The sequence below is a fragment of the Sciurus vulgaris genome (genome assembly GCF_902686455.1).
Source record: "Sciurus vulgaris genome assembly, chromosome: 10".
NCBI lineage: Eukaryota > Metazoa > Chordata > Mammalia > Rodentia > Sciuridae > Sciurus > Sciurus vulgaris.
In genome coordinates, this window is record NC_136470.1 from 26056359 (window position 1) to 26200537 (window position 144179).

The following is a 144179-nucleotide window of genomic DNA, read 5'->3' on the forward strand; positions in this document are numbered from 1 at the left end:
AAAATTTCCTTTCATTTTTATCATATGAAGAGAAAATTAACTAGTTGTCTTATATAACAAAACATAGATGTGCTAACAAATTGGGTTGGACTAAATAAGGAACTTTGAAATCATTTACTGGATAATATTCAACAAATATTTATTGGGTGTATATTACTTGGTGGTATGTCTAGGAACTATCAATAAAGCAGTTAAAAAGGAAAATTTAGTTTCTGATCTTAGGAAACATGTGTAAAAATAGATAACAAGTTACAGAGATGATAGATAGATAGATGATAGATAGATAAATGATAGATAGATAGATAGATAGATAGATAGATAGATAGATAGATAGATAGACAGACCAAAATGTACTCTGTGGCACATAACAGGAGTAGCTGCTTCACTTGAAGTTTGAAGCATTCTTCTCTAGAGAGAGATATTTAAGTTCATCCTTAAATATGACAAATCTTCAATTTGTTGTACTTTTACTGACTAGAGAAATTATGCCTTAGTGAGTTTGAGCTCCTATGATGTCATAGACTGGGTGGTTTAAGCCATAGAAATTCATTCCTCACAGTTATGCAATCTAAAAGTCCAAAGTTAAGATGCCAACCCACCTGGTGTTCGGTGAGAACACAGATGTCTCTTCACTATGTCGTCACATGGTGGAGAGTAGTCCCAGGAAGAGTTCTCATGTTTCTTCTTCTAAGGTCACAAATTCCATTTATGAGGGCTCCTCATGACCTAATTACCTACAAAAACCCAACTATCTAGCACTACTTCCTTACCTATGTTAAATCCAACATACATAAATCATATCACATTCTGAGTGATTCACATTCAATTCTTCTATGTAAATGTAGAGCAAGCTAATTAATAATAGTAATTTGTATTTCACATTCATTCCATGAATTTCAAATATAAAACTGACCAGAATTATTTAGATTTAATAATTATGGTAGAAAATTGATGGAAAGTATGTTATTTCTGAATAGAAATTCTTTTCATTTTCTTTTTTATTGTTGTTTTTCTTTATTGGTGATGCTGAGGATCAAACACCGGGTCTTGCAGATGCTAAGCAAGTGCTGTACAACTGCAATATACCCCCAACCCTAGACAGAAATTCTTAGCTTTGCTCTATGCTATCTTGTTGAAATAGAAAGAGGCAAATTTTATGAGATTCAATTCTAAGCCTCATAAACTTCAAAAACTGTAATTTTGAAATATGTAGAAAAGAAAATAATGATTGTGTTTACCCTTGTAGCTATAAATTTTCTTGTAGACTCCTTGAAGTTAGGAATGTGTGTCCCCCACATTATGGTGAACATAGCACTCAAAATTGCTTAAGGCTGACTTAAAACAATCAGATGGATTCCATTTATATTAAATATCCTTTAATTTCATTTAATCAGTCTCACAAAAAATGAGAAAAAATTTTCAGTGTGTGAAGAAAGCAAAGGAGTGCATTTTTCGAATGTTAATGCATAGAAGAGAAGGAAAGTCACATTTGTTATAACCCTGCCATAAAGTGGAGCTATAATCTCACCATGCATCTGTTCCATCTGCCATCAATTAGGTTGATGAAAATAGGCTAACAGTGCAGGAGTGATTAGCAGGAAAGATTAAATTCGCTTCAGTTTTAATTACAAATCTTTGCCCTTAAAGTTTTATTGGCTTGAAAGAACCCCTACTGTTCTGTCTCTCTCCATAGTTGATGTGCATTTCATCACTTTACTTTGAAATTATTAGTGCATTTTCTTTGGTACTTATTTCTAATTGCAGACTTTATCCACAAATGTTACTGAAATGCCCATATGCCAGTACAAGCATAACTAAAGACTGTTCAAATCTCACTAATTCAAGTTCAAATTATCTTTAGTAGCAAATATGCATCTGTTGTATGCAGAGAACTCTGAGGTTTACGTATTTGTCAGTGGACCTTTGTTTTATTCACCCGTTGATTGACTCATTCACTTATTCATATAGCAAACATTAAGTTAGTGCCTGTTATGTTCCAGGCACTGATGGGGCTCATAGGATAACCAAAAGTGAACCAAAAGAAACAAAATTCTTTAGTCATGCATGACTTATATCCTAGTGGCTAGAGAGAAACCAGTTGTTATGAGATGAATTTTGTTCCCTGCCCCAAAATTCTTATGTTGAACTCTTAATCTCAGTACATTAAATGTAACCATATTTGAGGATGAGATTTTTCAGTTTTAGTTGTTTTTATTATTTTTATCTATGTTCTTATTTTTATTTATCCATTTTTATTTTTATCTTTTTAAGTGTTTTTTTTTTTCCCCCCAGTGTTGGAAATCAAGCCCAGGGTCTTCATGCACATTGTACATGGGTTCTGCCTTGCTCCCAGCTCTTTTGAGAGAAAGTAAGCTGAAGTCTAGCCACAACTCAGTCTGATCAAACCTTAGCAGATGCTTTTACTTAAAAAAGAAGGGTAAGCTCCCAGTCGCTGTCCAATCCCCAGGCAGGAAGAGATGGTGGGAGGCTGAGATCCTGCTCCTGGATAGACACCCGTCTGATATGGTTTGGATCTGAAATATCCCCAAAAGTTCATGTGTTGAAGTCCTCAGTTGGAACCAATAGTGATTGAGAGGTGATGGTATTGGAAAGTGGTGAAAAATATAGAAAGTGGGTCTACTTGAAAGGACGTAGATCACTGAGGGCATGTCCTTAGAGGGTGTGTCTCATCCCTGGTCCCTTCCTCTCTCCCTCTTTGCATCCTAGCCATACCTGGTCAGTTCATGTATGGTTGAAAAGACTGAAGGTGAATCCTGCTGAAAGGGAGCTGTGATTTCAGCCCCACTTTTCCTCATGAAGCTCCTATATCTGCATCAGAGTCCAAGCAGGGGACAAAAACCTCAGGCCCTTCAACGTAACTGGAGCAACCAGCATCAGAATTGGTTTCAGGTAACAGGGCTGCCTGGGGAAGAGCTGGGGATATAGCTCAGTGGTAGAGCACTTGCTTAGTATGCATATATCACAGCTCAGGAGTTAAAAATAAAAAGGATTGTGGAAATCCCTAAGCCCTGAGAGAGATTACCACTACCACAGTAGGAGTAATCACAGAGGGGGCATTCCATGCAGTCTGCTGTATACACTACCTCTGCCTGAAGTAACAGGAATTACCCACTCTTAAAAGAATTGCACAGATGGTGAGTTTTTCTAACTCTGAAATGTAATGCTCTGTGCCCAAACCCAAGAATCACATTCAGAGAGACTACAGGGGAGAGTACACTATGTATTCCACTTGGAAATTACCTCAACATTTCACACCAAACTTATTCCCTAAGATATGTTGGCAAAAGTAAGCTACATATAAAGAAGGATACCACCTAGAGAAGAAGAAATATCCATCTCAATAGATGCACAAATTTCAACGTAGAAACACAAGAAATATGAAAGAACAAGGTAATATGTCACCTCCTATTGTTCATAACTGTATATTAACAGGTTCCAAAGACAGTGAGGTAGGCATAATGTACTTAGAATTCAAAATAATGATTTTTTTAATATCTCAGTGAAATCCAGGAGACTATACATAAACAATTGAATGAAGAAAGATAAAGCAGAATATGAATAAGCAATTTAATAAAGAAAAAGAGAATGAGGGGAAAAAAAAAACCTTGGAAACAAAAAGTTCAATAATATAAGAAACACAGTCACTTACTGGAACCCAAAGGAAGGACTGAGAGACAAAATGTACAGAGAAAGCGAGACTTTTACTAATGGTTTTGCAAGATCTGGCGTAGGCACACCCAGAACAGTAACAATCAGCATTTTATTCCCTAGAGCACAAGGTACCTCGCAGTTCCTCACTGACTGAGTACTATGAGGTGTACAATCTTCCCTAATGTCACCTAGGTTTTACTGTCTCCTATTGGTTTATTTGAAGAAATATTCCTCCGTTGTCTCCATGTTCCTTTGTTCTTTGTGGCAGGAAGGCCTTTTTGGCATGAGTGCATCTTGGCAAATACACAGTGCATCTGTGTATGCAGACCCTTCCCCACCACCTCCTGTGGGTCAAGGGGCTGTGAATCTGTCACACTCAGTTACTAACTGCTGGTAACCACTCTGTTCTGTTTCTCCTCCAGCTGTTTGTTGTTGTTGTTTTCTCTGTTACAACCCCAATCATTTTACATTTAATGCCAAATATTTTATTTTGAAAATGGACCACTAGACTTTTCGTTTCTCATAAGTCAGATTAAAACACAAACTCTTTTCTTTTAGTTTTTTTTTTATTATTATTTGTAAAACAAACTCTTTTGAAAGCCTCAATGAAAAACTAGGTCAAGCAGAAGAAAGATTACTTGAAGATAAATAAAAAATACTACACTGAAACAGCAATAAATAGTAAATAAAGGAATGAAGAGAATATACAAGACCTCTGGAACACCATTAAAAATCAAATATCTAAATGATTAGCATTCCAAGAGGGAGAAGAGCTACTTGCTTAGGGCATAGAAAATATATTCAGTAAAATAATACCAGAAAATTTCCCAAATTTTGAGGAAGACATAAACATCCAGGTATAAAGGATATGTAGAACCTCAATAGGCATGATCAGAAAAGAACCTCTCCATGACATATTATAATTAAATTCTTAAAGTATGGGAAATGCCCATTATATTAAGAGCAGAATTATCAGAAGACTCTGAGAAAAAAAAAAAAAAAGAAAATATTCAAAAAAAAGAAAATCAATAAAATGATGAGCATAAGTACATATGTTTCAATAATAACTCTGAATATAAATGCTCTTAATTCTCCAGTTGAAAGACACAGTAGCTGAATAGATTTAAAACCAAGACAGAACAATATGCTGCTTACCAGGTACTAACCTCACCTGCAAAGACGTACACAGACTGAAAGTGAAAGAATCAGAAAAGATATTCCAAAAAAATGGAATCTTTAGACTTGAAGCTAAAATCTGTTAAGAGACAAAGAGGGCAACAATATTTCAACCAAAGAAATAATACATCAAGAAGAAATAATATCTATAAATACACATAAAATTTTATTTTGATAATTAAAAATGTAAATCAGGGGCTGGGGTTGTGGCTCAGTGGTAGAATGCTTGCCTAGCATGTGTGACACACTGGGTTCAATTCTTAGCACTGTATGTAAAAAAAAAAAAAAAATAAAGGTTCATTGACAACTAAAAATATGTAAAAAAATTAAGAAATATAATATGTAAATCAGAGCAACAACTTTATAAAACAAACACTACTGGACCTAAAGAAAGAGATAGGACCCAATACAATAATAGTCAAAAACTTCAATACCCAAGGGTCACCAATCCAGGCAAAATATCAACAAGGAAACATTAGAGTTAAATTACACTGTAGGTTAAACCTAACAGACATCTACAGAATATTCTATTGAACAGTACAGAGTACACATTATTTTCATCAATACATGAAACTTTTCCCAGAATAGACCATATATTAGGTCACAGAGCAAGTCTTAACAATTTTTTTAAACTGAAATAATTTCTTGTATCATAATGAGATGAAATTAGAAGTCACCAGCAAGAGAAATTTACAGAAATTATACAAATACACTATTGAATAGTGAGTCACTGAAGAAATCAAAGGGGAAATAAAAAATTTTCTAAATCAAATGAAGATGAAAACACAGTATACCAGAAACTGTGGGATACAGAAAAAGTAATGACAAAGGTAAATTAAAAACAATTAGTATCTACATCAAAAAAAGGGAAAGAAGAAAAAAGAGAGAGCAAGAGATCTCAAATAATAAACCTATTGGTACATACCAGAAAAACATGAAAAAAAAATTAGTAGAAGAAAAGAAATAAGATAAGAGCAGAAATAAACTAAATAGATGAAAAGAACAGTACAAAGAATCAATGAAATGGAGAGTTGTTTCTTTAAAAAGATAAAACTGACAAACCTTTGCTAAACTAATAAAAAGAACAGAAAAAAGCACAAATAAATAAAATTAGAGGAGAAAAAGGAGACAACAGTTACTACAGGAGTTTAAAGGATTAATATGGAGTAATTTTGAAAAACTATATACCAATAAATTGGAAAATCTAGAAGAAATGAGGAAATTTCTGGATATATATCACCTGTCAAACACAAAAACAGCATGGTATTGGCACCAAAAAAGACAGGCAAACCAATGGTACGAATAGAAGACACAGAGACAAAACCACACAAATATAGTCACCTCATACTAGACTAAGGAGCCACAGACATACAATGGAGAAAAGACAGCACAAATGGTGCTGGCAAAACTGGAAATCCTTATGCAGTAAAATGAAATTAAACCTCTATCTCTCACCCTGCACAAAACTCAACTCAAAATGGATCAAAGACATAGGAATTAGACCAGAGACCCTGCACCTAATAGAAGACAGAGTACGCCCAAATCTTCATCATGTTGGCTTAGGATCAGACTTCCTCAACAAGACTCCCAAAGCACAAGAAATCAAAGGAAGAATCAATAAATGGGATGAACTCAAACTAAAAAGTTTTTTCTCAGCAAAGGATACAATCAAGAATGTGAAGAAAGAGCCTACAGAGTGGGAGAAAATCTTTGCCACATGCAATTCAGATAGAGCACTTACCTCCAAAATTTATAAAGAACTTACAAAATTTACACCAAAAATACAAAGAACCTAATTAATAAATGGGTCCAGGAACTGAACAGACACTTTACAGAAGAAGACACACAGGAAATTAATAAATATATGAAATAGTGTTCAACGTCTCTAGTAATTAGAGAAATGCAAATTAAAACAACTCTAAGATTTCATCATACTCCATTTGGAATGGCTATTATCAAGAACACAAACAATAATAGATGTTGGCATGGATGTGGGGAAAAAGGCACACTTTGACATTGCTGGTGGAGTTGAAAATTAGTGCAACCACTCTGGAAAGCAGTGTGGAGAATCCTCAGAAAACTTGAAATGGACCCACCTTTTGACCCAGTTATCCCACTCCTCGGTTTATACCCAAAGGACTTGAAATCAGCATACTGCAGTAACACAGCCACATCAATGTTTATAGCAGCTCAGTTCACATTAACTAGATTGTGGAACCAATCTAGATGCCCTTCAACAGATGAATGGATGAAGAAACCGTGGTATATATATATATATATACAATGGAATATTATTCAGCCATAAAGAATAATAACATTATGGCATTTGCAAATAAATGGATGGAATTGGAGAATATCATGCTAAGTGAAATAAGCCAAGCCCAAAAAACCAAAGACCAAATGTTTTCCCTGATAAGTGGAGAATGATATATAATTGGGGTGGGGGTGGGGGGAGTGAGAGAAGAATGGGGGAACTTTAGATTATGTAGAAGGAAATGAGAGGGAGTGGGGTATGAAAAATGGTGGAATGAGACAGACATCATTACCTTATGTACATGTATGATTACACAAATGGTATGAATCTACATCGTGTACAACCATAGAAATGAAATGATGTACCCCATTTGTGTACAATGAATCAAAATACAGTCTGTAAAGAAAAGATAAATTTTTTAAAAAGTCAGCTAGACACACAAAAAAAATATAAATAGATCAATAGCAAGCAATGAGATTGAATCAGTAATTTTAAAAAACCTCCCCACAAAGAAAAGTTCAGGACTAGATGAATTCACTGTGAAATTCTACCACGCTTTTAAAGAACAACTAAAGCCAATACTCCTCAATTTTCTCCATAAACTAGAAAGAGAAAGAAAAATTCTACAAATTCAGTATTATTCTGCTATCAACGCCTGATAAGAAAAAATGAAGGAAGGAAGGAAGGAAGGAAGGAAGGAAGGAAGGAAGGAAGGAAGGAAGGAAGGAAGGAAGGAAGGAAGGAAGGAAGGAAGGAAGGGGAATAAAGAAAACTACTAACAAAATACCCCTGGTAAACACAGATACAAAAATCCTCAACAAAATACTTGCAAGTTGAATTCAGTATCACACTAACAAGGTCATATGCCATGATCATATTTCATACAGCGATGAAAGGATTGTTTGATATATACAAATCAATAAATGTAATGAAGCACATAATCAAATAAAATTTAAAAATCACATGATCATCTCAAGATGGGGAAAAAGTCATTCTTAGATAAAATTCAACATCTCTTCATGATAAAGGTTCAGAATAAATTAGATCCAGAAGGATAATATCTCAAAGTAACATGGCTCTATATGACAAACCCACATCCAACACACTGAATGGGGAAAATCTGAAAGCATTTTCTCCAAGAGTTGGAACAAGATAAGAGTGTTCCTTTTCACCACCCTTATTCAATATGGTACTAACATTTTAGACAGAGCAATTAGGCAAGAGAAGGAAACAAAAGGAATATAAACAGGAAAGAATGAAGTCAAATTTTCCCTGTTTGCAGATGATGATTCTATACATAACAAAATTCCAGATTCTCTCAAAAGGTTTTTAGAAGTGATAAACAAATTCAGTAAAGGAGTAGAACACAAAATTGACATCCAAAAATCAATAACCATTCTATACAACAATAATGAAGTCACTGAAAAAGAAATTAGTAATCCCCTTCACAATACAAATAAATTAATAGCTAGGAATAAACCTAAGGCCTACGGTCACTACAACGACAACAATGAAACACTGAATAAAGAAATTGAAGAAGACACTAGAAGGTGGAAAGACTGCTCTCCCCACTGTGTTCATGGACTGAGAGAATTAATATTCTTAAAATGGTTATACTACCCAAATTGGTCTACCGATTCAGTGCAATCCCTATCAAAATACCAATGAAATCCTTCACAGAACTAAAAAATATAGCCTAAGTGCCTGTCAAAAGATGAATGGATACGCTGGTGATATCGCTCAGTTAGTAGAGTGCCTGCCTTGCATGCACAAGGCCCTGGGTTCAATCCCCAGCACTGCAAAAATAAATAAATAAAACAAAATAAAAATTTAAAAATAAGATGAACAGATAATAAAAATAGGATAAGTATGGATATAAGTATAAATATATCTAAATACACTGTGGAGTATTATTCAGCCGCAAAGAAAAATGAAATCCTGTCATTTGCAGAAAAATGAATGGAACTGAAAGACATAATTTTAAACAAAACAAGCCAGACACTGAGACAGGTATTGCCTGTTTCCTCACATATGTGGAAACTACAAAACAAATAAAATAAAATAAAAATAAGTAAAAAACCTGAAAACTGAACAGGGACTACAAGATCCTTGGAAAGGAGTCAGGGGAAAGGGGAGCAGGACAGGGTAAAAGGGAGGACAGGCAGGATTGATGCATGATATATACACAAATGGAAACGTCATAGTGAAACCCATTAATTTTTACAATTAATATCTTAATAATTATAATAAGGAAAAATAGAAGAGAACTATGAAATAGGTCAACATTTATTTAAACTTATTTCCATCTCTGAAAAAATCATTGTAAAACTCATTGATTTTATTATAATAAGACCACAGCTAGAGGAATTCTTGGTTAAAGAAAAGGAATGTTTTCAAAAAGACTCTACCATACCAATTATTTTTCTTTTCCATTCTCCTTTGATCTTACAGCATATCACCATTTATGGGTATGTTGTGCATCATTAAAATTTTCTAATGTGTTTAATATTTAAGGTTAAGTTGGTCATGTGACTAATACTGAACCAAACTAATATTTAGCACCTAATTTGATCAATTTTCTAGGACAAATATAAATGTCTATTCTTAAATCTTTTTTTAATATTATGTAGTTAATGTGCTTCAGATCCCAAATTCAGTAATTTTGAATCTGATATAGCAGAAATGAAGAACATTGCTACTAAAAGCACTGAGAAATTTTTTTCCCTTTATCTGTAACATAAAAACAAAACTATGTTGTCCTTTTGGTTTTGGAAGATCTCACTTTGGTGTGCAGACTTGGACAAGCAGGGAGTAAGTCACAAGATACACTCACTGTTCTTAAGCCTAGCCCAGATATTAGTTAAAGAATGCAAATGCAAGTAGATCAGACTTGTGGAGTGCTCCATTTAATTAGCCTTGGAAAGTATTGTATTTAATAATGTAAAATTCTCTGCGCTAGTGAGGAACAGGCAGTACATCAAAAATACTTATATTTATGAAGAAAGTGTGCAACTCCACCAACCTCTGTGGGTTAGCCAAATAAAATCCCATGGAATTACAGCTCTTCATGGAATTTTCTGGAACCATGACACCCAACAAATTAGGGCTTCTGAAACCTGGCAGAATGTTTCAGGATATCATCAAAAAATGAGGTAAGGAGTGAGTCAGATGATTTGGTCACTACTTACCAGCTTCTTCCTTATCCAGAGATGCACACTGCCAGTTCCAGAAAAATACCATCCATGGACTTGCTTTCTTCAGAATTTTCTCTTTTCAATTAGGCATGGAAGCAAAGGAAAAATGACCCCTGAAGGGGTCCTGAGATTTGTTCACATATCTGACAGAAATTTCATTATCCTCAAGTTTTTGTTTTTGTTTTCGTTTGTTTTAATTATTTGGTCCCAAATAGACCAGTTTAAAGATCTTATTTCATCTGGACTTCTAAATCTTATAGATCGGAGTGATCAATTGTTCTTGCCCTTACTTTTTCTCTACCACTGTCATGCCCACAGTTCCATCTATAGCAATCAAATTTAAAGCAAGAAAAGGATATTGATCATGCCAAGGCAAGCAAATAAGACCAAGTCTGTATCATCATGGTGAAAGGGGTTTCTAAAATACATTGTAAACATACAGATTTTGAATCTCCTTATGAGCAACTAACTTAATTGTAAAAAAGGTTTTAGGTAGAAATGCAGCAAAAACAGTCATGTCAGAATCTTGGGCAAATAATTTCAGCATTGTGACCAAGTAAATATTAAAGGGTACAAGACTGCCAAAATTATTCTCTTAGGGGGAAAACTTGCCTCCTGCCTTCTCTCTTACTGTAACTAATCACAGGGTTTTCATGCTTTGAAAATCAGATATTCTATGCTGTTTCAATTCCTTTCCAAGTCGTGTTTATATTACACAGTAATTCTTTCCAGGAAAGCCATTTGTATACTCTTTTATTGATACTCACAACCTCTTCTATGAGAAAGAGACATGGAATGTGAACATATTTACATTGTGCAGATCAAAAATATTAAGGTCATATGAAAGGTAAATGGCAACTACTGCTGTAAAACCTAATCCTGTGACTTCCTTAGCAATATAGTTAAGGGAAGAAAACAAGTTTCAGCATTTCTGCCAGATGATTCAAGGAACAAGATCAAAACAGTGTCAGGAACTATACCTGCCCCATCCAGCTGCCTCTGTATGAAGAGTGGACCCAGATGTACTTCCAAGAACACACATTTGGACATTTGGCTGCTTTTTATTCCTGATTGGGTTCATCACTTCTTTTTTGTTCCCCAAGCTGTTCCCTGGCCTGAACTTTTCCCACACCTGCCTGCTTCCATCTTTGCAGGGTGGCCTCCATCCTGTATGACTACCAGCTGGAATTGACTTCTGGGAATAGCATACCTTTCAGTCTGGTCCATATCACAACCAACTGGCCACCCAGTTGTTCACAGCAGCTTGGCCACATGCTATCTCCCCTTGAGAGCAGCTCCAGCTGAGGAATCTCTTTGTAGTGAGCTGGCCCCACCCACTGATACCCAGCTGGTCCCAGCCAGTTGCTACAGCTAAGCAATCAGATCCTCCTATATCTTGATATAGGCCAAACCCAAGAACACTGGTGAAGTATAAGGGTTATCTCTCCTGTAAGTATCCCTAGCATCTCCAGGGCAAGCCATGATCCATTTCTGCTCTCAGGAAGCTATGAGATAATTCCTATTTAATCTTCGATTCGACATTTAGGCCACAGCTATTAAAAGCTTTGCATGTGTCTCTTTACTCCTTGCTCAACCATGCCCTTCCAGGTTTATCTCTGAGGAAGAGTAGAAAGCATCGGACTTGGAACCAAGAAATTAAGCTCCAAGAGAACTTCAGCACTTAGTCTCTAAGATCCTCTGTTTGCTGTGAAGACTAAACAAGATAATGCTTATTAGAGAATTTCAAACAATATAACCAAAGCTTGAATAGAATTTTCAAAAAGATCTCTCATGCCAAAGGAATGAATCAATGAGAGTAAAATGACAGGCAGGGAGGGTTTCTTCAAAGAACTAACAACACTAGCTATTCCAAATTAACCAGGAACTGTAGCTTGGAGAATGGAAAAAATAGATTCCCAAACAACATTTTTCTCCTTAAAATCTTCCATTTGACTAATTTCAAATTGCCCAAATCTCAAAGAATTGTTACTCAAGAAGGACTACAGTGGGCCAGAGAACATTACCCTACCAATACCCACACAAATCACTGTGGCCTATGAATGCTGTCTTACTTGGAAAAATGGTCTCTGTATGGATTTAAGGAGTTTAAGATGAATCTTCTGGTGTTATTATTTAAAATGCTCTTATGTAAGAAAGGTAGGAAGGAGGGACTGTATAGAGGGAAAAGAGGGGTGGGAGGGGTAGGGGGAAGAAAAAAATTAACAGAATGAATCAAAAACTATTACCCTAGGTAAATGTATGATTACACAAATGGTATGCCTCTACTTCATGTACAAACAGAGAAACAAGATGTATCCCATTTGTTTACAATAAAAATGAATTAAAAAAAAAAAAAGAAAGGTAGAAGAATATCTGAGACAGAAGAGGAGATGAAGTGATCCCAGAGGCATAGACTGGAGTGACACAGCCTCCCGACACGGGAGGAGGTGAGGGATGGACCCTCCACTAGAGCCTCTGAAGACAGCACGACTAGGCCAACACCATGGTTTCTCACTTGTGGCCTCTAGAAATGTGAGAGAATAATTTCTGTTGTTTAATGCCACCAAGATGTGTGGAAATCTGTCATCGCAACCCCAAGACCATAATACAGTGATAGGAACTCTCGTTAGTCCACTCAGGCTGCTGTAATGAAATATCACAGACCAGATGGCTTAAACGGACTTCTATTTCTCACAGTTCTGGAGGTTAGGAAGTCCAAGATCAAACTGTCAGCAGATTCAGTGGCTGGTGAGAGACCAATTCCTGGACATCTTGTAGTATCCTCACATGGCCAAAGAGAGAAAGGCAGCCCACTCTGTGGTGTCTCTTCTTGTACTGGCACTAATCACGTCATACAGGTTCCACCCTCATGAATTACCTCCCAAAGGTTCCAAATATTATCAGACTGGGTGTTAGTGTCTCTGCATGGAAACTTATGGGGGAACACAAATATTTGATCTGTACTGCTGTTTCAGTGATGCTTTAGGAGCATAAATTCCTCTCAGAGGGATATTTTAGGTCTTTTTCTAACATTATATGCTCTCATAATCCTTTCCACTCAGGAAGAGGTACCTATGGATTAACCAATATGAGGTAGTAGGAAAAGCATGGAGATTTAGCATACAACTTCAAAACATTTTTATCTATTACTCTGGTTATTAATATTTTCAGTCTGAAATTCACATATTTACTTACATATATCTATACATATTTATATCTTTATATATTTAAATAAAGAACATAGAATATGTATGCCATACATATTATTATAATATATAATATAATAAATAATTATATATACATATACATATGCACACATATATTAAGCAACTTTTTTCATATTTATTTATTTTTCTTCATTGTAAACAAATGGGGTACAACTTGTTTCTCTGGTTGTACATGAAGTAGAGGCATACCATTTGTGTAATCATACATTTACATAGGGCAATGATGTTTGACTCATTCTGTTATTTTTCCTTTCTTCCACCCTTCCCACCCCTCTTTTTCCTCTATATAATCCATCCTTCCTCCAGTATTGCCTCCCTCCCACCCCCCATTATGTATCATCATCCACTTATAAGTGAGATAATTCATCCTTTGTTTTTTTGGGATTGGCTTATCTCACTTATGATATTCTCCAATTTCATCCATTTGCCTGCAAATGTCATAATTTTATTATTATTTATGGCTGAGTAATATTCCATTGTGTATATATACCACAGTTTATTTATTCATTCATCTATTGAAGGGCATCTAGGTTGCTTCCACAATCTGGCTATTGTGAACTGAGCAGCTATGAACATTGATGTTTCTGCATCACTGTAGTATGCTGAGTTTAAGTCCTTTGGGTATAGGCCAAGAAGTGGGATAGCTGGGTCAAATGGTGATTCCATTCCAAGTTTTCTAAGGAATCTCCACACTGCTTTCCAAAGTGGCTGCACTAATTTGCAACTTTACCAACAATGTATGAGTGTACCTTTTTCCCCACATCCTCACCACACCTATTGTTGCTTGTATTCTTGATAATCACCATTCTAATTGGGGTGAGATGGAATCTTAGGGTAGTTTTGATTTGCATTTCTCTTATTACTAGAGATGTTGAACATTTTTTCATATATCTGTTAATCAACAGATATATGTAGATCTTATTGTAGATCTTGTAGATCTTATTCTGTGAAGTATCTGCTCATTTCCTTAGCCCATTTGTTGATTGGGTTATTTGTATTCTTGGTGTAGAGTTTTTTGAGTTCTTTATAAATTCTGGAGATTAGTGCTCTATCTGAAGTGTGTGTGGCAAAGATTTTCTCCACTCTGTAGGCTCTCTCTTCACATTGCTGATAGTTTACTTTGCTAAGAAAAAGTTAAGCAACTTTTAATTGACATTCCTAAGGGCCAAAGTAGAGGAGTATATAACTGTTTCATTGACATACCATCCAGAATCTGGGATAATTTAATCTATAGTGCCCTGCACTACTTTCGATCAGCATGAAAAAGAAAATAAGCCTCATGTTTTCTTTCCTTAGTAGGGAAGGAAAATGTTCACTAGATGAGGTGAACAAGAATTGGTATAGAAAAGTACAGTCATGAGTATCAGGACAGTTGTCGCCAACAGTGGGCAAACTCTGGGGTCCGGCGAGGGGTGAAGGGGGATTGGAAAATAAAGATTGACAGACACAGATCTTGAAGATTAGGCTGGGATCAGGTGGGGCCTGCTCTCTGATGGAGATGCATGTCTGAAGAATTATGCCAGCAATCTTTATTTATATATGTCTCATTATCAGGTTAAAGACTATGCAAACATTATCCTTTGTAGTCAGGAACATTACTGAATAACTATGTAGCTTTTCCGCAGTATCAATCCATGGTTGCAAAGTACAATGTTAGGAGTTTTATGTAACTCTCAAGAAAGTCCATTGTTAAAAGTTGCTATAAGGTGGGCAGGAACCAGAGATTTGGAGCTGGTGAAACATTGTGGTTGTCTAACATAAGAATTTCTTTCTTCCTGGAAACTATGTGCCTGAGATCAAGGTTAGAACTAATAGGGCTCTTGCACACAGCCTCCTCAGGCAGGGCATTGCCACAGTAGTTAGGCCCTTGCACAGAAACATTCCCAGGAACCGGGCATGCCACAGCCATGAGGGTATCAGAGACCCCTGATCTCAGTAACTGCTCTCTCGTCCTCCATCACTGCTCCCAACAGACAATATAGGTCAACCTTTAATGCATATGCCTGGGGTACTAAAGCTACAATGAGGAATCTCCCAACTGTCACAGAGCTTCATGGATAATACACTTGTGTTTGTTTTCCTTACCTCCCTAGCTGATGCTTCTTACCCTCATTTTTTGGAACTTCTTCCCTTGGCTGACCTCTAAATATCAGCGCATCCCTGAGTTTAGTACTTGTGTCTTTTCAAATAGTATTCAGACCTAGTCAGTGTCATCCAAGGACAAATTAAATGCCTCTTCTATGCTAATAACTTCCAAATCGATATCTCTAACCCTTTTTCTGACACTTAATGGGACTTTGGTGAAGATACTTGTATTTCATAATAAATCCAAATAGTTTTATATTCTCGCTACCCCACAGTCCATTTCTTCAGTCTTCCTCATTTCATTAGAATGTACCTCAATTTACCCAAAGCTCAGCCCCAAAATTTAGGAGTCTTCCTTGGCTCTTCTCTTCCCTCCAAGCCTCACACCCAGTCCATCAATAGGTTTTACTAGCTCTATCTTTTAAATATTTTCCAAATCTTAACAAATTATGTTGCCTCCAGCACTATGATCCTAAACAATATCACCATTTCTTACCTGATTTGTTTCAATAACATGCTACTCCTGAACTCCCTGCCTTCAGTCTTGACCTCTTACACAGGGATCACAATGGGCAGAATGAGAATTTTTTTTAAATATCAACATAAAATTTCTGCTCAAAACATAATAGCTTCTCTTAAACGTAAAATTAAACATCCTTGCAGTATCTTACAATGCCATATATATTCTAAACTCTAGGACCCCTGATCACATCTCCAGTCTCTCTGCCTTAGACTCTTATGTCAAATAAGAATATGTCTCCGGTCACTCAATTCTATGACCTGATGCCACCCTATTGGAAAGAGCTTCCTTGATCAATGTGCTTAAGCTATCCTCACTCTCCTAACCCTGTTATTTTGTGTGTTGAATCATATTGCATATTTATTTACTGGTTGTTTACTGTTTCCCGCACTAACATGTAAATTCCATGACACCAACAACTTTGTCTTATTCACTACTGTATTTCCAACATTTAGAATAGTACCACACTCAACAAATATTTGTTGATCAAATGATATATCAGTTTTCTACAACTGTCTTAACAATATACCATTAATTAAGTGACTTAAACAATGGAATTTTATTTTCTCACAGTTATAGAAGTTAGAGGCCCAAGATCTTTTCAGCCAATTTGGTTTCTGGTAAGGGGCTCTTCCTACATTGCCTTGGTTGTTGCCATCTGTCTATGTCATATGACCTGTACTTGGTATGCATACAGAAAAAGAGAAAGCAAGCTCTCTGATATTTTTCTTAGAAGGATACAAATCCTATCAGGTCAGGATCCCTTGTTTATTATCCCATTTAACCTTAGTTGCTTCCTTAAAGGACCCATCTTCATATACAGCCACACTGAGGATTAGGACTTCAACACATGAATTTGGAGAGGATACATTCAGTCCATAATAAATGAAGTAAAAAGAGGCAACCAAAACTGATGAATAAGCCAATGATTGAAATAGTTTAACCTCTTGAAATGAGAAAAGCCAAAAAGGGAGATGGTTAAGCTTCATGCTTTATCACACATTGCCTATAAGTGATAATGACTGAAGATCATCATTTAATTAGACTACATTTGATAAGTTAGGATACAACTGCAGTTTGAAACCACTTCAAAACACACATAATTTACCAGTCATAGTGTAGGTATCTTTTTTCTCTTCTACTTCCTTGACCTAGACTATAGTTTGTTATATAAATTTCATTAAATTTGCATGCATGTGTGTCTTACATGACCAGTAATCCATAGTTATTTCTTAGTCTCCATGAAACTTAAGTGAGTACTTGGTTGAGCCATCTGAACAATTTCAAATCTAGTTCTTAAGGGAAAAGGAAAATGAAATTTGGGCTCAAAAGAAATATGAATTCTACTTGCTATAGATAGTTTCATTGTTTACAATTATTCAGTACCACATTCCCCTGAAGAAAGATTCTCCATCCCCATCCATTTCCACAAGACTTAGTGCTTCCTGTGAGAAAAGAAAAGTCTCCAACATAGACGATACGAGTTTGGTTCTATGATATGTTTGGTCAGTGTGATGTAATTAGATGTGACATCTGTCATGTCCAAGCAGAAGCTTTTAGAGTGTAATGAGTTTCTCCCACTCAATTGTCCTTTCCTCTTATCTCAAAATATACAAGTCTCTACTCGGTTTAAGTGGTCTATTCAAGAGGATTAACCGAGCTGGTCAATTAACTGAATTCATCACATCTTCACTCTCCATGGGTTGGAAGGTGAGATGTTCAAAGGGAAAGATAATGGTGAAAAATATCATGAGAGATGGAAGACTGTTCTGGGAGGTTTGAGGTCAGACTCTGATTCATGAACTAAAAGGCTACCTAGCATGCATCAAAATTTCACTACTTGTATGTTTTTTCTTTTCTCTTTATAAGCTTGGTCCTGCTATTAGGAAAAAGAATAAGCCTGTTCATTTACCAGTCCCCAATTCCATAATATAGTTCAAGCTGAATATCACTAGTTATCATAGCAAATGCATCACATCACCACAGGAGAAGTACTCGGAGGGATAAGATTACCTCCCTTCTTTGACATACTAATCAACCAGTTATACTCACAAAGTCTAGATGTATGTTTTGGACAAATCCTTTCATATCCATCCCCAAAATCCAACTAAATGAGGATCCAGTGATGGTCAGTTAATGATAATACTGTGTCATAACGTGATGCTCTCTTGGGTAAAGAATAGAGAAAACAAATGAACACAACTTCAACCTGTATCTTAAAAATTCCATCACAGTAGGCAGGGATCACTCCTAATTTTGTCAAGGACCTAAATTGGAAGTACAAAGAAGTTCTAAGACTGTCAGGAGAACCACTGAAGCAGTATCAGGCGATTTCCAATCAAAATGGCAGCACTACACATGGGGGAAATTCCTAGGGAATGACCATTAGAACTGTTTTTGTATGACCAGGGAAAACAACTAGCATTAAAGTTTTATCCCAAATAATTGTTTTATCTTGGGTTCCAGAGAAAACACTAAAATACAGACTTGAGAGACAGCAATTTATTTAAGAGGTAATTCAAAAAATCACTGGTAAGAGAGTAAGAACATGAGATAGGGACGGAAATTAAGCCAATAATAGTTGCATATTGGATGGGATTACCTCTATAGACAAATAATTGTAAAAATTAAACACAAGACTCACAGTAGTGGTTCTTGGTAGGTATTTCCTGATTCTCTGAGATAGTCACTAGAGCTTCCACCACTGAAATTATGTCCTATCATGTTCAACAAATAATTTTTATTCATTTATTCATCTATTTATTGAACTACCATCCTACTCTTGTCACAGTTTATATGTAATTTTAATTGAACAATATCTACACTAGCTAAAGCAGACAGTTTTCATTTACAAATCCTTCAGCACAGTGATTTGGTTTACCAAAATTCTCTTTTGTCTTTTCTGGAGGCCTTATCATAGTCTGATTTTAAGACCTTTTATATGGTCGGATAAAACACTAAATTAAACACAAAAAACAGTATGTAATAAATGAGAGTACACAAACCTGAAATTTAAGAGATTTGTGTTTTTTTAGTTCTAATAGTTCTTTCTTATTACTAATAAATCTGGATCTGTTAAGCTTTTTAGATTTCAATTTCTTCAACTGTTCTGTTTTCTGTTTAATTAGAATATCCCAGTTAAATTATTCTATAATGCTATATGCAATAATAAAGGTGATGCTAAGTGTTTTAAGATTATTTGAAGGCATATTCTTTAAATTTTTTTTAGTAGAGAAAGGACTGACTCAGAAGAATGCATGAGAAAGATTAATGTGGAATACCATTTAGACAGTTTGAAAGTCGGAGGCCACTTCAGTAACATAAGGGTGAAAGAAGAGCCTGACATAGAGATTGTCAGCAGAAATTAAAAGTAAAAGACAGTGGGGAGTGATGTATCAGAGAAATAACGTTTGCGATGACAAATGGGATCAAAGGAGCAGGAGTCACGATGTCATTTAGTTTGGGTGTCTGGGCAGAGCATAATGCCACTGACTGAATGCCCAAACACTCACAGCATCAGTCTCCAAATGCCCAGCCACCAATCCTTCTTGATTGTATCAGTATTATGTCAAAACAGAGATGAAACATGCATACACTTCAAATGGAGAGTTAAATGTACTTGTCAGATTGAAAGACATCGCTTTTCATTCAATTTAAAAATAAAATATTGAAGATACTTCCAGAACAATGTCCAACATATAGTATGCACTCAATATTTATTGAATGTACTGAGTCCAATTTTTGTAGTCTTCTCTGAAAAAGAAATAGGAATACTCCGAGAAATCCTCAAGAATAATCTTGCAGAACAGTACTTTCTAGAATATGCAATATGTCTGAATTCTGAAAACTTCTCCCATGGCAAACCTGCTTTACCATAATATTTCCATCTTTGGCAAGTATCAATAATGTAAGAGAATTTAAAAAACTAACAACTTTCTATTACCTAAATTTTAAAACTTCCTGTCACATATTAAGACAGTGAATGATTTATTCATAGTAAAACTATTAGAGCTAAGGACTAAACTTCAGCTTGACAGAATGAAATCAAGATCCTTTAAAAATAAAAATCACTGCCTTTTAACAGAAGCTGTAGCAGATTGTAACTATTTGAGACAAATTTTTCTTTCCCTTTGTTAAAGGAAGGGGAAATTTTTTAGTAAGAGAAAAAAAAATGTTATGCCAAATTATATTTTTGTATTCTTTCTCCTAAATTCTAAGAGGAAAAGAAAAAAAAAAAAAACTCTTTCCATCACCTGCATTTTCAAAGCCAAATTCCAAATTTGGTCTTAAGATACCCACTTATTTATTTTCCATGCATTTATCCTTTATTTTCTTGCCATCTGTTCAGCCCTAAAAACCACTAAAGACAGCCAGGTATTTCTACAAGAAGCAATAAACTGACATAGAAAAGCACAGAGGAGGAAAGTTGAGCATTATTTTACATTTTTTTCTCAGTCAAGTAATCAACCAAAAATTCTACCACCCACCTCATTAATATTTAAAACAATCATTCAATATTTGGGCAAGAACATACAATTTACTTTCTCTCATCTTCCTATCTGCACTACCACATACCTTGCCCCAGTACAGAATAAATATGAAAATTGGTAGTAGTAAATATGGAAATTTTTCTTTAAATATTTTTCCATACCAAAGTCCTATTGTTGAAATATTTAGATAAGTGTTAAGAAGTCAACATTTCTTCCAAGAGTATTAGCAAGTGGTTCTTGTTAACACTTTTACTTATACTGGCAAAGTTGAACCATGCTTTCTGAAAGCTAAAACTAAATTGTTGTGTTTTACATTCATCTTGCTTAAACAAATAGGCTGTCAGAACTTGATGGATCCTTCATAATGCCAATACTAAGAAAAAAAAAAAGTGGAAGCATTCAGTCTCAAAAATTTTGAGATTCCTTTAAAAAATCAAGTTTGTTTTTAAGGGTTTTCCTTTTTTCTCTCTCAATAACTAGGGTTTGAATGCCACAGTTTTTCCAGTTATAACTCATGAATATAACTCACATTATGAAGAAAGGTTACATGTGGAAGAAAGACAGCACAACAAGAAACCCATGTTTGTGGAAAAGTGGATGCCTCATTAAATAAAATATCTTTAAAAAATATAGGATTTTGAGAAGGGCTCAGTAACACTATTATGAAGAGTTTAAATATGAGACACCCATAAAGCAGCAAATTAATTGCCACAAATTGTCAACAGTACCAACTTTAGATCTCCACTAGATAAAACTTTTCTGGCTGCCTGTTCACATATTTGTTCCAACAGAACACTCACTGGTTGAACCAGTTTTCTTTTAAAATTATTCTTAACTATGGATGGTCCAAGTTGGCCATTTGAGAGTGAGAATATAGCAGTGATTTCAAAACAATGTAAGCGAAGTTTGCATGTCTGATTAGAATTATTCGCCTAGCTGTTTTTGACCCAAATTCTATTCTTTTGAAAAGCAAGCCAACCAAAATCCAATGTATTATGAATTTCAGTTAGTCTGTATGGCACTAAGAGTAAATTTGGAGTCTTCAAGTTATAGATTATTTTTAACATTCTTCTCATTCTATGCTTTATTACATAGCTAAATTATACACAAAATTTTAAAATAAAATATGATCCATGCAATTTATATTTTATAACCCAATTGTGTTCACTAGGCATGAATCAATCACTTCTCAACTCGTCAGACTGTGCATTCAGAATGAAAAGTGTATTTCCTTGGTGTGCTTTTTCCTTTCTAGTCTGAGTTTCTTTTAAAATGAATGATCTGTTGAAAAAAATTTCAAAATGAAGGAGACTAGAGGTGAAATCACCACACTTGCAGTGCATCCCCTATGTTTTTAGTGGTATAGGTTAAACTTTGTGAACAAATAAATGACCATTGAGCCTACTCAACTAAATGGAACCATACTAATGAAGAATATCCTAACTAGACTTTGGGCTCAATTGTGTGTTAGGAAAAAGAGATGACAAGCCTTCAGTATACCAAGAGTTATAAAAGCAACATACCAAATAACTTACTGATATTTTTGCCCTTTCTCATAACAATTCTATGTGACTAATATGTCTAAAACTCAATATTGTTTTAAAGTGATTTTATTCCAAAAACATCAGTAATCAGAGTCTCTTTCTGAGACATCTCATCTACTTTAATTAACCTTTTTAAAGAGTGCCAAACTGGGGTAATTTTGAGCCATTTACCTGAAACCAATATGCCAACAGAGTAACATAAAATAAAATATGATTTGGCCATCTCTACTATTATAGAAATTGGAACAATTTACTCAGGGGAAATTATAACACTTTAATAGTGTTTTCCTGCTATTCGGTCTTGAAAAAGAAGGAAGTCCTGCCATTTGCAACAACATGTACAAAACTATAGGACATATGCTAAGTTAAATAAGCCAATCATAGGAGGACAAACAGTGCATGATACTAGTTATATGATGTACCCAAAATAGGTAAGACCATAGAAACAAAATTGATGGTTGTTGCCAAGGCTTGTGGGGGTAGGGGAAGAATATGGGAATATTTCTGGAATGGGTATAAAATTTTTGTTGTACAAGAATATATCCAAAGTATTTATAATGATTACTATTCCTATTTGGAAAATACAGAAACTCTCAAGATTTAAAATCTCTACTTGAGTCATGTTTGATGCCACTGTATCTCTTCTACAAATTGCAAAACTTTCCGGGAAGTTTCTCTGTCAATATAACCTCTGCTACACAATTCATTTATTTTCTGTATCTTAATCGGAAAAGAAAAAAAGAGCAGTTTGGCTCTTTTTCGTGGCGCCTTGTAGACTATCAGCTGCACCAAGATGAAGCTGAACATCTCCTTCTCAGCCACTGGTTGCCAGAAACTCATTGAAGTGGACGATGAATGCAAACTATGTACTCTGTATGAGAATCATGGGCACAGAAGTTGCTGCTTGTGCTCTAGGTGAAGAGTAGAAGGGTTATGTGGTCCGAATCTGTGGTGGGAACGACAAACAAGGTTTCTCTATAAGGCAAAGTGTCTTGACCCATGACTGGGTTCACCTGCTACTGTGTAAGGAAGGAGCATTCCTGCTATAGACCAGCACACACTGGAGAGCGGAAGCTCAAATTCATTCAAGGTTGCATTGTGAATCCATCTGTTCTCAACTTGGTTATTATCTTAAAAAAGAGAGAGAGAGAGAGAGAGAGAGAGAGAGAGAGAGAGAGAGAGATTCCTGGACTTACAGATACTACTGTGCCTCGTGGCCTGGGACCCAGAAGAGCTCTAAGGAAGATGAGGTCCGCCAATATGATGTCAGAAAACTCTAAAACAAGAAAGGTGAAAAACCCAGGACCAAAGCATGGAAGATTCAGTTCCTTATTACTCCCTGTGTCCTGCAACACAAACACTGGTGAATTGCTGTGAAGAAATAGCATACTAAGGAGAATAAGGAAAAGGCTGCAGAATATGCCAGACTTTTGGCCAAGAGAATGAAAGAAGTCAAAGAAAAATGTCAGGAACAGATCGCCAAGAGACACAGGCTGTCCTGTCTAAGAACTTCTACTTCTAAGTCTGAGTTCAGTCAAAAATAAGAATTTTTAAGGGTAACATATAAGATTAGTACTTCCAAAATATAAAAAGTAGTTCAATCTAAGGACTTCCCCAGGTTCTTTTAGGAATTATATAATACTTCATATAATTTACACAAAGCATACAATCAATAAATACCTATATTTCTTCACATCAAAGTTTATGAGACACAGCTGGGCACAGTGGCAACATGCCTGTCATCCTAATGACTTGGGAGGCTGAGGCAGGAGTACCCCAAGCTCAAAGGCAGCCTCAGCAAAAGCAAGGTGCTAAGCAACTCAGTGAGACCTGTCTCTAAATAAAATACAAAATAGGGCTGGATATGTGGCTCAGTGGCCTAGTGCCCAAGTCCAAAAAATAATCACAATTCATGCATCTAATCAAAATTTTAATGTGTAAAAACTGCAGATTTGAACTTAAAGTGTTTATGTAAATCAGTGCATATACTAGGTCCTTACTTGATGAAAGTGTTATTTCTTGAGTACTTTGTCTTCTGCCTATCTCATAATTAAGGGTACAGTAAATACCCAGTAGATAAACACAGGAAACAGTTCCCTAAGATAGCCTATTTTTTATAACAGACATGCATACTTGAACTGTCAGTTCTTAGAAAATGATTATTCAAAAAGAATACGATGATCCTAAACCCAGTTCTAGATTAGCATTTTCTAGGGTTCTATGATGCTTGACCATGAGTGCTTGACTTAGCTCTTCAGACAACTACATCATACTTTTTTCCATTTTTTTTCTTGCATTAATTTTGTTCTTGTTTTTTTTTTTTTTTTTTTTTTTTTTTTTTTTTTTAATTCAATTTAGCAAGTACTTGAAAGTCCTCTATGTATACCTTTGCTATAAAAGTCCCTTGAATGTTTGGGTTTTTTCAATCTCATTTCATCAACACAAAATGTTTATACTTAATAGTACAAGTGAACCCCAATTAGAAAGTAAAAACTTCTTGTTTTTCATTTGTAGCCTCACAGTTGCATCTGTAAAATTAAGCCAAGAATTGCTAGCTGATGACCACTTTCAAAGTGTCAGACTGAAGGCACTAAGCTGCTTAAGTGCTTCATGAGACTGCCAAATTGCAAAAGGGTGGCAGACTGGACCGGAGGCAACATTATAATTCAGCCATCCATTTCCTGGTAGTGAAGTCTTTAAGTATTAAGAAGAGTTACCAAGGATGTATATGAAATCTGTTTAAGAGATATTTCTCAGTAGAAAGATAACCTTTGGTGAGACAAGTCTCTAGGCAATCTTATTACTCTAACCTGTAAGATCACTCACTCTGATTCTAAGAGCAGAATGTTTTCAAGAATAATAATTTTATCACTTATAGTATTTTATCAAGAATAATAATTTTATCACTTATAGTATTTTATCAAGAATAATAATTTTATCACTTATAGTATTTTATCAAGAATAATACTTTTATCACATAGTATTTTATCAAGAATAATAATTTTATCACTTACAGTATATAGCACTTTATAGTCTTTATACTGAATCTAAATATCAGTATGTATATAACTGTGTTCTCCCCTTTTAGTTTGTTTGGCCCTCTGTGCTCCTGCCCGGGAGGAAACGTGTAACACACCAGCAACAGAAGTGACAGTAACTCACATAAGTGAGCAGGTCACCTTTGGTTCCTATATAGAGAGGAGGAGAGATTAGGATAGGAGTTACATGTTTTCTAAAGTGAATGGGGTTTCTGCAGCTCCAGGCTGAGGGCTCAGCTCCTCAGACTGGAGCCGGTATAGTCAAGTTTTGGTGGTGCCTCTGCAAAGTGGGACATCATACCACATAAGTTATGTGGCCATGTCTTACACAAAAGATTCTTATTATCTGAAGAATAACTGGTCATTTGTCCTCTTCTGAATCTCCTATGACCTCCAAACGACTTTGCACATTTTTTTAGATTATAACAAATTCACAGAGATCCCTAAATGAGACATTTTTAAATTGCCTATGAATTTTTCCTATTCAATAAAGGTAATTGAGAACCACTTTATTAAGCAAACACTTTTATAGAACACGTGCCAGGCACAATTCTAAAGTCCTTTGCAGACATCAACTCCTTCAATATCTATAACCACAGTGAGTTAAGTGACATTAGTTAGAGGGGAATATGCAACTTGCCCAAATCATGCTGCAAGGAAGTGGCAGAGCCCAGGCTCTGAACCCGGAGGCTCTGGCCCCAGTGTTCAGGCTCAGAACTGCTCTGCTAACTTCCTCTCAGAAGCGATTCCTATTGTCATGAATGGCACTTGGGAAATACTTGTGTATTTGAATCCAAATTCTCTATCTGTAAAGCGAGGCTACTACTGTCTATTCAAATTAAGTAGGCTGAGGTATATAAGGCAAAATTCAGTACAGTGTCTGGCACCTAGTAAGTATACCACAAACTGTCACCAGTTTTATCACATCATTGCCAGTAGTGATGGCAGGATGTCATCACACAAATAAAAATAATAGTAGCTATTAGTGTCCAAGAAGACCTCTCACATATTTTTTACAATTTATTTTCTCATTTAATCTTTGAAACACATTCAATGAAACAAGGAAAATATGATTCTGTTTTACATATTAAAACAAAACGTCACTGGGCAATAATTTGTATAGGACCTCAAAAGCAAAAAATAAAAATAGATAAAAGATGTTACATTGAACTAAAATGCTTCTGTGAAACAAAGGAAACAATCAGCAAAGTGAAGAGACTGCCTACAGAATTACAGAAAATATTTACAAACTATGCATTTGATAAGGAATTAATATTTCCTTATAATAATTTATATATTATATAAAGTATATAATAATTTATAAGGAAATCAACTCAATAGCAAGAAAACAAATACCCTATTAAAACATGGGCTAATGATTGGAATAGACATTTCTCAAAAGAAATGCCCAACAGGTATGTGAAAAAAACGTTCAACAACATAACCAGCAGGGAAATTCAAATCCAAACTGTATTGACACAAAACCCCAGCCTAATTAGAATGATTACATTCAAAAAGACAAAGGTAACAAGTATTGTCAAGATTATGGAGAAAGGGGAACTCTTGTACATAGTTAGCAGGAATGTGAATCAATATGGTCATTATGGAAAATAATATGAAGCTTCCTCAAAATACTAAAAATAGAACTAGCATATAATCCAGCAATCCCACTCCTGGGTTTATCTAAGGGACATGAAATCAGTATGTGAAGAGCTATGTGCACTCACATGTTATTGAAAAGAGCCATAAAAAAAAAAAAAGAACAAAAGCCTATCATTTGTAGAACAAGACTGAACCCAGAGAATATTTATGTTAATTGAAATAAGCCAGGTGCAGAAAGAAAAACACCACGTGACCTCATTCATATGCAGAATCTTAAAAAAAAATGTTGATCTCATAGAAGTAGAGAGTAGAGATAGTGGAATGAAAGTTCCCAGAGGTGTGGATAGGTGGCACCAGGTGGGAGAGAGCTATATTGGTCAAGGATAAATAATTACAGTTAGATAAGAGGAATATTTTTAAATGTGCCCAAAATAGGCAAATAGAGACAGAAAGTTAATAAAAAAATGTATTGCCTGAGGCAGTGGGGTGCAGTTAAGTGAGGAATGGAGGAGGAGAAAAGAAGAGTAACTACTAACAGTTACAGTGTTTCTCTTTTATATGTGATGAAAATGTTCTAGGCTTGATTGCAGGAATGGTTGCACCATCTGTGACTATACTAAAGCCATTGGGTTATAAGCTTTCAATGTGGGAACTGTATGATATGCAAAGTATTTATATAATAAGTATTACAATAAATAAAGCTGTTTTCTTTAAAAATAATAATATATGTACACATATCTGTGTGTGTGTGTGTGTCATATATATATATATATGTGTGTGTGTGTGTCATATATGTATATATATGACATTAAAGTTGAGTAGAAAGCAGGAGACCTCACATCTATGAAATAGTATGTGGGTGTATAAGAGAAAAATAAAACAAGGTAGAGGCTGGAAAGTGCCTACATGTCTATGTGTGTGAGTGAGTGAATTATGATGCAAACAAATGAGTAAATATAGGTACATGATAAAAAATTTGTCTTCATTTGATCTCTTTTCCATTTAATTCAGATGAGTGCATGCTCTATTTCCTAAAAGACATGGGCATACATTTCAGGTACATCAACAAGCATAATATTCACATCATTCTATTTTTATCTTCCCAAGAGTATATCTGTTGTTACTGATGTGTATGTGGGTGTTTTAATCCTTGAGGAAGATTTAATGTAGTATAAGTACAGCATACTAATACATATTGATTTAGACCTTTGACACCACTCACAGAGTAAAGGCTAAAACCTTCTTTCTTTTAAAAACCAATTTACGTATTATTCTTGATTGCAAGCGAGTGTTTTCCATTACAATATCCATTAAGAACAATAAGTAATTAAAATATATATGATTAAATGTGTCCCCTCAAGCTGGCAACATATGAGAATGGTACAAGTTTCACTAACTTGCTTTTCTAAGGTCAATAATGCTCTGTTAGATTTGACTATTCAATTTTTTATTTACTTTGTTAATTCTTCTAAGGAAAAGAAAACAAATAAAACATTGCTCTTTGCTAGTAAATAGTGTACTCCTACACAGGCAGAAATAAAGAATTTTTGCCTTTGCATTGTGAGTTTTACATAGAATAACCGATATCCCTTCAATATACTGTGAAATTAACATGTATTATTAAATGAAATAATACACATTAAGTGCCTAACCCTCTATCACTTAGAAAGCAATTAATCAGTATTGTGTCTCATTTTTAATAATATGCTTTAGTGAAGTCTTATTTAAGTGCAGGCAGTATCAATATTGTTTATCCAAATGAGAATGATCTTCAGAAGGAGGTTTATCATCGAATGCTATCCAATATTTGGGTACAGTTTGGCATGTACTGAGCAGCAGTCTTCTAAGAAAGAAAAGAGATATATCATCAGGAGCTAGATGAAGTTAGGGAAGGTGAACTCTAAGGGTCTTGGTATTAAGAGCCCTCTGAACCCAATCAGAGTCTTTCAATTTAAATGGCACCAATGACATTGGTGTCATGGGTCCCCTGAAGATTTCTATCCATGGAACCATAATCCAGGATCCCTGTAAACAATTAAGAGTGAAAGAGAGGAGCATCTTCCTACCACAGCTGTGGGGTCCCTTGAAGACTGAGTGCTGAACTGAGAAACAAAGTGGCAGTCTGAGAGACTCATGTATCCAAGATATGTTTATGGACAAAAAGTTCTAGCCCACTTGTTGATATCCTGCTTCAAGGTCAGAACTTAGTACATATTTCATGTATCTCAGAGCAGTTATCTCACTACATTCTGTTCCAAGCCAGCAGGAATCAAAAGCATGAAATTTTTTTCAAAAAGAACAAAATACTGAAACTGTAACAAAGTTAAAACAAGAGAAATAGGCAAAAATTAGAACCAAACTCTTCTTGACATGTCTTCAGACTGAAATTCTGTTAGGAGCTATTTTGATACAGCGTTAAGTAATAGCTTTACAAATATGATTTCTTTATTTTTGAGCTGGGGATTGAATCCAGGGGTGCTCTACCACTGAACTACATCCTTTTTGTTTTTTATTTTGAGATAGGGTCTCTAGGTTGTTGAGGCTGACCTCAAACTCATGATCCTCCTGTCTCAGCCTTCAGAGTTGCTGGAATTACACACATGTACCATCACACGTCCTGCTGCAAATATGATCTTTAAAGAGGAATAAATAGTTAGGGTCAGTAGTTTAAGTTTTAGTCATTTAATTCATATAGCTTGACATGTCCAGAAAATAAGCAGATTAACCAATAAACTGATATATTATAATGTATATTCATGGAAAATACATCATTATCCAGATATTTATTCAAAAGCAGCCTATTTTCAAATTATTCACTTTGCCTTTGTTTCTTTTTTCTTTTCTTTTTTTCCAAAGAAATGGACTATGATGATAGGCCAGGGCACAGATTCTCTCCCTTCCTTACCCAGGCCTTCTTAACAACTCAAGAAACAGCACATCACAATGTAGAATAACAGAGGGCTAAATGTATTTGCTGGCAGCAGAAACATGTGTCTGCTGCACAGTCCCTGAGTAACCCTTAGCATGATGGATCTGAATAAGCCATTACGGCTTTAACTGGTAAATGAGGCGTGTCATTACCCTGTATTTATAAGAAAAAGAAAGGCATCCTTATGGACCATTTACCTAGAGCCTCACGGGCTCTTTAAACGTACCCACAGGAAAGATCCCCACGCAGGCAGCAAGACCAATAAAGCCGAAACTTGGCATGTTATCAACTTGTTACCAAAATTCCCTGAAGTGGGTGGCCCTCTTTCTCATGCACTGCCTCCATTAATCGAAAATGTACTCTGATTTTCAATTCACCTATAGTCGAAAGTCATTCGAGTTTTTTTTTTCTTTCTTTCTTATTCATTTTCAGTTTTATCCTACTCTACCTTATCCTGCATTTATTCTCTGAACTCTTAATGACAAGTTCTACCCTCCATGTTAGAAGGTGGCCCATGCCCAGTGTTTGAAACAGCCTCTCATTCCCTACTGAGCTGAACCAGGACACTGACCCTACCGTGCTCTGAATGATAATGATGATTATCATCAGTTCCTGCCATTTTACTTCCTCTTTAGAAACCAAAGCAAAAAGTGGAGTGTGTTAAACTAATCTTTGGAATCAATTTTCAGTCTGTTTTTCAGGAAGTTCAACGTTGAAAGTTGAAACCTATCTCACAAGGGGGAAAAAGCTACTCTGAGAGCAAACTTGGATTTTGAACTTTCATCATTGTTATTTTTTAAAATTAATATGAATATTTGTCACAGTCCTGTCAGCAGACCCACATTTCCCCCCTCCTGCTCATGAGACCTCTTTAATAATTTATTATTAGTTTGGGCAACCTAAGGAAGTCCTTCCTACATGGAAGTGGGAGAACACTTTTAAAATCAGGGGAGCCTTTTTCTTATTCCCCAAAGAAGTTTTTAAAGTTCACAACAGGAACTGATATGTTTCCCTTATTTGAACAATACCATGCCAAAAGCATAGGTAAAAAAAGTGATTATTGGAATAAGACACACAGATGTATCAAATTTAAATATCTAATTCAATATTTGGCCCTGTTAACTAATATATAGTTATCAATGTTCATAGAGGACTTCTAGAAATCAGTAGAGACAAGCAGAATACTCCAAATCCAAAATACTTCAAGACTATTAGCCAATTAAAGTGTCATTATTATCACATATTTTCTTGCAAGTCAAGGGACAAGCTTGTGATGTTCTTCTAGGAATTAAGCAAAAATCTAGTGAATCTTGCTTTTGTGGTTTGTGTAGGATGATCCTAAGATAGAAGGTTGCTAAGATAGGACAAGTTTCTGGTATGATTGAGACCCTAAATTAAAAATATTGATTACTTTCTTGTTTTGAAGTAATTTTCTGATCCAATGAAACCCAATGATATTTGAAAAGGAACTGTTCAAAATCTAATTTTACAACTCTCATTATAACAGTCAACTAAGTGTTTAAGAAGTTGAAAGTGGATATTTCAGAGAGAAATTTGTGGAGAGAAAAATGTTGGAGTACTATGGCTTGTTTTCTCTTTTTTAGTATGGAGGGAGAGGAAGTGTTTCTCTCCTCACCTTGAGAATGGTTAAAAAAAAATAGTCCTACTATTTAAAGAACGTGATCCATGTCTCCAACATGACCAAGCTGAAGGGTGACCATTGAAGTCAAGAAACTTCAGTTGAGGGTCCCCAGCTGAAGAAAGAGTGCATACAACCCACCTACACACAACACAACCCAAGAGCCATTCACCAACTGATGAATTAGCTAAGCGAGACCTTTCTTGTTTGTTCCACTGCATGATCCTGATGTAGCCAGAAATGTAAATAGCAAGAAGAGGGGGAGAGGTAAAAGCCAGGAGAAAGAAAAAAGCGCCCCCACCAGTGGTGAGGAAGAGAAGAGGCTGGCCTTGCCTAGTCTGCGGGGGCTTCCACACAGGTTTTGATCTGTAGGAGAGCTCACCTGGAGGGGGAATAAGCTTTGATTTTAAGAATAAAATTTTGATTATCACATGTATCTAGACACAAATTATTGAACTGAGTTTATTTAGATGATGAATATGACCCAGGACTTTCTTCAGTAAAAGCAGAATAACTAGTTCTCTAGTGTGGATTTAAAGGAAGGTAGGAAACAAAATTAAAAAGGATGTTTTTTAGTTTTATGAGTTCAATGTTCTGGTAACAGAAGCAATTTTTTATATTTTTCTCGCAGAATAAAATGTGTTTTCCTATTATTAAAAAAAAAAAAAAAAAAAAAAAAATTGAAGAACAGTGGTGAAGGCCTACAGTCCCAGTCACTCACAGTGCTGAGGTGGGAAGATCACTTGACCCCAAGCTTAGAGGCCAGCCTGGACAACACAGCAAGAGCCTGTCTAAAAATTTTTTAAATGGTTTTAAGTCAACATGTTACAGTAATATGTATCTAGTTAATAAAAATTCACTAATAATTTTCAGTCTTTAAACTCCTCTAGGATTTTATGATGATAATCACATAAATTCATGCTTTTCTGGGTCATCAGAGGTCTCATTAAAGAGAGCATGAATTTCCCCCATAATTTCTGCAAAAGTAGTCGACTGGCTTCTGATTATGTATCTCCAGGTCCATGAATTTATGAGATACTTCAGTCTTGGAGAGTGTGTATTATTAAGAAGTCCTTCTTCCTATTAAATGTCCAGCTCTCTACTGCCTTGTCAGCTTGGCAAAAATACACTCATCTTTCCAATCCCAGGAGGAATACTTCTCAGAGGAGTCTGCTTGATCCCCTCGTAGATCCTCACTGAGTTTCTTACTTGGCTCACATGAGGTCACTTCGCACAGGACCCTTTCTCTTAGCTTATGGGGCTGCCTCCTTCACTAGAGCTGCTGCTGATCAACCATACTGGGTCTTTCACAGGACTCCACAATAACCAGACATAGACAACCCTCAAGTTGTGTTAAATCCACAATCAAGGACAAAACACATACACTGATAACCTTAACAAAAACCAGAAAGGAACCAGTGCCAAAGGGAGATGCAGACCTTCGAAGGAGAAACAGTGTTAGTTTGTCCTCTTGGTACAGTACCCTCACTACAGTCTGGATTTTCTCTATCGCCTAGACTATAATTTGCGTATAGAGTTCAACTTAATTTTAGGGTTAATTTTCAAATTTGTATCCAACTGATATTTCTAGATTTTAACATACTTAAAGTCAGGACTTAAAATCATCTAGATTACTTGAAACTGTACTGGAAATATTAGTATACAGTGTACCAAGATATAACTACAAATTCTTCCATATGAGCATGTTGGCTGAAGGCAAGAAAAAGGATATAAAAGAAGATCTATATAGCATGGTGGAAAGGAAAATAACGTCAATTCTCAAATGCAACCTATAGTGATTCTTACTGTGTATTTTTCTAAACATTACAGTTCACGTCTGGGGCAAGTGTGTTTAGTGTGAAGAGAGAGAAAATTAGGGAGAAGAGATACAGAGAGACTGATGGAGACAGAGAAAGACAGAAAGGAGAGGAAAGAAGTATATTTCTATATTTTGTGTATTTTTATATTATGTAAAATAGTATTTCATAATATTTTATGTACTGTAGTTATACAAAAATATATCCTATATACTGATTGGCATTCTTCTCAGCAAGAATCACAAAACACCCTTAGAGCCAGCTCTACAGGAGAATAAGTTCTCATTAAATTTAAATTTTTACTCTGTCTCTTCTTATGTTTAGCAAAAAGGCTTGGACTCCTTATGATTGCCAAAATGAATCAAGAGACTTCCAGAAATGTTTAACTCAGGAATGGCACCTTCAACTAACAAATTTGTAAAATGCTGACTGCTCAGTCAAAAGATCCACTTGTTTCCAAAAAATGTAAAGTATTTACCTCAGGGTTCTTGCATTAATTGTCACATAACTCATCTATTAACTGAAAAGTTCTCAGACTTGTTGGGGTTTGGCTCTTTCGATGCAGTTTGATATGAAATAAAATTCACTCACATAGATTCAAACCCAGGGTGCTGCTTGATTTTTGTTATATTTTGTGGACACCTACTAAAATCACATTTTGAACTTCTAATATAAATCTTCCTATGTATTCTCTATTTCATTTTGTGTTCCTCAAAGTTTCAGAGCATTTCAATATAGTCTATACGTATATATGTGTGGTTAGGAAGAAACTTCTAGATGCTCATAGCCTATTAGATAAACCCACCTAATTTTAGAGTTGGAAAATCTCAGTGTTCTCTTCATCAACACTTTTCACTTTACAGATGATGCAAAAGAAATCAGTCAGTTCTTTAATGTCCCACTAAAGGGCCCAATAAACATGGGACAGATTTTTCAGGCAAGTGGCCTTCCCAAAAAAAGCGCTGTGTCCATTCTTTGTTTCCACCTTGTTTTGGAACTAGAAAGAGAATCTTAGATTGTCTCCAAATCCCTCAACATATTCAAGCAAAAGAATATTTATATCATAGAAACTCAAGGTCTAAGTCTCTCATTCATATTATTTTATTTCTTCCTCTTCTCAATTCTGATAGGTATTTGGCAAACATTATTTTCTGATGTGTAGCCATATTTAATGCTGAACCTTTACAGTGCATAAAGTAAAACTTCCCACAATATATGGAAACCAATAAACTAGTTAGCTGTGTCCAGATAGATGGAGTAGGCCTCAGTGAACTTGAAGCCTGAGCAGTTTGAATGTTGCACTGTGTCAAAAGGCAAGCAAGATTCATTATTTCCTGCATGTGATTTCTAAAACACCAAATGTTTTATTTTTCTCATGACTTCACACGTCATGATAAGGTAAGGTAAAACATAATGCTTTTTACAACTGCTGGAATTTGTCATGCTCTACATTAGGCCAATAATGCTCTTTTATAATTACATTTTACATAATGCCCTTTTTTTTTTTTTTTTTTTTTTTGGCAGATAAATGTCTTCCTTTGAGGCCAAATGCCTTGTACTCACTTCAAAAGACTTTCCCCAGTGCACCCACCCTCCTCAAGTTGTCTTTCTCAAAGCCACAAAGCAGGGGACGGGTTGTAAGTACAATGTCAGATGGTGCACAATTTGTTTTAATAACTAGCAGTGGGATGCTCGTTATTCACATTAAATACATAATAGGCTAAGCTGGTGGTGCCGTTTTCATTCCTGATAGATCATAAGAGACTAAAATATAATGATGTTGTATTCCATGGTATGTTTCCCCTCAAGCTCTCTCACCAGAATCAAAGAAAATTTTGTGTTACTATGATTTAAAATATTGCATGGGTAGCTCTGCTTTTCTATTAAGTCAGTGTTCGAAGAAAACAGATTATGAATACATATTACTTTTTAAATGTTCTTCCTTGGCAAGGGTCTGGATGGGTGCTCTGGTTACCTAGGAGATGAGGACAAAATGAAAATTGATTGACTTATCAAGTTGATTGTGAGCTGAGCTTCAAGTGGCAGCTGTGTGTGCTGCACATAAAATGGAGCTGCTTGAAAATGGTTTTTTAAAAATTTGTCATATCAGTGCTGATGCCACATAGATTGCTAGGTAGAATAAAGTGGCTGTTTTTTATAAGAAACTGCAGTACTGAATGATATTCTAATCATTACGGTTGGGGAAAAACATATTTTAAAGAAGTAATTCTGGCCTTGATGTTTATTTAGATAAGTCACTAAAAATGACTGCATCGATGTCATTAGAAATCTGTCTATGGTAGGACTCCTGCTGCTGGCTGAGTTTTGAGTAGTAATAGCCCTGTCTTGTGTTGGCTGAAACGGGGCTAGTTGGAGGAATCATAATGGATCTTACTGTAAAAGCAGCTATAACCTCCACCCCTTCTATTTCTAATGCAATTTTTCTTTACTACCAGGCAAGACAATGTATAGTCAAAAAAAGTCTTGTTTTCTGAGCTCTCCTAAATTCTTCTTAATATCCTTTCTCTCCCCAGAAGCCCACGACTCTTTCTTCAACTTCATCACTTTGCACTTGTGGTCTTCTACATGGACTACTTTCCCAGGAACCTAATTTTGCCACCTCCCTCCCCCACATTAAAACATGTGTCTAGTAGTTTGTAGTGTTCACATTCTTGTCTTTATAGCAATTCAGATGGAAATACTCTTATTATTTAAAGTGCTAGTGGGTTTTATAATAGTTGATATGAACTGAGTGTTTGTATCCCCCTGCCCAGAATCATATATTGAAATCCTAACCCCATCCACATGGGATGATATTAGGAAATGGAGCTTTTAGGAGGTGATTAGGTCATGAAAGTAGACCCTCTGTAAATGGGATTAGTTCCCTTGTAAGAACAAGCACAAGTCCTTACTCTTCACCATAGGAGAACATGGCAAGAAAATGCCTTCTGCAAAGAGGAAATGAGCCCTTATCACATATGGAATCAGCTGGTACCTTGAACTTTGACTTCCAACTTCCAAAACTATTGGAAATGAATATTTGCTGTTTAAGCTGCTCAGTCTTTGACCGTTTGTTACAGCAGCCCAAACTGACTAATACAATTGTCAAAGAGATTATTCTTCTAAGAGTTATTTTCATTTTGTGGAGATAAGACTCAAACCAAAAGAATGGCCCTGTAATTGTGGAATACAGCCTTTCTTGGGAGACAAGTGGAAAGTATATCCTAGGTCACAGAAGCCTGTTTGCTCTTTGATTCACACCCTGTAGTTATCATGAAATTGCAACACATGAGCCAGAACAATTTCTCTCAGGAACAAATTGAAATGAGACTAAAAAAGGCAGGAAAACAACTAGAATTTTCCCTCTTTCCATGTAGAAATGCCACTATTCCATGACCATGTGGCTCCATGAGAACTTCCAGGTAATGCAGACAAGGCAGAGTTTGCTGTTATTTGGAGAAACTGGAACAAGTAAATATACATCCCAGAGTGATGCATTGAGAGGGGGATTTCAGGAGCACACAATAAATGTTAGGTACAGGAATTGTTCATAAAGTAACACTCTGAACCTACAGAAAAATGATGGCAACTACAAGAGTAATAAAGTAAAATGCTAGGTTTATGAGAAGAGAAGTATAAATGTCTGAAGGACGTAAGAGTTGAAAATTAAATGAGAGTCGTGATCACTGAACAAGAAGTGTCTTTATTATAATAATATAAATTGTATCCAAATTAATTGTAAATTTAGTGGAATCCCAATCAAAATCTTTTTAAAATATTTTTTTAGTTGTTGATAGACCTTTATTATATTTATTTATATGCTGTGCTGAGAATTGAACCCAGTGCCCAACACAGGCTAGTCAAGCGCTCTACCACTGAACCACAACCCCAGCCCCCAATCAAAATCTCAACAAGAAAATTTTCTTAAAACTAGACTGTATGGCTCAATATCATCTGGAAACATATGAAAACAAACACTAATGAAGAGGAACTTTTCTTATTAAAATGTGTTAGAAAGGTAGAATAAATAGTGCAATATTGCTGTCAAACTAGACAACTTATCAAGAGAAAGGACAGACACCATAAAGCATGTATCTAAAGATTCAGTAAGATTTCAATCAGTGTAAAAATTTATGTGAAAGTAAATGAATTTGGTTTATAAAAAGAAATATTTATATCTCCAATCTTATACCAAAAAAAGTTATAAATTAATTAAAGTATGAATGAAGAAATTAGAAGAAAGTCTTTCTGTTGATATACATTTCTGATAAGGAAAGCCTTTTAACAAATTGTACCAAAAGGAAAAATCTATTAAAAAAAAAAAAGACAAGTATGACTGACTACATGAAAATTAAAAATTTTTAATAGAGGGTTAATATCCTTACTTAAGAGAATAATATAGATGCTATGGAAAATAGTAGAGAGCCTCCTCAAAATATTTTTAAAAAGAACTATCATATGATCCACTATCTCACTATTGGATACATATCCAGATGATTTGAAATCAACACATCACAGTAATAGCTGCATGCCCATTTTCACTGTAGCATTATTTCCAATAGCCAAGATATAGAAACAATTCAAGTGTTCACAGAGATATGAATGGTTGCAGAAACTGCAGTGTACATACCTGATGAAATATTATTTAGCCTTAAAGGAAATTCTGCATTTGTGACAGTATGTATAAATCTGGAGGACATCGTGTTAAATCAAATAAGCCAGTCACGGAAAGAAACACTGCATGATTCCATCTATAAGAGGTACCTAAAATAATCAAACTCACAAATAAAAGCAGAGGATACAGTGATAGTTGCAGGAGTTAAGGAGAGGGGGATAAAGGAAATTGTTCATTGGATACAAAGTTTCTATTATACCAGATGAATAAATTCTACAGACCTACTGTACAACCTGCTATCTATAGTTAATAATACAATACTGTGCACTCCAGACCTTATTAAGAAGGTAGATCTCATGTTATGTGTTCTTAACACACACACACACACACACACACACACACACACACACACACACACAGAGCCAATAGACACAAAGGAAAATTTGTGAAGTGCTATGCTTATTTCCTTAATTGTGGTGATGGTGTCATGAATATAAACTCATCAAATTGCACACATTAAATATGTGCATTGCTTTGTATGCCAATTATACTTCAATAAAGCTGTTATGTATTTATATATTGAACAATATTTCTATAAAAAATGGGCAAATAACATAAGCCAACAATTCAAAAGCATGGAACAAATTAACATTGAATGCATGAAATAAGTGATTAGTAAGTAATAAAGGAAATTCAAATTAAGTAACAATTATGAAATATTTCATCTATCCAATTAGCAAATATCAAATGCTAAGGATGAGTTTCAGTGAAGATGTGGGGAAATGAGTTGTTTAATCACCAAGGAAGTAGTATAAACTGTTACAAGATCCTGGAGGATAATTTATACTTTCTACCTAAAATCAAATTCACAAGATATACATTTAAAGATATTTATTAAGACATTTATAAATAATGTAAAAGAAAAATTATGTATGTGCCCTCAAAATAGAGATGCTGTTAAATGGCAAATAGTATATCCACATGATGGAATAGAGCAAAGTTACTACTAAAGTCAATACTGATCTTATAGTTATAGGTGTGGAATGTTTCTTATGACACATGCAAGACTAAACATAGAGCAAGCTGGAAAGCAAACATGAATTGTGATTAAATTTATGTTTATAATATATATAAAGGGGTTGGGGTGTAGCTCAGTGATACAGCACCTGTCTGGCACCCTGGGTTCCATAACAAGCCCTGGTGAAAAAATTTATGCAAGTATATACATGAGAGGAGTGTGTATATGGTAAAGGATATTATGATTAGAATTATGTCAAAATTTAGAACATAAGAACATTTTATATGTGATACTTCACATGTGAATGCTAAGTTGATGGCAAGATTACGAATGACTTTTTTAAATACTCTTGCTGAGTTTATACAAGCTTTTTAAGAAGGGTATGCAGTATTTTCATAACAAAGAAATAGTAAAATTTTCTATAATAAAATAATTTCTCAATGAGATAAAAAATAAGGTTAGTTCCTTATATGAATGTCATTTTCCAATCTTGGGCTTAAGTGTTGAGAAAATGTATATAATTTATGCCACAAAACAAACTTAGTCCTCAGCTAAACCCTTTGCTTCCTTTATAAAAACCTTCATTTATGAAAATTCTTATATATTTATAAATTTATAAATACCTACAGGACCCACATAAGAGTTTTAGTAAAGGATCTGGTAGTCAGAGTGGCCTACACTGGATAATCCTCACCAATAACAAAACAATTTAGAGGTACAGCTCTTCTCATAGGGATGTTATAAAGCAATAAAGACTCTCTATAAATAGGGCACAGTGGTGCACATCTGTAATTCCCGTGACTCGGGAGGCTGAGGCAGGAGGTTCACAGGTTTGCAGTCAGCCTCGGGAACTTCTTTTCACTGCCTCCCTTTCTTATTTGTCTCGACCTTTTTACTCTAATAACAAAATATACTTGAGTTGGGGGTGGGAATGGCTGTGACTTTAGACTACATTTTAGGAACTCAAGACAGACATGAAAGTCTAATTTTCCTCCCTCTATTTTAACATAGAATTGCTGGAAAGTCTTTTTATTCCTAACCGGAAAATATATAGTATCATTGTTAATGATAAAGAATTAGAAAAATCTTGGAACTTGGGTTATACCTTGTGGTAGAGCACATTCCCAGCATGTGCTGAGTTCTATACCCAGTGCTGCAAAAAAAGAGAACAAAGGGCCTGGGGCGGGGGCGGGGGGGCGTGGAGGGAAGGAAAGATCTCTACAAAAAATACGAACAATGAGGACAAATATTTGGACCTACGTCATACAAACACATCTGTCTTTCTAAATTTGACTTTTATACATTTTCATTTCATTTTTCTTCCTTCACAGTTCTCATGCTAACAAATAATATGACCATTTTGTAACATCTTATTAATACTTCAACTTTTCAGCCTTTTCTAATATTCTTGTACTCAGTGTAACAAAAATACTTAGTAAAGAAGTTGCTTGGTCCAAAAGAAAAAGGTGTTTGGTGTAAGGCTAGGCCACATAACTTTCATCCTCAAATTACAACCATAAGTCTCTCTCAGCCTACCCATCTCACATGCTTTTCCCAACTTGCAGGACTGTGTATGTATAATTTTGTAAATGTTTGATTTATTGTTCCTTTCTTTTCTCTAGAGATTAGCTGACTCTTGTTTCTGTTGGCTCCTTTAGGTGCCTTGGGACAACTGACATTTACAAGACTTAACCTGAGCCCCACCAGTTATAAGAGCTTGGAAACCTCAGCTGTCACTTCCGTTTCCATGGAAACTCAAATCAGATTGCCAAAAATGAGGTTAGTCACTTAGGAATCATACTTTTATAAAAAGAAAGAAACACACTGCCCACCACCAACATATTTGAAACAAGGCTTTGTTTAAAGCTGTTTTCTTGTTTTTTGAGATTTTAAATACCTGTTTCCATGGTAGCAGATTAATAAACTACAAAGACAGAGCTGAGCTCTGAAAGTTCTTCTGGTGGCACCTACACACTCAGAGCATACGGTGGGGGTGAAGCCACCTGCAGAGTGGAGCTCCAAACACATGTTTTCTAAGCAGTGATAATGAATAACTGCTTTGTTCTCTTCACATATGTTTCCCATAGATGGAATACATTCATTAAACACAGGGACCTAAGAGTTTCTATAACAGTAACAATAATAATAACTGCTATTTGTTAATGAGACTGAAAAGCCCAGGGTGTTTTACATTCACAACTGCAGTCCTCAGTATTACACTCTCCATTTCACATGGAAACCAAGGCTCACTGAAGGTCATGTACATATTGACAAGAAAGGGAGTCATGAATCAGAAGAAGATTGGGGCCACTTTACTCTTATTCTTTTCTTCAAAGTGAATAACAGAACAGAAAGGTTGTACCCTCAACCTACAGGTATGTGTCCTAGTGACATGGACTCAGATGAAATTTGGGGACTCAACACCCAGAGGGCAAATGAGGTGAAAGAGAGTCACACTCCTCAGAGGTGTTTAGGGACTGTTATTTCTTTCTCTTACCAGGTCATGAAAAGAATGTCCAGGTTCCCCCTAAGCCCAGGAATGGAAATGGAGCTCCCAGAGGGGAAGATTTTCAATGGAATTTAATGCAATGTAATTTTCCTCTTCATCCTTCACCTTCTCACCATCAGCTGTAAACTGGTACATAAATTACAGCAATATCTTTACATATGGACTTTATAAATTACACAGGTTTGTTACTTTACATGGTTGAATAACTTATTTTAAATTCCTGATCAACTGGTGAAAATGTTAGTCAAGTCAAAGGACCACAACAGGAATTGAGTAAATACATCAGTTTTCCCTGCAGTGGTATTTTTCTGTTTTACTTGAGAATGTACACTTCTACTGCTTAATCAGAGGCAGGGGTGACCACACAGTCTTCAGAAAATTAGGTAGGGACAACAGTGGTAATTTATACTTTATTCCAAATTAATTCTGTCAGAGTTAAAAATAAACCCCCCAAAGCTCTGAGGAGAGACTTAGCAGAAACTGGATCCATGTCAACATGAAAACAGCTGTCTTTCACATTTTTTCTCAAGCAAAATGTAGATGGAAAACTGATATAACAGATTCTGTCTCCAGGCAAAATGAAATGGACGAGGTTAATGTCAGTACAGGAAGAAAAGGAGGGGTCAATTCCCCAAAGAGTAACTCAGTGCTCATTTTTAATTTATGTCAATATTTTTTATTGAAGTAGGAACACAAACCATGGAAGAGAACATTTTTGGAGGAGTGAAGCTGAGGTACCCCTGACATCACAATGAAACACAGTTTAACCTTGAACTGCTTGGGTTCTTTGCAATAGGGGTAATTTGCTACTTTAAAGAGCTTAAGAAACTGCGTAAAGGCCTAAGTGACGTTTAATTTGAAAAACAATACAAAGCACAATTCCTCAAGGAAAGAAATTTTTTCCAAATGAAATACAAGTTGCCATCCGTAACTCATTACCACCAACCTTTTACTTCTTCAACTTTCAGATCTTTAGAAGTGAAACAGGATTTCCAAACCTCTGTCTTCAGTCATAACGTTAATCACCACAGAAATTCAAAACCACATTAGTGCTCAAGGAAAAATATATAGCAGAAGGACAAGCAAAAATTTTTAAACTTATTATGCTTGAAAAGTTATAAATTGGAATCAGGAAATCAAAATAAACAACCTATGCCAAAAGTAGAAGATAAAAAGACCCTAAACTATGGTGTTGTATATTTCACAAATTTCAACTAAGCATGAAAACAACATTAAACATGGAATCCTGTACTTAAATTTTATTTAACAAAATGTATCAAGAATTCCTTCAAATATATTTCCTAACAGAGAAAACTTTTTTCCTCTTCCACTGCTGTCTGTGGCAGGCAGAATGATCCTAAAGATGTCCATGTCCTAATATCTTACTTACATAGAAAAGGAACTTTGCAGATATCATAAAGTAAGGGACCTTAAATAAGGAAGAGGATCCTGAATTATCCAGATGGGCCTCATCTAATCTCAGAAGCCCTTGAAAATGGAGAATGTTGTACAATTGAAAGGGAAAGAGGAAGGCAAAGGAGATTCCACACATGAGAAAGATTCAGCACACCACTGCTGGCTGAGATGTAGCAACCAACATTCATGGAACAAAGAGTTCATGCTGCAATTGAGGGTAGCCCTCAGCTGACAGCAAGGAAAAAAACTCAGTCTTTCATCAAGCATGAATGGTTCTGGAAATGGATTCTTCCCAGTACCTCCCATTAGGAGATCAGTTATTGATTTCTTTGGTGATCCAGAGCAGAGAATCCAGACAAAGCAACAAGAACTTCTGATCTAGAGAAATGTCAGATGACAAATAGAATTCTTTTAAGCCACTAAGTTCTTTGTAATGCCAATAACAGAAAACAAATATATCTGCAAAGTCAAAACTTGTATTTCTTCTACCTTTTACCTTCCGATTATCTTTTTAAGAAATTTGTAAAAGTCTACAGTGGGGACTAGAGACATGGCTCAGTGGTAGAGTGCTTGCCTGGGTTCCATCCCCATCACAAAAGAAAGAGGAAATATTAAAAAAAAAAAAAAAAAAAAAGTGAATAATGCCTTAAGATGGCCTTGAGATATAATCCCCAAACACGATACTTCTGCATGAGTGCTCAATGCCTGCTCTTGAAATCATCCACTATTGTCTCTTGCAGAGGTAAAAGAACTAATGGAAAAATGGTAAGCGAGCTTGTTAATCTCCTCAAGAACTAGTTTCCTCATCTACAAATTAGAAGAATGTGATCTCCCTGGCAGGGTTCTCATGAGGAATGACTTTATAAATGTAAAAACATTTAAAATGGGTAATTCCTCTTACTTTGCTCTTCCATGGTCTCCTTTAAAGCTTTTTGCAGGTTGTGATTCCCCAGTACAAGAAACATTGTTCGCACCACACAAAGCAACAACCGTTTTTATGAAGAAGTCGATATTACTTATTGAAATCCTCCTGGAAAGCATTTTCAAGAACCATCAGCTAGAAGTCAGGGCTGATGTCATACAACTACTATGCATAGTAGTGACTCTAATAAAAGATGAAGAACTTCTTATTTAGGCATGTACATATTTGCTTACAGTCTGAATGACAGAAATAGAATCTGAAATGATCTTAGTAAACTGTAAAAGAAGATATAGCCCTCCCCTCCAAAACCAAAGTACAAAAAAGAAAAGAAATAAATAAGGAAAGGGGCATAATGGTAAAAGCTGAACAAACATGAGTGATCTGCCCTATTGTAATGTTGAAAATTATAGTATAGAATGTACACTGAAAAGAGCTAAGGAGCTGTTATGAAACAATTAGTAATAATTTTAACTTGATTAATTGATTAAATGAATTGATTAATGGGAGAATTGACTTTCAGAGATTAGGCCAGCTTCTCATTGACATATGAAAGGTGCTCATTAAATGTTTGCTGAATGAATGATGGGTATAGGCATTATGTTTGGCCTTAAATATAACCTGGAGATTCCTGGAACAATACATTATTATGATTAAAATTTTTAAAAAGATCAATTATCTACTCAGTACTTTCTCAGACATTCAAATAATAAGAAAATTGAAAACCTATAAGAAAATTGTCTTTTCTTTCATCAGTTTTATTTTGTCACATTAACAAAAGTCCACCATTCATAGAAACTATAGACAATAGAATATAACATGGTCTTCTTAAAAATATAACTCATTATATTAAGATTGATGGTTCAAAACAATTCAAAAATTTATGCTGCGTATTTATAAATATTAAAATATTTGTTGATTTGATTGGGTTTTAGTAAGGGCTATACATTTTGAGAAACTTTATGCCACTTGTACTTAATATAAGAATCACAGATTCTTGGATGTGGAGCAAGTGTGGTCAGAGAAAGCACTGAAGAGGAAATGACATTTAAGGTAACACCAGTGCTTGGAGTATAAGGAATTTTTGAGGAGTGAAGAATATTTCTGGCAGAATATTGGATGAACACTGGGTTTAAGGCCTTGAGTCTAGGGGGAAAAGGAATGGATTCAAGGAACTAGTAAATGGACGGTCTGCCAAGAATATAGTACGTCATGGAGAAAAATAATACTATATGAAGTAGAAAAACAGAAGTCAGCCACTGAAGAGTTTATAAAACATTTTAAATCAGACTTTCTGTACATACAATGAAAAAAATTGGTTTGAAGTACATGTATTTCTTCTAAATTGTTCTTTAGTTTATACTTCTATTTTAATGATCTTATTTTTTCTTTTTTAAGAGTTGGGTATAAAATTCAAAGAATAATAGAATCTATAATCTATTAACATATGTTGCATATTAACTAACAAATAGAGAAGACATCACTAGTCCTTCCAAATGCAACTTCAAATGACTATCTTGAATAATGAATAAAGTAGATCCTCTTATTCAAAGATTAAAAAGATATCTTGACTACCTCAGCACTAACGTACCTTTGTCATAAAATCATTTCATTTTTGGCCATGCCTGTTCTCCTGATATATTTCATCTTCCATCTTTATTGACTCATTAATGAACCTTTCATTAGTGATTAATTTTTATTTTTTAAGGAATCATCTCCTTTGATATATCTTTTACCAAAGCAGTTTTCAAATATCTACCATATGATATAAAATATATAAGGTTTCAAGACATTAAAACCAACTTTCATAAGGATAATTTTATCAAAAGCCATTTTTCATGTATTTATTTATTTCCTTTTCCAATGGATAGTCTAAGTTAGAAGATATTGATATCTTTATTTGAATAAATTATACTTAATCTAAAAATTAGTAAAGAACCAGAGAGGGAGTCAATATTTAACATTCTCAGTTCCCTACCAACCAGATTATTTATTATAACTGTTCTTTTGGTTCATTATATCTGCATTGTTGTTGTTTTGTAAAACATAGCTTATTTTCTCATGTTTTCTTTTCTGGTGCTATTGAACATAGGGCCTTACACACACTAGGCAAGTGCTCTACCACTGAACAGTATCCTCAGGCCATCATTACTTATTTTTCAAAGTTCACAAAAAATTATAAGGCTGTCAGAAAGAGAAATAAATATGGTAAGGAGCAGCACCTGTTCACAGAACTCCCACTCTAGCACTGAGGAGGAGATAGGCCATTGTGAGTTCTCATTCCATTCATTATATCTGACTCTACCCTACATGTATTTCCTGAATTGATTCCTTAACTTGATCTTTTCATTGCTAGAGGTTGACATGAAGGGGAGAATTGCAAGGCAGAGAAATGTGTAGAACAAGAGTCTTGTTAATTCCTAAGTATTACTTTATCCTGGATACATTTTCTGATAGATATTAACCTAACAAGGCAACTGAGTAAGAAGTATGTGGAATTCTTGTAACAGAATCTTTAGGGAATGTCTAGTATTGAGGTCTTAAGCTTCTGTGATATACTATCACTAAGAAAAGAGAAGAAAATGTACTGTAACAAAAATATTCATTTTCTAATGAAAATTTAGTTCAGTATTTAGGCCGAAAAAAAATCTGTAATTGTCAGCTGGTTACAAGTTTGTTTCAAATAATGTTTTTATATATATAACTGGTTATTCAAATGGCATTCTTAGTCTAATTTTAGCATATTCCTTCTCTATATCTCACATCTTTTTCTTAATTTCTCTTCTGCTACATATTCACTTCTATTTTCTCCAAAATATGAATTCAAAAAATTCAAGATATTTATGTATTTACCATTTAATTTTTATGTGACCGTAAAGTGCTCTATGGTCATAATTTGTGCAACTATTTTATCTTTTCATGATCTATTTTATCTTTTCGTCATTTACTTAAGAAAGCCAAAAATGAATATTTAGGATAAAGTGAATATAAAGAGAAAATCACCCAAGACTTTGGAATTTAAAGCAATTTATTTATGCTCTGAATTCATAAATTGGAGGAATTCAGAGGAGCAATGATTTCATTTAGTTATGCTGAGCAAAAGAATAAACTGATGATTCTTAAAAGAACAACTTAAACAAGTACTCTAGGTGTCCACATTCCTGGAATATATAATTTTCTCAAAATTACAAGAAAACCATTGATGGCTCCTAGAAAATCCTTAACCCTGGAGCACAAAGAAACTCATTCTTGAAGGTCCTTTGATCTCTAGAGTTGAAAGACACAATCCCTGGGCTCTGAAATGGCAGAAGTTCCAAGTACACAGAATTAACAGTGAGAATAAGATAAAGATGTGTTCTTTCAACTAAGAGAAATGCCCTTTAAGATGAGAAGTTCCAAATGAATTTTGTATTGATCTTATTGTTTTCCATTTAATAAAAGCTTATGAGGCGCATGTTTGTGTTTGTCACTATGATAAAAGTCATGGAGAGGAGAAGGGGAATTCAGAGATTTACAAGGCCTGTATTTTCCTTCATCAGGTTTACACTTTTGTTGATGTGTAGGATCTATGTAAAATTAACTATGTACAAGTAGTATGAGGGATGCTACCATTTATGTGTCAAGTAATAACTTTAAAATACACATTTTTTTGAAAATGCACTTTTATCAAAACTGGTTATTGGAAGGAAGAGGTGGTTCCCAGAAGTGAGCCACTCTCTAAAGCAGGACAGGTTTGGGGGTTGGTCAGGGTTCAGTAGAAGCTAGTGACAGCAGATTTCAACAGGTAAGCCATTCAGTCCAAATATGACCCTATATGGAAAAGGGTCAACACTAATGATTTAAGATACGGAAGGACGTCCTTACAAGAATATGGGGAAACCAGACAATAACAAAGGACACAAGGGAGGCAACACTAAACAGCACAAAGAGACAGGCGGGCAGCAGGGGTCCACTAGCAGACTTCAGACGTTTATGAAGTGAAGAGTGACAGGATGACCCGTTGTAAGTTTTGAGAAAAAAATTCTTATGACTGGAGACCAGATGTGTACATTTTGAAGAGGGAAGAAAAGGGGGCAGAGTAAGATTATCACTAGATTAGGACAATGACAAAGGAAATGGAAAATGAATGGTTTTAGAGATATCAAGTAGATGAATTTTCCAGATGAAATTAAAATGTAAATTTAATTATTCTATGTATAGTCTTTTCTGAAGAATGTCAAGTCTAAATGAAGCAGAAATTTCCAAACTGTTGTTTACTGATTGTTTCCAGATGTTCTTGACTTCAGTTTGTCTCCATGTAACAAAGGAAAGTGTTAAAACAGGACAGGAGGGAAGTCAGCCATTTCTTCCCTAACACATCTGTAGCACCATGGCACATATTGGCAATGGACAGTTATCCGGTTAGCTTGATCAAAATAGATCAAGCAAACCAGAAATAGATCATGCAAACCAAATTTAAGATATTCAGACTGACAATGAACATCGATTATGGTAGACAGATCACAAAGTGAAGGGAGAATTTGGCAATGCTGACAGGCATTCACTGATAGTTAAACCAGAAACATTTCGTCTGGAAAATAAACCTCAAATCTGTTGGAAACAAATAAAGCATACCTTTAGAAGAAAAAAAAAAAAAATACTGAAATAGACTGGAACAAATTCCTACATAAAAGACAATATGTTCTACCCACCATAAATATATCTACTACTGTGAAAAAAAGAAAGACATTCCCCTTCACAGCATGGCCACAGTCATGTCCACTGAAGTCCCTGTTAAACTGAATCATTAGCCTGTTTATTTTATAAACTAAAATAAATTCATTCCCTTTGTTTTGAGCATTTTCATGCACAGGGTGTGTGTGTGTGTTTGTATTTATGCATATGTGTGAACTGAGTATTTCTGTATTTTTAACTTCCTTCTTATTCTGCTAAGTTTTATGACTTTTTCCATGTCATTCACATGTAAAATATGAAACACATGTATCTACCATTCTCTAGATGAGATGGGTTTGATCCCTGAAAGAATTCTTTTATTTAATTTCAGCTTCAAAGGTAGTTTTTCTTTCCTAAAGTAATTTCAAAACATGAATGTCATGGTAATTTGTATAATCTCTGATTTAACAAGTCTCTTGATTAAATACTTTCATAGTCTAACACAAATAACAGGGTGTGATTATGCACTCAGAATACATTTTCTCATAACTGTGTATGTTGGTGATTTTTTTGGCAAGTTGTTCTATTGAGGGAGAATAAAAGCCATTAACAGATTAAATATAAAGTGATTACATTTTAGCTAAATCCCTTTATTTTTCTCATGCTTTTCTCTTAACATTAATGAAAAGGGTCATAAATGAGTGAAATGATTGCAGGGACTTGAGAGAGGCAGAGCACAATGGTGGCATACCTTCAGATGGATAGCAGGGAGGAGTTTTTAAAAAATATAGACACCAAAGGCACAGAAAGAGGGGGAAAGTCTTTTTCCAGTTAGAAGCATGATGAAAATGATTTTCCCAGTCAGATACTCTCCATGTAATTATGAGTAAACTATTGGACAAATAGATAAGAAAATTAAGAGGGTTTTAACTTACTCCATTTTGGAACATGATCAGTGAAGTGAACAGCCATGATATGAGAATAGATTGTCTAGTACATCTAACCTGAATAAAAAAGTGAATGAAGGGAATTCTTTTCATTGTTAGTACTTTGGGGAAGAATTAGTTGACCACCTTTCCGTGGAGGAAGTTTTATTTCTTAAGAACAATTCTCACTAGATTTATTAAGCTACTATTTGCTCACTGTATTTATGATAATATGATTTATTTCTCAAGACCTTTTGTGTTTCAGGGAAAAGAATGTCATTTTATCAGCTAGTTGGCTTCTCACCAGTTTTTCTGAGAGTTTCTTTTTAATGGTCACATCTGGCAATAAAACAGCTCCCCACTCTCAGGTATGGATATTATGCATAATTACTCACAGATGGCCAGTAAGCCACTCCGCCCCAGACAGCACAGACACATCCTCAGGGTCAGCTTGCCCATCTGCATCTGACTCCTGGAAGAGAACTCAAGAGAATCCATGATTCAGAAATCACTGCCCAAATCTGCCTTTACCTCATGATAAATCTGCCTTTCAGACCAAAACTGTGAATGCATTTAAAGCTGACCTCTCATTTAGCACACTCTAATAGAATTGATTACACAATCTATTCTTCACATTGGAGAACAAAAGTTCAATGTATCAGAAAAAAAAAAAAAGAAAAAGCTGTTTATGTGCTCCAAGGTGCAAAAAAAAAAGAGTATTTTTTATAAGTTAGGTTACACCATTCTTAGAAGCTTAAGTTACACATTTTTGTAAAAGATGAATGTTCTGGAGTCTACAATTTCAAGAAAATTCAAGTATTTCTGCTTTTCTTTGCCCTTGAAAACAGGTCCCTGGACATATATCCATTGACCTATTGGATAATCCAGTCCCCAAATTGAAAGATTTAATTTTATGGATGTGGTTTGATCTACCCATGGCCAGGAATATTCCTAGAAATTTCTATTCATGGAGTTGAGTTTGTCTTGCTTCCAATTCTAACATCCCAAGCTCTTTTGATGTGGTCACATTAAAGCCTGACGAAGACACAATGAAAACCTTAGGGAAGCAAATACAAGAGCCTTTGTTTTTCTCTAAATAAGCCCATTCCCTGTTGTCCATTCTTTTTAGAGCTCCACATACTGAGCATTTATCATTGAAAGCTTGTTTATATTTGAGAACCACTTTGTTACCATCCACTAGACTTTCTTTAATGAAAATCATATTATCAACATGATCCCATCTCTAAGACATATTTTAGAGGCATCATTAAGAGATTTGTTTATACCCTGCTCACTAGAGATGCTTGTTAAGAATTAGCAATCGAGTTTAGGAACTGTGATGAGTTGATAAATCAGTCTTCGCTCAGAAGCAAGCACAAAGATCAGCTGGGGATAGGTAAGTAAAATGATGTCCTTCCCCTAGCCACTGTTTTCACTCACTGATCTTGTTTGAATGCTTGCCCACAATATTTTCCCAGGACGCCTCTGAAAGGATTTTAAATAAGGATGCTTTTCTGTGAGCCATCTGGCAGCTTCCTGGAAAGCAGCAGGGCAAGATGTCTGTACTCACAGAGATTGATTAGATTCCCAGTGGAGCCTTTCAAAGCTGATCACTTACAACAAGATGCTCACTGCGGGCCAAACTTGCTTTTAGGAAGCACTAGCTGAACTGATAAACACAGGGACTATGGACACTTCCAAAGTTTCTGAGCTTGATTCTCAAGCATAAAGGAATGATAAAAGAATAGGACACAACAGCATCAAAGTCTGATGCAAAGGCACAGACACAAAAGAATGCCCCCCAATGAACATCCAGACACAGAGAACTGTTGAGTCAACATGCATTTATGGAGCACTTAATATAGCAGACAGTGCTAGGAATATAGAGAAAACAAGTCATGTAAGGACGACGAGTTCTTATATGCCAGAAGTTCATAGCTTTCCAAGGACAGAGAGAGATAAGCAAATACATTGCTGTTTAATTTGAAGGTTATTGAAATAATAAAGGAAGTGAAACATAAAGATGATGGCCTGATCTGATTCCTGTGAGAAGTAACGCAGCAGAAAAGAGAATAGGAACTTAAGAAATAACAACAAGCATCATTCCCTGAAGACTGGTGGTGTGGATAGAGATGCATTCAGGCTTGAGATACTGAATAGAAAGTACAGGAGAGGCCTGGAGAAGAGGTTCAGATGTGGCAATGGTCAGTGGGCAGGTGTGGAAAAAGCTGAGAGCCTGATATCCTGTAAGACAGGGAAAAAAACAAGAAATTATTCTGGAAAACATCATATGTGAGGAGATGACAGAATAAAAGAATCCATGAAGGAAGTGATAAAGGATGTTTGGTGAAGAACACCAAAATAGTGACTTCTGGGACACCCAGGAAAGTTTCAAAATAGAGATCAGGCAATTGTATCACATGTCTCAGAAAATTGAAGACAGGGACTGAGAAAATATTCCTGGGATCTGAAAATTAGGAAATTGCTATTGAACATGGCCGGAGCTGTCAAGCAGTCCACAGACCTTGAAAGCAGCATTGCGGTGGGTATATTGGTGCCCGAGGAGTCATTTAATCTATCATCCAGCACAACTTTAACTGAAGAACTGAAAAACCACATTGGCTGATACACTAGAATATTTAGTATGTGATTAGTCTCAGCTTTTATATAGAAGTATTCAGGCAAGTTAAAAGACACAGTTTTTGTCAAATTTCCCAAAATATTCTGGATCCAATAAGCTTGTGGTATGGTGGGCCTTGGGAAGACCCAGGGCCAGGTTTAACCCTTATTTTCTATCAACATGGGGAAATCTAAAAAATTTTTGAAGGCAAGGGACTGAGAGCCTGAGTTGGAGAGCAATCAGAGATTAACTAAATAGCAATATTTAAGCAAAATTAATCACACAGATCATTTCTTTTCTCCCCTCACAATGCTGGGGATAGAACCCAGGACCTTGCTCATGTTAAGCAAACATTGTGCTCTGAGGCACATCCCTCGACTCATACAGAGAATTTCAATTTAAACTTATTAGATTTTTAATCATAAGTGACAAAATTTTTTTCTATATGCCTTCTGTATTTTTCATTCAAAATGTACATGAGGAATACATCTTTATTTCAGAATCTACCATCATTTAGACAGTGGAATATTTAAGACATGTAGAAGGCTCACACCCATTGACCCTAAATTCTATTCAGAGAAACAAATTGTAGATATCTAAAATAGACAACAATAATTACTAACACTGATTATGTAGTAATGCAGGAAAAAAGGAATGGAAAAATATATATATACACATAGACATACATATATATATACACATGTATTAATATACACACACACACACACACATACATATATATTTTGGTGGAACCAGGCTCAAGGGAGTAATTGGATTGCATGATGTTATTTAAAGAGGATTTTCAGAGGTGAAACTTGTACCAAAAAATCAGTTATTAGTGGAAATGTTTTCTTTGCAAATATGATTGACAGTCTTTATTAGTCCTTCATGCACTTATTAAATAAATAAAAAAAAGGTGAAACTTGCAAGTTGGTAGAGGAAAGCCAGGCTTTGACCAGATGTCAATAGACCAGAACCCCATGCTTCTCTCTCTAATGTTTCATAGTGGAACCCTGGAAAAGGAAAAGTTTTGTCTGTTTTGTTGTTGTTGTTGCTTTGGTCTCAGCTGACTTTATATATTCAAGAACTCTTTGGTTTACTGTGTTCTAATGTCTCCTCCAGTTCCAGAATCTGATCTTCCAGTTCTAAGATTCCAAGTCCTCTTGGATTGAAGGAGGAGGCCAGCATAACCACAGAGCGATTTGTGTATTTGAGTCACAAAAGGGTAGATAGAGAGGAAGGATTATCTGCAGAGTTTCAGCAAAGCATTTGGAACAGCAAATACACATTCCACACACCCTGCCATGTGACCCAGCACAGGACAGGCTTGTCTGTCAACTCTTCACAAAGGCAAGTGCTCTCTGAGCCCCACCTCACCACTCACCAATGTCAATATCAGTGCTGATAACTAGTTTTAAATTACTTTACAGCAGAGCCGCTAATATCTTTTGAAGGACAGTGATTACATTTAAATTTCCTGAAAATTTATAAATGTAATTGTACTTAATATATTTGTTAGAACATTGAATCACATTTTTAATTTAAACTTCCATTTCAAAACAACATCCAAACTCTCCTAAGAATGGAGAATAAGTTTCTGTCTCTTTCCTTGATAAGACCAAAATTCTCTAAATAACAAATATACATGCCAATTGACTTGGTCTGCTAACATTTAGAAAGTAAAAGAGAAAAGAAGTAATTTCCAGAGTGAGTTAAACTTGTATAATTTATGTCAGATTTTTGTCTTACTGGTAATAAGTGTTATAGTCTATGCCTCTTTGTTCATTTCTCTTTTTTATTTCCTTCATCGTTTTTAGATAAAGGAGAATTTTCTCAAGTCAATACTTATAATCAAAATCTATGATTTAAATGTCAGAGTTGAGAATGTGCAGATCTTTTCTAAATTTCAAATGGTTCACTAATTCAGAAAAGAGAATTCCTTAAACTTCATGCTCACAATACCAAACATCTACAGACACTGAAGAATGCTGAGGAAGTAAGACCAAAATCCTAGTGAACAGAGTAGAATTGATGGAGAAGCCTTGGAAACACACAGGTTTCCCACATGAGCTAGAGATTCACCATTTTTCTATATTAAGTTGACGACCTCACCTTGGTGACTTCTGAGGCTACCATCAGAAAGACGCAAGAGATTTGGAATGCCTGATATCCAGGAGAAAAGCTGAGGGAAGAAACATCTTGTAGCACACTGGTCCCTTTAAGTAAATTACGTATCTTCTCCATACTTTTTAAAAGATCTTCCCATTTCCTTATTTCTTTTTAGTTAGAGTAACGACATCAACCTAAAGGAGTCTGGTTTTTTATCTTAGGAAGCTAAATAGAAAGGACAAGCTGAAAAGATTTCAGAAGAAAATATCCATGGACTAGAGTAAGGTCATCCAGAGAAAGCAGGCACATGAGGCGTGTCCCCCAATCTTGCAAAAGAAGAAACACACTAAACCACTCTGGACCAAGAAAGGACCTTTAGATTTGACACTGAAAGATGCATGTGCATTTCCCATACATTCAGAGAACAGAGTGAATTTTCCTGTTTATATGGAAGGTTTGATGCTAAATAAACCTGCTGTTATTGTATTGTTCTCATCTTGCATTTATTTCAGCAATTTAAGACAAAAAACAGCATCTTAGATTCCTACTTTTTCATTAACCTCCACTGACAAAAATCTTAATTTTGGTTTACAATCTTTCTTATTTGTAGCCTTCTGGCTTCCAACACTGAATGCCTATTCCTACCAAGAGTCTGATGGGAACAGATGAGCATCTGAATTTCTTTTGATACTTTTGCAAGCTGGCTCTTCACATATACACTGAACAAATGCTTTTGAAGATGATGTTGTTGGAAGGGGGGAAATAGGATACCAGGGTGTATTCACAATAGTGCACCTTGCCAAGAGTCAGGCAGCAACATTCCACTTGTTTGGGGAATGATCTGATGTTAACAGAATACGTGACCTGTGTTTGTCTTTGCAGTTTCAAAGAATATAAAGAAATTTGAGAGGATCTTTAAAAAGGGGGAAAGTAAAATGTAAATGATAAGATAGAAAACTGTCATTTACAGAAAAGATTAAAGGCACTGGAATCATTGAGCCTGGAAAAGGAATACCTATGAAAAAAAATGTATGTCAGGTATCCTAATGACCAAAGATCAACCAAACTACTCTTCACCTTGAACAAGGAAACCATGAGAGAAAACCAATTAAAATTAATAAAGGGAGAGAGAGCCTGGTTAGGCATAAGGAAGACATTCTTGGCCTTCATGCTGAAACTCTGGAGTATACTGCCAAAAAAAAAGTTGTAAAATTTCTTGGAAACATCAATAAAAAATCCAAATTAATTGAAGGCATTTCTCTGTCACAAAAAGAAAAAAATTAAATCAGATAACCTTTTAAAGTACCAGTTTGGGGCATATTTATAAGAATTTAGCTACCTAAAAGGTAAGGTCTGGCAGAAATTTCACAGCCCAAAGGATTTTTTCATAAAAAATATTTAGGATTCTGACACCACCAAGTTTTATTTGATTAGATTTAAAATCCAGAAGTTTACACTAAAAGATTTTAAAATTATTTTTATAATGTGACTTTTTTTTTCTTGTGCAATCATCTATTTTTAATAGCTTGAGCCCTTTAGGGCTCTGAGGCTATTGAAAAGAAAATAAAGACATTATGGTTTATAGAATATGAGACATCCAATTGACTTTCGAGCAAGGGTTATAACAAAATAACATTTTTCTGATTTCTACAATCAGTGATCTCTTCCCAGATGCATTTCTTTCACAACACTATAACAGCCTACCCCATGTGGTTCCCTAAAACCTGATGGACAAAGCATAGAGGAGAGTTAGGAGAGATGAACACAAGAAAAAAACCAAGAGTAAGATTCTAAACCATGAAAGAAGAGAGTAAGAAGTTGAAACTGATCCTAGGGTATGAGGGAACATTGAAAGATTCAAGTTGAAAAGTTACATAATCCAGTGTTTACTTAATTAAAACAATTCTGAATAGAGTGAGACCATATGTGGGACATGGTTATAGCTTAAACATGGTAGCAGAAGTCAATATGGAGCATGTCAAGTGGATTCCAGGGATATCTGAGGCACAGTTGATAAGGCATTGTGATTGATTGAAGGGAGGATGAGTGTTGGTGAGTGAGAGAAAATTTCAGGGCAATTCTCAAGTATCTGATTGCCATAGTCTGAACACATTTGTCCCAGCAAAACTCATTAATTGAAACCTGATCCCCAATATGATGGTACAAGGTCATGTAGGTAGAGCCCTCAATATGACTGGGCAAAAGAGCTCCATTATTCTTTCCACCTTGCATGCTGAGAGCAAGAAGGTAACTATCTATGAACCAGGAAGCCAACCCTCAGCACACATTGAGAGAGTCAGCACTTCAATCTTGAACTTTCCATTCTTCAGAACTATGAATAATAAATTTCTGTTGTCTATAGACCATGCAGTCTATGGTTATACTAATCCAAACAGAATAAGAAACTGATATAAAAGAAGATTAGGAGGGTGGAAGCCCTTCTTTTTTATTCTCTTAAGGCTAGCTCTCAAACTTCAAGAGTACATTTAAAAAGGCTCAAGGGCAGGCAAATGAACTCCACAAAATCTTTTTTATATCTTTTTATTCCCAGATCAGAGACATTGGATTAAGCAAATAGTTGGTTTGCCTTTATCATCTATCTAAAGTTCTTTTCAGAGATACCCTTGTCTAATCCTTAAAACAGTACCAGAAATTATTTGATAAATAAAAAGCTGAAGACACCCAAACATAGAATTAGTAACAGAGCGGCAGGAATGGCATCCATATCCCTTGCCTTGTCTCACCTCAATTCAGGTTTTTATAAAATCCTACTTCCAAAACTCAAGCAAACTTCCCCCAAAGCACACCATTTCCAAGCGCAATTCAAAACTTCAGCTACTTGGAAACCTACCTGCTATACTGAATCCACTCATTATATGATTTTCTGGTTTATTTGGCAATTCTGAGATAAGCTGCTCTGGTGGCTTATGCATTAGCTGTCCCCTGATGTCTGTCTAAAGAGTCGTCATGCAGAGTTTTAATTGAATCTGCCTAACACTCTCTTGGAGATTAAAGGTAAGTGTTTCCAAGAGGAAAGAAAAGTAATATAACAGAAGAGCTTAAAGTCAGGTTTAAGATTACAAGCAAGGAGTACAACAATCAGATAGCATTTACATCGATGACAATAACAGCACAACCTTACTAAGGAAATATTTTATTCTCAAGCAAAGTTTCTCAGAGATAGACAAAAGGAGATCAGGAGTAGCCATTTAATCATTCACTGAATGCCACCTACAATCATTAAATGAACCCTCAGGATAATAGTTTTAATCCATGATTTCAAGCAAGTAAGGTGGCTTAAGGGGAAAAAAAAGAATTAAAATTATTTTTAAATTGGCTGGACATTGATTCAATTGGTCAATGCAGTAGGCTAAAAACTTCATAGAGAAAAAATTGTTCTTTTGTTTAGAAAAATGGTTCTTTTGTTTAGAATAGGTTAGCAGGCATATCTAGCTATGAAATATAATATTACATGAACCTAGAGAAAATTGAAAGACTTAAAAAAATTAAAATCTTCAGCATAATAAATTAACAAAAAATATTTTATTTTCCTTTGAAAAACAAAGAAGTCTGGGATTTTTTATATCTTTGAATATGTTTTCTATTCCATTCTCTCTCTTCCCTTTTTCACATTCACCAATAATAGATCATTTATCTTTTGTCCGTCTTTCTTAGTAGAATGTATGATGCAATCATTTTTGGGTCTTTGTTCTTTATAATCTCTGAGATTATATGTTCCTTGTGAACTTTCTGATTAATGTATATTTTTATTTTTAGTTGCTTCTAGTGGTTTTCATACATATAATATTCTTTTATGTTTGGGTAAATATTGGTTACAGATGATAAAAGATACCAATTTTCTATATACCGTTTGATGTTTTATCAATTATATTCAGCTATGTCACTATTATTCAATTGAAGACAAAACAACTCCATCTCTTCCCCTATTTACCTTGAAACACATATTAGGATACTATGAGGCAATTCCTTATAATTCTTTGAATCCTGTTTGTCTGGTTGAGTCTGCTATCCCAAATAATTTTTAGGTTTTAACAAAATATCTAACAACCATTCTTTTTATTTTTACCTTGAGATTTTTCCTTACCTAAAAACACTTCCAACACTATATCCTTTAGGGTTTGCTTATAAACTGAACACCCTGTACCTATTTCTTCTCTCTCTCTCTCTCTCTCTCTCTCTCTCTCTCTCTCTCTCTCTCTCTCTCTCTCTCTCTCTCTCTCTCTCTCTCTCTCTTTCTCTCTCTTTTCCTCTCTTATCTAACTTCACTATATATAATCAAAAGAAACCAATTGTTACATTGATAATCTTGCCTGATTATCTTCATGGCTAGAATCATAAGTTTATTTTGTATATTTCCTTTTTTATAACTCAGCTCAGGTAGAATTTTGCCAATGTTTTAACTAACACATAAGACAAGTCATGATTTTTCAAGCTTCCAGCATTCCATTCATTACTCTCATATCTCTACCACTCTTTCAACTACTGATTGCTGACCAGTACCAAAACCAATGCCATATATTTTGAGTTTTATTATAGTAGTAATCTACTTCTTGGTTCTATTTCTGTATCTATTATCTAGTATTACATATTAAACAATTCTGTTTAATGTCTGAAAATTACAACTATTTTATTTGTGCATAATACTGGAAACCAATCATTTGAGCTGAGCTCAGCTCACTGTTTCCTCTTCCATGATACCATTAGTGTGGCTGTATTTCTGGAGCTGGGAGCCTAAGAGGGCCACTCCTCACATGATTCATATGTCTAGTAGCTGGTGCTGACCACCCACTGCATTTTTTACCCCATCTCATCTGTTGTCCTCAGGGACCAGCTTTAGCTTCGTCATGTGACAAATTTCAGTTTTACAATGAAACAAGAAAAGCTGTACTTCACCTGGGATCATAAGCCTCACAACATCACTTCTGCCACATGCTCTAGTTAAGGAAACCAAAGCACATATCCAGATATGAGAGGTAGAAGCTAATTCCTCTTCTTGACAGGAAGAGAAGCAATGTCATATTGCAAAAAGAGCATTCACAAAGGGATGAGACACATTGTTATGGTTTCCACGTGAGGTGTTCCCCCAAAGCTCATATGTGAGACAATGCAAGAAGGTTTAAAGGAGAAATGATCGGATTACGAGAGTCTTAAACCAATCAGTGAATTGATCTCCTGATGGGATTAACTGAGTGGTAACTGAAGGCAGGTAGGGTGTGGCCAGAGAAGGTGGCACCTGGGGGCATGCCTTTGGGGCATATATTTGGTATCTAGTGAGTGGAGTTTCTGATTTCTGATCATCATGTGAGCTGCTTCCCTCTTCCTCACTCTTCCGCCATGATATTCTGCCTCATCTTGAGTCATGAGGAATGGATTTGGCTGTATATGGACTGAGAACTCTGAAACTACGAGCCCCTAAATAAACTTTTCCTCCTCTACAATTGTTTTAGTCAGGTTTTTCAGTCACAGCAGTGAAAAGGCTGACTAAAACACACGTTATTGTTGCAGCCAACCTCTGCAAACAATCTACTACTTCCCATAAATGTCAATGTTATATTTTAACTATCATTCAACTCAAAGTATTTCCCAATTTCCCCTTGATAAATTTAATATGTTATGTTTAGAAAGCATATTGCTTAGTTTCCATTATTTTTGGAATTTCTGGTTATTTCATTTTGTAGAGATTTCCAATTAAATTTTCTGAGATCAAGAAATATGTGTGCTATAACTCTAATCCTTTCAAATTTATAGAGACTTGTTTTTATGACCGTTCATATGGTCTATTTTGTGAAAACTCCAGGTCCAGGTGCACATGAAAAGAATGTATATTTTGTGTTCAATAAACATCAATTAGGTCAAATTGATTAATAGTGATATTCAAATCTTCTCTAGATTTATTGCAATTTTCTACTGGTTCTATCAGTTATTCATGAAAGGAATATACTAGTCAGTGTATTTCAAAAGAAAGAAAATAATAGAACATTCTTATGTACATGCACACACACACACACACACACACACACACACACACACACAAATGCTCCCTGACTTTAATGGGATTTCTTTGCAATAAGATTTTCATAAGTTGAAAATGCATTTAATATACCTAACCTACCAAACATCATAGCATAGCAACACAGTACACTATAGAGTGGTGGTTTACTCTGCAGATCACATGAATGACCAAGAGATGCAGCTCACTTCCACCACCCAGAATTGAAAGACAGGAAAAGATCAAAATTCAAAATCTGAAGCATGGTTTCTACTGAATACATATCACTTTTGTACCATGAGAAAGTTAAAAAAAATAATAATAATCAAAACATCCTACATTTGGAATCTTTTGTACATTTTATATTATGGTCTCAGTGTTTGTGTGCCACCTCCACTCCACCAAAAAAAAAAAAAAATCATATTTTGAAATTCTAACTCCAAGTTGATAGTATTAGGAGGTGAAGACTTTGAGGAGGTGATTATGTATAAAATCACAGGCTTTGTGAATTGTATTAATGCCCTTAAAAAATAAGCCCAGGGGCCTAATTCACTCCATCCACCTGTAAGGACAAAGTGAGAAGACAACCAGGGAGCAGGCTCTTACCAGAAACTGACTCTTCCAGCACCTTGATCTTAGACTTACTGGCCTCTAAAACTGTGAGTAATTATTTATGGCATCTATAAGCTATCTAATTATGGCATTTTGTTTTAGCAGCCTGAAAGGCCTAAGTCTGATAGATAGACAGACATATTGAGAGAGAGATTATGAGGAATTTGCTCATGTAATTATGGAGGCTGAGAAGTTCCATGGCTTATAACGAGAAGCTGGACTCAGGAAAGATGGTAGTATAATTACATCCTAAGTAAGAAGGCCTGAGAAACAGGAAAACCAACAGTGTAATTTTAGTCCAAGTACCAAGACCTGAGAACCATGAGCACTGATGACCTAAGTCCAGTCAAGTCCAGGAGAAGACTGATATCCCAGCTCAAGCAGTCAGGCAAAAGAGAACAAATCTTCCATCTTCTGTCTTTTTGTTCTGTTCAGACTTTTAAAAGATTGGTTGTTCACCTAACCTAAGCAGGGTAACTGCATTATTCAGTCCACTAATTCAAATGCTGATCTCTTCAGGATACACCAGAATAGACATGGCCAGCAGTAATGTTTAATCAGATACCTGGGCATCCATGGGCATAGTCAAATGGCATGTAAAATTATCCCTCACGAGAATGTTAAAATTTTCAACTAGGCTTACGACTTATCTCTTCTTCCCTTTTACGCTGTATTTTGAAATTTTCTTATTAGATAAATAATTATGTAAGAATGTTATTCCTTCCTGATAAATTAACCAACTGTCATTATGAATTGTCTCTTATTTTCTCTTGTAATGCTCCTTGTCTTAATTTTGCCCAATATTGAGGACATACCACTTTTCTTTTGCTTATTGTTGATATGATATATCTGCTTTAATTTCAATTTATGCCAGTCTTAATATTTAAATACTATATAGTATGGTCCTGTTTTTGTTGTTATTTTGTTTTAAATGCCAAATGGATAATGCACCAACCTTGTAACAAGGTTTAGAGGGAGGGACATCTCACATGCAGACATGAATACCCAGTCATCATGCTTATGAACTGAAAAGCATCTGGTCTTACTTTTTAAATTGTTGGACAATCTCTATATTTTAATTTCAGTTTTATCCATTTGCCTCCAGAGTAGTTATTGATATAGCTGGGTTTCAGCCTATCATTTGCTATTTGATTTTCCTGTCCACTGTATTTCTTATTCTTTTGGTACTCATTTTCTGTGTCTTTTGAATTTAGTATTGAATATTTATTTTCTCGGTGGAATATTTAGCTCTGTCTATGATATTTTTGATGTTTGCTCTAGGCATTACAATAGCCTTCTTTAATACATTATAGTCTACTTTAAGTGATTATTATACACTTAATTGCAACTATTTACAATTCCATTTACTTCCCTCTCGTTCTTTAGGTTATCATGGATATATATTTATTTTAATATATAATCTTAGAACAAATTATTTTATTATTGCTTTAAATAACCAATTTTCTCAAAAAGAAAAGAAGAAAACATGATCACACACATTCCCCACATATTGATTATTTCCAGAGGCCCATAATATCTCCTATAGGTCCAAGTTGTTGTCTAGTATAATTTCACCTCAACCAGAAGAAATTCCTTTAGCACTTCTTATAGGACAATTCAACTGGCAATAAATTCCCTTGAGTTTCCTTTATCCTAAGTCCATATTTTGCCTCATTTTTACAGGGCATTTTCACTGGATATACAATTCCAGGTTACCCTTTCATTTTCTTTTTTTTTTTTTTTAATTGGTTCTTTTTAGTTATGCATAACATTGGGATTCATTTGAACATAATTATAAAAACATGGACTATAATTTGTTCTAAGTCAGTCCCCAGTACTTCCTCTTCCCCTCCCTTCCTCCCTTCCCTGGTTCCTTTCCCTCTATTCTACTGATATTTCTGCTATTACCTATAGTTGTTTTTTGAGTTTTTTGTTTTTGTTTTTTTATCTTGTAGATATGCACTATGGTGAGATTCACTGTGGCATATTCATATATATACATGGGAAGGCTAGGTCAGATTCATTCCGCTATCTTTCCTATGGCATCCCTCCTCCCTTTACCTTCTACTCCACCAATCTTTCTTTATTTTTTAATATCTTTATTTTTCAATTTTTTACAGACTACATTTTGATTCATTGTACACAAATGGGGTACATCATTTTGTTTCCATGGTTGTACACAATGTAGATTCATTCCATTTGTGTAATCACACATGTATGGGTAATGATGTCTGTCTCATTCCACCATTTTTCATACCCCCCTCTCATTTCCTTCTACATAATCCAAAGTTCCTCCATTCTTCTCTCTCTCCCCACCCTCCCACCCCCATTATATATCGTTCTCTACTTATTAGGGAAAACATTTGGCCTTTGGTTTTTTGGGCTTGGCTTATTTCACTTAGCATGATATTCTCCAATTCCACTCATTTATTTGCAAATGCCATAATATTATTATTCTTTATGGCTGAATAATATTCCATTGTGTATATATACCACAGTTTCTTCATCCATTCATCTGTTGAAGGGCATCTAGGTTGGTCCACCAATCTTTCTTTAAAGATGTTTTTCCACAGTCTTCTGGCCTTCATTGTTTCAGATGAAAGACAGCCATCATTTTCACCATTGTTCCTCTGTATGTAACGTGCCTAACTTTTCCAGACACCTTTAAGATTTTTCTCTAAATCTTTGATTTTTAGCAATTCAACTATGAAGTTCCTAACAGTGGTTTTCCTAGTAATTATCCTGCTATGGTCACCCTTCCTGGATTTGTGATTTTACAACTTTCTCAACATTTTTAAGACGCATGGTCATCATCTCTTCAAACATTGCTCTGCATCATTTTCTCTCTTGTCTTTCCTAGTATTCCTACTGTATAAATGTTAGACTACTTGTAATTTTCCCACAGGTTACTGAGGTCCTCTTCAGTTTCTTCAATCTTTTCATTCTTGTCTGTGCTTTAAGCTGGATAGTTTCTTTTGACCTGTGATTAAGTTCACTGATACATTTTTTTTCAGTGTCCTAGCTAATGTAAACCCGTCAAATATTTTTTATTTCAAATGTGCCTTATTTTTTAGTTCTAAATTGGATTTAAATTTAGTTTCATTTTAGATGCTAAAATAATTCCTGAACTCTTCTCCTTTTATCTTAATATATTTTTACAGTTACTTTAAAGTCAGCCTGCTAAATTCATTGTCTGAATTATACAGAATTTATTTATAATTTTGAAGTTATGCTATCTCATAGTCTTACAGTCTTGCAGTCTTGAGATTCCATAGTCTTTTAGTCTTAAAGACTCCCAGTATTGAAGTTTGGTGCTCTGTCCCTGTCCCCTCCCAAAGGGAGACCCTTGCCTCATCTTCAAAGTGCCTGAAGGCACAATCGAACTGAGCCCAGCCACAGCTGTTACCTGCCTATTTCAAGGCAGATTCAACAGATCAAACATATGAGCCCTGTGACAACACAGGAAATTGAAGCCTAGGCTGAAAGAAATTAAAGGTCTCCTTAGATTTCTTGGTTTACTTCTAAAGTCCCACCAGAGGGAATTGAACTATCAACATGTCCCCAAACAGCTTAACTTCTGATTGAACTCAATGCCCCAAACCTAATGGAGAATCCTTTCTCACGTGTAAGCTGTATGTCTTAGGACTGGACAGATGCCAAAGTCTGAAATTGAATGACCAAAAAGTAACAATGCTTTGGGTCTCAGACCACAGTCATTTGTGACTGTGAGATAGTAAGACCAAAAGAATGCAAGACAATGAGAAGTCAAAATTGTGATATTTCAAAATTGCAAATATGTTTCTCTTTTTCAGACTTTTATTTTTTTCAGTTTATACTTACTCCACAAAATTCCCATGTGAAAGAAGAACTGGTGGAGCAGACTGGCTATGTGTGGGGCTCTTCCAGTTTCAAGTCTAGCATCATATCCCCATGGACCACCAAATTGTGACTAGTTTATCTCCAACTCACAAAAGCGCTCCCCTGTCTACCCTTCCCCCAATCACTGAAATTGTCTCAACTGCACCCTTCAGTTCTACCTGACATAGGAACATAGACACATCACTCTGAAATATTTAGACTTCTTGAGACTCCTTTAACCTTCTCTTTCAGTAGCTTTGCATTGCCATGACCAATACACCCAACAAGAACAACTTAAAAGAGGAGGAGTTTATTTTGGCTCACAGTTTCAGAGGTTCAGTTCATGGTCAACCTGCTCCATAGCTCTGGGCCTGAAAGCAGAGGGTGTAGCACAGGAAACAGACATGACATGACAGCCAGAAATCAGAAAGAGCTGCACTCACCAGGGACAAAATACAAAACCCAAAGACTCTCCACAGGTGACTTACTTCCTCTAGTCATACTCTACCTGCCTACAGTTACCACCCTGTTAATCCATTCAAGTGAATTAATCCACTGATGAGGTGACAGCTCTTGTGATCTAGTCAGTTCTCCTTTGGTCACTGCTGCCTTAACACAGGAGCTTTGAGGAAACCCCTTATATCCAAACCATAACACCTTCTTTTCATCCACAACTCTAAGGTAACTTTTTAAAAAATTATGTGTATGTGTGTGTGTGTGTGTGTGTGTGTGTATTTACATGTGCATGTGCAGTGTATGTGGGATTTCTTGTTGGTAAAACCACAGGCCTTTCACCTTTTTCTACATCCTAATTAGAGACAACACTTCATCTCATCAGTATTTCTGTTCTTCTCTCCCATTAAATTCTCAAGTTCTGCTGATTTATTCTTCATTTCTGTCTATATTTTACAATTTCTTTTTTGAAAGTTATACCCCATCTTTGAGTTTTTAAGAGCTAATTTTGTAATTTTTCCAAATATAAAAAACTGTTTTCCTTAACTAATGTGTTTTTCCTTTGATTTTCCTTCTTATATGTAATTTATCCTCTATTTAAAAATGTATCTCAAACTGTTCCCTTTCTTCTTATAGCTTGTCTTTGGATAAGTCTAATATTTTTGTTCAAGAATTTTGTGGAAAAGGACAAACAGAGAGGTGAAATAATTGGGAATTGTGCTTAGGGTACCATCTCAATCATTCTCTTACAAAATCACTTTCTTCCTTGGCCTGAGGATGTGCTTCTGTTCAAGAAGTCAGTGTCCCTCAGTCAAGCTCTGTAGGTTATCTGGGAATAGCCCATGCTCACTTTTTCCTCCCCTAGCATTTTTGCTTAATTAAGAACTCGATCTCAGATATGACAAATGATTCACCATCACTTTAAATCTTTATTCCCATCTCTTTATATTTTTATTGTCAGATTGTCTATCCATTCTCCTCTGGCTCACATCACTTTAATCAAACAAGAGCCCTGTCAAGACCCTTACACTTGTGTTTACAATTTCCTGCCAAGGATCAGATGAGATAGGTCAGCACTAGGCATGATCGTCCTCACTTCAGTCCACATTCCACATATTTGGCAGGTCTGTGACAAATTCAGAATGTGCGATTGTACCCATTTCCGTTTTCATTGAAAATGGGGGAAGAACGTGTTCACCCCTTCCACACTTCCCGGCTCCCTCCCACAAACATACAGTTTTTTTATTAGACTGTTTTTCAGCAGTTTCTGAGTGAATGAAATGGAGACAAAATGTCTTTTCTCCACAATCTTTAACTAGAAGTTCTTTCTTCAAATACACGTTTGATATGTACCTTCCAACTGAAAAGTCAAGGATGTGACAGAATTAGGTTGTACTTCCAGAACATGTATGCTTTCATTATTCTCACCTAGGCGATTTAAGTTGGGAAACTTCTTGAGGCTGATGAATTACCCAACATTATTCTGCAGCTAAATTACAACTAAGAACGAGGACTCCATTTCCTTCCAGAAACAATTTCCAAGAGGAAATGAAGACTGGGTAGTTGTTATGCTCCTACATGTCACATTTGCAACCGCCACTAACATTGCCCAGGGGGATTCATAAAACCAGTGAAATTAGTTCCCAATTAGAGGAATTCAGCCAAGTGTAATCAAATTGTTACATAGCCAGGCATTCTAAGTCCATATCTAAATTTAACTTGCCATAGAATTATATGTATCCCATGAAATGGTTTTCAAAAATCACACAATAATAATCTAATTAATCTGTGAGCAATTTCTCCTTTTCCCCATCTAGTAATACATTCTCAAACTGAGAAATGCTTTCAACTGCACTTACTAAATACATTAAGCATCTCCCACCAAGGTGAAAGCAAAGGATCCTACGTCCCTATTTCCAATTTAACATTAACTAGATTCTTATGTTATGCCCCTGATTGAGCAGGTGAGGAGAAAATTCAAAACATTTCCAGTCAGCAACAAAACACTGTAACTAAATATTTTTAGGTATGGATGTTCATTTTTATTAGACAAAAGTAGAAGTTTCTGAAACAGTTTAAAATCCCTTTCACACTCAAACTTGATTAGTAGAGCCAAGTAATCAACCCTCGGTCCACTTCATACAAAATGAGGCTGACAATAAATTACTGCATTCTTATCTAATTGCATATCACTTATACCACTTCTAGTCACTGCCAAATGGGTCATATGTAGAAAAGGAAAAAGCATGTTTCTCAGCAAAAAAATGAAGCTGGGGCAGAGTGAAGGTACCAATAGTGTATAAAAGAGTTGTATAAATATTGCTCTCTAAAATTCAACTCCTTCTAAACATGTAAGATCATCCTTAAAACTCAAAAGAAAACTCTAGAAACAATGCAATCCTTAAGAGCATGTTATTTTACACTAACCAGTGACATTCATTCATGACTAATTTCCACACCAGAACAACAAAAAAACCTCCACAGTCTTTTTTTAAAATATTTTATTTGTTCTTTTTCAGATATACATGAAAATAGAGTGTATTTTGACATATTATACTTACATGGAGTATAACTTCCCATCCTCCTCAGTTCTTATATCAGGAATATATATTCCCAACAATTAAATTATTGTTCTAAGAAAGTGTGCTTTTAAAATAGTCACTTTGAAAAGCACTGAAAATCTATTTTAATTGCTCTCAATTTTTATACCTCATATCAAATAGTAATAGCTCCTTACACATAAAATATGATTACAGTTTAAAAGGGAAAAAGATAAATTTTCACAAGCTCATTTGTGTCTCTTTGTACAATGTCTTGTAGTAAACAGGGGTAATTAAAATTTGTCTTCCTCTTCTCTGATCCCAACCCAGTTTTTCAGGTACAAAAATGGAGTTTTCAGACTAAAGAAATCTCCTGCTCCTGGCTACATTTGGAGCTCATCATTGCTTGTAAGGTAATTCCAAGCTGAAGACATTTCTCTGAACAATTTTCAGGATTTTTTTTTCCATGCTGGGGATTGAACCCAGGGCCTTACACACGCTCTATGAGCTGCAACCCCAGCCCAGTATCCAATATTTTAAAAAATATTTTAAAAGTAATCTTTCCTTTTCAATTATTCCCTGTTAATAGAAATCTTTGTTTTACTCCTTTTCAATTCTCCTGGAAGCTCTATGCCACGACCAGTTTGAAATGTAGGTATTCCATATTTCTTATGTCACAATATTGTTTTAGTAATTTTTATTCTTAAATCTCATTTTTAATCAGTTTCAGAAACAATTTCTTCTAGTCTCTTGTTTGTATCAGTCCGTTTTAACCAAGGTGAATAGAACCACTAGGATATATATATATATATATATATATATCAACTGCAAGGATCTGGATTATGCAATTTGAAGGAATAGTTAGCCAAGTCCAGAATCTGCAGGGCAAGCTGTCAGTAAGAGCAAGCTTTTGTCCATAGAGTAGAATTTCCCTTCCTTCCGAGAAATCTCTATTCTATTTTCTACGACTCTTCCACAGATTAAATCAGGCCAATTCTTATTATCTAGGATTTTCCCCTTTACTAAAGTCAACTAATTATGAACTTTAAACATGCTTTCAAAATACCTTCATGGTATTTTGATTGATTGAATAGTGGGAAAGGAGCCTACACAAGTAAACATATAAAACTCAACACCATGCTAGAAATGTTCCTGAACTTGTGATGGAATTTCATCCTGATTAAACTCATTGTAAGCTGAAAATATCCTAAATCAATGATGCATGTATTGCATTCAACTTACCAAACATTTCAGCTTAGCTGCAGAGAACACTGCAGATTATCCATTGTTTACCCCATGATTCCAAGGTTGATTGTGTTGTCCTGCATCCTGAAGGATTATCATTACTTATATTGCTAGCCCAGGAAAAGATCAGACTTTAAAATACAAAGTATAGTTTCTACTGAATGTATGTTGCTTGTGCACCAACAAAAAGTTGAAAAGTTGCGAGTTGAAGCTCTGTAGTCTTTATGTGATGTTTTTAATTAAAATAATAGATCTTCTGATGTCTCAACTTTATCAGATTTTTTTCCTTTATGTTGTTTGATATCATGTTTAAAAATCATTTGTTTGCCCATGTTTTCAAACAAATTATCTTACATTTTGTGGTCTTCATAAAGTTTAATTTATGAATTAGTCATAGCAAGAGATTAAAATAATAACAATAAAATAGGACAATTGTAACAATGTTGTAATAAATGTCATTTAAAAGTTATGAACTATTTCTTGAATTTTCCATTTAATATTTTCAGACCCCAGTTGGCACAAATAACTAAAACTGTAGCTAGCAAAATTGCAGATGAGCAGGAGTGGCTATTGTAGTAGCTATGTTCTCATATGTTGATGGATATTGTATTCACTTCTTGGTTTTTCCTTTAAATAAATGCAACCCAAAATAGAAAAACAGAAATATGTCTTCTGTCAAAATACATCAGCAATCATCTTTAACACCCAAGGAGTCTGGTGCATCAGTAGACACTGGAACAGACTCTAGAAGAGGCAGCATTTCTGCACAGACATGGCAAAACCCAATGCAGAGACCATGGTACCTACTGGGATAAAATGGGAACCAAAGAAGAGCAGGGGGGAATGGTACATCCCATGTAGGGACTAGCCAAATCTGATGAAAAGCAATCCTATAATATGGGAGGAACAGGAAGGGACTCTTATGAAACCTGGTTGCTAAATAGCATGAGAGTAAAAGTCACTGTTACACAAGTTATAAAATGTTAGGAGCTTAAGAAACTGTTACACTTTTTTCTGGTGTTGAAGTTTATTTCTTCTTACACACCCCAGCAACAGCATTTGACTCTGTAAGCACACCAAGGACAGGTGTCACCTTTCATTTTTCTTTAAATCCTTGGCTCTTAGCACAGCATCTGACACAGTAACCACTTAATAATGAGTGTTCACTATCTGATGGATGGGTTAAATGAGGAGAAAAACTTTTATCAAGAATTATAGAAAATGCTTCCACCAATAAATGTGATTTGGAAAAGCCTATCAAAATGGAAAAGCAAGAGAGTAAAAAAATTATTCCAAAACCAAAATCAGAGTTTATAAACGGCCAAGTATGAAAAAGTAATCTAGGTGCCAGTGGTTAGAGAGATGAATTTCAGGCCAGGGTGAAGCTTATCAGAACTGCAGAGATTTAAAATGTATCTACAGGGAGACATTGTATTTTTATGAAAAAAAGAAAGAAAGAAAAACGAATGAAAGCAGATTAGAGAAAGCTATAAGTATGACTTAGGGCAAATAATTTAATCCACAATAATGACAAACCAGAATTACCCTCACTGTGAGCTTTCTCTTGACTGTTCCCCGGATAGTGGAACACTACTGAGGGAAGACAGAATTATTCAGACTTGGCATATTACAAATTCATGCAGTTTAACTTCAAATAGGGCCCTTGTGTTTGGCAGTCCTGGTTATAGACAGGTTTTCAGTGACTGTTTCAAAATTTCTCTTTTCATTTCTCACCTGCCCTCTTTCTCTTCTCTGCTTGGCAAAGGACTTCACCTACTTAAGTAGAAAATTGAGGCACTGGGACCACCAAGCTCTTGGTCTTTATCTCTGTCCTCATCTGAGTTTATTTCTCTCTGTGTCTATCCTTTCTTCCTAAAATTTTAATGGAAGATGTTTTCTTCCCTCCTCTTTGTGTGTTCTTGGTCACACCCCTCCCTTATTTCTGGGGACCTTAAATCCCTTACTTATCACTCATCCCCCCCAAACTTCTTCCACATTAATGCATCCTACATTTATTATGATTTTGAATACACAAATGTATAGCCTAACTTAAACAGAATAAGATAAAAATCTCGTGTTTAATCTGTACCACCATCTATATATTGTGAAATTTTTTTGAACTGCCAAGTTTTTCCAACTGCATTCTGCCTGAAAACTCCTTTTCTTTTTCATTCATTCCTTAAGGTCTTCATCTCCTTGAAAAGGATCATAGGGTCTCTCTCCTACCTGTCTTTCAAATTCACCTTCCATATTCACTTGTTTTTCATAAGTGATCTGTTCTCCAAAATCAAAGCAGTAAGATCATCTTTGTCAGTTTTTCTTAAATATTTGCATCTCGCAACCTACCAATTGCCAAGCTCTATCACTCCCTTCTTCATAATGACTTTCAGCTTTCCTTCCTGATCTTCATTACCTAAATCCTTTAAACCTAAGATATTGAAACCACCTAGTAGCTCGTTGTAAAAAGTAGGAAATACTGCATCAATAGGGGATCCTCAAATCATATTGGACAACAATGTTTTAGTGCTACTTTAAGATACGGGCTGTTAGAAGAGTCTGCTTCCTGCTTCTTCTCCGGTGATTCAATCTGATGGAACAGCCCCTGATGCCTCCTCCAAAAAAAATTGCTAGCCTCACAGTAAAAAGAAAAAAGGAGTCTGTAAAACCACAATTCAGAGACTGAAGCTTCAGCTGGGAAGTGACACTCAGCACATTTTATCACTTCCAAACAGCACATTTGCTCCTGTCTTCAGCTATTCTCCTCACCTCCCATGTTACCCCAACCAGTACACCCATTTCTCCAAAACTTCAGTTTTCAACATTCCCAGACCCATACTTCCTTGTGTACACCAAAATGTTCCAGATCTCTCTTCAATCATTCTTTTCCTAATTATTCTGTTACCCTCTTCAGAGATTTAAGATATCAGTGTACCATGCTAGTATGAATATTTCCAGTTTGCTCACTAATTGTATCATCCATAAATCTGATTGTTTCAATGATACCGAATGCCCTTTGTGAGCAAAGACAATTCTTAACATTGGTCACTTAAGTTATTAACTTTTTTCTATTTCTGAACAATCCTGAATGTCTCTATGATGAAGAAATGTATAACTTGTCTAAGATACTCTGTGAGACAGACATTCTCTAACCAGAATGAGATAGGAAGTGTAGAAAAATGAAAGGTGACCGTGGTTAGGACTATGGGTTCTACAAATGGGGGTACCTGAGTTGAAACCCATAGCTTCCCCACTTACCAGCTGGGTGACCATTAGTAAGTTACTTCACCATTTTATTGCTACATTTCCTCTTATTTATAAAATAAGGATGATTACGATAACATGACTAATTTATGAAAAAATAAATATGTGAAAAGTTCTTACAACAGTGACTGGCTCTTACAGTTTGGATATGAGGTGTCTCCCAAAAGCTCCTATTAATGCGGGAACATTCAGAGGTTAAATGATTGGATAAGAAAGCTGTAACCTAATAAGTCCATCTGGTTTGGTAAGAGTGACTGAGTGATAATTGTAGGCACGTGGGGCATAAATGGAAGAAATGAGTCACAGGGTTGGCTCTACAAAGCTTCAACTTGCCCGTGGCCCCTTCAACCTTCCTCACTGTCTGCATCATGAGCTGAGCAGTTTTCCTCTGTTGGTCTCCTCCCCATGATGTGTTGCCTCACCTTGGATCCAAAGCAATGGAGTCAGCTGTACATGGATTGAGACCTCTGAAACTATGAGCCCCAAATAGACTTTTCCTCCTCTAAGTTCTCTTGTCAACTATTTTGGTCATAGTGATGAAAAGTTAATGACAACACTCACACATACAAAGCCTTTAAGCAATATTAGGTAGTATTGTTACTGCTGCTGTTAGTCCCAAATCTAACAATTTGGATGACCCAAAATTCCAATAGAACTTTATGGTTTTCTACAGTCAAGTGTATTAGTCAGTTTTCTGTTGCAGTGAAAAAATACCTGAGAAAAACCCATCTGAAAGGAGGTAAGATTTATTTTGGGTAATGTTTTTAAAGGTTTCAATCCATAGTAAACTTGCCTATTGCTTTAGGCCTGTGGCAACAAATGATGTACTATGTTGGGACAGTATGTCATGGGAGAAGCATGTGGCAAGGGAAATGTGTTCACCTTATGGCAGCTGAGAAGTAAAGATAGAAAGAAGAAAGGACTAGTGTCCTGATATTCCATTCAAGGGCATAACCCCACAGACAAAACTTCCTTCCACTAGGCCCTACCACCTCCAGTAGTGCCATGAGCTGGTGATCAAGCCTTTAGTATATGGTCTTAGAGGAAATTTTAAGATCCAATCTTGGAATATGAGGAACCTCATATTCTCCAGTGGTACTTGAAAGTGTGAGGATTTTTAAAAGTGTCAGGAAACATTCCCAAAATATTCCAAGTACTTATTATATTTCTTTTGTTTTACTTAGCACTGAGAGCTGCCCCAGTTTTATTCAAAATACTCAATAACCATTTCTTGATTGGCATAATTTCTCTGTCCCTTAGTTTCCAAATCTTAAAAATGGGAATAATACTGGCAATAATTTTTTATAAAGTTGTCTTAAACATAGAAATTTGAATTTGTTTTAGGAAAATGGAACAAGATATATGTATATCAATTTATCTTTTATGATAATGAAAGGGGAAATGAGGCATTTAGAATTATAAGAGAAAGCAAAGTAAAAAGAGCATATAAAAATATCCACCTAAAATTATATAAAGAAGCAATAAGATGAAGCTATTTTTCAAGAAAGATGTATAACCAAAAAAACCCTAAAAGGATTAAAAAATAAAACTATTGCTTTGCAGTTAGAAAAGTAAAAATGACGCACTTTGAGAAACTAAGAAAAAAAATCAAGTGCTTACAATGGCTTGAATAAAAACAGGGGAAAAGAAGGAAGACCTATGGGTAAGAATAAGCCCAAGATTAAAACATTTATGAAAACAATACCTACTGAAAATATGGAAAGTTGAAAGAGTGAGACAGAAAATGAATGAGGTATTAAATAGCACCAAATTCATCAGTGTTGAAATACCCTTAATTCTGGAACTGTAGGAAGTTATTTTTCCTATTTTCTGCACTTTCTGCTACACTTTCTTTCATTTATTATTTTAATTTTACTTTTTATTTGTACTTTTTCTATGAGAAAAAATTTTAAATGTCATTAAATGGTCAATTTTAGAACTAGAAGTGAAATCTAATTTAGAACTGAAAGATTTTTATGACAATAGTCACATCATGAAAGTACACAATAGCAGCCTGGCAGACATTAGTTTGATGTATAAAAATATGCTGCATCTGTTTTTGTAATATATGTTCACTTCAGAAAAGGAAAATTTTAAAAAAGCATTATTTCCACTTGGAACAAGTAAAATTGTATTGACTAAAATGTGTTGGCCTCCTATTAAAGGGTCTATTGCCTTCCAACAAACCATAAGTTTACCAGTGTTTGGTGTTAGACACAACTTCATAGTGAAAAATAAAAATGTGTTACCACTGTATCTCATGTTTCATTTAAAATGGATTTCTAGTGAGTATAATACATGCATAAGATTCAGGTTGAAATCTATCACTAATATTATATTAGAATGGAAATTGGGATGTAGATCATTTCTTAACCTACTTTTAAAAAATATACCATTATATAGGTTTGAAAATATAATTCAGTTCATTAACCATAACAATATTCACAGTTGCGAACTAAACAAATACCACTGTCATTTGCCCAAACCAAACATTCCTCCCTTTCCTGGTGGTTTCCAGAGCAATGAAAGTACACAGACTAATTTTCTGGGAACAGCTATCATTTCATTACACACTTACTAAGGATATTATTTATTTCATCTTCTTTCTGTAGTTTCAATGTCAAAAAAAACTGATTTTCTTTCCAACTTTGGCCCTATTACCCAATTTGTAGCTATGTTCCAGTCTGTTTTCTGAAATGTACCATACTCAGCACTTCTGCATCTATAGACAAGCTGTCTTTCCTAAGACATCTTTCTGTATCCAGACTCTACGTGCACTTTAGGAGTCAACTCAAGGTCCTCTTTCTGTGTTTAGATTTTCTCCAGGGTCTCACAGAGTTCTGGTTCCTCAGAACCATTTTAATCCTGGGGCATGCCACTCACTCATTTGCATTCATAATCTATACTTTTATGGTTATGGAATTTTCTTGTGTGCTAGTCTTGGGACTCCAGGGAGATTATAAATTCATTTAAAACAGGAGTCTTGTTTACCCTTCTTTTTATACTGTGCAGTACATTTCCATAGAGGACCAGCACAAAGAATTTCAAGGAATACGTACTTGATAAATATGAATGTTAATTTTCACAGGATTTTATAAGAGTTGAAAAATGAGAAGGAAAAAAAAAAAAAACTTCTCAAATTCTAAACTTCTACTTCTGTTATGGTGGCTCCATGCCACTGAACCTGTACCTGTTTAACCCCAGTCAACCTATTCAATATAATGTAATGAAGAATCATCAAATATTTCAGCCAGACTCTACCTGTACTCTTTCCAATAAATTTTACTTTATCAAAGTTAGCCTCATAAAAAGAAAGAGGACTTCTATTCTGTACTTTGGAAAATCAGCTACATTTTTTTACTCTCTTTTAGGTCTTCATTCATTTAACCACTACTTATTGAAAGCCTACCATACACAAAGGAAAAATCTGCTGAAGACTGGAATGTTACTATTGTATGATCCATTCTTTTATGTCTTAAAAATCGTCCTATCTTCAAAAGTCCTCCTAAATGCAAATACATCAGAGAGAGGAAATATTTTGAACCACTTATTACATAACACATTTACCAGGATTATTTGACTACTGTCTGAGTTCAAAAAACGGTCCTGGTAATGACTGTGGAAGGCAATGTGGTAATTGCTAAAGGTGAACTTCCCTTACAGTCTGCATAGGAAACACCCAGATTCCTTCCAAACAGGTGAGCAGGGATGTGTTCAACTCTATTTCCCTATTTTCACACACACACACACACACACACACACACACACACACACACACACTCACACACACACACATATATATATAATCCAGAACAACAATTTTCTGGTTACAAATTCAGTATTTCAGGGGGGGAAAGTCTCTTTTTTCTTTGTTATCCACAGTAGCTTATTTAAACATTTGGCCCTGTTTAAACAGTGCATTTTGAAACCCTTAAACAAGTGTAATTCTTTTGTCTAACCTAAGAGGAAAACAGAATTATTTTTCATTTCACAAAAGAAAGGCTAATCTTCCGTAAAATGCAAATACCAGTGTCAACAAATACTATGTTTAATTTGTTGAACAAATATGAATGATCAGACAAAGTGAATGTCTGAGAACAGGACTGATTTTCATCCTGTCCTAGAGAACTGAGCTGTGCGGCTTTGCTGCCCTCTGGAGGAGAATCATGAATCATCACCTCCAATAATTGAGTACTTTTTGATATTCTCATTACATTAAGATTCTCAGGACTGATTAAACTACTGACTATATTAATCAAGTCATAAATTTTAAAAATTACTGCAATATAAATTGTCTTCTAAAATTCCAAAAAAAACCTGTAATCACTACATTATTAAGCTCTGGAATTTAAACTTCAAGTTCATACCAATATAAAGTACTGAAGCTACTATTTGACCTAAAGGTCAAATGACCAAATCACGTGGAATAAGCATTTACTCAAAAGAATTCAGAAAGCTCGTGCACAACTCATAGTCCTGGATTCTCTACATAAAATGTAATAAATAAAAATAATTCAAAAGGAGAACACATTCAAACCCATTATAAATTTATTCCTTTATTTGCATGTGAATTTAAATTTGTGGATAGTAATATATTGATGTTTCTATTGCTTAAATTTTTCTCCTAATTTATGGTAGTAGAGAAGCAAATCCTTTAAGGAGTATATTATTTATTCAACAAGCTTTTATTCAAGTTTTCCACATGCTCTGTCTAAATAACACCAAAGGTCAGTTGAAAAACTGATGAATTATTTAATTCTCTTCTGTCTGCCCTCTGATACTTCAAGTGTGTGACAAACACATTCAGCATCAAAGTCAAAGCTAACAGGAAATTGACCTAGGTACATTCATATTCACCTTTTCTCTCCACCTGCCTGAGCAATTAAGTTATCAATATGTATTGAGAACTCTGCCTGCACAGTGTAAAAGTTCTAAAATTTGAAATGTAGGGAATTGGGAGTCAACTTCCACATCACACAGCTGTCATGATTTAGAAAATATACATTGCAATATAGTGATGAGGTGGCCACTAGAGGTCAGCCTAGGTGGAACTCCTTGAGACTGCCCATTCACCCAGAGCCTTTCTCCTCAGCTAGGTTTCCCCAATTGACCACTAAAGCATTCCACCCAGTGTTCCAGTGCCTTGAGTTCCGGATTGCCATTTTTATAGTTCCTGCTCCTAGAATGTCTTAATCCTGACTCCAAATTGTATCTTAATGACTGTTCATTGATCGATGTCTCTGTCTTCTCATGTGGCGTTTTATTATTATTATTATTATTATTATTATTATTATTATTATTAACAGATTCAAATAAGGGAAATGTTTGTGGCAATATAGGAGAATGCACCTAGTTGATCTTACGAGATAGATGTGACGGTATACAAAAAAGAAAACAAACTTTTCATTTTCTCTCTGGATTTGTTGACTCATTAATCAAACAAGTATTTTTGCCTTTTTTTAAGGTCATTCTGCTATAAAGTTCTCTAGCTCTTTCAGATGATTAAAAAAAAAAAAAGTCCAGTTCTGTTCAATCTAGGACAAACTCATCACACAAATGCAAATTTCATTTGAAGTTAAAATTTCTTCCCTCTACTATCTTCATAAGGGGGCTGTGGCTGTGGCTCAGTGGTAGAGTGCTTGCCTAGCATGTGTGAGGCACTGGGTTCAATTCTCAGCACCATGTATAAATAAATAAATAAAATAAAGGTCCACTCTCTTTATGCGCTTCAGGTTGAGAATTCTACAATAGGCTCATAGAACAAGGTTGGCATTCCTGTCTCTTTTGTGTTCACCCCCTCTTTTCTCTTTTGCCAGGCCAGGCCCAGGGAAGAGGAGTTGGCAGGAAAGCCATTTCATACATAATGGTACAATTGTGACTTTGCATCATTGTCCTCTGGTCTGCAGGGCGGATTGTTTCCTGAAGGGATTCAAGGGACGAACCCTTGGAGACCCTCTCACTAGGGGCATCAACTGTCTTATTCTTTATTTTATTTTATTTTTTTGGTACCAGGGATTGAATTCAGGGGCACTCAACCACTAAGCCACATCCCCAGTCCAATTTTGTAATTTTTATTTAGAGACAGGGTCTCACTGAATTGCTTTCCGTTGCTGAGGCTGACTTTGAACTCATGATCCTCCTGCCTCAGCTTCTCAAGATATTGGGATTAAGGTGTGCACCACTGTGCCCAGCTTCAATTGCCTTTTCTGCAACAGGGCTCTTACTATTCCACCCTCTCTGCTCCCTGAGCTTGTGCTTTCTTGTCCTCAAGTCCCTTCATCACTTAGCCATACTACAAGGTAGGATGCTGTTCCTCCGGTCATTTCAGTATTCACAAAACATTCACAGGAAGCCCCCCTCTTTCTCCCCATCCTGTGAGGGCCCTTCCCCCAATGCAGACCTCTGTGCGCATTAACAGGCAAAATCACCTCCAGGCACAGCCTCCCACCTTTAGCCTCCTTAGTTGTGAGCCAAACATAGGTCCCTGTTTCTATCTCAAACTCCTGAAGACCCAGATCCTTGACATCCTTTTCCTCTTCCACAAAAGGGGAGAGGGGAGGAAGAGCAACGTGTACTCTCCAGTCAATTCCTGACTCTCGGTTTCTATAATTTCAACCTTTTCTGAAGCTTAACTAGGTGATTGTCTAATCCTTACTTTGGGTCACCATCTTTCAAATACCATGTAGATTGTTTAGTATATTTAATAACATAGGGATTCTTGAGACCAAGTATTTTGTTCTTGGTCTGTGGGGCTTTTGACAAAGCTCAAAAATAAAGGAAAATGTTGTATGTAATATCTTATGTGATCTTGAAAAAGTTGTTTTACCTTTTCAAAATTTATCTTACAAATATGTAAAATAAGGAGCCCTGCTGTCAATACTTTATAAGACTGTTGTTAGAACTAAGTATGACAATGCAGATTTTTGTCAGCGAAAACAGGCAGAAATAGGAGAAAATATACTCTGTGTCAAGGAAAACTGTCAGGAACTTGATCTCAGTACATCTAGTAGAAGAATAAACTTAAAGCAAATGCCATTCCACATTTCTGATAGCCTCATGCAAAATTGGTTCTCATTGTTGTTTAATTTGCACATAAATAGGAATAATATTATCACACTACACATGCAATGAGCGAATTAGAACAGCTCCCTCTTTAAAACACCTTAAGATAACAACACTAATGATCTTCTCATATTCCAAACCAGATTTATTGGCCCATCTTCTGTGCCTCCTCTGATATTTCAACCTCACATGTTTTAGGAACTGCTTGCTTTGAAGTCATTGCAGCCAAGGCAAGCTATTGCAGGCTGTCTAGCTGTCCACTTGCCCAGTCTCTGACCTCTCCTGCTACATCTGAAATAGCAGAGCAGTGTAGGAGATTCCCTCCAGTATGATCTGTAACCAGGAGACAGGAGAAATGAGCAAGCAGGCATACAGTTCCTCTGGAACCTTCCATCATTAGGGTTATTTTTTTAGAGCTATTTTGCAGTCATCCACATGGTCACCAACTTGAATTTGCTTCTTGCCTTCTCTATCTCACTTTCCCTAGTTACATTGGGTTGTACCTCCTAACTAAGCATCAACTTTGTCTAAGAATTTTTTTAATCCAACATGAACTAAGAAACTAGAAATTGCATCACAGAGCATGATTAACTTAGACATCTACTGCATACCCATAGCACCAAACTAGTCCAGATCAACATTATCTCTTGCCTAGACTTGTACCACAAATTCCTAACTGATCTCCCTGACTTCACCCTTTGCCTGCTTCAACACATTCTCTTCACCTGTGACAAAATGCTGGCATCAGCCAGGATACACTAACTACCATAATAAACAGCCTCTCAAATCCCAAACCTTTGCACAGCATATACTTAATCTTACACATGCCACAGTTCAGTGAAGGATGGAAGTGGGGTGAAGGATCTGATCCATCTTGCCTTTCAGTGGCACAGTTTTCTTCTATCTAGTGGCTCCTTCATTCCCTTGAGTTACAGTCCTATTCTAGATCCTCTGCCTCACGCCTGGCATGGAGAAAAGAAACAAGCATTAAGCATTGTGAATACAAGGTTTAGACATCCAGCCTGTAAGGGGCACACATCATTTCTGCACAAAAACCCTTACTATGGTTAATTTTATGTATCAATTTAAGGGTGATTTGGGATTAAATCAGCATTTAAAAGGGTGACCTTTAAGGAAAGCAAATTGCCTTCAACAATGTAGGTCAGCTTCAGTCAGTCAGTTGTAGACTTGAATAGAACAAAGAGACTAACACCCTCAAACAAAAGGAATTTCCCAAAAAACTGCCTTCAGACTTGTCTGCAGCATTGACTTTCTTAGGTCTCTAGCCTGCCAGCCCACATTGCAGATTTGAAACTCATCAACCTCCACAATCACCAGAACCAATCCATATATGTGCACACATCCTGCTGATTCTGTTTCTCTGGAGAATGCTGACTAATACACCCTCTCAGCTAGAAGTTAGGCCTATGACCTCTAACTGCAAGGGAGTTTAGAAATGCAACTTGGTCATATGCCCAGAAAGAAAAACCAACATGTGAATACTGGCTGCTAAGACTTTCTCAGACACTTGGCCACATAACTTTCCTGTATTAAATTCATCAGGTACTCTCCATCATCCTTGAAATAGTGTCCAAATTTATCAACAGTGTCCAAATTGTCAAAGCCATGTCTCCAAATTTTTATCTTTATCTACATATCCTCCATGAGTTATTTTTATGATCTCCAAGTTTTCCTTAAACATTGTTAATGATAATATCTACTGTTTATTGAGTGCTTACTATCTTTCCAACACTGTCCCAAAAGCTTAAATACATTTTCTCATTTCTTCTTTATGACAATTCCATAAAAATGTATCATTACTACTCTACAGAAGGAAAAATTGTTGCATGAAAAAGGTAATTCACTCAACATCAAACAGCAAGTAGTTTTTCTAAACAGATTCAAGCCCCTCCTTTAATGTAAAAATTCCCTTCACCCCCATTTTCCCCTTGCCAAGCCCACAATCACCAGCCTCTTCATATACCTAACACCTTCTGATCCTCAGTGTATCAATTTAAACTTCTCTTCTTTCAGGAGCCGTTTATGACTTTATAGACTTCACTATGTCTGTCTGCTGAAGCATTCATGGAACTATTTATTTTCCCTAAAATGGTTCATTTAGTGCAATTACTTATCTAATTGTTCTTTATTTCCTTAGAGAAATAAACACACACACACACACACACACCAGAAAAGATGACTAAAGAATTTATTTACAATATTTTCCAAAAAATAGAAGACTTAGCATGCTAAATATCTCTCATTTGCCTCTGCAGATTGCACCCTTTATCCCTCTCTTCTTCACTAAGTGCCCCATATGGCTGGTATTGGTGGAACATATCACTGATCTCATTCACCATCTGGCTTATGTTGGGTTCAGTCAATGGAAGCAATGTTGGGCAAGCAGATGGCAAGAAAAGAGCATGGTCAGGGGATCTCCTCTCCTGGTTTGTCTGTGCTGCTCTATAGATAGCCATAGCTGCTGTGGGACAGGCCTCTCCTACAAGTATTCCCTCTAGCGTCTGGTAGCCACTCCCTCCACCCTCTTGCTACTCTCTGTTGCTGCTAAGTTCCAGGATGTTTTGCTGTCCATTACTGAGCTTCATTTACTCATTCCTACATCTTTGAAATTAGTCCATTCATCAAACTCTCCTTCGTTATCCCACTTAAATACGTGCTATCTCTTTCTGGGTGGGAATTTGATTGAAACACATACAGGAAACAATAAGAAATAAGCAAAATTTGTATGAATAAGTTTCAAAACACTAGTAATGGACACAAATGTAGGCCTAAACATCTGGGAAACATACCATATTCTTGAATAGGAAGAAGAAACATAACAAATGTGTAAATAGCCCTTATTAATCATTAATTTTAAATTTTGATCCTAGTAAAAACATTAGCAATACATTGAATTAAAGAAACTAATCTTAAAGTTTACATATATAACCAGTAAAGGTAAACAGAAAAAAAATTTTAAAAAGAAGAGTAATAAGGAAGTAGCAGTTGCTCTAATAATAATAAAATCAAGATATAAATAAACAATCCATTGAGATAGAAGGGAAGTATAAGCATAGATTAAATATAAAAAATTAATTTAGTATGTCATTAAAATATTTTACTATGTTCAACAAATGACTTAGGAACAAATCTGGATATAAACTTCAAAAAAATATAAGGTTGTTTTTCTAAATCTCAGTTAATTTGGGCTCCCTTGTCACTTTCCCTGTTTGTGTTTAAGATCTGGGATTATGTGTTCACCTAAGCATCAGAAGATTACCTGGTCCTGTGTATCATTTCAGCATGGTGGCACACACTCACATATCCATTTCCTCCTTCTAGCTATTGGTACAGCAAGACATGTGGAGACATTTCCCATCCATGTCTGCATTGCCCCTTCAGGTTCAATATAATCTCTGCTACTTTTGTAAGACTCCTGAGGGTTAAGTCTTATTCTGTATCCATACTACACTGGACTATAGGGCATCTCCGTGATTGTCTCAGGTGTTGCATCTCAATGCTATGAAGTTATTTCTTCCAAAATATGGCATTTTGTGCTTAAATATTCTTATTGCTCCTTAGTATGTATACATCTGATGATTAAATTATTATTGGTTATAATTTTATAGAAATCACAGATAAGCTGTATAATGTATAAAGCAACAAAACAGATGGAATCTTGCCATCTCCTCAGTGCTCTTCCTAGAGAGCAAGTCTAGATCTTTTTACTCAGATTCCACAAATTGATCTGAAATTTTACTACCAGCCTGAAGAAGCTCTACCCTCCTCAAACCCCCAACTCTGCTTTTTATTCCCTTAGGGGCTTAACACTTTGAAGATAAACGCCAGGAAGAGAAAGAACAACAGTTTGATTTCACCAAATCTTCTCCTTTCATATTCCTCTTTAGACAACAAACACAGTCAAGCATGGTAGCACCTGCCTGCAATCCCTCCAACTTGGGAGGTTGAAGCAAGGGGACTGCACATTCAAGGGCAGCCTCAGCAACTTAGCTAGATCCTGTCTCAAAATAAAAAGTACTGAGGATGTAGGTTAGTGGTAGAGTGTCCTAGGTTCAATCAATTCCAAGTACTGAGGAAGAAGGAGGAGGAGGAGGAAGAAGTGGTTGGGGAGGAACGAAGGGGGAGGGGGAAGGAGTAAAGGGAAAGATATGAAGGCAAATATGGAGGAATTTTGAAACTCTATAAAGTGCTATATTTGTCATATAAAAAGATTCTTTAAAGAGACATCATGTCTCAATGAGACCAACTAGAGAATCAACTTGCCCACTTGACAATAATAACACAAAAGCACACCCACAAATGAGAGAAAACTCTGACATTCAGTTCCTTGCATACTCTCAACTTTGCTGAGGAATTTATTTGAAAGATTACCATTACCAATTCAGCCCTACTGATGTACTTCATTAAAAAGGGGAAATACCTCAATTTTCCCATTTCTTCTCTACTTCAGTCCTAACATCCTTCTTTTTCTACCACATTCATTTACTTACACCTTAGGAATAAAGTTGTCTCTCCTTCCCATCGATGCTTTTCACCTCAAGATGGAAACACTAAAATCTTGATTCCATCAATTACCCACCCAGCTTGTCTGCTCTTTCCTTCCTGTCCTCTGTCAATGTATTCGGAACTCTCACCTTGTAACTACCATCAACTCATCCCATAAGTCTATTCTACATTCACTGTCCTGCTTTCACCTAAACTTCATTGTATTTTGACAATGAAATTTGATATATATTTCTTGCTTTGAAATTTAAGCTTCCCATAATATGACACTTCAAGAGAATGGTCATGGTATGTGTTCTTAGTGATCCTATGTACCTGTGACTTGAATGGTTAAGGTATTATTACAGAATAGGCTTGTAAAAAAGCAAAGAGAGAGTACCATGAATACTTTAAGATTGGATTAGAGAATGAAAACCACTGGATATTTAAATTTTTGTATTCATTCTAATTAGTTATATATTGCAGTAGAATGCATTTTGACACATCATACATAAATGGAGTATAACCTCATTCTTCTGGTTGTACATGTTGCAGAATCACACCAGTTGAGTAATCATATATGTACTTAGGGTAATGATGTCCAATTAATTTTAGTATTATTCCTACCACCATACCCTCTCCCCTCCTTTCACTCCCCTCTTCCTAAACCAAAGTACCTCTATTTTTTCCTATCCACCCCCTTATTGTGAATTAGCATCCACATACCAAAGAAAATATTCAGCCCTTCGTTTTGGGTAATTGGCTTAATTTGCTTAGCATGATCTTCTCCAACTCCACGCATTCACCTGCAAATGGCATAATTTTCATTCTTCTGTAAGGCTGACTAATATTCCATTGTGTATATATAGCACATTTTCTTCATCCATTCATCTGTTGAAGGGCACCTAGGTTGGTTCCATAGCTTAGCTATTGTGAATTGAGCTGCTATAAACATTGATGTGGCTGTGTCACTGTATATGCTGATTTTAAGAGCTTTGGTGAAAGAGAGCATCCTTGTCTTGTTCCAGTTTTTAGAGGGAATGCTTTCAATTTTTCTCCATTTAGAATGATATTGGCCTTGAATTTAGCATAGATAGCTTTGAAAATGTTGAGGTATGTTCCTACTATCTCTAATTTCTATAGGCTTTTGAACATGAAGGGGTGCTGTATTTTGTCAAATACTTTCTCTGCATCTATTGAGATAATCATGTGGTTCCTGTCTTCAAGTCTATTGATGCAATGAATTATGTTTATTGATTTCCATATGCTGAAACAAACTTGCATCTCTGGGATGAATCCCACTTAATCATGGTGCACTATCTTTTAAATATGTTTTTGTTATGTGAGTTGCCAGACTTTTATTGAGAATTTTTGCATCTGTTTTCATCAAGGATATTGGTGTGAAGTTTTCTTTCCTTGCTGTGTCCTTCTCTGGTTTTGGTATAGGGATGATACTAACCTCAGAATCCATTTGGAAGGGTTCCCTCCTTTTCTATTTCATGGAATAATTTGAGGAATATTGGTGTTAATTGTTCTTTGAAGGTCTTGTAGAACTCAACTGAGAATCCATCTGGTCCTGGTTTTTTTCTTGATTGGTAGGCTTGTTACGGTGTCTTCAATTTAATGGCTTGAAATTGATCTGTTTAAATTGTGTATGTCTTCAGTTTGGTTAAGTCATATGTCTCTAGAAATTTGTCAATGTCTTCAAGATTTTATATTTTATTGGAGTGTAAATGTTCAAAATAGTTTCTAATTATCTTCTATATTTCAGCAGTCTCTGTTGTGATATTTCCTTTTTCATCTCATATTTTAGTAATTTTAGTTTTCTCTGTCTTCATTAGTATAGCTAAGAGTTTACCAATTTTATTTTTTCAAAGAACCAAATTTTTGTTTTGTCAATTTTTCAAATTGTTTCTTTTGTTTCAATTTCATTGATTTCAGCTCTGATTTTGATTATTTCTTGTCTTCTACTGCTTTGGGTGTTGATTTGTTCTTTGTCTAGAAATCTGAAATGTAATATTAGGACATTTCTTCATTGACTTTCTATTCTTTTAATGAATTAGCTCAAGGCGATGAACTTTCCTCTCAGCACTGCCTTCATTGTGTCTCCGATATTTTTATATGTTGTATGGGTGTTTTCATTTACCTCTAAGAATTTTTTATTTCATCCCTGATTTCTTCTGCTATCCATTCATCATTCAATAACGTATTATTTAATCTCCAGGTGTTGGAGTAGCTTTGATTTTTTATTTTATTGTTGATTTCTAATTTCATACCATTATGATCTGATAGAATACAGGGTAGTATCTCAATTTTTTTGTATTTGCTAAGAGTTCCTTTTTGGCATAAGATATGGTCTATTTTAGAAAAGGATCCATGTGCTGCTGAGAATAAAGTGTATTCACTCATTGACAGATGAAATATTCTATAAATAGCTGTTAAGTTCAAATTATTGATTATATTATTTAGTTCTATAGTTTCTTTGTTTAGTTTTTGTTTGGAAGATCTATCCAGTACTGAGAGAGGTGCATTAAAGTCACCCAGTGTAACTGTGTTGTAGCCTATTTGATTCTTGAAATTGAGAAGGATTTGTTTGATGTTCCATTGTTTGGGGCATAAAAAATATTTATGATTGTTATGTCATATTGATGTATAATTCCCTTAAGCAGTATGAAATGTTCTTCTTTGTTCCTTCTGACTAACTTTGGCTTGAAGTTCACTTTATCTGATGTGAGGATGGAAACCCCTGATTATTTACACGGTCCCTGTGAGTGATATGTTTCCCATCATTTCATCTTCAGTCTGTGGATATCTTTGCCTATAAGGTGAGTCTCCTAGAGACAGCATATTGTTGGGTCTTATTCTTTAATCCAATCTGCCAATCTATGTTTTTTGATCGATAATTTTAGGCCATTAACATTCAAGGTTATTATTGAGATATGATTCATGTTTCCAGTCATTTTGGTTCATTTCTGGTTTTTAATTTGAATTAGTTTTTTCTTTAAATGTCTTTTCCTTTGCTGGTTTTCACTTTTTTTTTTTTTAATTTCCTCCTCATGAAACATTTTGCTAAGGAAGTTCTCTAGCACAGGCTTTCTAGTGTGAATTCTTTTAATTTTTGTTTACCATGGAAGGTTTTATTTCATCTTCACGTTTGAAGCTTAATTTTGCTGCACATAAAATTTTGGTTGGCATCCATTTTCTTTCAGAACTTGGTATATGTTGTTCTAGGACCTTTGAGCTTTGAGAGTCCAGATTGAGAAATCAGCTGAGATCCAAATTGATTTCCCTCTATATGTAATCTGATACTTTTCTCCTGCAGCCTTTAAAATTTTATCCTTATTCTGTATGCTAGGCATTTTCATTATAATGTGCCTTGGTGTGTGTGTGTGTGTGTTGTAATTGTGTACACATGGGGTCCTGTAAGCCTCTTGTATTTGATTTTCCATTTCATTATTTATGTTTGAAAAATTTCCTGATATTATTTCATTGAAAAAATTGTGCATTCCTTTAGTTTGTATCTCTATTTCAATAAATCTTAGTTTTGGTCTTATCATGTTATTCCATAATTCTTGGAAGTTCTGTTCATGGTTTTTTACCATCCTCTCTGTGTGGTCAACCTTATTTTCAAGATTGTTTGTCTTTATTGCCTGAGGTTCTGTCTTCCAAGTGGTCTAGTCTGTTGGTGATACTTTCCATTGGATTTTTAATTTGGTTCATTGATTCCTTCATTTTGAGTATTTTTGCTTCATATTTTTCATAATCTCTATCTCTTTATTGAAGTGATCTTTCACCTCTTGAAATTGATCTCTGATTTCACTCCTTACATCATCCTTTATGTTGCAGATCATTTTAACTTTATGTACATTCTGAACTCCTTCTTTGATATTTCTTCTACCATTTTGTCAATGGACTCTATGATTGGAGCACTTTAGTTTGTTTGGGGCACTTTGTTCCCTTGTTTATTCATGTCGTTCATGTGTATTCCATTTAGCAGTATGAATCTGAGGTAGTATAGTTTCTACCATGTAGACTTTGTCCCTGAAGGTTTCCACTGGATATTTAAATCAGAAGAAATTTATACAGGAAATTGATCATATAGATGTGTTAAGATCTCAGAAGTCATGTTGAATTGGTGAGACAATAAAATTAACACCAGCAGTCCTGGGAAACCAAATAAGGAGGTGTAATTATAGGAGAAACAGAACTGGTTCACCCAGAAAAATCTGGATCCACAGCAAAGTTTTCTGCAAGATTCATAGAGGAGATATAACCACTCCTAGAAAATCACTTGGGAGAGGTAGAGGATGGTGGGGGGTAGAGGGACTGAAAGCTCCAACCCTCTAATCATGCCTGGTGATCAGGACCCCCATCCTAAACTATTAAGCTAAGGGTCCTCAGCCTCCTCTCCATAATGTACAAAGGAACACTTACACTACTTGAGAAATTCCAAGATTTTTCTGAGTTGAGTGCCAGGAATGAGGACAAATATCAAATTTATTTTTTCCCTTACTGTTGAAGGAAATCATAATATGTCATTTCCAAATATGCCTCTTTGATTTAATTACTGAGCTGAAAGCAATTAAGAGGGTGAACATGCCGGGTGAGGTGATACACACAGTAGCTTGGAAGGCTGAGGCAGGAGGATTGAGAGTCACTGTCACCCTCAGCAATTTAGTGAGGCCCAAAGCAAATCAGCAAGACCCTGTCTCTAATAAAATACAAAGAAGGGCTGGAAATGTTGCTCGGTGATTAAGCATCCCTGGGATCAATCTCTAATACCATAAAAAATAAAAATAAAAATAAAAAACCAAAGAAGAAGAAGAAGAAAAGGAGGAGGAGGAGGAGCAGGAGGAGGAGGACAGAGAACAGGTTCTTTCTACCACCACCATCCCTTTTCATCAAAAGACATGTGAAATCTCCCCCATGAATTTACCTTCTCATAGTTTCCCACCTCTGAAAGCCAAAAATTGTTTTCCTTTGCATTGTAACTTCTCTAATATATCTTGTTCTTTGTTGAAGTCCTATATAAACCAGAATTAAAGCCCCTGCCCTAAGTTACTAGTCACTGAGATTCTCCCATATGATGTGCACTATGTAGTAACTAGTCTGCTTGTTTCTTTAATCTCTCTTATGTTACACTGGTATGATCCAACTAGAAATTTATCAGGAGTAAGAAAAAATTATATGTCAGTCCCTATACTGTTTTCTGGATGTTCTTTGTCCTCATAAAATTGATACATTAAAATCTTCACCCCAAGGTGATGTTAGTAAGTGGAGGGGGTACTTTGAGAGGTGATTAGGTCATAGGAACATAGCCCTCAAGACTGAATTTATAAAATAGGCCCAATAGAGACCCCCTCACCTATTCTGCCTGTGAGGATAAAGTGAGAATAGCCATCCATGTGCAAGGTGACCCTCACCAGATTTGGAGTGTGTCGGCAATCTTATACTTTACAATCAGCCTCCAGAACATAAGAAATGAATGTGTGTTTTTTATGAACTTCCCAATTTATGTCATTTCACTACAGCAATCTGAGTGGTCTAAGATGCCCACTATATCACACCTGTCTTGTCTTCTTTGTCCAGCCTCATTCTTGATCCTTGACTTTTAAACTACTCCATTCACTATTCTGACCTTGGATCAGATGGCCCAAATAGCCCCATATCTCTGGTACTTCTGCCACTCTAGATCAGAATTTCAGTCTACCTTCATAGTATAAGCAGCTCAGTAATGAATGTCTTGATTAAGAAAAGTTTCTGTCACTTGCAAATGAAAGAAACCTGATTCAATTTACAAACAGCAATATGATGTGTCAATGAGTCTGTAAATCTTCTGTTTTGTGCCTAAGAATGATTTTTTTAACTTTCTAATTTTCTACTTATTTCCATCATCAGCACTATCCGTTGAGGTTCTTTTCGGGATTTACTTGTCAAAAAACATCATAGTTGTCATATTTCATCAGTCCTTATGTTCATAAGAACAAGTAAAGATAATGCAGCCCTGAAAACTAGGAATGCTCTAAAAAAGGGGGGCAAAACATATTTTCAAGGTTGGGGAGGGCGACCCATGGACACCATCCTGAGACTTGAGGCACTAGATTCGGTGGTGTGGTAGAGCAAGTAAGCAAATGGGCTTTGAAACCAAGCAACATGGATTTGAGTCTACACTTGCCAGCCCTGTGACCATATTGAGGCTTGGTTTCCTCATCTTTAAGTGGACATTATAATGGTGCATCACTTATAGAGCTTTCATAGTAAATGAGCTAATGCATGTCATGTAATCTCAAAAGTTCTTGATGCATATTTAGAATGATAAGATGTCAGCTACTTCTGTTTTATCATTATTAGAAATTGCATGGCCTGGGAGATGAAGTGGCAGCTAACATTACTAAAGTCATTAGAAAATAAGTAAAGGGTTAATTTATGGAATTGCTAGTGGAAATATTTGCCTATCATTTTTGACAAATTTCTGGAGGGATCCTGAGAACTAAACTACAATGATTCTAACTTTAGTTAGAAGGTCATATTTTGAATTTCATTTATTTCTTTGCAGGAAAAGGGCATGAATTCCTGCTATCACTGTCACTGTCTGAATACCTCCTGTCCTACTCAGTTATCTTAGTAATGAACAGAGGGAATTAGAAGAAAAAATATCCATCCCCCTAATAAAAAATGTTCCTGTCATTAACCAGTCAGTAAATGCTACCTCATTGCCCCACTTAATCAACCATGACTCTATCAACAAAACCTACTTCATGGCTCCACTGTGTTTCTTCCTATTTTACTTACTCTCCATCTTTACTCCCCAGTCAGAGCCTCTTTCTCTAGATTCAGCTCCCTATCAGTGAGTACTTTTCAACACCTAGGTAGATCTCCCTCTAGAGTGCCCCAGAACACTCACACCAATGTTAAATTATTTCCTTATCCTTATTCTAGTATAATTATTTTAATATTCTTTATCTATATTCAATGCATTTTTAATCATCCTAAAAGATATTCTGAACTGCATAAAAGCAGAAATATTTCTTTATTGTTTACAGCTGTGTCCCAATACCAAGTCCAGGGCCTGACACATAATGCAGTCAATAAATGGGAAGGGGAGGGTTTCAAAATGGCAGAATAGAAAGGTTGCTTTCCTATTTGCTCCATGGAATGAAACCAAGAAAATAGTTAGACAGCTTCTCTGCAAGGTGGGTGAACAAAAAAGAGGGGAGTAATTTACTGGGATTTAATACTGAATATTTAAAGCAAATTGGGGACTTAGGAGGTTGGATATAATAAAATAAGGAAGAAATCCCTAACACCACAGTTGCTGCTGCAGTGGGAGGTACCAGTTAGTTAGAGGGTTCCTGTGTGAGCAAAGTGGAGGGATAAAGGAATTAAAGGAACCTGCATTTTCAGGAGTCCTGAGTATGTCTGGGTACAGAGAATTTAGAAATCAAAGATACTGCCAGACTGAACTGAAAGGCCTGCACAATATCCATGTGTGGGAAAGAAGCTGCATCTTTCCCAGCTTCATGCAGAGCACAGAGGAAGGAAACATTTGCAACCACAGAGCAAGGACCAGCAGCTGGGGAAGCCACTTCTTACCAAACCAAAGATTGGACCAAAATACAACCCTGGAAAATCCACACTACACAACAGAGAGTGTGTGTAAGTGACCAGAAGAAAATAAAACATGGAGAGAGGTTTATACAAGGGACTATTGGTCATGGAAACCCACCCAGCTCTCTCCTTCTCCTTCCAATCTGGCTACAATTTGCAATTGCTAGACCTGGAGATGCACTAATTTTAAAATCTCCAGACCAATTGACATTCAGCAAAGAACCCGGAACATACCTAAACCTAAACCCCTGTATCCAGGAGTTCTGCATACTGATTTACCTCTCTCACTCCAGAAACCCACCCTGAGGGTGGAGCAAGCATCACATTCCAGAAAACCCCACCTAACACTGCCTGGAAGGGAAGTTGAGAACTTTTGAACTCCAATGGAAACAATTCTTTAACTTTTCATCAAGATCTTTTCTTCTTTCTTTTTACTTTTCTCTGTTTAATTGTGACATTAATGGTTTTTGAATATTTATACATATTCATATTTTTTTCTCATTTCTAGCATTTTTGAAGACAGTTATTTTTCGTGGATCAGTATTTTGAGGAGTAGGATATATGAGTAGTATATTTGTTTTGCTTTGTACCTTATTTTTATTTTTAAATTTTTAAATTTTACTTCACATATATATTTTTCCCTCAACTATTTCCCTTGATTCTCTTTCTCTCTTTTTTTCTGCTGACAATCTCTATTGTGAGGTAAAGATTGATGTAAGAAGTGAAATCAGAGAAAAAATACAGGAAGTGAAAGATGACTTCAATAAAGAGATAGAGATTCTGGAAAAAATCAAGCAGAAATTCTTGAAATGAAGGAATGAATAAACCAAATTAAAAATTCAATAGAAATCATCACCAGCAGACTTTTAAACCACTTGGAAGACAGAAGCTCAAGGCAATGAAGACAAAATATATAATCTTGAAAATAAAGACCACATAGGGAAGATATTAAGAAACCATAAATAGAACTTCCAAGAAGTATGGAACACCACAAAAAGACTAAATTTAAGATTTATTAGGATTGATGAAGGTGCAGAGATACAAACTAAAGGAACACACAATATTTTCAATGAAATAATATCAGAAAATTTCCCAAACCTAAAGAATGAAATGGAAAATCAAAACAGATGGATGCTTATAGGACTCCAAATATACAAAATTTTACAACAGACCCATACCAAGACACATTATTATGAAAACACCTAACATACAGAAGAATAGAATTTTAAAGACTGCTAGAGAAAAATAACAGGTCACATTTAGAGGGAAACCAATCTGGAACTCAGGGGATTTCTTAACCCAGACCCTCAAATCTAAAAGGTCTTAGAAGCATATATTCCAAGCTCTGAAAGAAAATGGATACCATTCAAGAATACTATATCCAACAAAATTGAGCTTCAGATTTGAAGATGAAATAAAAACCTTTCATGATAAACAAAAGATGAAAGAATTCACAACTAGAAAGACTGCACTACAAAACCTACTTGATAAAATAGTTCATGAAAAAAATAAAAGTGAAAAGCAGCAAAAGGAAGAACTACACTAGAAAGGAGAAACTAATTAAAATTAAAAACCAGAAGTAAACCAAAATGACAGAGAAGAAGAATCATTTCTCAATAATAACATTGAATGTAAATGGTCTCAAATCAACAATCAAAAAACATAGACTGGCAGATTGGATTAAAATACAAGACCCAACAATATGCTGTCTCTAGGAGACTCACCTTATAGGCAAAGACATCCACAGACTCCCAAGGTAAAATGATGGGAAAAACTTATCATTCACATGGATCTTGTAAACAAGCAGAAGTTTCTATCCTCACATCAGATAAAGTGGACTTCAAGCCAAAGTTAGCCAGAAGGGACAAAGAAGGACATTTCATACCCCTTAAGGGAATTATACATCAAGACATAATAATCATAAATATTTATGCCCCAAACAATGGAGCATTTATGTACATCAAACAAACCCTTCTCAAATTTAAGAATCGAATATAATAACATGATAATACTGGTGACTTTAACACACTGCTCTCATCACTGGATAGATCCTCCAAATAAAAAGTAAATAAAGAAGCTATAGAACTAAAGAATTTGATTGCTAATTTAGACTTAACAGATATATACACAATATTTCATCCATCAGTGACTAAAAACTTTCTTTTCAACAGCACATGGATCCTTCTCTAAAATAGACCATAACTTAGTACATAAAGCAACTCTTAGCTAGTACAAAAGAGAGAGAAAAAGAAATAATACTTTGCATTCTATTAGATCATAATGGAATGAAATTAGAAATCAAAGATAAAATAAAAACTAGAAGCTATTTTTATACATGGACACTAAATAATTCACCATTGAATGAACAATGGATAATTGAAGAAATCAGGGATGAAATTAAAAAATACTTAGAGGTAAATGAGATAACAATACAACATATCAAAATCGTAGGACACTACGAAGGCAGTTCTAAGAGGAACACTCATTGCATTGAACTCATTCATCAAAAGAATAGAAAGTCACCAAATAAATAACCTAACATTACATCTCAAATTCTTAGAAAAAGAAGAAAAAATCAACACCAGAAGCAGTGGAATATAGGACATAATTAAAATCAGAGCTGAACTCAATGACATTGAAACCCAAAAAAAGTGAAAAAATCAACAAAACAAAAAGTTGGTTCTTTAAAAAAAATTAATAAAATTGATAAACCCTTAGCCATGCTAACCAAGAGAAAGAAGGAAAAAATTCAAATTACTAAGGTTTGTGATATAAAATGAAATATCATGACTGACACGACTGAAATACAAATGATAATTAGAAACAATTTTGAAAATGTGTGATCTAATTAAAAAATAAATTTTAAAGACTTTGGCAAATATCTAGAGATATATAACCTACAAAAATTGAATCAGGAGGACATAGAAAATTTAAACAACTCCATTTCAAGCAATGAAATTGAACACACCATCAAAATCCAACCAAGAAAGAAAAGCCCAGGACCAGGTAGATTATCAGTTCTACCAGACCTTCAAAGAATAACTAACAGCGTGGTGCTGTGGCACATGCCTGTAATCTCAGTGGCTTAGGAGGCTGAGGCAGGAGGATCATGAGTTCAAAGCCAGCCTCAGTGAAAGAGAGGTGCTAAGCAACTAAGTGAGACCCTGTCTCTAAATAAAATACAAAATAGGGTTGGGGATGTGGCTTAGTGGTTGAGTACCCCTGAGTTCAATCCCTGGTACTCCCCCCAAAAAAGAATAACTAATACCAATCCTCCTCAAATTATCCCATGATATAGAAAAGGTGGAAACCCTTCCTTCCAAACTTATTCTATGAAGCTAGTATCACCCTGATACCAAAACCAGACAAAGACACATAGAGGAAAGACAATTTCAGACCAATGTTCCTGATGAACATAGATGCAGAAATTCTTAATAAAATACTGGCAAATCACATACAAAAACATATTAAAAAGAATGCACCATGATCAAGTGGGTTTCATCCCAGGGATGCAAGGTTGGTTCAACATGTGGAAATCAATAAACATAATTCATCACATCAATAGACTTAAGACAAGAATCACATGATTATCCCAATAGATGCAGGAAAAAGCATTTGACAAAATACAGCATTCATTCATGTTCAAAACACTATAAAAATTAGGGATAGTAGGAACATATCTCAACAATGTAAAAGCTATATATGCTAAACCCAAGGCTAACATCATTCTAAAGGGAGAAAAATTAAAAGCATTCCCTCTAAAAACTGGAACAACAGAAGGACCCCTCTTTCACCACTTTTGTTCAACATAGTCCTTGAAACTAGACAGAGCAATTAGAAGAAAGAAATTGAAGAAATATGAAAAGGAAAAGAAGAACCCAAACTATCCCTATTTACTGATGACATGATTCTATATTTACAAGACCCATAAAACTCCCCTAGAAAACTTCTAGATCTCATAAATGGATTCGACAAAGTAACAGGATACTACCATAAATCAATCGTGTTTCTAAACATAAGTAATGAATCAACTGAAAGAGAAATTAGAAAAACTATCCCATTCATAATAACCTCAAAAAAATTAAATATTTCAGAATCAATCTAACAAAAGAGATAAAAGACTTTTACAATGAAAACTACAGAACTCTAAAGAAAGAAATTGAAGAAGACCTTAGAAAATGGAAAAATCTCCCATGTTCTTGAATAGGCAAAATTAATATTGTCAAAATGGCCATATGACCAAAAGCACTATACAAACTTAATGCAATTCCTATTAAGGTTCTGATAATGTTCTTCATAGGAAGAGAAAAAGCATTCATAAAATTCATTTGGAAAAATAAGAGGCCCATAATAACCAAAGCAATCCTTAGCAAGAAGAGTGAAGCAGGAGACATCACAATATCAGACTTTAAATTATACTATAGAGCCATAGTAACAAAAATGGTATGGTATTGGCATCAAACAGACATGAAAACCAATGGAACAGAATAACAGACACAGAGATAAAGTCACATAAACATGATTTTCTCATACTAGACAATGGTGCCATAAACATACATTGGAGAAAATAAAGACTATTCAACAAATGGTGCTGGGAAAACTGGAAATCCCTATGTAACAAAATGAAATTAGACCCCTGTCTCTCACCCTACACAAAACTCAAAGTGGATCAAGGACCTCAGAATTAGACCAGAGACCCGGCACCTACTAGAAGAAAAAGTAGGCCTAACTGCCCATCATGTCAACTTAGGATCCAAATTCCTCAACAATACTCCTAAAGCACAAGAAGTAAAATCAAGAATCAATAAATGGGATAGATTCAAACTAAAAAGTTTCTTCACAGCAAAATAAACAATCAAGAGCATGAAGAGAGAGCCTACTGAATGGGAGAAAATCTTTACTACATGCACCTCAGATAGAGCACTAATCTCCAGGATATATAAGGAACTCAAAAAACTTATAACCAAAACTTATAACCAAAAAAACAAATAACCCAATCAATAAAGTAAAGGAACTGAATGGGCACTTTGCAGAAGAAGAAATATAATTGGTCAACAAATATATGAAAAAAATGTTCAATATATCTAGCAATTCTAGAAATGAAAATTAAGACTACACTGAGATTCCATGTCACTCCCATCAGAATGGCAATTATCAAGAAAAGGTACACTCATACATGGCTGGTGGGACTGCAAATCGGTGCCACCACTCTGGAAATCAGTATGGGGATTCCTCAGAAAACTTGGAATGAAACTACCATTTGACCCAGTTATCCCACTCTATATACCCAAATCTCTTAAAATCAGCACACTACAATGACATGGCCACTTCAATGTTTATAGCAGTTCAATTCACAAAAACTAAGATGTGAAACCAACCTAGGTGCCCTTGAACAGATGAATAGATAAAGAATATGTGCTCTATATACACAAAGGAGTATTACTCCACCATAAAGAATAATAAAATTATGGCATTGACTGGTAAATTGATGGAAATGGAGACTATCATGCTAAGTGAAATAATCCAGTCCCACAAAACTAAAGGCTGAATGTTCTCTCTGAAGTGCAGTTGCTAACATACAATAAGGGGGGTGGGTAAGAATGGAAGTTCATTGGATTAGACAAAGGTGGATGAAGGAAAGGGGGACTGGGAACATGAAAGGCAGAATGAATGAGGCATAACTTTCCTGTGTTAATATATGAATACTCAACCAGTATAACTCCACATCACAAAAATGGGAAGTTATACTCCATGTATGTATAATATGTCAAAATATACTCTACTGTCATGTATATCTAAAAAGAACAAATAAAAAAGAACCAAAGAAAAATGCAATCAGTATTTCAAGCATAGAAAGGAATTTTGAGAATATAATCAAATAGTAGATGACTTAATCTATAAAACAAGGTATGTATTTATAAACTTTATTTATTGAACTATATCCACTAGAGGGCAGCAATACATGAATTATATTTACTCAATATAGAAATTGGGAGTAAACTTTATCACTACTTGCTGACAAATAGGATACCATTACAGTACTAGATAGCAACATTACTTTGAGTATATGCAGAGGGAAAAATGGGAGAATGTATTTCTTAAGACTAAAACATCACCACTGTACTACTTACTTTCAGAGAATTTAAATACTGTGGAGAAATATGATCATAAGGCTGTACATGTTAAAGCCATTTTTACTTTAAATCCTCAGTACTAACTTTCATATTAGCTGAATCTCCAGTTACTCATTGAACCATTTAATATGCATTCTTTGAACACATCTCACATTCAAATCATTGACCTAGTAATTACTGCTGAGATATAACAAAAATGATAGCCTGCCTTTGTCATTGTATCAGTCAGGATTCTCCAGAGAAATAGAAAAAAAGTATGATATTAAAATTTGCATGATGTGGGGGTATGCGTGTGTGTGTGAATGTAAAGTGATTTATTGTGAGAAACTGGCTCATACAATGATGAGGGCTGACCTAAAGGAAGGACCGCCAGGCTGGGAATCTACACAGGAATAAGTGCTGCAATCTTAAAGCAGAATTTCTTTTTCTCTCAGAAACTCCAGGTTTGTGGGGAGAGGGTTGATTTTGTTTTTTTCTCTTAAAGTCTTTGACTGATTGGATGAGGCCCACCCACAGTATCAAAGTCAATATTCTTTACTTAAAGTCAACCAATTGCAAATATTCACCACGTCTACAAACTACTTTCACAGCAACATCTGTGTGAGTGTTTGATTAGATGTTAGGCACCACACTCCAACCAAGTTGACGCATATAATTAAACCTCATTGCCCATATTAGTCACCTTTTCATCAAAAGATGACCAAAATATCCAAGAAGAACAACTTAGAGGGAGAAAAGTTTATTTCAGCCCATGATTTCAGTCCAAGGTGGGCTGACTCCATTGCTCAGGACCCAAGGTGAGGCAGCACATCATGAGGAAAAAGCACAGCCGAAGGGAAGTTGTTCCACTCATGGTGACCAAGAAGCCGTGGGGTGGGGGAGAGGGCATTCCTGGGAAGATACAGGACAGAACTCCAGTGACATACCTCCTCCAGTCGTACCCCACTTGCCTAAAGTTATCACCAAGTTGATCCATTCAAACTAGGATGAACTGATTGATTGGTTTCCAGCTCCCGTAATATAATCATTTCACCTCTGAATATTCCTGCATTAATACAGGAGCTTTTGAGGGACACTTCATATCCAAACCATAACACCTGTCCAAAACATTTCCCTGCCTAGGTGCCATGTCCCAGAAGTGCCAACCTCAGGAGACCACACTTTGATTCATGAATTGCTCTCCCCAGACATCATCTTAAAACGCATACTTCCTTGTAAGTTAATACACCTACTTAGACACTAACGTGTGAGTGCCAGGTTAGCACATATTTTTCTCCAGGCAAAGGAGAAGCTGAGGCATTCAGAAAGCATGGAGTAGCGGGAGGTTATAAAATGCAGAAAGAAAGGGCAGCTGTGATTCACTATCAACAAACCTCCAACACCCTAATTTCACAGGTAATTTTCCATCTCCAAAAATACAATATTCTCTGTTGGCTAAGTGAAATGACACCACAATTGTTTTTAGAAACTCTCTCTACCTGATAACCCAGCAGCTAAACAACTGCTTCGTCATCCTTCAATCTCTAACTTGTGTTCTATGTGTTATTCAAAGTTGTGGTTCAAAATGTTTTGTTCATTGTACTTCAATAGAAAGATTCCCAAAAAGAATGTGTAACATGATTCTCATGATGAGGAAACATGAGAAAAACTCAAACTAAAAACCATCCTATCAAAAATGTAAGACTGTATTCTTCAAAAAATGTCAATGGCATAAAAAGACTCAGAAAAAAAATGAAATGTGCACATGTGAAGAAAGAACAAGAGATGAAAATAAATGATAATAAAACATAAGTTAACCTGGAAGAGAAGCATACAGGTGTTCTTTGTCTTGTTCTCACAACTTTTCTTATCTTTACCAAAAACATCTATGCTCCATTGTAAGACATTCTTTCCTATGTTTTAAATTGATAGTGATATTACTTTGGAATAACAATATAAGTTTGGTACTGAATGTGAGAAGTGTTCAAATGATATGTTAAATGGATCAATGAGTAATCAACTCATGATTCAGCCAATAAAATTAGTTAGTTTACTTTGTCAATCACATCACATTAAGTCGGATATGAGTGCACTGGGAGGAGGGGGAGGCTCTGACTCATCCCCACAACTCAGGGTGGAGTACAGGGTCCCTCCCATCAAATGCTCCATTCTCCTTTTGTCCCTCAGAGTCTTTTCCAATCAGCCAGAAAATAAACGAGATTTGTACGTAGGAGATCTTCTGTGGTTTAGTATGGAAATGGTCCCATCATTCCTGCTGAGCTGCCATTTCCCAGGACACTCCCAGGGTCATACCTACCTGCAAGGGAGCCTGGAAATTGTGCTCAACCTGGGGGCTCAAGAACTAGAAGAGCATACAGGTGCTGGTGAGCACTAAAATCTTTGACATAGTGTCTTATTTCACAAGGATTTGGGGATGGTTAGCTGAAAAACAGGAGTAATAACTCCTCCTCCTGAGGAAAGCAAACTCAGGAAATGATACCCATATACCCATAAATCCTGAGACCAGAAGTCATCTCCTTCTCTCTCTCTCTCTCTCTCTCTCTCTCTCTCTCTCTCTCTCTCTCTCACACACACACACACACACACACACACACACATACACACAAAGTTTTTTTCCTCTTGGAAGACAAATAATCAAGATGGAGTGGAATTGAAATTTGAACAAACTAATATCAGAAACTAAGTGTTAAGAAAGCAGTTACAAAAGTTACCCTATATGTTGGCATCATGGCATTAATTGTAGAAACTCAGGTGCATCCATACCTGCAAAAGCTAGACTGAAGCTCAACCATGATGCACAAACCCAGGAATGGGTTCACTAGTGCAGTACTGAAATATCTGATAGTTCATCCATCAAGGTACTTCAAAAATTATGTCTGTGTGATGGAAGTTCTTTCCTCAAAATCACATTAATTTTTTTCAGTTTCTTTTATTGTCTCACTAACTAATATAAAGTGTTTTAGACTGTGCAATTCTTTCTTGTGTGTTTTTATGGACTTTGAAGAACAACTATTTGAAGTTTAAGGAAAAGAACTAGTCTGTATTTTGTATTCCTTACATTTAGCTTAGAATAGGACCCATACAAAGTGATGAATATTTACTACTTGATTTGCATCCATGTCTGGAGTTGGGCAGAAGGGGTATCACTTTAGAATTCATGAGTCTTAGTAGGGAATAGCAAATGTCTACATTCTTCTCTATCATACTCTCACAATCAAGGATTAATCATACTTAGAAGAAATTTGGCATAATAATTTAAATAAAATGCTAAAGGCACTCTTTTTTAAATTTTTTAATTTGTTCTAATTAGTTGTACATGACAGTAGAATGCATTTATACAGTCTGATAGATCACACAAAAATGGAATGTAATTTCTCATTTTTCTGACTATACATATTGTAGGATCACATCTGTCATGCAATCATGAACATGAACATGAGGTAATAATGTCTGTTTCACTCTACTGTCCTTCCTACCCCTATACCCCTGATCACATTAATTTTTCCCCTCAAATCCTCTTAGGAAGATTTTGGTGATCCCTAAAAAAAGATGGATATGTCTTGCATCCCTGAAATGAGCCTGGCAAGGCAGGATTCTACCTAAATAAGGGACCAGTTTACAGATTTTTCTCCTCTGGATTCAGATGCAGAATGCTGTTTTTAAATAACATCTTCCCCATTCAGGCACATCTAATAACATGTGAAGACTTTTTTAACTCGGGAACTTTGTGATGGCCCAGGGTGTTGGTGCATGCCTATGATCCCAGTTATTCAGGAGACTAAGTCAAGAAGATTGCAAATTCTAGACTAGCCTCAGCAAATTCTAGACTAGCCTCAGTGAGACCATCTCAAAATAGCAATGGACTGGGGATGTAACTCAGTGATAAAGAGTCCCCTAGATTCAATCACTTGTACTGAAACAGCCCCCAAGACAGAATTTTGTGAAAACAAAGGGATTAGACAGAATGGATTTGCATTGCAAAGTAAACACTATCCATCAGTTCACTAATAATAATTATATGCTGAAAATGAAGAGTAAGGCATAAAGAGAAGTTTTAATATTTTTCTCAATAAGTCTTTGTGAAAATCCCCAGACACAGAAGATTAAGAGAATCATTGATATTTGTGTTCAACCTGGTCTGATTTCTCTGTCTCTATCTTTATCCAATTCTGCATCCCTTTGGTTAAAAGTCACACATTTCATGTTTTATAGGCATATACCAGAGGTCACTTCCTCCTAGCAGAGTTGTTACACTTACTATCAGTTCATGATCTGGTTCAATGTTCCATTTAATGTCCACTCTTCATAGACTGCTATTTGACTGAAGCAGTTGTCTTCACTGCTCTCCAACATATCTGCAAAATACCATCTACCATTTTTCTATGTTCTGGGACTCCTGTGTCCTACAAGGAGTTTTTACTTTGTGTTCACTTTGTGTTGAGGTGATGGAGGGAATTAATTTTTTCATATTTGAACAAGAAGAAAAACAATCTAATGAAAAGAGCTGAAAAGACATCTCATCCTGGACAGTAGCAAGTATATATACCTATACCTGACATAGTATCAGCCTTTGGCCTATAAATTGCAGTCAGGAGTCTAACTCTATCATGCTTAATATCAGATGAGTAATATTAGCACAAGATTTGTTTTTTCAATATTTCTAGGATAGCAAAGTATCAGGGGAAATTATGTTCTAAAATGTGCATAAAAATTATATTGATGGAAAATTTCAGATATTTCAGGGGAGAATTTCCTTTTCACATTTGGCAATCTAATGTTTCTGCATCTCAGACATCTCAGCTGAAACATCTCAGATGGCAAGGAACATTTCATCTTCATAAATTATATTATATTGGTCTCAATAAATATAAGAGTTGACAGTTGTCTTTCATGTGAGGATACCATCATGCTTAAATGTGAATACAATGATATACACTTGGAATAAATGTAGTTTTCTGCTCACTTACCTCTGGCTTATGATTTGCTGCAGTTTCTGGCTTTAATCATTAATTCAGTTACAACACAACCCAATGAGTTTAATTTAACATAAATTAGTTACAGCTTTACTCTGTTTAGAAACACTTTTAAACTTATATCTTGATGAGTCTTCCTACACATACACGTCAAGGGTCCCAGGTGAAACCAGACAAGATATTCATCACCAGAATTTTAAAAACAACTTCAAATGCATCCCTGACTTGGGTCAAGAACTAATTGCTACAGGGAAAATGATGTGCCTTAATTGGTTTACAAATCTTACAAGCAGCAGTGATAAATAGAGCCTTTCTTATGCAACATAATATCATGAATTTTCAGATGATATATATACATGGGCTTTCAACTGTGGCAAATGAGCTTAAACTATCATTTAAATAATATCTTTTATTATGAAAATCAAGCTGTATTATTGTGGCAATTGCAATTCACCATTTAAACATAGCAATTCAGCTCATTTGACACCACCTAATCAAGATCTATACTGTATTTGTCACTGCCTTTCTTTCCATCCATATCAAAACTGACACACACAATAGTACATGCCCTCAAAGATTCAGCAAATGTGCGGTCAATTTTTTATCTCAGGAACTGCCTCTATGATTCATGAATCACTTTAATCAAGGAGCACTGTTTCTAAAAGTCTATTTTAACTTTGTAACAAAACCATGGTATGCTAGGTGCTACTGGTAGTATGAAATGAATACCAGACATGACATGACATGACCCACTATATTAGCCAGAGTTCATTAGAGAAAGAGAACCAACAGGATAGAGATCTCTTTCTCTCTCTCTCTCTCTCTCTCTCTCTCTCTCTCTCTCTCTCTCTCTCTCTCTCTCTCTCCCACCCCCCCCCCCACACACACACATACACACACACACCTGACTCATACAATTATTGGGTCTATGTTAAGATCCACACTCAGTAAGCTGAAAACCCAGGAGAACCAATAGTGTTGCTCCAATTCAGGTCTAAAGGCCTGAGAAACAAGAATGTAAGTTCCAAATGGAAGATCAACCGGTTAAAGATACAGAAAGAGCCTAGGGTTCATCTCGAGTCTATTACAGTTTGAATGTTTGTTACCTCCAAAACTCATGTTGAAATGTAGCTGCCACTATAATAGTATTAAGAACTGGGGGTTATGAAGTGTTTGGGTTATGAGGACCCCACTCATTAACACTGTTACCAGGGGAGGGGGAGGGTTTCCCTCTCTCTCTCTCTCTCTCTCTCTCTCTCCCTCTCTGGGTCTCCCTCCCTCCCTTTTTCCTTCTCCATAGTTTCTTCTACCATGTGATGCTTCTTACCATGTACAGATGCAGCAAAAGGCTCTCACCCATGCTGGCACCTTGACATTGGACTATTCAGACATGCTGGCACCTTGACATTGGACTATTCAGACATGCTGGCACTTTGACATTGGACTATTCAGACTGGAAAGCTATGAGAAATAAATTTCTGATGATTATAAGTGATTCCATGATATTATGTTATAGCAACACAAAAGGAACTAAGAGAATCAAAAGGCAGGAAAATACAGATGCTCCAGCTCAAAGTAGTCAGGCCGGAGGAACTCCTTATTCTGCCTTCTTCTTTGATTCAGGTCTTCAGTCCATCAGGAAGGGCAAAAGCAAGGTCTGCTATACTAAGTTTACTTATTCAAATATTAATCTCATCCAGAAACATCCTCACAGACATGCCCAGAGTAAAGTCTAAGCAATCGTCTGGGCATCCATGGCATAGTCAAATTGACACAAAAGATGAACTATCACATCCATATACACAAAAGCCCTATCATTTAGGGAAGAAATAAGATAAACATAATAAATAGTGGTAATTAATGACAAAATAGCATTCAATTAAGTGATAAAGTGAAAGATAATACCTATAATTCCTACATAACTTCAGAAACAGAGCAATCTAAGAAGTTCTGATTAGCTAATTGTATAATAAATGCTTTTATTTGGGTATGAAAGATTAGGTCCAGAGTACTAAAGGGTAAATAAGGGTTGATTGCTCAACACCAAAAATAAGCAAAAGATAAAATACCTAAAATTACTTGAAACAAAAAAAATTAAAAATTAAACAAAAGCACAGAAAGACAGGTTGCTCCAGCATTTTTCCTGTCTGAATCTCAGTACGGTTTCATACTTCTATATGAAAAATTGTTGCAGTTGAAAGAAAATGTTTTGTGATGTCATGTATTCCCAAAATACCTGCTGGTCCTAAGCATTTCAGCAAATAATTCAGCCTGATGGGAGTTCTTAGTCATAACTTTTTATATTCACAGTTTTTCAAACATTTTTAGAGATTTTCAAGAGGAGGAGAAAAGCAAATGATACTAAGCCAAATGATCTCTGAGAGTAACTATATTGTTCACTACTTTAGTTATCTACCCACTACCCACCAGATTCTATTCTTTCACCACAGTGCTTTAATGAAAGAAGTACAAAGACTAATATCACATTTATTTATTTCCCCAAGGATTAGGCAATGACAAGTAAGAAATCCCATTGGCCAACCTTGACAGCATTTTTTTTTTTTTTTTTTTTTTGCTGACAGCTAATAATAGAAATAATTACACAAAACTTTGACAATATCTCTCTAAGCTTTCTTGAATGCATTAATCTAAAACAGCCTGAGTCTTCAAAGTATGCAAAGCTGAAAGTCCATCACCTTGCTTCTTTAGTTTATGCGTCTTCAGTAATTCTAGATTAATTCTTTGTTTTGACATAACCATCATTTTCTAGCAAAGCTAAATAGCCCAGCAGAGGCTAACTGAATGCCCACTTTCCACCAACCAGAATTGCAAAATCAACTCCACTTTTGTTAAATCTCCCAGCTGCCTTACAACAACGATTTTCTGACTGGTCACTCCCTTTTCTGGGTTCAGACTGATTGAAGCTATTTTCTTCCTTGAAATTTTCCTGTCATCTAGAGTAACCTTTCTCAACCAGCATTCTTAGACTAATCTTAATTTTACAGGTAACCTATTATATATATGTAATGAACTGACTGCTTCCTTATGCAGTTAGAATGATAGCAGTTAAAGAACATCTGTGGCAGAACTGGGAAAATGATCACACATCCATTTCATTCTTTATAGGGTGACTCCTTTTAAACCAAATTGAGAAACATTGCTAGTGTAATGAGTTAAGACAGGTAAGTATTTAAGATATTAAGATATAGGTGCTGGTCTGTCAACTCTAATAAATGGTTTTCTTTCTAGAATTTAATTTTAAAAGTACACTATTGTAATATTCAGAACTTAAAAATGTTCAGATATACCAAGAGACAGGCAAAGGACCAAAAATTTAGAAAAAAATAAAAATCTACAGAGAAAATGATAGGATGAAAAAGAAAGCAATTATATTAAGACATAGTGTTAAAATGATTTTTATTTGAAATAAGGTAAAATATATATATTTTGTTTGTTTCTTTCTTGGGATGCCAGGTATTGAACCCAGGGCCTCACACATGATAAGCAAGTGCTTTACCACTGAGCTGCAACTTCAGCCCCTCTATTTGCTTCTAATGCAATAAATACAAATCCAGTGACAAGTGTAATAACAAAGTCAATATCAAAATGAGATGAGCATTCATAATATTTTGAGATATCTGTAATGCAATATAAAAAATCCTATGGTTCTATCAGTGACAAAGTAAGAGATAGTGCAAATATTTTTTAGTTTAGACTATATCCATAATTGAATGATAAATTTCAAATAGAGCTAAGTGGGAAATAAGCATACCTCACAAGTTGATCTATGTCATCTCCTAGGACTTCTTTCAGTGAATCCTCTCCCTCTGACCAACAGATGAACCATGAGTTTGAAGCACTGCAAAAGAAGTGCTAGTGGGCAGCCTTCAAATGATGTATATCATTCCCACCCACATTCCCTGGCCAGAACTTAGACACATGGTCCCACCTAACTGCAAAGAAACTAAAAAATGTAGTTTAGCTTTGAACACAAGAGGAAAAAGGAACACAGAGAAACATCTTTTCTGCACAGACTGATCAAAAACAGTACAATTATGAAAAACTGGGTCAATAGGACACAATTTTATAGATTTACTACAGCAAACATCTGTGCATAGTCAGAAAAGGAAGAAGTTCAGGAAGGAGACAAATCCAAAACAATATTCAAGTGCTGATGATTGATCTTCCCCTTACCAACTGTGAACTTAGACATTAGGTAGGAACTCAAAAAATAATATATTTAATATTCATCTTTTGACTAACAAAAATAACACTCTTCAGTTCACAGTAAGGGATTTATTCTGTAAAACAGGCTCTTTTTATAAAGAAAAGTAACCTTTAAACTTCATTCTCATAGTAAGAGCCAAACCTGAATGACTCTACTTGGATCAAAGAGTTTTACTGAAAGTTCTAGGATAGAGAAAGTAAGCCTTCAATGCAGAGGAATTAATCTAATTCAGTAAAAAGTAAAGAGATATTTGGAAAGAATTTCACTAGAATAAGAATATAACCTGAGTCTCTGAGAAGGAATTTGGTGTCCCAAATTCAAAGTCAAGTAACAAAAAAATGGCAGAACCCCTGAGAGACTCTATTATTATTTGAGGGAGAGCATAAGAGAGTCCAGTTATTCCTCACTCCTCCACCCAGCACAGCATGAAGTGGGAGTGGGACAGTATAAACAAGCAGATGCTAGTAAACATCCCTTTCTCCATGAACAATATTTGGCATAAAAAAGAACTTGGAGTTTCCATGGGTCTGGATGAGGAGTTTGGGATACTTGATGCTGAAATAGTTAAAGAATTTGATACCAGAGGGTGATATTACAGAACACAGGACCCTGGAAAAGTCACGTAAGTGGAAGAGACTATAAACTCCAAGGGGAACTCCCAGTGGAAGGCCCAAGTAGATTAGGTGGGATTACCTACACTTTAGATACCAGCCCAGGAAAACCAGGCCCTGAAGAGGTTAACCACTTCTGAACAGAAAGTCAAGAAGGCAGCCTAACACCAGAAGATTGCTCCATACTGTATTAAACAATTCATTCTTCTCTCAGGACAAACATGCCATCTTAGAAGAAAGGAGGGAAGGGGGGGCCTTCAGGAGAAGAGGGGGAAAGGTCTTGAACTTTACACTGAACGCCACCACTCTAAAGACTAATTAATCACAATGAGTAAATCAGTCTCAAAGTTTCCTCAAACCTCTAATAGGCCAATTAAGTGTTTTCTGCCATTCATGCTGCTATGAGTAACAGACCTGGGTACACAGAACTAGATAAGATCAGTTACAGACAATTAAAGGAGCAGCATATTTTGTGCAGATCTTTAACCTCAAAATACATTGAATGAAGAACATGTAGTTCATATTGTCCTTAAACTCACACCCTATGTGGGAAATATAGTCCAAGATTTATAAGCAATCAACAGATAGATGAAAAAATGTTCAACATCTCTAGTAATAAGAGAAATGCAAATCAAAACTACCTGAAGATTTCATATCACTCTAATTAGAATAGCAATTATTAAGAATACAAGCAACAATAGGTGTTGGCGAGTATGTTGGGGAAAAGGTACACTCATACGTTGCTGGTGGGATTGCAAATTGGTGCAGCCACTCTAGAAAGCAGTGTGGAGATTCCTTAGAAAACTTGGAATGGAACCACCAGTTGACCCAGGTATCCCACTCCTTGACCTATATCTAAAGGACTTAAAATCAGCATACTACAGAGATACAGCCACATCAATGTTTATAGCAGCTCAATTCACAATAGCCAGATTGTGGAACCAACCTAGGTGTCCTTCAATTGATGAATGGACAAAGAAACTGTGATATATATTTTATATATATATATAGCTGTATATATATATATATATATATATATATATATATATATATACACAATGGAATATTATTCAGCTATAAAGAAAAATAAAATTATGGCATTTGCAGGTAAATGGATAGAGTTGGAGAATATCACGTTAAGTGTGATATATGTGATATATATATATATATCTGTATATCTATATATATACAATGGAATATTATTCAGCCATAAAGAAGAATAAAATTATGGCATTTGCAGGTAAGTGGATAGAGTTGGAGAATATCATGCTAAGTGAGATAAGACAATCCCCAAAAAACAAAGGCTGAATGTTTTCTCTGATAAGTGAATGATGATACATAATGGGGTGGGGGAGGGAGTAAGGGAAGAATGGAGGGAGGGAAGATGGATTGTGTAAGAGGGAAATGAGGGTGGGGGTGGGAGGAAGGAAAGATAACGGAATGAGACAAATATCATTACCCTAAGTACATGTATGATTACACAAATGGTGTGATTCTACTGCATGTACAACCAGAGAAATGAAAAGTTGTACCCCATATATGTACAATGAATCAAAAAAATAAAAAATTAAAAAGAACACAATGGAATATATGGGAAAATAGAAATAGTTATAAGCACAAAAGAAGCCCAAAGACTAATCAGATGTAAATAAAAACTAGAAGGTAGTTAAGGAAAGTGCTCTTGGAAAAGGAAACCATGTCAGATATCAGAGGATGAATAAGAGTTCATTATGCATTGGCAAGAGTTCCCAGCAGGTAAATGTAACAATAACCCAAAGTCACAGAAGAGTGGAATAACTAAGAGTATTTGGTTTAGTCTTACTGGAGCATAATAAAGAACCTAATATTCAGACAATATTCCATTCTCTGGTGAATAATTTTGCAGCTAAGAGGAAAAAACTATTTTCATTTTAAGATGCTACAATTTTACTTTTAAAAAGAAAATATTTAATAATGTACTCAATGTAAGGGGGAAAAACTATAGTATTATTTAGCCACCAGAAGTTAGAAGTGACATCTTCAAAGATAAATTTGTGAAATTATTGCTCTTGTCCTCACTCCAGAAAATAGAGTACAGATGGTTACAAATACTTATTTCTAAGTGAAATGCTTTCATTCTCTTGAATCTCAAGGTCTTCAGTAATTTCCATCTGTAAGTATTTGTGAGGAGGTACTTGATGTCATTAATAGCTGCTTTATTTTGAAGTGCCTTCACTATTAAAATTGTCCACATTATTTTACATCATATTGACAGTAATGTGCATTTTTGATAGTCATCATTTTACACATTCTTTATAATTCTTCTCCAAGATTATTATGCACTTTTCTCTTTAGTAATAGTCTTTTTTTTTTTTTTTTTAATGGCTAAGTTTCCTTTTATCTCAACAGTATTTGTAGTGGTTACTTTATTCATTTGGAATTCAAAGATTAGACTGAAGAAAAAAATCTTGATTTCATAGAAAAAGGAACATTTAAATCACGGTTGATATCATGTCTTATAAATACATGGTTTGACCTGAAGGACTCTAGGAAGGCCCATCTACCTAAATATATTTCATGTACTTGCCAGGACACCAAAGGTGATCTACTAGAGATTCATAGCTTTCAATTTCAAAGATGCGTTGGCCATCTCTAATGCTACGCTAAAGTGCCAGTAGCCCTTTTAATGTAGAAATTAAAAGACACTATCAAAGAATAACTTTTCAGCAACATTTCACAACAGGTGTTTGGTACATGATTAAGGGGTTTCAAACTAGTATAAGGTCAAGGAATATTAACATCATTTTTCTATCTTAAACCATCACAATGTGTATTAGCATATGAAAGACTGAAGAATCCAGCAACATTTGAAAAAGAATTTCAAACGTTTTAAACTCAGAAAATTCGAATTCAGGTGACTAAAAGGGTTTTTATGGCTATTAGAGAGATACTAACAGCTAGCTGAGAGTATGACACCAAAAATTAAACAAACATACAAAAAAAAGAAGCCACTAGATTGGGGTCAGAATGAAGCACTTGAGTGACTAAGAAAGTGCTGTTTGTGAAGATGGACTCTTCCCAAAGAGAAAAACTGAATATATTTAACTCTTTTCCTTGGATAGGCCCTAGAGATGATTCAGACTTTCAGGAAGATAAAATTCCTTGATCTAGACAGCGTTCATTTCATCAGAGGACGGTCTTCACATAATCCCTTGAGATGTATTTTTAAATTATGTCACCATTATGTAAAGACAACACAGGAAGCAGTCACATGAAATCCTTCACCTGCTATATGGAGAAAGTCAAGAACAGTGTTTGTTATTCAATGCCCCTGTATAAAGCACCACATTAAAAACACTTTACAGAACTTAGTGCTAAAAATAAAATTTTGCCTTCCTTAAGGACCTGTGATGCTTCCTCCTTTCTCCAAAGGAGCAATAAGTCTTCTTACTTCTTGGGATTGGCTGAAAACCCAAGGCTAAATGCAGAGCAAGTGTAACCACCAGCTAGGTTGTTCTGGCCTGGACAGTTTTTCTTGACTCCATATACTTGTTAAGGCCTCCTCTGGTCATGACTCTGATTTGCTCATTCCCCATCAGTTTGTTGTATGTGGTTGTTATGTGCTTGTTATATAAGCTTCTGCAAATCCACTCAGAATTGTGAGAGGGGATAGGTGAAGAAGATAGAAATATAAATAAAGACAAACTGAAACTACTGGAAGCTGCAGGATCTGGACAGAACCCAACACCAGTACCTTTTTCTCAGGGCCTGGGATATTGTTGAGACCTAATAATTTTTAGTATTTCTAACTGAAGTCTTTCTGGGTAATATTTACCCCTTCAAGATCTGTGGGGAAGATACATTTCTTGCTGAAATGTATGTCGAGAATATTGAGCACTGGTTAAGGCTGCCTGCTCCCACCTCTGCTTGAGTTGAAGGGATTCCACTGTGGATAGGCTGAGGAATAACACTGATGGGATTAGTAAGGACACACCAGGGGCAGGCCAGAGAACACAGAGGTTACATTCAAGGGATACGCTCTTAGAGATCTATGGAGGGCCAAGAGAGAGCTGATTTATTCTGCTAACAAGCGTTAAAATGAGGCCTGAATACAGAAGAATCAAACCACACACAAACATACACATAGCCAATGTATTTGAGTAAGGGGGAGTAAATTTGGAAGCAAAACCCTATATTATTGAGAAGAAAATGTAGGAAAGTGTCTGTTTAAAGGACTCAAAAAACATGTGAATATATAGCCAAATGATCATCAGAGAAATCACAGTCAGATATAGCTTCTGAAAACCATTGTTAGCTATATTATCCAAATGTAAGTTGAACCTTGGGTATTTTAACAGGTTGACTTTAGATGAAAAGCACCTTTCTTCACTCCTGAGAGACTAGTTGGCAGAGTTAAGAGTACCAGACACAACAGAATTGGGGAAGCTGTAACAGGATTGTGATTCTGGTTACAGTTTCCCAAAGGCACAATTATTCCCTCATCTGAAGGGCTCCTTATATAGGGTAGCCTGTGAGGTGTAGCTTTTGCTTGTGTGATTTTTCTCACTGGAAAGTACCTCCATTCATTCATTTCAACAGCCACAGATCACTTTCCATGCCCATCCCTTGGGGCTGGGATTATATGAGCCAAATGAAGCACAGTCACAGCCCAGAGGGGTTAGTTAAAGGCCCCAAAATTCAATTTTTATCCTGTAAATTGACTTTTAATTTCCTTCAAACTCTTTGCCTTGCTGAAGTAAAGAGGGAAGTATGAAAGGGTGCTATCTTCTTAAGAGTGAGTGTCCTTGCTTTCAACTCTTCTTGGGTTTCTTCTTAAATGCTCTCTGAAACCTAAACTGAAAAACCCTCACCGTGTCTTCTTGATAACCAGTTATATACCACTGCCAATAATTCTGTGTAGTTTGGAATTAGCCAAAGCCCAGAGGTGAGGAGGGGATGGAAGGTGGCTGCCCTCCTAAATACAGTTTTCTCTAAAGATCTTATGGTTCTCTTGGGCAGTGTCCCCTACCCTCTCCTTTCCCACTAATTTCATCCCTGTATTTCTCCTCCCCTTTGGAACTAAATATCTGTAAAAAAATCAAATCCACTCATCTTTATTTCTTTATCTTTCATTGACTCTCTGCTTACTGTGTTCATCTCTCCAACAAGGCCATCTCACTAATCACTAGATGTCCTCTGTTACAGTTTGGATATGGGATGTCTCCCAAAGGTTCCTGTGTTAAAAAGCCTTGGTCCTCAGTTTGGTGCTATTAAGAGAAGAGTGTTTTCCAATTGCATGAAGTGAGCAAGTTCTTCTGACTCATGCTCCCACCATGACATACTGCACTACTGGAGGCCCAAAGGTTCCAGAAGCTTCTGAAACCATAACCCAATAAACCTTTCTTCTCATTAAGTTGATTATCTCAGGTATTTTGTCTCAGCAATGAAAATCTAACATAGTCCCCCTATCAGAAATCTAAAGGACAGTTTTCAATTATTTTATTTGAACACTCAATAACATTCAACACATTTGGTCACTTCCTTCTCTTAAAGCCCTCTTGTTCCCTCATAACCATTAAACTAGACTGTCCTGGGGTTTTTTGTTGTTGTTGTTGTTGTTGTTGTGTTCTCTGGCTACCACTTCTCATTCTCTTCAGTTGGTACCTCTTCCATCTTTGCCTGACAATTATACATTGGGTTTCCTCAGAAAAGTACCCCAGACCCTCTTATAACCTCACTCTCCATTCTCTCACAGAGTTAGGATTTGTTAGTGAAGAGCACTTTACTTCAAAGCTTCCACAAGTACCTCTTTTCCAATAACCTCAACTTTGTATTTCCAGTCTAGAGTCTCCTTTTCAAGACAAATTCATGTGCCCACAGCCTATTCAACATCTTTTTTGTATGTTTTACAGGCACCTCATTATTTAATATATTCGAAACTAACATTGAGACCTGCTTTTCTAGCAGTATTAACTATCTCATTAAATTGCTCAAGTCAGAAACTCAAGCACCTTTGTCTCTGTTATCTCCACCGCTCCTCTTATCTGTCTATCTACTAAAGGTTACTGATTCTACCGTATAAGTACATCTAAAATCACATCTGCTTCTCTTCATTCCAAGGACATCACCATCATCCAAGTATCCAAATGCACTCTGATCTAGAAGAGTACATTATTCTTAATGATCTTCCTCAATTGCTGCCTGCCTTCTATCAATCCATTTTCAATACAAGAGCAAGAGTGAGGATTTGTAAATGTATGAGTATGAATTCCTTAGAGTCAGACTTAGAATCTTCTGGGAAACAACTTACTTTGTGTCTCTAAAAATCAGATTTATTTTACAGTCTCCCTATGTACGTATTAGTAGAAAACTGAATCTTGCAAAACCAAGATATACTATGTCATTTGGTGTAAATAATCAATTCAATTTTTATCTTAGGATTCTCCAAACTGTGTCTTCCACTGAAAGATGATCTATGATCCAGTGATGATTACAAATTCTCCATCCACAAAAGGGCAGCATCAATTTTCATAACGATCCTTCATCCATGTTGAGCTCTGTTGTGATTTCCTCATCCTAGGTGACCTGTACAAATGATGTCCTCCATCTTTCCATGGCCTCTGATAGTCAACTCACTGATAATGATACTAACAACTGGGTTTTATTCTAAATCCTTTACACACATCAATTTATTTAATTCATAACCCTTTTGGCCTGCTTTCATCTGCAGGCACTTTTGTATACCTTTCTTCTCCCTCTCAGGAAACTCAAGGCCTCTGATATGTCTCCAACACCACACTGCATGGGTGTGCCCTTAAACCCACTCAACCCAACATCTCCCTAAACGACTGCTCCTCTGTCACTCTAGTGCCACTCTAGACACGAGGTTTCTCTTGGACAACAGTAGTAAACCCACTTTATTCCCAGAAAGGCAAGGTATGGACTCCCTCTGCTCTCAGATGTACCCAGTTGGTCAGATGTTCCTGTGATTGCCCCAACCTTCTACCCATAGAAATCCAGAACTTCAGAATGGTGTCCCTCTCCTTAGAAACCCACATCAGCGGGCTGGGGAGATAGCTCAGCTGGTAGAGTGCTTGCCTCGCAAGCACAAGGCCCTGAGTTTGATCCCCAGTACCACCAAAAAAAAGAAAGAAAGAAAGAAAGAAAGAAAGAAACCCACACCAGCTGCTTACTCTTTTGCTTCCTAGTCACAATTCTGAAGTTCCACTCACCTGCCAAGAATAGTCATCCTTCAGCACCCACAGAGAATTGGATCCAGGATCCCCTGCAAATAGCAAAACCAGCAGATGCTCAATTCCCTTATATAAAATGGTGCAGTATTTGCATATAACCTATGAACATCCTCCTGTATACTTCAAATCATCTCCAAATTACTTAGAATACCTAAACAATGTAAATAGTCACTGTGGTATATTGTTTTGGTAATAATGATGAGAAAAAAATTTGTAAATATTCAGGACAGATGTAATTTTTTTAAAATATTTTTAATCCATTCTTGGTTGACTCCTTGGATTCAGAACTCACACATACAAAGGGCCAACTGTATTTAAATTTAAAAAAAAAAAAAAAAAAAAAACATAAAAATCTCTTCTCTGAATGTCAGAAGAAAACTGGATTTGAATTTATTCTCACCCCATTGTGCTATTTAGGGACAAGAAAAAAAATCCTGCTTTGGGGTATTCATAAACACTTTTCTGGCTCAAGAGCTAGTCTCTTCATGGAAAACTTGGGCTTTTAAGATCTTAGCACTGCTATGAGATTCAGATAACTCTTGTCTTCTTTTTAGGCTGAATTATGTTCTTCCCCTAGATAATGAATGCCAGTATCTGAAATGTTGAAGATCATGAAATATTGAGGGGGAAAATGTGGAAAAGAAAAATCCACAGTTGTATTACTCTCCAAATTTTAATCTTCAAGTAATGTCAATATAATTAAGCTTTCAGCCCAATACAAATATCCCCTCTTGAAACTATTTATCTTTTAAATAAATGTTTTATTTATGTATAACTCATGAACAAAAAGAGCATACAAATCAGAATGTGCAGTTTGATAAATTTTCATAAGTATACACATGCCCTTGTCACAGCTAAGGGACAAAAAGGAGAACATGACCAGTATTCCACCTGCACCCAAAGAAAACTACCATCCTGATTCTCAGAACCACCCATTAACATTGATAGTTTTTGAACTTTTTATAAATGGAAGCACACCATGTGATTCTTTGGGTCAGTCTTTTCTAGCTCAAAATAATATATGTGAGATTTCACTTCACAGTGTTGCATATGGCAATAGCTAATTTGTTTCCATTGCCTTGAGTCTCCACTATATAAAATTTATCTCTCAATTCTACTGCTGATGGAAATTTTGGTTGTTTGCAGTGCATGATGAGCATGAACAGAGATGCTATGAACACTTACACATGCCTTTTGGTGCAAACATGTATGCATTTTATTAGTTATATGCCTAAGTATCCTACTTAATATGGTTATGTTTGCCTATAAAGTAGATGTTGCCAACAGTGTATGGTGGTATATGCCTATATTCCCAGTGACTCAGGAGGTTGAGGCAGGAGGATTACAAGATCATGGCAAGCCTCAGCAACTTAGCAAGCCCCTATGTCAAATTTTTAAAAAGACTGGGGATGTAGTGGAGTGGTAATGCTTCCCCTAGGTTCAATCCCCAGGACCAAACAAAAAATGTGAATTTTGCCAGAAGTAATTTTTAAGTGGTTATGCCAATTTAAATTCCTACTAATAAAAATTGGAGTTTCTTCTTGCTCCATATCTTCACCAACACTTAATATGGTCAGTCTTTTTAATTATAGCTGTCCTCATGAATATCTATTGGTATCTCATTGTATTCCAGTTTGCATTTCCCTGATAACTAAGGTACCTTTACATGTGCATATTTTCCATTTGAATGTGAAGTATTTGCTAAAGTCACTTGTCATTTTTCATTAGGATTTGGTCATATTTTACATTTCTAGTAGTACTTTATCAGAAACATACATTGCAATTATCTCTTCTGTATACTCTCTGACTTGCTATTTCTAATTCTTAATGAAGTTTTTTGAGGATTGAAATTCTTAGTGTTTAAGTAGTTCAGATTATCAATCTTTCTCTTTATGAACAGTGTTTTTTATAGTTTCTTAAAGGACTCTACCTGCCATAATGCCATGAAGTATTCTTTATGGGGGCCCTGTCTGCCATGTCCTGTGTGGAGGAGAAAAGGTTAACTGTTGGAGGAGGATGTTGTCTGTATATCACTGGGTTACCCAAAAAATTTATCTACTCAATAAACACACAAGAGCCAATATTCTTTTCAAATGAGAAGGGGCATGATGGGTCTGGCCATACCAGCTCTCTTAAAACAACTTGCCCAACTTTCTTTTATTTATAATATGCAGGTAAAGGGAGCAAGGACTGGGAGGAGCTTCTTCTGTGATGGACAGGATAGGGTAGAGTTAGGGAAGCCATTCTCTTAAGGGAAAAATTCCAGAAGGAGACAGGGAACCACTTCCATGCAGCACCACATACTTCCCAGCAGTTCCTAGAAGCCAGGCCTCTGCATCCCATGGCTCAACCTAGTCTGATTCTGCTAAAAAGGATGGCTACCCACAATTCTTGTATGCTGTCTTCTCATATACATATATACCTTTTACATTTAGATACAATCCACCTACAATTGATTGCTGCATATCATCTACAATGATATTTAGGATTCATTTTTTCCACACATTACTACATGGCAATATAGAATCTTTTCATTATGGTTTAAATATTGCCCTCTCTAAAACTCATGTTGAAATTTAAGTGCCACTGTGACAACAGTAAGAGTGGAACCTTTAGGAAAAGATTAGAGCATGGGGGCAGAGCTATCATGAATGGATTAAGGTTCTTATCATGGGACTATGTTAGTTATGTTGAGAGTGAGCTTGTTATAAAAGTGAGTCTGACCCTCTCGTGTGTTCTCTCCCCCCCCCCCCACCATGTGATGCCTTTTGTAGTACAAGGGCGTCAAGGAGGCCATCAATAAATGCAGCCTCTTGATCTTGTACTTCTCAGACTTTAGATTCAGGAGCCAACTAACTATATTTCCTTTATAAATTATTCAGTCTGTGGTATTCTACTGTAGCAGCAGAAAGTAGACTAAGACACATTTTTTTTTTTGAAGAGACTGCATTATAGTGTGGCACTTGTGTCATGTCACATGACCTTATATGTCTGAGGCTATTGCTGGGTTATGTTGTCACACTGTTCTATGTATATACTTGTGTCAATACCACATTTCCTTTTTATGACCTTGTTATTATCTCTATTTGGAGATTAAGTATGGTTTTGGGAGATGTGGTTGGGTGCTACGTTGGCAAAGGGTGGACTTGTGGTGGCTAATTATATATGTCAACTTAACTGGACCGAAGAATGCCCAGATTGCTAGCTGTTAGACATCATTTCTGGATGTGTCTATGAGGAGATTTCTAGAAGAGATTATGATTTAAATCAGTAAACTTAGCAAAGAAGATCCATGCCTACCAATGTGAGTGTGCAACAATCAATCTGTACAGAACCGAAATAGAACAAAAAGGGAAATGAATGGTGGATTTGCTCTCTCAGGTTGAGATACTCATCCTCTTCTGCTCTTGGACAACAGTGCTCCTGGTTTTCAGGCACTGGGACTCAGGCTGACCTTTCACTGCTGCCATCTTTCATCCCCTTTCTCAGACCTTCAGATTCAGACCAGAATTCATACCACAGTTTCCCTAAATTCCCAGGCCTATGGACCCAACCCAAATTACAGCATCAACTTTACTGTCTCTCCAGATTGCAGATAGTAGGTGATGGAACTCCTTGACCTCGAATTGCTTGAGTCAATTCCCATTTAAAAAATATTTCATGTATGTGTGTGTGTGTGTGTGTGTGTGTGTGTATATATATATATATATATATATACATATATATATCATATCTAAATCATGCCATATCTATTTATATATCCATTATATCCTATTTGTTCTTTTTCTTGTGCAGAACCCTGACAATACTCAACTGATCACACACTTGATACTTGATCACACACTTGTTATACTTCAAACTCAACGTGTTCAACTTATTTCATCTTTTTCCCACTCCTTCATCCCCTTCTCCTCCTTTTACATTTATAATTTCAATTAATGGTGCTATAAACCACCTAGTTTCTTGAAGCAGAAATCTTTAAGTCATTCTAAATTCTTTTCTCTTTCCACCCATATCTCTTCATTCACTAATTATTCGTCCTACATGGTTCTGTAACCCCTCTCGTCATCCCTACTACTACTGCCAAATCAAGATTCCATTCTTTCTTACTTCACTACTGACATAGCACCCCAACTACTCTCTTCATCTCAATTTTGCCATCCTTTGAACCTCCTCCACTTGTGAGTCAGAATGACACCTAAAATTCAATTTGACTATGAAATTTTCATATTTAAACTTCTTCCAAGACTTTTCATAGGATTGTTACTCAGCACACTGGGCCTTCTGTAACTCACTATTTACTTCTTCACTTCTACCTTCTATTTTACCTTCTAATAATCTCCAAACAGTGATGTTTTCCTCCTTCCTCACTTTCTTTGTGATGTTCCCCTAGTGTGGAATGCTACCTAGTTCTTAATATCTTATAAGATTCAATTCTGGGAATATCTCCTCCAGGAAGCCCCAGACCCCTTAGGTCAAATTGAATTCATTTCTGCTCTCCCACAACTCAGCAAATGTCTCATTATCACTACACTACATCCACTGAGATGCATTGCTTACAGTATGTGTATCTTCCATTAAACAATCTGTTCCTTGAGAGCTGGCCTGATGACATATTCATCTTTGTGCCTCAGGATGTTGTGGATAGAGTGGCACATATAAGTATCAAAAATAGTTATTACACTGAAATTTTTGAGGTCACTTTGAATATCGGTGACACAACCAATATCTGTTTTAGCCTTTCTTGTTAACAGAATTTTAATTTTTGTATAGATGACAATCCTCTCACTCAATAACTTCATTTTCTCACTTTCCTTTCCCATGATAGATCAGTAAGATGTAAGAACTCACTCTTAGCTTTCTGAAACCACTTTAAAGGAAGCTGACTCTGCTGGGGGGAAAATGTTCTTTTGTAATTTGTTCCTCCCGCATGAAATATATTCAAATGACAGGAATTCTAGGAGACATCATGTGCCCTTGAAGATACAAAGTCATGCTCTAAAGGAAGATAAAAGTCTGGTTTCCTAATAACCATGAAACTTTTACAGAGCCCATGATAGCATTCTTTAGCCTTTTATTACATGAAAGAATATGATCCCTACTTTGTTTAGCTTGGCTAGTCTTTATTACCAGTAGCTGAATGCAAATATTACCTGTTAGATCTGAATAAAAGTTTCTTCTCAAATTATAGCACTGAAAATTAAAATTGATCATGAAATAATACTTAAGCTGGATTATCTAGGATGGACACATTTCTATTTCTAAATATATTGCTCTACCTAGCTTCATCCAGGAACTGAAGTCTAAATGACTTTTAATGTGAAAAAGTAGTGAATCACTTTGTTTTTCTAGTTTTAATTTCATATTTATAATTTGTCACTATGTTGAAGTTTGTGAATTACTTGAGTAACTTTTTTTAGTACTCTTATTCACACTATTAGCTAATATAGGGGCATCATAATGCCTAATTAAAAAGTCAAGAGAAATTATTAGAGTTCTTTCAAGGATTTATAAACCAAGAAAGCATCAATAAATCTTTCATACATACTTTAAACTATATGTATCCATATGAATGCATAAATATAAATCTTTATGTGGATTGCAAACATAAATTCTTAAGTTATCTTCTTCCTTTTTAAAAATATAAAATAGAACAATGAAAACAACATGTATACATAAAATTTAAGAGTAGGTCAACAGGAATATAACAGGAAGTTCAGGGTTATGTTCTTAGAAATGTGTTGTTATGTGATTTCATTATGTGAATATCAGCTTAAGCAAACCCAAATGGTATAAGTCCATCCTTTGATATAGCCTCTTGATGCATCAAGAGACATAATAAATATAAGATATATAATTCTGCTGCCAGCACAACACAGCAGCAAATTTTATTTATTTTAAAAATTTTATTTTTTATTTATAGTTTAGCCATAAGCTTTATTTTTTAACTGAAAACACACTCTAATGATAAAAAGGAAAACAGTTACATATTCATTATAATCAACTATTATGTACTGTACATAATTGTATCCCTATACTTTTATATAACTGGCAGTACAGGTTTGTTTACGTTAACAGTGCCACAAACACATAAGGAGTACATTGTGCTACAATGTTGTGACAACTCCAGTGTCACTAAGTGATAGGAATTTTTCAGCTCCATTATAATTTTATCAAACCACCATCATGATTGTGGTTCATTATTGACTGAAACATTGAGCCATTTAAAAATCCATGTAAGAGAAAGTCTTGATCTGGAGGGTGACACATTCGTCTTGCTTTGTTTCCAAGGATAAATGATAGGATATAATGAGATCAGAGCTCTTTAACCTCCGGGTGCCATTACTTGCCCCAGATGTGTGGTATATGGTAGGTGTTTACTCTTGTTTAATAATAAGCAATTTGACCAAGCTTTAGTCATCCCTTGTCTTGGTAAATATTAAGTATCTACCATGTGCCTTGAACCGTGCTAGGTCACAGATTCCATAGGAGGAAAAGACAGGTGAGGTATCTAATTACCTTTACCTAAGGAAGACAAGTGTTCAGAAAATAATCACAGAAATTAGTTTATGATTGCTAACTGAAACAAATGCTATGAAGAAAAGAAATGTAGTTCTGAGTTTGCTAGTTGTTGACAGGTGATTTCAGACCAATTGTCTCAGAAAACTGGAAAAACTGAATTTAAAAAAAAATTAATGTCACAAAGCTACAAAAACTGTACTTAATGGACCAGCAAGAGAAGAGGAAAGCATAAAGAAGTGAACTTGACAGAGTTACTCTTCCTCTTACGGCATTTGCTAATTCTTAGTAGAGGCTCAGAAATGAGCATAACTTGCTATAGTCTCATGCATTATGCAAGCTTAGGACCCAAGAAAAATGGGAATCCTTGGTCAAGCTGAAGCTTCTAAATGAAAAAGGAAAATACCCATGACTTCCCTTCTCCGTGACATGTCCTATATGCTGTTAGAAGATTTCAACCAGTACTCAAGACAGTCAGGGACTCAAAATTTCAGTCTTAATTTATCTGAGCCAGTCATTGATTTTTCTGCTTATAAGCATTGCTTCGGTCATTTAACAAATTAACACTGAGTGTGGTATTACCAGGAGAAAATCCAGAAAGGTTTAGTTCTACTCATGCTTATCTCTGGATCCAATATGCAGTGACACCTTTGGTAGTGGTAATCAGTCAGTGACCACAACTTCCTTCTGCCCATTTACTCAGGGGCACGAAGAACTTTAAATAGCTAAAAGAGAGTCTATGTTTCAGATTGATTGGAATATATATTCTATACCCCAGGTAGAAAAATTCAATTCTTCAATGCTAATATCTTCAAACAAATTATGTCCAGAGAGTGGGAATACAAAGTAAAATATTTGCAAATTGACTATTATGTACAACAGAATAACCTCACTTTCACTTCCAAACTTTTGTTTATAAATTCATATTTTGAATCTGTGGGAGATGTAATACTTTATACTGATCCTTGGCTAAAAGGATATTATAAGTCAGTCTTCTACTCCAAAGGTGTTATATCTCAGCAGTGTTGTAGGTGAGGCTCCATTAGAACACAGCTATTTCTGGGAGTCCTTATACCGATCAATCAACTTTCACCTCATTTCTTTCTTTGTAAACTAAAATCCCTTGGTCAGAAGGAGTTTGGTAGAATATCAAAATAGAATATAAAATATTCCATGGATGACGATACTGAAAGAAGAAAAACTAGGAAGAAAGGAAAATCAAATTTAAAGTAGACATCTTCCTGGATAGGAGTCTAGCTGGCTGTACTGTATGTATTGCAAGCTCAGGGTTAATAGCTGTTGCTGCAACTGCAAGGTCAAGTTTTTTAGAAAAAGTTCATGTTTTAATGTCTTATCACCATATGCACCGTATGATGAGGACTACAGAGACTTGGGGAAAAAGCTGACGGACCTAAGTAGAGTGAATCACCTTGTTCACCTATTAATTACAAGTTGCATCCATGGTGACCTTTTGTTGGTCATTCACATACAATGTTTAGTCACACTTTGAAACTGCATTCAAAGCAGTTCATCCATATATGTCTTCCCCCAAATACTTTGTGATTAATCTGACAATTCTGTTTCTTTTAGGGCCCTGACAATCTGATTGTACCATTAGACTGTCCATCACTATAGACACCAGCATCCTGTTCTCTACTAATAGTCAAACAGATAAATTGTTTGACTTTCTGTTCACAGGGAGGATTTCCTTTCTTCTAATCCTTTAAGACCACTTCTGAAGGAGGAAGTAATGCCTTAGCAATCTGTTTCTGGATGGTGCAAATGTGCAGAACAATTTACCATTTTTAATGAATTGTTTTCCTCTCAGTCAACTGAGCTGAAGGAATTCCCTCAGGAAGTGATGTGCAAGCAGCACAAGGAAGCAAGGTGAGAGTCAAAGAAACTACTTATGTAACATTTCTGCTTTTGCACTGCCCTGAACCTCATCCTGGATAAACCATATCAACTCACTGATGGAGGACTTCTGGCCACATCTAACTTCAGTGTTGGTTTCTAATCCTTTACTATTTTTGATAAAATCCTCTGTCCTTCATCTTTTAGGAAAAGAAATAATCTAATCTCATTCTGCGCTATACCTGTGACCCCATCTCCTACTTGTGTCACCCTGGGGGTCTTCACTCCATCAGGCCAGTCACATCCATAATCCTTGCTTTTGTTGTCCTTTCTGTCTAGGATACTCTTGCTTGGAGATGCACAAGGCTGCTTCAACACCTCCTTCAGGCTATTGCGCAAATGTGACATTCTCTGTGACACCGTCTCTGACGATCCTTTTAAAAATTCCATCCTTCTTGCCCTGGCAGTCCAGATCTGGCAGTCCTGATCTATCCGGATTTATTTTTCGACTTATTCAAATCCCCTCTGACATGTTGTACATGTTTATTCATTTGTTTATTCTCTGTCTTTCTCCATTAAAAAATAAGCTACATGAAAGAATATTTATCTGCCTAAGTTTACTGCTAGATCTATAAGACCTGTAATATTGGATTTGAACATTTTAAAAATTCAATAAATATTTGAATGAATGAATAAACTATTCTCTTCAAAATCCTGCCAAAGTTTAAATTTTGTATGAGTGTTTCAGCGGGTCAAAAAAATAATATTACTTCATGAATTACATGCCTTATTTTGTTCACCTACATTGTCGAACACCCCCAACTTATTTTCTCTTTGTTTGCCCCATATCCTTCATATATATAAACTTTCAAGCAAGAGGAAGGCAGTTCAATTTGTTCTTCTTTACCAGCTTCTGCTGGGTCTTAGAATAATAATGCCACTAGTTGTTTCAGATTCAAACACAATGTGAGGCTTTGTTTCTTAGACAAGACAACCAAGCAAACAAACAATTAGACTCTCTCCCACAATGAAGAGGCACATTGAATCCAGAATCTGAGTGAGATGTCCCCATCATGCTAAAATTAGACTGATTTAAAATTATCAGTTCCCCCATTGGCCTACTTGTAATGCAGAAACACACACACATATCCACATACCCACCCACTATCATACAAAAACGATTCTGATGTAGTTTTTCAATTGTTGTATTCTTTCATAACACTTTTTTTTTTTTTTTTTTTTTTTTTTTTAAGTTGGGTCCCAGAATAAGTTGGTGTTGGGACTAATGACGTGTTAACTAACTCGGGCTGACTCCTTACTCCCTGGCGGGTGAGCAAGATCAAGGCCTCAGGCAGTTTCAAAGGTTAATGACGATAAATCAGACCACCTTCAGGGATTGGTTAATAACAGTTCGGCCAACGTGATCAGCTCGTGCTTGCCATACAGTTCTATGGGACTCTCACCTGCGTGAACCCCCCCATGCCTCGCTGACTTTTAAGCTGATTGGTTCCCGCCTAGCCCCCACCCTACATAAAAACTGTGTGACTTCCTCAATAAACAAGTTCCTGCTGTGACTGACTGGTCTCCCTGACTCCTTGGATTGTCCTCCGCCCGGAGGGCTGGGCAGGCCCGGGGCGGTCAGTCCGCCCTACCTATCCCGGACTGGCCTTGTTGGGGAGTGCTCCTTTCCCTTGCCCCTCGTGGAGAAGAGCAAGGGGGCTTAAGACCCCAACAAGTTGGAGTTAATAGTTAATAGTCTGGAGACAAAGAAGAGAGTGAGGATGGGACAAAAGACAAAGTGGCTGCCCCATCCAGGTAAGATCCTTAGTTGGGCTTATTAAAGGACTTTTTAAGAGTTTTCATGTAAAAGGGAAAGAGGTTGTCAGAGAACAGCAGCTTTACTTGCCAATAAAACTCACTGGGGACTTTAAGATCCTCACATTAAAAAAAAAAAAAACTTCCGGTCTCAGCATTGTACTTCTTGATCAATACCCAACCATTCATCTGAAATATGACAAAACTGAAAAGTCAACTAACCCCTAAATTTGGCAATATGCAGTCTCAATGTGTGTGTGTGTGTGTGTGTGTGTGTGTGTGTGTGTGTGTGTTGGTTCTTTTAACTTACTGGGCTGCAAAAAAAAAAAAAAAAGTGATGTCTTTTTGCAGAGTTAAAAAAAATTACAGATTTTTATTCCATACATTACATAGGAAATTGTAAAATGTTCACTTATAAATCTATTCCTTTAAACTGTGTGGAAACTTTAACAGCAATACTATATGATACAGGTCCAGGTCTTGCATAAGTCTTCCTATTAGACCCTAACAGAAGCTAAGTGGTCCCCAAAAACCTTATGTCAATTAGCACTACATATTACATATAATTATAATACACCAGTAAAAAATAATTTAGAAAAAAGAATTTCTAGTTTAGTTCTTTGCAAATGATCAATAAATTCTGGTTGAAATGCTAAAAAATAATGCTACATTCCAGGGTGAATAATTTAATATACTGTTTTACCTTTATCATACCATAGGTTTTCAGAGATCTGACACTTACTAGCAAGAATTTTCAGCATTTTCATCTCTGATTCAGTCAGTTTGATATTTTCCTTGCTATAACAAGATACCTGAGGCCACATAACTTATAAAGAAAAGAGACTTTATTTAGCTCACAGTTGTGAATGTTCAAAAACACGGTGCCAACATCTGCTTCACTCTGGTAAGGCCCTCCTTGGCTACATCACATGGTAGATTCTACATCCCACCTGCCTACAGTTACCACCCAGTTAGTCCATTCAAATGAAGATGGACTAATTATATTATAGCTCTCACTTCCAAACCTTCCTATTAACATGGTAGCTTTTGAGGGATACTTCATATCAACAATGTAACAGCAGAGTAGTGTACTGTACCCACAGTGGAAAGGAAAAAAAGGGAAAATTTTACTTATTTATTAGCATATTAATTGTACATATTAATGAGATTCAGTGTGATACTTTCATGCATGTATACATCATGCATTGATCTTACCCAACTACTATTTTCCCATCCTCCTTTCATACACGCACACACATGCACACACTCTTACCGATCTCTAGTAAACACCATTGTACTTTCAGGTTGATTATTCTAGTTTCCAAAAATGGTAAAAAACATGCAGTACTTGTCCTTGTGTCTAGTTTATTTCACTTAACATAATGTCCTCCAATTCTATCCATTTTGCTTAAAATTAAAGAATATCATCTTCTGGGTATTTGGATTAGATAAAATGTGCTCTTAAAGTTATTTTTACCTATTTCTACTGTTTTTTAAACAGACTACTAGAAAGTGGCATTGTGGTTCACATTACTTTTCTACTGGGCAGCAAGCTCTTGACACAGCAGGTTCTGCTGCCCACACTCCATCACTGGCACCACCACCTACGAGATCTCCAGAAAACTGGAAGCTGCTAAAATCGACAGCACCAACAGAGGGAAGTCTTTTCCCTATCCTGTATTCTATACATCTTGTTTTACTCAGTTTTTATGTTTCTGTGACCAGAACCTGATAAGAACAACTTATAGGAAGAAAAGTCTTATTTTGGCTCATGGCTTCAGAAGTTCAGTCCATGGTTGGCAAACTCCACAGTTCTGGGCCCAAGGTAAGGTAAACCAAAGGGCATAGCAAACAAAAACAGCTCAAAACATGGCAACCAGGAAGCAGAAAGAGCAAGCTCCACTCACCAGGGACAAAAGAGAAAACCATAGTCATACCCCCAGTGACCTACTTCCTCCAGCCACACCCTACAAGCCTACAGTTACTTTCCAGTTAATCCATATCTGTGAATTAATCCATGTATTAGGTTATATCTCTTGTAATCTAAACATCTCATTTCTAAAAAATTCTTGCATTGTCTGATACGTGAACTTTTGGTGGAGGGGTACCTCATATCTAAACCATAACACCTCTCTACTTCCTCAAAATAATCTGGAATAGATATATCTGTTTAGCCAAATTTGGGTCACATGCCCATGCCCTGGTTTTAAAAGAAGCTAACAAAGTTTTTGCAGATTCTTCAGAAGAAAATAAACTCTTACCTCCCACTCAGACACACAAAGTAGGATTCCCTAACTATTAACAGAGGTGTTGACATGGAATACTCAAAAGTCAGTTTAAAAAATTCCACTCTTTGACCTAATATTTCCCTGTTAAGGAATATAACCATAAGAAGTAAAAATATAGGAGGGATGGAGAGAGAATGGTTATTAGATGCAGGGTACAACTGGAAAGGAGGAACAGGTTTTAATATTCTATAGCACTGGAGAAGGACTATGGTTGATGGTTAACTGAATGTTTCCAGATAGCTGGTAAAGAGGATTCTGGATGCCAACTCAAAGAAATGCTACATGACCAGGGCAATGGGTATGCCGATCACCTGACCTAATCATTGTACAAATTATATGCACGCACTGAAATATAGTTCTGACTTTGTGTGTATAATTACTATGTGTCAATTCAAGACAAAATCTATTTTAAAAGAAAAAAAGAGAAATAGGAACATAAGTAAAGATTTTTCTCTTAGATAGTCCTCCCAAGAGCACACATAAAACTAAATAGTTTATTTGTGAAATTCTTACCGGTGATGATGAGTTGCATTTCCCTAGATGTGAAGACTGAACACCCGAGAAACAGTGAGGCAAGTGTAGAAAGCAGGTTTTATTTAAAGGATAGAAACAGACTTCCCAGGAGGAAGAAGGGGACCCAGAGCTGGTGTCCATGGGAGGGAGATGTCACATCCTTTTTATGCATTTTAGATTTTCTTTGTTCTGCCCTCTTCTCTCCATCCTGCATGAGCCAAAAGATGAGAAGTGAATGGTCAGAGGAAAGGTTAGGGTTAGGGCTAGGGTTAGGGTTAGGGTCACCCAGGAGGTGCTTCATAAACAGTCTTTTGGGAGGAACAGTTTCTTCTAGGCAGGCAACCTTGGTAAGGGTGGAGAAAGAGGCAGGCAAGGGCTCTGGAGGTATTAGTATTTCAATCCCCAAAGGCAGTCTCTATCTTCTCAGACCCAAATCAGCTTTCATCTTCCTTATCAGACCCGATCGCCTGTCTACACTAACTACTTGTCCTTGGTTCTGGCTTCAAAATGACCACAGAGGCATCAATAAGAAGTTCAGAAGGAAAACAAAGAAGACAAGATCAATTCAACAGTTCAGTAATGAGGAGGGCAACTATGGCTTGGTCCTTTGGGGACCTTTAGGATGAGGTGTAGAACCTATGTTAATGTTGTGCCACCTGAGGGTGAGGACAGTAAAGTGAAAGTTGTTCCTGGGAATGTTCTAAATTTGATTATGGTAATTGTTGCCTAACTCTGTAAATACACTCAAAGCCATTGAATTGGACATGTCTAATAATTGAATTGTATGCTTTGTGAATTATACTTCAATCAAGTTGTTTTTTAAAAAGTACTAAGGTTTGAATCCTAGGGTCATTGAACACTTAGGGATTTGTGATATCTCTCCAACATCCAACACAAAATTTTCCTAGGAAGGACATTTAAAATTTAGAAGAGGTCTGGGATTAAGAGGTGAATTTATGATTTCTTAACATGTAGATAATATTTCAAAACCACTGTACTAGACGAGATTACCTAGAAAGTGCAGAAAATAAAGAAAAGAGACCTCAGACATAGTCTGGGGCATGCCAATGACCTATAGGATAGTGGTATATAAAGGGACCTGCAAAGCAGCCAAACAGAAAATGTCCTAAATAGAGAAAGTGTTTAAGAGTGATCACCTCTCTCAAATGCTGCCAATAGCTAAAGTACGATGAAAACTAAGATCCATCACTAGTTTTAGCTATGTGGAAGTCAATTGCAATTTGACTTCCGCATTACTAAATGCTATTTAGTAAAAACTGTGAGAATAAATGCCTTATTCGTAAACAGGAGACAAGCAAATTACAGATATCAAGTAAGAATAACTATTGTGAGAAGTGTTGCTTTTCACAGGACCAGAGAAATGATCCAGTAACTATAGGCAGAAAAGGAGTCTGGAAAATTTTGTTCTCCTTAAGATAGGAAAAATAATAGCATTTATGAGCTCATGAAAATGGCCAAGCAACAGAGGAAACATGATTTTACAGAAGAGAGTCTTACTATTGATGTGATGCCCTTGAATCTGGAAGGAATGGGAGATGGAGGGGAGAGAGCTGATTTCAGCCTGGAGTATTGAGAGTCACCCTAATAAGAAAGTCAGAGAAGGAGGGCAAAGAGCAAGCAGTTGGGTAGCTGTGGCGGCAGAAGCAGACTGCAGGGATCTTTTGGTGGTTCGTATCATCCAAGTAAATTAGAAAGCAAGGTTTCAGTCAAGAGTAAAGAGGCAGGAGGAGGTACTGAGGAAAGAGAAGAAACAGGAAAATAGTCTCTGGTCAGTGACTGTGTGCTGGACTAAGGGCAATACAGTGAGGTACCAGGCAGATTAAACATCAGGTTGTAGTTAATATCAATGCATTGAAAATGAGACAAATCAGCAAATTGTATTTTCTTCTAGGCATGCTTAGCCACAGAAGGGCAGACCCTGATAAACTGAGAGTTGTATATAACCAGGGTTGGAATTTTGAAAATAGGGAAATGCTCACAATTTTGCAAAAGAAGAAAGAAAATTTTATATAGAGCATGATTGTAAGTGCTTCCATGGGGGCAGGCAGTGAGGGACAGATGGAAAATTTATGGGTGGCAATGGATTAAGAAGCAATACTTATTTTCTTTTATATTCTCTAAGTTATTTGCAAAAATTATCTCATTCAATTTATCTTATGTAAGCCAGTATTTGAGACTACCTCACATAACCAAAGGCAGGAAGTAGAGTTGATCCCACAAGAAATTTAAATCTGAAAGCAATTAAAATTAAAAAAAAAAAAAAAAAAAAAACAAACTTAAATAGACAATTCTGGGTCTTTCCCCCTCACTTGTGTATATTTCCCCTCTGGGTTTCTGCATCATTGCCTTGAGTCCCTCTGCTTGCCAAACAAAGCACAGGACCCCAATGTGACTGCTCTTCTTTCAGCTTATAGTTCCAAAGACCATCATCACATGGCTGGGTAATTGTCTTAGATAAAACCCACAAGAGGAAAGCTGACTGACTCAACTTCAATCAAAACTCCTTATTTGGCTCAATCAGCCACCCAATCCTACTTTTTCAATGGAAAGTGGGGAAGAGACGTAACTGCAAATGAAATAGGCCAAGCAGGACCCCAAATAGAACTAAAAGGAATACTATAATTATTATAATATAAGTAGTTTAAAATAAATATTAACAAGGAAGATGCCAAGAAATATTTTTAAAAATCATGGTTTCCCCACTTTTGCCAAAATATTCCTTCTTTTCTTCATGTAGCTTTCCATGATTGTGATTTCTGAAAATCTTCCTTTGAGTGCCTACCAGCACAAGTCATCATGTCCTTCACAGCATGGAATAAGTCTGACTGGCATAAATCATATTTAAGAGTAAAATTTACCTTTTTAAGTAAACATCAAAAAGCTAGTGCAAAATGGATCTGTTTAAAACATCAGAAATTCTGAGGATTTCCTTCCTTCTTTTATGAATGTCCAGTGAACCATTACCACATATAATTAGGAAGTTAGATTGGAGACAATAGAAATAAGATAAAACTGAAACAATAGTTCATGCATGCATTTTATTTTAACGTTATTTTAGTTGCATAAATTACACATGATACATGTTTGTGTATTTGTAGGGAACATTACTTAAGCTTATTTGACAGCAGTCACTGACACAATGGTTTAAATAAACCTAACAGTCTGAATGGAGAAACTGAGGAAATGGTAAAGACTCACCATGGATTGTAGGCCTTTGCAGTTACTGAGGCTGAGCTACAAGTTGAGGGAAAGCCTCACTCAACAGGCATAGCAGCAAACTGTGGTGTGACCTTGCACACGCTGCCTCACCTCATTCTGTGTGCTGGAGCTTGACCTTCCCCCAGTCCTTTGTCTCAGACTTGTTGCCATACAGAACCACTTAGGGATACTTGGTTTGTTTACATTAGTACAACGTATAGCTTACCTATAGGTTGATTCTGTTATGTTTTAACAAGCATCTTAAGCTGATTGGATAATGTGCCTTGTACATTATGTTTTAACAGCATCTTAAGCTGATTGGATAATGTAGATAATATGTCTTGTACAATCATAAGTACAACTAGATCTGTACCTTCTGAGCCTGGTCTCCAATGTCTGTGTTTACTGGGATACATCGTCATCCTCACCCCAGTGGGACCTCCGTTTCAAATAACTATATGTATTTAAAAATTCAAATAAAAAATAAGCAATAGAGATACAAAAAAGGTTCATTTAATCCTGTCTCCCTCATCCCTGACTATCCCCAATTCCTCAACCCTCTGCAGAGGAAAATATAGTTAACAGTTTGAGAAGAACTCTTTCAACTGTTTTCCTATTTAGGTTTATTTTATTATCCATTCTTCAGGTTTTCTTTTTCATTTTTAAGCTTGCCTTTTTTCTTTATGCTGATGACTTCCTGTCAGTACTCCTGGAAAGTTATATACTCTAATGGCCTTACAACCAGGAACATAAAGACATTTCTAACAATACACAGATGATCTAATCTCTTAATACTCTCATGTTTCACCCACTTTTTAAAACCAAATGGTGGACTATGAAGAAATCATTTAGAAATATACTTCTCTGAAGGCATGATCATTTTCTAGTATGTTCTGCCTTGAAAACAACTATGACTAGTCTTCCAGGAGGACAATCCTTTAAATCAAATCTTTAACAGTAAAACCACTCATGGCTATTTCAGGTACTGGGATCTGTCCAGTCTGTGATATCCACTTAGAGGAACTATCTTGGTCATAAATGACTTGAAAATGAGATCTGCCCTACAGAGTCAGTAGTGAGTGATGAAAATAAGTGAGTTTACAAAATGTATTAGATATCAAGCACAATGTCCAATGTTCCTTTTTTAAAAATAGCATATCACATTCTTATAAGACCTTGTAGTGGTTTATGTTGTTACCTTGCTTAAACATGAAATTGTCTAAATTTCTCAAATAATAAGTAACATGCAATAAAGAAAAAGTCTGCAGATTCTTTTTCAAAGGAGAGAAAAATCCCTTGAAATATGTCTTTTGTGGACTTTGAGTCATATGTGTATATAAACAGACTCTATCACCTGAATTATATCACTTCGAATAGTCATTGGAGGTTTTCTGATTTTCAGTTTCCTCTTTAAATTGGAAATAATGTCTATTTTACAGGTATTGCTGTTATGGTCTAAATATTTCTATCCCCCTAAAATTGTTTGATGAAACCTAATCCCCAATGTGACAGTACTAAGAAATGTGTCTATAAAGAGGTGATTAGGTCATGAGGGTAAAGCACTCATAAATGAGAATAGTGCTCTTTAAGGGACTGCAGGGACCTTGGTTTTTCCCTGCTACTATGTAAGGACACCTTGAGATTGTATCATTCTGTGAACCAAGATATGGAACCTCAGCTGGCATTAAATCTGTTGATCTCTTGATCTAGGATCTCCCCACCTCCTAATAACATGCAAGAAATAAGTGTCTGGCCAGGCGTGGTGGCACATGCCTATAATTACAGTGGCTCAGGAGGCTGAGACAAGATGATTGTGAGTTCAAAGTTAGCCTCAGCAACAGTGAGGCACTAAGCCACTCACTGAGACCCTGTCTCTAAATAAAATGCAAAAATAGGGCTGGGGATGTGGCTTAGTGGTTGAGTGACCCTGAGTTTAATCCCCAGTACCAAAAAAATAAAATAAGAAAGAAGTTTATTATTGTTTATTAACCACCCAGTTTATGTCACTTTTTTACAAAAAGCAAAGACTAAGACAATTGTATAATGTACACACAACAGTGGTTTTGCCATGAGCCTGGCCTTTCATTGATTTCAATTCCAGATAATGACAGAAAAATTCCATACATACTGGCAAAACAGCACCTCAAATGTCTGCCTCGTTTCTCAGCTTTTCTGCCTCAGAATTCATTCTGCAGATATGATTCTTCTGCTTTATGCAGGACAGTCCAGAAACACGGGGGCATTAAGACCTATGAGAGGAACCCACAGTAAATGGGGAAGGGGAGTCAGTGAATAAATGCCCCAGTCTTCTGTTCTTTGGAAGGACAATTCTGAAGCCCATTATATAAAATTTCCTGAGGGGTTCCCATTAAAATTGAGCACCAATCATCCATAGAAATAACTGGCTCAATAATGTACCCATAATTGGCTTCCTGGCTCATCTTTCAAATAACCCTGCCTTCCCTTAAGGTTTTTCTCAGGTTCAGCTATGAGAAAAAACTAAATGAAGGATGTTATATAAAGCACTTTATAAACAATGGTCAGTACAAAATTTCACAGTTAATTCATGATACTGCCCTTCTCTGCATCTCTTCAGTAATGCTTGCTAGTGAATCAGCTTTCCAGTTTTTGGCAGCAACTCATTCTGGACAAAAGAGTGCTCTAGAAAAGGTAGTTTCATGCAGCTATTGAGGACTTGAAATATGCAAATCCAAATTAAGAGGGGTGCTGATAATGTAAGCTGAAAACATTTCAAAAAGTAAGGGGGAAAAGATAATATAAATTATCTTGTGAATAATTTATACTGATTAGCTGATATGGTGACACTTTTGCTATATTGGGTTGAATAAAATACATGATTAATCCCCCTTGTATCTTCTTTTCATAATACAGGCTCCCAAAAATTTTAAACTGATTTTAGTGATTGTATTATACTTCCACTGGATAGCACTGAATAGTCTTTGTGGAAAAGAATTATTATGTGAACAGACAGACAAATAAAAAAGGAGAGAAAGAAAGACAATGTGTGCATGACTCAGCATATTCAGTAAGATATTTAATTATAAGTCACAGAAAATTTAGGCTGATGTAAGCATGAAAGATTTTATTAACAATTAAAGGAGGTTGCAAAACCTGTTCTCAAGAATCAGAATTAAAGGCTGCACAATCAGGTACAATGTTTTTAGACCGTTTGAATATGGCTGCAATTATTCCCTTTCCTATATCCAATTCCATGGCAACATACTTTTGAAGCCCCTCCTGTGTCAAAAGGTTGAGTGCATTTTTTTTTAAACTCTGATTTGGGACTGGCCTTGTCACTTCCGTTGGTCAAGAGAAAGTAACAGAAGAGATCGCTGCATCAATTCTCAAAACAGGCTTCATGAAGCCTTTCCTTTTTGGAACTCTGCTCAGGTGCCATTTGAAGGAACCCAGGCTGGCATGGTGGTTGATATGGACATGAAATTTAGTTGTTCCCATAACCTCAGCTGACAGTCACCCAAACCACAAAAACAGAACTGCCTTGCTGACCAGCAGCTGATTTCAAACACATGAGTGAGCCCAGAGCTACTCAGATAAAACCAGTTCAAATTGTTGTTTCCACAGAATCATGAGCTAAACAGGCTATTGAGCTTTGAGTTGACATGTGTCAAAGATAAAACCATCACAAGGGGAAGAAAGTCCAGCATAAAATGAGTTCAACTGCAATTTGTGAAGGGGTAACTGAGCATTTCAAAAAGGACAATGAGGAAATAGGGGAAGGAGGGAAATGGGCAGAGACTTAGTTTGTTAATTGTTTAATTGGAGGGGAGGCAAACTTCTTTTGTCTTCAGGATAGCACACCGTGGTCTTAGAGCAAGATACCCAAATGGCTGGGAAGTTGAGCAGGAGTTATTTCCTTAATATTTGCATTTCAAAGAGATTAGCTCTCAGCCCTGAGAAGACAGTTATGGGTGACAGAAGATATACATCTCAAAGGGGGATAAGAATGACCATAATTGCAAACTTCCTAGGGAAAGTGCTGCAAGAGCTGGAGTTCAGGTCCCATCTGTCTATTAACCAGGCTTAGGCTAGGACAGTACTTCTGGCAATCTTCAGCCTTCTCAGGTAGACACCTAAAGGGGTCCAGGGTCATTCTACTGTATGGCTGTGACTTTGAACTGGAAAGTATGTTGGTGTTTATTCAAGTCATTCAGTGTGTGAGTATCTGCATGCACGTGCATGGGGTGGAATGTGGAGTTGACAAAATCATATGCACTGAGAATCTGCAATTTTTATAGGCCTAAGTTGACACCTTATCAAAAAGAAGCCTGTCTAAAATTTCATCAAAAAGATAACCTTTGTAAATTGCCACTTAGTTTTTGGGATAACTTATTATACAGCAAAATCTAAATAAAAAAAATGTCTCAAATCAAGCCACAGAAGTGGCCCAGTGGAAACTCTACCACCCCTCCCTCTGAACCCAGAAACTTGAATTTGCACTGCTGAACCTCTGACGGTGGGCATAGCAGTACTACTCTTGCCCCTGCAAAGGGTTTGTAGCTCCGTCTGCCACTGCCAGGAGCACCATAATGAGTTGTGTGGTTCATGACATTTGGAATCACTACCCTCAATTTAAAGCCTAATGGATGGAGTCTAAGTCAAGTCCTAGCTTCACACTGGCATCTTAACTTTCTACAATGCTGATGGGTTCTGTTCAATGAAACAGGGAATTCTCCAATACAAAGTGTGTTCAGGTCATCAAACAAAAAACAAATACTACTCCGGGTACCCTAATATGGTTTGCCTCCATAGCTTATTGATGCTGGCCAACCATGCCTGAAACACAGTGTTCCTTCTCTCTCTTAACACCTCCTCTTCACCTTCCCTGGGATCTATTTCCAGACTTTTCTCTTCACCAGCCCTGACCAAACTATAAAAATGCATACAGGCATGAAACCTAGCAAAGTAATTAGAACTCCCACTGTTTCCTTAGGTCCTCAGATCACAGTTCTAACTATGAAAATCTTTGAGTCACAGTGACTGAAATCTTTCATTCACTCCCTAGTGTCTGGCATGATGCCTGGAACATAGTAAGCCCTCAGGTCTTGCTTCTACACAAATAAACTAGAGATCAATTTTATAAAACAGGTTGGTGTCTGATTATGGAGCACGTCAGTGTAACTTATCTCAGGACAATATGGTTCCATTGAAGGCTTTTGTACTATTATTAGAAAGACTCACATGAAGTCAGTGTGTAGGATGCACGAAGAGAGGTGAGGACTACAGCCTAGCTGGCAGGCTTTTGCAAAGTGTTGGGTATGTGAGTAGAAGAGGGTAGCCATGGCAATGGAAAAGAAGAGCTGGATGCAAATCATAAAACTAAGATGCTGGAATCTGATTAATTCTGGAGGAAAAAAGAAAGGAAGGACTGTGTCATATGTCAAATGACAAAAAGATGAAGTGTGTGTTTGTTTCTTTTCAATTGTCATAATGGTTATTTTCTTGTGGCCCTAAGACAATTTCCTCATCCCTTTTCAGAGGCATTTTCTAACTCAGGAAACATTACTGCAAAACAGAATAAAAGGATGGCATATTCTTTGCTTTCAGCTCAAAAGCAATGCTCTAGGACAGCAAAGACATTGGAAGAATACTTGCAGAAAGAAGTCACAGGCTGGGGAGATAGCTCAGTTGGTAGAGTGCTTGCCTTGCAAGTACAAGGCCCTGGGTTCAATCCCCAGCACCGCAAAAAAAAAAAAAAAAGAAGAAAGAAAAAAGTCACATTTCTCTCCACGCAAGCGCCAGTATCCAGCAGGTAAGATCCTTTTCAATAGGATGTGAAGAATTTATGGAGCAGCAGCAAAAGGCTTATATGCATATGCAAGAATAACTGAAAACTAACCCTGTCCTGGGGAGAAAGGTTAGAGAAGAGTTTGGTGCTTTGGGTCTACTGCATTAACTTGGTACTCCAGCATCAGGGCAGAAGTGGTAGTAAGGGGCTCTAAATAATACTGACTTTGGGCCAATATTTAGACATAACTCTGCAATGACATGAAGGGACAAAGAGACCTCTGATGAGCTCTGATTGTACCTAATACTCATCAGTAAGAAGTGGACAAATAAACATTTCCTACTTCCACAAATAGGGCTTAGAATTTACTTGGAAGATATGGCTGAAAAGGACTTGAATTTAAAACCAAATGCAAGCATGAGACTTTTATAATCTCAGAGACTTCAGGAGGTAGAAGATTTGAAAGAATGACAAATACCACGGCCAACTCCCTAGAAGACCACCCTCACTCCCATGTCTCCATTCTTTCAAAAATTAAACTGGAAACCAGGAATATCACCTTGAAGAAGAGAAAGGTAAACTCCAGAACGGACATGGTTTAAATCTTGAAGTGATCAAGAAAGCATGACAAAAGCTAAATTCACCTGGAAATGACTAGATTTAGTTGTTGTTTTTTTTAATACCATTAAGGAAATAGGGCATATAACAGAAATTAAGTTCAATTAAGGGAAAATAAAATGCCTATTTTGCATGTATGACTTTAGGGGCCTATAAAAATGATGCTTTATAAAGGTATAAAAATGATACTTTAAAAAGTTTCCTAGATTTTTAAAAGGATTAAGGTCTCTCTTTGGAAAACTATGGCATATGTTATTTTACAAAGAAAAGAACATAATAAATCATTGTTTGAAATGCTTCAACACTAACTTGACATTAACAAAATGAATTGCTACTTTTCTCATTCCTGACCTACCCTCTGAAGCATATTCTAATTTTAATTTAATCTATGTTGTGTCATCAGGTGATTCTAGTCAATATTCTTTAGTGCATGGCAGTCTAAAGTTTTCAATCCATTCTTGGGTCAGCTGAAGTCTAGAGAGCTCAGAAAAGATCCTTAGCTATTGAAATGGATGTGTTGTTAGGATAAATTCTACATTAGTCTTTCTTAATTGGAGATGCGGAGCAGAGTCTGTTACCCAGGGGACAGTCAGCAATAGCTGGAGATAATTTTGGTAGTCACAACTGAGGACATGCACTGGCATTTAGTAGGCAGAAACCAGAGATACTGCTAAACATCCCACAATGCACAGATAGCCCCCACAAGAAAGTATACTGGAAATAACATCACTATCCAAAATCAGGTTTCAAACAAACAAACTATAGTATATTTACATGCTGGTGGCTGGACACTGATACATACAATAGCACAGATGAATCAGAAAAATGTTAATACTAAGCAAAAGAAAACAGACTCAAAAGAATACTATAACAAAATACTTGAGATAATCAATTTAAAAAGATGAAAGGATTATTTTGGCTCAGAGTTTTAGAAGTTTCAGTCTCCCTGGTCAGCTATCTCCATTGCTTTTGAGACTTTGGTAATGAAACTGGAGTTTGATACAAAACTCCATTCTCCACTTCTGCTGGTGGGTGTGGTATTCAACAGAGTGTGCCCCTTTAGTGTTAGCAGCTAATCACAGCAGGCCTACTGGCAACAATTTCTAGGGTCACAGCTGGCAAAGCCAGATCTTCTCTGCTACTATCCAGCAGCATATTGCAGTTCTGTGTTGCAGCTCTAAATGGTGGGCTGTGCCCTCCAGTGTTGCACCAGACCCCAGAAGCTCAATGCCAGCTTGTTTCCAGGTTCTTTTCTCACAAATCTGAAGAATGAAATTCATGTGACAGCAGATGACAATAGTGACAACAAATTAACACCACGAAAACAAATACCCAGTCAATAAAGGGCTAAGGAACTGAACAGGTACTTCACAGAATAAGAAATATGAATGGTCAAAAAATTTATGAAAAAAATGCTCAACATCTCTAGCAATTAGAGAAATGCAAATCAAAACTACATTGAGATTCCATCCCAGTAAGAATGGCAATTATCAAGAATATAAGTAACAATAAATGTTGGTGAGAATATGGGGAAAGAGGTTCACTTATACATTGCTGGTGGGGCTGCAAATTGGTGCAACCATTATGGAAAACAGTATGGAGATAGCTAGATTGTGGAACCAACCTAGATCCCTTCAACAGATAAATGGATACAGAAACTGTGGTATATATACATAATGGAATATTATTCAGCGCATAAGAATAATAATATTATGGCATTTGTAGATAAATGGATGAAACTGGAGAATATCATGCTAAGTGAAATAAGCCAGTCCCCAAAAACCAAAGGCTGAATGTTTTCCCTGATAAGTGAATGATGATATATAATGGGGGTTGGGGGTGAGGGGTGAGAGAATGGAGGAACTTTAGATTATGTAGAGGGAAATTAGAGGGAGGGGGTATGAAAACTGGTGGAATGAGACAGAAATCATTACCCTATGTACATGTATGATTACACAAATGGTATGAATCTACATTGTGCACAACCATAGAAATGAAATGATGTACCCCATTTGTGTACAATTAATCAAAATGCAGTCTGTAAAAATGAAAAAATAACAAAAAAAGAAAGAATACTTGGAATGGAACTGCTATTTGACCCAGTTATCCCACTCTTCAGTTTATACCCAAAGGACTTAAAATCAGCATACTACAGAGACAAAGTCACTTCAATGTTTATAGCAGCTCAATTCACAGTAGTCAAGCTATGGAACCAACCTAGGTGCCCTTCAATAAATGTGGTATGTATATACAATGGAATATTACTCAGCCATAAAAAAGAATGAAATTATGGCATTTGCTAGTAAATGGATGGAACTAGAGACTATCATGCTAAGTGAAAGAAGCCAATCCAAGAAAACAAAGGCAGAATGTTCTCTCTGATATATGGATGCCAATTCACAAGAGAGGGGAAGATTAGAAGTCCATTGGACTACATAAAGGGGAATGAAGGGAAGAGAGGAGGGATGGTAATAGGAAAGACAGTAGAATGAACTGAACATATCTTTCCTATCTTCATCTATAAATATACAACATATTTAACTCCACATCATGTACAACCAAAATAATAGGATCCTAATTGGAACAAGTTATACTTATTCTATATCTGAATATTATTTCAAAATATACTCTATAGTTGGGTGCAGTGGCACACACCTATAATCCCAACAGGTCACAAGGCTAGCAGGAGGATAGCAAGTTCCAAGCCAGACTCAGCAAAAAAGTGAGACACTAATCAACCCAGTGAGGCCCTATCTCTAAATAAAATACAAAATAGGGCTAGGAATGTGGCTCAGTGGTCAAGTGCCCCTGAGTTCAATCCCCAGTTTAAAAAAAAAAATATATATATATACACACACACACACACACACACACACACCCACACACATACATACACTGGTACACACAATAGCAGTGTAAAAAATGAAAAAAAGAAGGCAAGAGTGAAAGGCATAGGATTTATTCGATCATGAAGAATAGAAACAGAACTCTTCCAATGTCAAAAGGGAACCCCCATAAGTGTTGCCACCTAAGTGTGCCAGTCTAGGGGTTTACATAGGACTTAGGTCAATGCTATTGGTCCAAAAGTATACTAATTAGGGTTTGGAAAACTGCTAACACTATGGGTCAAAATCTATGTCGATCAGAGTTGGGAAAAGTACTAATGCTATTGATTAACCCTTCAGTGTGAACTTTCATTCTGGTCTGCCCCATTTCTGTTTTCTCCCCGCTCATGGAGAAGCAGCAGGTGGACGTCATGGGATCGTGGATGCTCAGGGGTTCAGGACTGTGGTGCTGTGTGCAGCAGGTGTCCGCACCCAGCCAGGTCAGACTGCCTCAGTGCAACAGGTAGATGTGTCCTGACTTGCTTCTGCCCTGGCTGACTGTGCTTCAGGCCCGCATCAGCATGGTGGGCTCCCCATGGACATAGCCTGTGTTTGCCACCTGCACTCCAGCCTGCCTGGGTCCACCACTCTGGAACAAGGGCTTGACTTCCCTAAGGTAGAACATCCTGGTGGGAACACTAGCAGAGGGAGCTCCTCACCTCATTGTGGCTGGAAAGTGAAGGAGAGGAAGGAGCCAGTGCTCAAAGATCCGCTTCCCAAGCCTGCCCCTAGTTACCTAACTCCCTTCTACTAGACCTACCTCTTCAAGGTTCCCTCACTTCCTACTAGAGCCACAGCTTAGTGATCAAGCCTTTAACACAGGACTTTCAGGGGTCACTTACCCAATCCATAGCAAGCACACATTTAATGATTCCATTTAAGTGAATTTCAAAACTGGTAAAACTAAATGATAGTGACAGAAATTAGAAAAATTATCCCAGGGTGGGGCCCAAGTAATTAACAAGGAATTTGCTAAAGTGATAAAAACAGTTTATATTTTGACACAAGTGTGGTTTACGTTGGTATGGGCAATGATGTGGTTTACATTGATTGTAAAGGTAATAGTGCATTAATTTGTTATTGAATAGTAGACTAACAATCGGAGCATTTCACCACATGCAAATTTTATCTCAAAAATACATACCATTTTAACTTTTTAAAATGTACAGCGGTTGAGAGAGATGTACATTTTATAAACTTCAGTTATTAAAAATCACAAGGCATTTTGATGGAAAAAAAGTTAAATTGGGAGAAATTCTGTTGGGGTGTGCCATATTTCCTGTCTACCAAGAAAGATCTGTCCTCCCTGTATATTTTTAGATATGAATGCAGAGTCAAGATTATACATGGGAGATTGTTTCACTGAGGATCACAATGTTTCAACTCAGTGGAAATTTCCAACAGTGAGGTTCTTTCCTCTACTACCAAGAATTAAAACTTTCACTACCTGTAGTTGACTACCTGTATGATATTACAAAATTTTATTTAAGACAAAAATATTGGGAAATATTTCTTGTTAGTTATAGAATTGAATGTCACCCACTTCTTTTTTCTCAAGGTCCAAAGAAATGTGTCATTTAATGAATAAGTTCATCTGCTGAGTCTCAGAACATTCTAAGAGTACAAAAGAGACTGAATAACTGTGGGTAAAGGATTAACAGAATATTTGTCCTTGATGAACAAGCTTGACCTTGAGTTAACTTTATAGCACTGTTTCCCTGGAAATCTGAAAATGGTAAGTTGGAAGTGGTACTACTAGGCACCAATATTTCTTATGATAAAAAATGACAAATTGCATCTGGCAGGAGAGAATCTATATATGAACTATAAATACCTGGTGGGAAATCATAGCTTTGGGCTCTCTGAGTGCAATGACCCTTATAGCAAGGCTGCTTTCAAGGACTCTGGAATTGACACCTCAAGTGTTGTTATAAGAGAGAAACTTTTCTGAGAAAGGAGGTTTTTATGCCAAGATGGATATATGTGTCTCATCTCCTTGCACTGAACTGTCAACTTGGCAGCCAGAAATTAGCCTCTTGGGTGGCGTGAGGATTCCTGAAAGAAGTCTTACTGAGGAGCAAGGCCTGATGCTGCCCTTTGGGCAAGCTGCATTTCCTGCCCTAGAAGCTTCTAATAGAATCTGATGCCGAATATGCCCTGTGGAAGTCCTGTGAGTCAGAATTTTTAGAGATACCCTGCTGGGCATTGCAATAACTCAGTCCACAACACAAATACCTCATACAGAGCGGTGGGGAATGGATTTGCCTTTCATGATTAATGGGGCATTTGCTGCTCTTGGAGTCATGTTTATATCTCTCACCATAGATAAGTTACTCGAAGTTACTCTTTAATGCCACAGTATAAAGCAGAGATGTCATCTGCTCTGGTACAACATAAGAATGTCACAAACATAAGGAATATATGAAGTATCTTTGATCTCCTTAGAGGAAAGTACCAAAAAAAAATCAAAAATATGGTTTGGTACAGGCAGGGCTGCTAGCATTATTTCGTCTGCATTTTTTTACAATCTTCTGGGGTTTTTTCCCTACAGATATCATAAATGGTTACCCCTTCTAAACTAATGGTTTATATGTGTCAAAGGTGAATATCATAATTTCTCCACTCTATCTAGTTAACTCCCCTAGCCATTACCTATCGTATTTCACAAAATAAACAAACAAAAAAACAAAAAGCAAAGGAAATGGTTAAATGCCATAAGACAACTTGGTAATCACAGCATAGAGAGAAACAAAGAACGGAAATGCTAACATCACTTTTCAACAGAGAAATAGAGACACTTAGAGTTAAAAGTACTTGACACAAACTTTAAATACATAAAGGGACTGAAAAATTGCTCATAAATTAAATGTACCTGGTAAGTTTTCAGAAATCACAGTACTACCCTGTCACAACTTTTCCTTAAGTTTCTAGATAAAACTTTTCACTACATAAACTGTTAATAAGCCTAATATTTAAAAATAGGCCAGTGAATCTAATATTACATGACATACTTTTAAGAGATTAAGATTCAGCTGAGCATTTGTCATTTGAACTTAAATGATGAAAAAAAAAAAAAAAAAGAGCTGGTACATTCAACTTCCCTTCTAGTTCTAAGTATAAAGCCCACATACTCATTTGGTACATCCAGTAGTTACTTTTTTGCAAACATTGAACAGCTTTGCAAAGAAAATGGTGCAATATATCAATGACTAGATAGCTAATTGTGGATGATGAAGGGCTTTTTTTTAAACAAAAAATTACTAGTTTCTCTTATGATGAAATTGAAATCTTTAACTATCCACAATTGTAAATTATTTTCCAGGCACACAAAAATTTACTAAGAGTCTACAGCAGCGTATATAAGCAGCTACAAATCAATTCATGCATTCTAACCAGAGTCACTTCTAGTTTCTGGGTGTTTAAGAATGGTCTATGGGGAATGTCAAAGAAAAAGTAAACCACTCTATTTTACCCTGTAATTTTCACCTGAGTTTATCTTTGAATCTAGAAGAACTAAACCATATAACCACAATTACCTACATAGGCATCAACCCTTCTGTGGCAGCAAGACAGCCCCCTCAAATGTTGAATGACAGTCAAATCCATATACATCCATGGCAGAGATGATAGGATAAGCTACCTATGTCTATCTTGATATTCCTAAAAGACTAGCAATCCTTCAAGTTACACTAAATTTGGATACTACTAAGCACTTGCTCTGTGATGATAGTGTGTCAGACAGATAACTTTATGATGATTTGTTTGTTTTCCCAACAATGAGGACATGCATAAACTATCTTATTAGTCTTTTTACCTATAGATTTTTCATAAAGATTGCTATGTCAAAAAATTATTCAATAAATGAATAAGTGGATAGTAGTTGAATGAATAGAAGTACGGTAACCACCTAGTCTCAGCCCCTACTAAAAATACTGCCTGTACCAGTTAGGATGTTTCCACCCGCAATCAACAAATAAAAGAATAGCAGACCAAAAATTGATTAATTGAAGTAGACATTTATTATCTCAATTTAAAAAGAAGTAATTTCAAAGTTGGTGTAATGATTCAATTATGTATTATGGGTCCAAGCTTTTTCTTTCTACTCTTTCAATCTCACTATGTTAGCAATGTCTGCCTTCATGATCATAAAATGACTACAGAAGTTGTAATATCACTTCATTGCAAGAATGAAATATAACCAAACAAGAGAGAAAGGGAATGAGTAGATTTTTTTTTCTTTTCAGAGGTCCTCCACACTACCATACTTTTGCTTACTTCTCACTAGCCAAGACTGCTTCTCTTGACCAACACAGAAGAATGGAATTTCCATAACCTGTACAGAATAGCTATGACTAGAGAACAGAGAGAAGACAAAGATGCAATTCCTTTGCCCTACTCT